At 36.3% G+C, this 144,179-nt stretch overlaps 6 protein-coding genes and 1 long non-coding RNA gene across 17 annotated transcripts; 3 read left to right on the top strand and 4 right to left on the bottom strand.

The window, feature by feature from the left end:
* The first annotated feature begins 32,420 nt into the window (after positions 1-32,420).
* Positions 32,421-37,678, top strand: LOC141908728 (uncharacterized). 2 transcript variants are annotated; one of them, XR_012619630.1, is made up of 3 exons: positions 32,421-33,647; positions 34,457-34,640; positions 36,494-37,678. It is a non-coding gene; the product is annotated as an uncharacterized LOC141908728 (long non-coding RNA). The 2 variants fall into 2 exon arrangements; XR_012619629.1 differs by lacking the exon at positions 36,494-37,678 and adding an exon at positions 35,158-35,267 and having other exon boundaries at positions 34,457-34,636.
* Positions 37,679-40,785: 3,107 nt separating this feature from the next.
* On the bottom strand, positions 40,786-42,585 carry LOC141909106 (uncharacterized). Its single transcript, XM_074799478.1, has 5 exons — positions 42,549-42,585; positions 42,214-42,244; positions 41,825-42,036; positions 41,135-41,262; positions 40,786-40,947 (listed from the first exon to the last, which is right to left on the bottom strand). The coding sequence occupies exons 2-5, from the start codon at positions 42,242-42,244 to the stop codon at positions 40,788-40,790; spliced, it is 531 nt and encodes a 176-aa protein (XP_074655579.1). The 5' UTR covers positions 42,549-42,585; the 3' UTR covers positions 40,786-40,787.
* Positions 42,586-47,333: 4,748 nt separating this feature from the next.
* LOC141908078 (phospholipid scramblase 2-like) lies at positions 47,334-65,045 on the bottom strand. Of its 4 annotated transcripts, XM_074797897.1 has the most exons (11): positions 64,974-65,045; positions 62,649-62,916; positions 61,892-62,011; positions 56,568-56,645; positions 56,295-56,371; positions 55,265-55,395; positions 54,469-54,586; positions 53,367-53,469; positions 52,975-53,033; positions 51,912-51,955; positions 47,334-49,020 (listed from the first exon to the last, which is right to left on the bottom strand). In XM_074797897.1, coding segments are annotated over exons 2-11 (987 nt in total). In that variant the 5' UTR covers positions 62,905-62,916; positions 64,974-65,045; the 3' UTR covers positions 47,334-49,019. The 4 variants fall into 4 exon arrangements, with proteins under 4 accessions (XP_074653998.1, XP_074653995.1, XP_074653997.1 ...); XM_074797894.1 differs by lacking the exon at positions 51,912-51,955; XM_074797896.1 differs by lacking the exon at positions 51,912-51,955 and having other exon boundaries at positions 62,649-62,910; positions 64,974-65,042.
* A 188-nt stretch (positions 65,046-65,233) lies between these two features.
* Positions 65,234-68,340, top strand: LOC141908080 (U3 small nucleolar ribonucleoprotein IMP3-like). The gene is made up of 6 exons (XM_074797898.1): positions 65,234-65,395; positions 66,467-66,574; positions 66,682-66,836; positions 67,840-67,891; positions 68,006-68,078; positions 68,210-68,340. Exons 1-6 carry the CDS (start codon positions 65,259-65,261, stop codon positions 68,234-68,236), a joined length of 552 nt encoding a protein of 183 aa, XP_074653999.1. The 5' UTR covers positions 65,234-65,258; the 3' UTR covers positions 68,237-68,340.
* A 692-nt stretch (positions 68,341-69,032) lies between these two features.
* On the top strand, positions 69,033-91,776 carry LOC141908916 (sulfhydryl oxidase 2-like). Its single transcript, XM_074799203.1, has 10 exons — positions 69,033-69,314; positions 75,459-75,559; positions 78,306-78,475; positions 80,793-80,898; positions 82,080-82,213; positions 84,292-84,426; positions 84,964-85,099; positions 85,698-85,811; positions 86,262-86,409; positions 87,221-91,776. Exons 1-10 carry the CDS (start codon positions 69,089-69,091, stop codon positions 87,976-87,978), a joined length of 2,028 nt encoding a protein of 675 aa, XP_074655304.1. The 5' UTR covers positions 69,033-69,088; the 3' UTR covers positions 87,979-91,776.
* Positions 91,777-92,539: 763 nt separating this feature from the next.
* LOC141908220 (sec1 family domain-containing protein 2-like) lies at positions 92,540-107,753 on the bottom strand. 7 transcript variants are annotated; one of them, XM_074798148.1, is made up of 16 exons: positions 107,659-107,753; positions 107,260-107,456; positions 103,202-103,435; positions 101,852-102,004; positions 101,672-101,749; positions 101,266-101,397; positions 100,434-100,606; positions 99,784-99,883; positions 99,398-99,525; positions 98,485-98,694; positions 98,303-98,402; positions 95,379-95,439; positions 95,082-95,184; positions 94,706-94,861; positions 94,198-94,330; positions 92,540-92,694 (listed from the first exon to the last, which is right to left on the bottom strand). In XM_074798148.1, exons 2-16 carry the CDS (start codon positions 107,440-107,442, stop codon positions 92,602-92,604), a joined length of 2,037 nt encoding a protein of 678 aa, XP_074654249.1. In that variant the 5' UTR covers positions 107,443-107,456; positions 107,659-107,753; the 3' UTR covers positions 92,540-92,601. The 7 variants fall into 7 exon arrangements, with proteins under 7 accessions (XP_074654249.1, XP_074654248.1, XP_074654251.1 ...); XM_074798147.1 differs by having other exon boundaries at positions 107,260-107,488; positions 107,659-107,748; XM_074798150.1 differs by having other exon boundaries at positions 107,260-107,461; positions 107,659-107,730.
* Positions 107,754-133,913: 26,160 nt separating this feature from the next.
* LOC141908603 (uncharacterized) lies at positions 133,914-134,669 on the bottom strand. The gene has a single exon (XM_074798703.1). It carries the CDS (start codon positions 134,667-134,669, stop codon positions 133,914-133,916), a length of 756 nt encoding a protein of 251 aa, XP_074654804.1.
* Positions 134,670-144,179: the final 9,510 nt, after the last annotated feature.

Genomic DNA, 144,179 nt, shown 5'->3' with positions numbered 1-144,179 from the left:
TTTATGTAACGGCATTTCGAGTCGTCGGTGAATGTCAATCGTGATGCTTCAAAATTGAGAAGAATGTATCTCGAATATAACAATAGCTGACTAGTTTTGACATGCACTAAACGTACATCTAATATCCATGTGCGTATGGAGAGCCGCATCCCAAAATGCATGTTCTACGGCCAGCTAAGGGAAGGTCACATACCCTGCTTCCGACAGTGAGACTCCATTAAGTGCCAGATGAAGTCCTGCCAGATTAACATCGATACATAAGCTGGATGCAATTAACAGACGGCCTGGCGATCAATGTCCAACGCTGCTGTGCAGGCTTCGAAACCAACCGTAAAGCAAATGTACTCTGGAAGGGTCTGTAGTACACACTGCACTGTAACAGTATGATAGTTCTACGAAATCTTTCTTTTAATTGAATTTGGATGGACTTTTCAATTCCAACCTCTGTGGTACTTGGTACAAACTGGGAAGTTAAGAAATCAGTTTAAGATAAGGTTCCAATGATGGGGGCATAGCGTGAGAAGTTATGTAAGTAGATTAGGCGGTACATACCTCCCGCCAGCGGTTCACGAGGGCATTAAAAAATTGATAATGCAAAAAAACCAAATAGTAATGATTAATTATATTGCAAAATCTTAACCCAAATTTTTTGCCGCTGACTTTGAAAGGCACTTTCGCTACTCAAGACCCCACTTCAGGCGCGGATGCAGGGGGGGGGGGTTCAGGGGTCGTGACCACTGCTCAGCTACCAAAAACTCATTTTAATCGTTTTCTTGAAGAAGTGTACTCGGGCGGACAGTACCATGACCGGTACCATATCATCTTATGTTTGGCCTAACAATATGCCGTATAGGTCCCCTATCATTAGAGATTTTAGTCGGCAGTTTAACATTAACATTTTTTATGAACCGCTCCTGGAAATAGATCCTGCACTCAGCACGGGCGTGAGCAATGATGCAAAGGCGGATTAGGGGGTATCGGATTCTGACGGATCTTAGAACGAATTCAACTTGTGTTAACAATTTCTAACCTGTTCAGCTAATCTCCTATAACGATGTTTTACCATTTACACTGAATTCTTGTACAACGAATATTCATATCTAATTTAGTAACATTTATATTATACACAATGATAAACTAATACAAATCTAAATTGTGTTATACTTCCGAGAACGATTTTTCATTTTATGCGAACAATGAATTGTTGGCTTCAATAAATAAGACGTGGCTTCAATTTACACCAATCTTTTGATACAATCAGTCCAAACCTTCAACAGTTGATTATTATGAATCATGAATTCAACTCAGATTAAGATTGGTCAACCTTACAGCAGTTACAGCAGTAACATCGTTCTCATGTCTGTCGTTAACAGGTCTGGAAGCTACCGTACTGTGTCACTGGCCATTCTGTCTGTCTTGTTCATGCTGGGAGCGTTTGGAAATTCGGCTACTTTCCTGATAATGATAAGTCGTAGGTTCCGTGGTTTGTCTTACGCTAACTATTTGATCGTTTTGTCAATCAGTGATTTCACATACAGTATAGATTTTACACTGATGCCTGTTTTACAATTTATTTTCATGCACGTTAAGGATGGTCCAATATTACTGATGAATTCAACGATCAGTTGTCAAATTTATGAATCTGTAATGCTACTTGCAGTCAGTAATAGTGCGTGGTTGATACTAGCTATAACACTGGAGCGTGTGGCAGTTGTGCTCTTCCCGTTCAAATCTCGTTTGATATGTTCACCGAGATTTGCTAGATTTGCTATGTTGATAATTACTGCAGTGAATGTACTCGTTCTATATCTCACTCCTGTTTTATCGATACATTATCAGTTTTTCGGATGTTACTATAAATCATTTAATCAAATAACATTTGCGGTATTTGTTGTTCATGTTTTCATTCTGCCTTTATCTTTGATTCTAACATCAAATTCTGCCATAGTCATTCAGTTATTTAGAGGAACAAGTATGGTTTCGTCTGATCAGAAAACTATAAAATCAAAACGTACAACAATAATGCTTGTAACAGTTTCACTCGCATTTGCAATATTTACACTCCCATCCGCTATTACTGCATTGTTACCAATCTCCCCAGAACAGAGAAATCTTCTACATGACATTTTTGTACAGTTTCAAGTTTGGAACTATGTGATAAATTTCTACATATATCTTTTACTGGGACGGGAAATTCGTGAATATTTCTGCATGAAAATCCGCTGTAGAATTTCAGTGAAATAAATAAGTTTGATGCGGTTTATACAACATTAACCAGTTATTACTGTTTACTTTTAATTTTAAGTGTTATTCAGTAAATTAAATTTCATTTTTGATTTGTAGAAAATATAAAACTTCGCACTATTAAAAATCTCTTTCTTCAAAACAATTAATCTTTTTTTATTTTAGCTGCTCATTTTCATATACACTGCACATACAAATAAAAAGTGTTAAAGAATGAATTTTTCGTTTTTTTTATTTCACTTTCATGTGTGAAAACGCTAAGTTTCTGATTAATCGTGATTTTAATCTGCTGACTTTTTGTCTATTTTGTTCATTTTCGGAGCCTTCGCATTTTGTTTGATTGATCTGTACTATGCATCGAAAATAGAATAAAGGAGGAAATCAAACAAAATGCGAAGTAATAATGAGCATAATGAGGATTGTGAGTGCGATCGAGCAAACGATACGCCGATAACCCTAGTCACACAAAAAGGCAAGCCCCTCGTCAGGCTAATTCATACCTTGTTTCGCAGGGCAACCTATATACCCCATACACACACACCCCATATTTCTTAAAATCACGATCAAGCTAACAATAACAGATCCGTCAGTTAGCCCCACCACCAGCGGTGTTTGCTCACAGCAAAATATGTAAGCTCTCTTGGAAACTTTAAAACGTTTACCCAGACTATTTTAGAACGCGCTCATCTTAACGCTGGACGTAAAGTCCAGATACGACTACGTTTTGGTAAGTGAGGGGAGTAAGATATATCTCGGATTATCATTCAGCGGCTGGGTCTTCGTCTACAATTCACTGTCATTTGGTGGGAAAGGATCTATCTATGTCGTAGGTTGATACAGCCGTCGTACCTTCGATCATTATTCAATTCAGCCAATTCACTTGAAATTTATGACAAAATCGGGTTGGGTGAAGAAAGTCGACAGACTAAGCCCCACAGCCATTGGCTACATAGTACTTAAAAAAACGCACCTGGGGTACACGCTTGATTTTGACCCTTCCCCTAATGCCAAACACTTAGGCATTAGGCTCTTCAAAGTTGATACCTTGTTTCTCATCCAAACCCCTTTTCTAGACATGACGAGGACGGGCGATTTTTTTTTGTTATGAGCTTTTTTAAAATAAAAAAGTAGAAATAAACTCGTATTTTCGTATTTTCTATGGAGACGAGGGGAGGTTTTTTCTTTTTAAATCCAAAAATTATTCACTGTTCAATATTTATATGAGACGAGGTCGGGAGTCTCGATCCATAAAAGGTTAAGTGGGCAGAACCAAGATATGTTCATTTGCTTATTTTCTTTATCTAAAACATCTAAACTACACAATTCTAAACTAATGCAGTCTAAAATGGCATATAATCTCCAGGGTCACATGCCCAATGATTTTGTGAAAGGTTAGAATGTCATTCTTATTATCATATCTAAACTCTGAATAGACCAAACAACACTACGCTAATTTTTACTTGATTGGCTTATTAGGCTCCAGTTCATCATAGAAAATTTAAAATGTCCAATAAGTGCATTACTAATACACATTACTAATTATCGATAAAAGCGAAATGCATAAAAAAAGATTACTATACAACGCGTCATAACGCGCGCGTGAGGTGTTTCTAATATAAAAAAGAGCCGACTGTAAACAATCTGATGCGGGTTTCGGACTTAATTTTTTTCTTTTTATTTTGGCTTTCGGGAGTGAGCGGGCGATTTTGTGATTTGATAAGAAACAAGGTATCAACTTTGAGGGGCCTTATCATAGACGCGAAAATTCAGCCGTTTTTGTTAACTTATTACAACGGCAACGAAAAACAGTAGGCCGGTTTCGGTGAGTAATAGGGAAAGTGGGCTTTCAGATCAGAGTACGAGAGTACGAGACACCACTCATCACCACAAGTAATTTTTTTTCCTTATAAATGGGAGATAGAAAAGCATTCTTAGCAACAATAAATAACAGAATAAAACCAGCAAAAAACAATTTGAAATAAAAAAGTTAGTTGATGTTACAAAAGAAATTGAACATAAAATATTGAAATTAGAAAAGATAAAAACTAAATATGGAGAGAAAGTATCAGCTAATTTAAGCTACTGCAATGTTAGTACATCGCGAGAATTTAAAGTATTTTTACCTGATAAATGGGTTTCATTGAGTACAGAGGAATTAAAAGATTTAGAAGGATTTAAAATAATCTATCATGGAAAAAATGAAGATGGCCATCATGATTTAGAAATTGTTGATTAAATTTAAAAAAAATAAATTAATAAAAATAATGAACATCTAGAATCCGAAATGACTTATCTGGACAATTTAATTGCTCCACATAGATAGACAAAAGTAGTGAGATGGTGCCGTATGGCTACCACATGGTGATATTCAATTAATTAAAAAAAATTATTTTTTTTGCTTTTTTTCTAAAATATTAATCCATTTTTTTTATTGTCAATTTTGGAATTTCATAAGTATTTTCATTTTTGATAGCAGTTGTTTCAGAATTATAAATATCATGAATTTTATTTGATTTCTTATACCAATTACACCCAATCAAAATGAATACAATTACAAATCCAACTGTAAAATATAGACATTTATCAAATATTCTATTATTAGAAGGAGTAGAAATAACAATATTTTCACCATTTTTATTACTTATTTTTTCTTTTACAGCTTTTTTATATTCTTGTGATTTAATTCCTAATTGCCGAGACCATTCAATTTGTTTCTGAGTTCTCGGTTTTTTCTTCACAATTAATTCCTTCACTTCTTCCACCTTGTTCATTTATTATAGAAATATTTTTACTTTCAATATTTGAAAATGTTATAACCCCAGTTGATAATAACGTCATAAATCCGCCTAATTGAAATGATAAATATCCAATCCATTTATTTAATTCAGTCATAACTAAATAATCATTTTTTAAATCGGAATATAATCTATTTTCATCTTCAATTGGTAGTATATAATTACATAATTTACTATAACCTTTTACTACATTTTCTGATATCGCGTCATTAATTCTAGCTGTTCTCGCGGTTTCATAAATCTTAAATAATCTAATAATTTCATCTGATTTCATTGTATCTAATTCATTATAAGTTAAATTTTTACCGATACAATTTTTACATTTTCCAGATGCTATTAATATTTCTAATTGATGTTTACAATAAAGATAATATTCATAATTATTATTTGTTGTAACATTATTTAAAGCACCATCATCTGGAGTTAATTTTGTTTCTGTTATTCCTAAATCATTTAAAGTTTTTTCAATTGGAACATCACCATTTTTAGATTTTCTTTTCTTTTCACCCCCCATTTATATAACAAACAAATTAGTTGTGATGTTGCAACTAGAATTTAACTAGAATTCAACTAGAATTAAACTAGATTAACAAGCTAGTTGAATTATTATTGTTTTTATTTATTTCTTGTTAAATCTAGTTGATTTTTGTTCCAACTACCAATAACTAGAATTCAACTAGAATGTAACTAAAAATATACTAGATTAACAAGCTAGTTAAAATATTGTTGAATTTTATTTGATTTTTGTTTCAAATACCAATAACTAGAATTCAACTAGAATGTAACTAAATATGTAATAGATTAACAAGCTAGTTGAATTTAAATAAATTCATATTTAAATGGGTGTTGTAATCTAAATAGTAATTTTGATCTTTTATTATTTTTCAATTTATCCATATATTCATTACGTAAATCATGTGGAATATCATTTTCTTCAAGCGCATTTTTCATCGATTTTCTATCTTTATGATAAAATAAAACTAGAAATCTTATATTCTCCCTAAAGTCTTTAACAATTGAATTTTATTTTCGATTTAAAACCCATGTTGTTATCCCGAAATGTCTCCCAGAGAAAGCTAAATAGCATAACTCACTTTCTCTAACTTTTGAATCATGTAGATTAGCACAATCATCTATAATGAATAATGTATTTGATCCTTTATAAATATCTATTGCTATTTTAATACAATTATCTAAATTTTCTTTTACTGTTTTAGGATCTAATATAATAAATTTATTATTTCTAGTAATATTTCTATCATAAGTTTGATTAAATTCATATGTTGGACAAAATAATACTATATTATCAAAATAGTTTTTATAAATAGTTTCTAATAAATTTAATATAAAATAAGTTTTTCCACAATTTGTTACACCAGAAATTAACATATTATGAGGCTCAAATATAAATAATTCCTTATTCATTTATATATTTTCAATTTTACTTGATAATATCCATTCATTGAATTTATCTGGCCATCCAACCCATTTTACTAAAGAATATTTTTTTCTTTTAACAGTTTTTGTTTTTAATACTTTTTCAATTTCATATTCTTGTTCTAGATTTTCAGTAGTTAAACTCAATTCTTCTTCATAAAAATACCCATCAACTTCTTCACCATTTAAATCTTCTAATTTATAGACATATGGTTTTGTTGTTATTACCTTTTTTATTTTATATATTTCCCTAGTAAAATTTCGATCGTATCCTTTGTCAAATATCTTTTTATACTTAGAAATTCTAACATTTTGACCAACTTTAAATTTAGGTTCACCAAAATCATCTACAAGAAATGCTCCATATAAATTATTCCAAACAATTTCAGCATTTTCAGGTTTTCTAGCATCAATAGGTTTCATTCCAATAGAAGAATGATAAGAATAGTTATATCCTTCTATCAATTTTGGTAAAACCTCAATCCATTTAAAAGTATTATTTGCTGTAAAATATTTCCACATTCTTGTTCTTAATGTTCTATTAAGTCGTTCAACAACTGCTGCTTTTTTATCCGATTTTGTTGAAAAATATTTGATATTATGATTATCTAAGAGTTCATGAACAAGTGAATTATCAAATTCTTTTCCATCATCAAATTGTATTTTTTCTGGTTTTAGTTTATCATCCGAAAGAAATTTTCTTAAAACATTTGATGTTTGTACAGCATCTTTTCTATAAAGTGGGAAACTCCTTACATAACGACTAAAAATATCAATTATATTCAATATCCACCAATAATCATCATTATCTTTCTTAACCCTATGTTAACCAAGGACATTTCTGGTTGTCAAAAAATTATGCAATTCATTTTCAGAACATGTTAAGATACTAATAGTGGATATCTATCGCTATTTTTATCCATGCATCTGTTTGACCTAGTTTTTCAAAATGTTGCAAATCCACAACATTGGTAAAATGTGGAAAATATTTGATAAACTCAACAAGAAAATATATTCAGATAACAACGTTTTATTTCGAAAAACACAGTTACTTTTTGTGGAAACCAACAAAACAGTTTGATTTACTCTTCAAACAGAGGTATACATTGCATTTCGAACACTTAGTTTGCGTATAACCACTTGGACAAAGCCTACACCTTGAACGAGTTTCCGTTATGGTCGGCCAATGATCTAAGCAATCAAATCTAATGTCATTGACTGGTTGGTTAATGACAGTCCTACGTTTTTTCACGGCTGGAGGAGATAACAAGGCTTCAAGACTTGGCCGACCAACACGTGATTTTTTACCAGCCTTGATCATGGCTTCTGCAACTGAAGCCTGAAAATTCCTCATGTTCCATGATTGCTAATATGATTAAAAAAGAACCAGTAAATGCAAGGGTAATTAATATTTAATCATTAGAATTGAATGCAGGGGGACAGATTGAAATAAAAAAATTTATCTCAAAATTTCATTTTACCCTGATCAACCAATGTTGTATTTTTGCACACCCAAAATTCGTGGGCTAAATTATAGATTTATGAATGTAACCAAATTCAATTTAGTGAATATTTCTATTCTTTAGGCTTTATATTTCAAGATCATCATCTGATCTTTTAAAGAAAACAACCAGGAATTGCTTATAATCGAGCAAAACTTACTTAAGAAATTCTGACTTGCTTACTTCAAGGAGACAGTCATTGCGCAATGCCAACCAGTAAAAGTTATTGTGAGGTGCTGCCATCTCGCGACGCTTAAACAAACTACTAATACGTTGTGATTCTGCAACATTGGTTAATAATGGACAAATATCAACAATAAGGGTACGAGCCACTCCCAAAAACCTTGTTGCAAATTCGCAACCCGGGTTAACATAGGGTTAAAATTTTTTCATATCAATTAAATCTCCTTGCCACTGTTGATCTACATAACTTACCATAGTTTTACGAGTTTTATATTTTCTAACAATTTTTTTATGTGTTGTATATGTTGGTTGTTCTAACATAAATTCATTTATATCTTTATATTTAACTAAATTTTGTGGGATTATCTTATCTAATTTATCTTGTTTTACTTGACGCCATATATTTTTGGTAGAAGAATAAGCAACCGAACTCTCAGGGTTGTAATATAAATTTCTTAAATATTGTTCTTTAGTATTAGGAGGTTTTTTTACCGCCCATTTATATATCGTTAATTTTAACTTTATATTTCTAATATTGAATACTATCTAATTGAGAATTTACAATATTTAATTGTGCGTCAGATATAATGTAAATGTGCATTTTGAAATTTAAGCTTCCTTTTTTCTTTTTCATGAATAATTGTATTCCGTCTTTAGTGTTCTGTAGTTTTTTTCCAGAACCATGTAATGAATTATCCTCTGTTGTTCTAAAATCTAACCATAATGCATATTTATTACCTGTATAATAATCAATTTGATTAATATTACAATTTTCAGATGATTTTACTTTTTCATTCATAAAATGTTTTCTAATTTCTGGCCATTGATCTATCATTCTCATTCCTTGACAAATATTTTATTTGCTATTCCTTCGATAGTTATTTCTACTTTTGTTATTTCAGGATTATAATAATTATCAACCTTTATTGCGCCATTAGAATATGTTGCAATGGTAAAAAATATTAATATACCTTTAATAGATCTTCTTGGGAAGTTAATATTCTCATTAATTATTTCATCATTTGCATTAATAGTTACAGTTTTAAATTTATCAATATAATCATATAATAATGAAAATCCTTGATTGTATTGAGTTTGAATTGTGTTAGCAATATTTTCATTAGTTACTGTGTCATATTCTAAACATATATTCGATAATTTATAACCCATATCTTTAACAACGCTAGATAATACAATTTCATTTACAGGAGCAAATGTTATCTCAAATATAATATCTTCTTGAATTACATATTTATTTAAAGGTGCATTATTATTTATCAATTCAAAGTCTAATGGAATTTTATATTTGCTTCCATAAATCTTTTTTATTAAGTTATCTACAGCATTAGTTACTATTGCGTTATCAGAGTCTGATCTTAATTTATTTTGGTTTTCCGATTGGATTCCTTGAAATATCATATTATTTCTATTTTCTTTAGTTAACCATAAATCTTTATAAAATGCATAAATAAATTATAATCATCTAATGAGAAAACTGTTTCTGGTCCAATCTATATTGTTAATTTTTTAATCAAATATCTTCCAACATTATCAACAACATAATTATTATTATTACCAGTTACTTTTATATCGGCTGATAAATAAATACTATTTGGAACATAAAAAGTTTTTTTGTGTTAATCTAGGGATTCTAACATATAAAGTTTCATCGGGATTAATATTAGAAGGGTTATGAGTAATTATATGATGTGATCTTTCTGCTTTAATAGCATTAGATATTCTATGATTCTTAGAAGGGTTGATATAACGCCCAATCATTTATTTAACAAAAAAATTAATTATTTACTTTTTATCATGTTTACTTGATATTTTTTGGTATCATATTCACTAACCCAAAAATAATAGCACTTACAACTGTAATTAAAAATAAAATAATATGTTCATCTTTAACTTTATCTTGTATAGAATTGATATAGAGGTCCTAGCTCAGAAGTAAGAACTACGGTTAATAGTTAGAAAATGTGATTTTATTGTAGTACTCAAAGCGAGAGCTGAGTGTTAGTGACCACGAGTCAGAGAAAGAGAGCGACACTTTAATCATCAAAGTTCATATCGTAACGCTTGAAATATGACCAGTAATTTTCGGGTTTCGAACCTGCTTATAAGATGAACCAGCGTAAATAAGATCAATATTTTTACGGGATTCGAACCTAATGGAAACTACAGCGACTATTAGTAAAGTTCACATTCAGTTCACATGTAGTACCGCATGCGCAATGTGCCGATTTCTCGACATAGAGCAATTACAGCACTGACTAATGCGCATGCGTTAGGTAGAAACGGAGACTTGGGAAACTTAACGGTTTTTGCCAGTAGCATGGTACGCACTAAATTCAAAATTACTTTATTACCAATATTTTCTAAGCATAGTTTCATTAGTTTCCTCATTAATTAAATTTAGAACAAACCAAATCAAATATCATAATATTTTTAATAACCTACAAGTACATTATGAACTTTTGAATGGTCTAACCGCAGTATAGTCCCATGTGATTTGGAAATTCTCGGAGCCCTCCTTTATTTACCTACTAAATGACGTCACAAACTTTTATTTCGCCGGTGCTTGTTGGGTCGACCTGCTTGTTGTCTAACAATTCAATTCAATTCTTTATTTACCTAATAAGTAATTTTAAGTTTCAAATAGGATGGAAAGTACATTCAGACAATCTGTTGGTTCAGAGAGACCGTTATTACAGTATCAATTTATACATTTCGTTTCGAAGCTGTCAGATGCCGAATCTGAATGAAGATGAATTTTATTTGACGAAATCGGCGGAAAATATATAATAATAATAATAATCAACAGAATTTCAAGAGGGTTTTCGACGAAAGTCAGAAAACCCTAATAAGCTAATCGCAACAAAATTTAGATAGTAGCAAGCACGACGAACGATTCCGAAAGTAAATGTTGAAAATCACTTGAGCCTGTGAGGAATCGAACCTCACCGTTGTAAGATTTGAAATCCCAACGGTTGCCAGATCCAGGAACATAGCCAAACAAGAATAACGGACTGCCATGTGGCTTGCAAAACAAAACAAAACTTGTTCCAACGGCCTTATCTGACCCACAGGTAGTATAAACCCATTTATGTAAAGCTCTAAACTAATATAATTGTTAAATAAACATGTTTCCACTTCGTTATCCAAATGTAAATACATAAATTCATATGTTGGTCACCACTGAGAAATAGATATAAACGATAAGATATACATATAAACTGGTCACTTGCTCTCTCTCCAGAAGCAAACAATAACATGATAGGAGTAAACAATAAAAATGTCGTGCAGGATAATGCACTAGTTATAAGTGTTTTTTTTTCATACAATAATTCTAATTGCGCACTACTTGAAAGCATCACTTTATTTCATTCTAGTTACTTAGTTGGTCATTTATTTATTTTTTTTTCTTTAATACAATGATTAGAATTTGGTGTTAAGGAAAAACCAAATATGTCCTGAGAATGATGCAACGGCCCACCCTCTTTTTCTGTGGAGGGGAGAGGCGCGAACCCCTCAATGAATAAATATAACTCACGCAGGCCAATTTTCTGTGTCTGGAGCCGGCCTTCTCCAGTGGGAAAGTAAAGAGGCTAGTGCACAAAATACCGAAACGATAATATCCCAGCGAGAGACGCAACCCCAGAACCTGGAAACGGACACGGATGGAAGGTTAGCCTTATGTCTAGCCGCGGTACTGTACTGGGCGTTGAGTGTCGTCATCACCAGCCTGATATGAGTTTGAAACAGATCATCATCGTTGAAATACGGTTTGAACGGACCATCATTGTTGAAATACGGTTTGAAAGCACCATCGGAACCATCATTGTTGAAATAGGGTAGGACGCCGGCCTCACACCACCTTCATTGTGAGCATCATCATATTGACGGTTGATGCTTACGAACTTATTGCGTGTTCGTACAGTGTTGATTAGTGGTGAGATTCGCGACATCCGGTCATCTCGATGCAGACCCTGTGTGTGGCATCGACTGTGGTTGACATCAGTAAGTCTAGGCGCCTCAGTCCACGCGGTAAATGACATCTTCAACATAAGGCTTACTACGTATCCGAGCCGCAACCAACCCGAAGTATGATGGCCGTCGCTAGGATAATATATATGTATATATGTATATATATACGAAACTTGCAGCAACACAACCTCTTTACGTACCCAAAAGAATCAGTGTCGTGTATGCAGAATTACCAAAATAATTATTAGTGATATTATTATTATCTATAAGTTATATACAAACTAAAACAAAACCTAGAGGTAGCATTGTAGACATGGGTCGTCGCTGAAATCATTCATTCCTTTATGAAACGAAAGATATTGAGACCCTAAAATATAACATTAAAATACAATTTCTAGTATCACCGATTTTTGTTTTCAAACAGCACGTGATTTGGGTAGTGGTATCATCCAGCCATCTGGGCACGCCAGGTATAGGTAGGTGTCAAAATTCGCGTTGATAATTTTCGAGACTCTGAAAAATTGGATCCACGAAATTCTCGTGGACCTATTTAGTTTTATCACACGAAGTGTATTTGATCTGGCGGTCAACAGGTGGTGTTCATGCCATTCGGTAATCAGATAAGGAAACCAATTCGACTTGACCATGATTAAAATTCTCTTGGGGACCTCATTGATAAAGTAGGCGTGAGGGCAATCTGGCAACTCACGTATTACTATATTAATGCAGTCGTCCAGGGATGATAAATTTAAAACTAATGAACACCCCCTGCGTTGATTCCGTAGCAAGGATCTCATACTACTCAACGTGGATATAGCACATCGGATAAGGATGAACCCAATTAACACCAGGAGGATTGAGTGCGTATTTGATTGTACCTGCTCAGAGAATTCGTTGAAAAATAAAAGTGGATTAACCGAATCGGACGAGTTCACTGACGGAAGCTCAGCTCGTGATGGCGGTAAGAAATTAAATGATTCGTTTATGCTTATTCGGAAACCATGGTAGGCAAGGCGCTGGTAGCCACTGGAGTAAAAAGTGCAGCTCCTGCCCTTCTTGTCCAAAGCAAGTAACCGACACCAACGGTAGAAAGACTACTTAAGGAAAGTGACAGATAGCTAAGAAATTGGGATTGAGAGACACCAGGGATAAAGAAATTAGCTCATATGGCTCGAGCTCAGCAGTGGGGCAGCCAGTGCATCCGCCTGGGTGGCGAAGAGTTCCACTTTCTTGTGGCCTCTTTCGGCAATCTTTTTGAAATCTGTCTGAAAGCCCCGGTCTGCGTGCGCTACATTCTCCCATTTATCCCTGATGAGTTTGATTTCGGGGAGGACAACCTGGTGAATTTTCGAGGAGTGCGTAGCAGGGTCCAAAAGTTTCCTCTTCCAGTCGAGGGTCATATGATTAAAGAAAGATAATATTACTGGAAGATTAACGGGGTGCGAGTATATCGGTGTAGTGGTGGAATTATGGCAACTACTTATTTTGGCGGGAATTTTGAATGTGGCCGATGTCATTCCGCAACCGCATGGTAACCGTATCAGACACATGGTGCAAGAAAGGATGACTTGTGCAGGTTTACCAGGGCAGGCCATTGACCAAGAGGCCTCTCGTCCACTTACCAAATATGACCCGGAACCGAGGTCGAGAGCCCCCTCAAGCCTGACTCCTGGTACCTTATGTCACAAAATTTCATTACGTGTTTATGATTATTAAAGAATAGTCCACTGGCACACGACGGCACGGCTCGTGAACGCAGTGATTGTGCAGTGGGGCAGACTTTAATTCCCTTTCCTTCACATTGTATGAATTCTTTGGAATTAAATTCTGTATAAAAATCACCGGAATGGGATACACCGATATAGTCAGGGAGGTTTTTAATCAACGTGCAATTGTGAGAGGACGCGTTGACCGGCACGGGCATTCCAGAGATGGAATATACATTGAAAACGGTACTGGTTTCCGATATCGGAAATTTTACATTAATGTATATTGCCTTGTCCGTCCTCGTATAGAGGACGTTTCGCACTTGATAGTAGTGGCCTGGATTCGAATACGAAATCGTGAATCCAGGATAATGTATCGAAAGAAGATCTCGAATTGTGCCGATCGTTTTTGAAATTACGTGCGATGGTACCAGATTGATCGGTAGATACCCATCAATTAGGTTCTGCACGCCGGCCAGCCATTTGTGTACCTCCATAGAATATTGTGCAGACACCTCTAGCACCGAGGAAAAATACTGTAAGAAATCACTCATGGCTAGTAGTGAAGTTTCCATGTCCGAGATCCGTACCCTGTTTTGTCCGGCGAATTTGGAGAGTTTGATTAGGTTACCCTGGATATTACTTATGAGAGCGTGATTGTTTCGCACACCCTCAACAATGTTATCCAGGCGGGATGATGTCACATTCATAAAGGAAGACATCTCCCGACCTTGACGAATGACTTCGTTTTTTACCAATTCAGATGCTTTTTCTAATCTGCCTATGTGGTTCCGGATCTCGCTCACTTCGCTTTCGGTGGCTGTACCAAACAAACTCTTCGACACGCTTCCAACAAAATTAAAAAGTCCACGTTTGGATCTGCCAGAAGAGGTTTGGTCCTAGCCGGCATGAGTGATTTTATTTCGTTTAAGGTCGTCTCAAAACTAGCCGCCGAGTTGTTTCTTTGCTTTGCTAAAGCTATTATTGCCTGCTGTAGGTGCTGGCATGCCCTGTCCGGATTAGCCGGAGAATCAGGTGTTTTAAAATGCGGCAGCGGATACCGCAGCCAAGGAATAGAATATGTGTGGCTCCATACGGAGCCAGCATTGTCAACCTGTCCCTGTTCCGTAAACAGGACCCCATAGTCCTTTCTCAGGATTATCTTTTCAGCAGCCTTTTCCGTGCCAGCACCCACTAACAGGGTTAGAACAAGTAAAGTAGTGATCGTAGACATCTTCTGGAATGACAGAAAAAATGAAACCTGTAATAGAGAGAAATCGATCCAATTATTGATTTAGTGCTGGTTCTTCTCAAAATCATCGATGAGTCGTCGATCTAGGATATTGCTGGCTGGTTCCCATGAATGCGGGAAGTCGCCAGCCCATTTGACAAGGTATTGTCGAACGCCTTTACGCGTGCGTTTCTTGAGAATGCAATCTACGGGGAAAATATCATCATTTGGATCTGAAAAATTATTATCATTATTGTCCGTATTGTCGCTAACGGTTACAGGCAGCCCAATCGCACGGTCTCGAGTGTGGGTATACACCTTTAAACGATTAGCATGAACTGGAGCCCTTAATACTCTACCGGCAAGGGTCTTTAAAATATAGTTCACGGGTGAAACCTTTTTACTAATTATATAGGGACCGTGATAGGGATGAAGTAGTTTCTTAGTCAGGCCCTTAATGTTTTTAGAATTGTGAAGCCAAACGAAGTCACCCTCCGCGTATACCGGCTCCGTGACCTTAAAACGCTTATCGTGTTGTATTTTGGTTCTTTCTTGCGTTTGTTCCAAATTCTCTTTTGCCCATTTTCTGGCCTGAATAAGATTGGACGCGGTCTCTTTACCCAGTCATGAGCTGTGTGAAACTCGTGCTCTGGTGGTAAAAGTGACGTGTCAGTAGGCATTCGGGCCTCCCGACCATGCATCAGGTAAAATGGCGTATACCCAGTACTCTTTATGACAGACGTCCTGTAAGCGAAAAGTAATGGTTGGATGAAATCATCCCAATCAGTTTGGTGCGAATTACCGAACATACTTATTCCTTGTACTAGGGTCCCATTGTATTTCTCTGAGAGGCCATCAGTACAAGGGTGATAAGATGAAGTACGTGCTTGTTTCGTACCACAAAGCATACATAATTCCTTTACTAATGCAGATAGAAAATTAGTGCCTCTGTCACTTAAAATAGTGCCAGCTGAACCATGCCTGCAAAATATTTCGTTAAACAGAAGTCGTGCTATGACTGGGGCCGTGATTGATTTAGTAGGAAATGCTTCAGCCCATCTAGTCAAGTACTCCGTGATGACAACTATGTATCGATTTCCTCGTTTTGACGTGTGAATTGGACCAATACAATCTATCGCTATCCGATCGAATGGGGCCTCGACCGCTGGAATCGGTATCTGTGGCGCTACAACTTTATGCTTGGGGACTTTCTTGGTGTTACACGGTACACACGATTTGACCCAATGTAAAATATCATCATACATTCCAGGCCAGTAGTACGTCGATCTTATCTTGTCATATGTCTTATCAAAGCCAAAATGGCCACCTGTGACATCGTCATGATAGGCAGTCAGGATGTCTTCTCTGAGCGCAACAGGTAGATAGATTTGATAACGAGGCGCATTCATTAAACCTTTCAACAGCCGCGTCTGTTTACGACATAACAAGCCATTTGGTCTGAGAGAGTAAAATTCTGACAGTAATACGACTTCTCGGGCTATCTTATCATCCACCGGTAGGTCGCGTTTGTCTAAATAATTGATTAGGTCCAATGAATAAGGGTCATCACGTTGGGCTTGGCACATCAACGGTACACTGTCACGTGGCGCGTCAGTCAATTCATTGTTGGGGACAATCGTTTCTGGATTTGGGTCCACTTCTAGGGGGTTTTTGTATTGCCGTCTTGAGAGGGCGTCAGCGTTACTATGAACTCGGCCTGCGCGGTGGACGATTTCCATGTCATATTCTTGGAGTGTCATTGCCCAGCGGCAAAGGCGTCCTTGGGGTTCTTTAAGTGACATGAGCCACCTAAGGGCGTTGTGGTCTGTGACCACACGGAATCGTCGACCATGCAGGTAGGGCTTAAATTTCTTTATTCCCTCCATATTCGCAGCCATTTCACGCTGTGTCGTATCCCAATTTCGCTCTCTAGGGAGGAAGTTGCGACCGCCATACGCTATGACTCGTTCCTCGTTGTTGATGCGTTGGCAGAGAACGATGCCGATAGCTGTGGCGCTGGCGTCAGTGTGAAGTTCGAAGGGTTAGTAAGTGCAGATTTAAGGGACTCAAAAGCTCGTGAACACTCGTCTGTCCATTCGAATTTAGCGTTTTTTCTGGTCAAAGCATATAGAGGCGAGCAAATTTCGCTAAATCTCGGGACGAATTTCCTGTAGTATGTAGCCAGGCCTACAAATGATCTGAGATCTTTTAACGTTCTTGGAGTTGGATATTCTAAAATTGCCTTGCATTTCTCAGGATCGGGTTCGACTCCCTTGGCACTGAGAATATGCCCTAGGTATAGTATACTCTCCATGGCGAATCTGCATTTAGACGGTTTCAAGGTCAGTCCAGCCTCCCTTAGGCGTAGGAAAACTTGCTCCAAATGATTCAAATGTTCGTCAAATGAATTGGAAAACACTACGATATCATCGAGGTAAATTAGACATATTTTCCAGCTAATACCTCGTAGCACGTTTTCCATCAGTCGTTCAAAAGTGCTAGGCGCATTACATAAGCCGAAAGGTAAACGATTGAATTCAAATAGGCCACGACTACAGGTAAATGCGGTAATTGGTTTCGAATGTTCATCAACCTCTAATTGCCAATAACCAGAGCGTAAATCCAATGAAGTAAAATACTTTGGTTGGGCACTGCCTAGACTATCAATTATGTCGTCACAACGAGGCATCGGGAATGAATCCTTCCGAGTCACCTCGTTGACCTTTCGGTAGTCCACGCAAAAACGAGTCTGTCCATTTTTCTTTTTGACTAGCACGACCGGACTACTCCATGGTGAGTTCGATTCTCGGATAATGCCGGCACGTACCATCTTGTCGACCTCTATCTCCTCTACTTGTCTCATCTCTGGGGGTCCTCCGATACGCGCGTTGTCTTATTGGTGGGTGTCCTTGAACATTTATCGTATGTTTAACTAAAGAGGTGTGGCCCAATTCATTATCATTGTTTGCAAAAACATCGCGATACTCCATTAGCAAATCTGACAATCTCAGTTTTTCCTGATTACTTAGTTTTGAGCCCGTCAGATCGACATCTGGCGGATCCGTATGAAAATTGGGAGTAGATGTGATGATATTGCATACCCCGGATTTGGTTGACCTTTCGGTTTTGACGATATCGTTCGTTACATTGAACGGTACAGTGGATAGATGACCTAGCCTGGTGTTTTTGTATAACCTAATGGCTTTGACAGTTGGATTGCATATGCGGAAAGGAATTGTCTGATCTTGTACTAAAGCAATTACTTTTGCCCCGACAAGATTCGTTTTATGCAGCCTGGTATTTGGCTCTATTAGACATTCGGTGCCGTTTTGTACGTTTTTTATCACTTTAGCTGGTATGATAACTTCGGTAAAAGGGGGAATAATTTCGCTTTCTTGAACACAGACGCGAGCGTCATGGACTAAATCGAACTGTTTTTGCAATGCTACAGGTTCGGTCCCTGGAAATTGCACAGTACCAGTTCCCAGATCTGATATTGCACCATGAGGTGTCAGAAAGTCCATACCTAATATAACATCGTAAGCCAAATCGGCTGCGACTTAAGCTTGTATTTCAAATTTTCCTTGACCGATCTCAAGTAGAAAGTTTGTAGTTGCTAGCATTCTGATAGGAGAGCCATTGGCCGAATGTACATTAGTACTAAATCCACTACATAACTCCTTATCTTTGAAATAGACCAAATTTTTAAATATAGAATGACTGATAACCGTAATCTCACTGCCACTATCAACAAGGACAGTGACGGTGTTTCCGCCTATCTTCCCATGAACAGAATTTGCCACTGAAGCCAGAATAGTTCGGGGAGTATCCCGTCCATGGATGACAGCCGATTCAAATAAACTCTTCTCTACCCAGTTTATTAAGTTAAAAAAGTAATCGCGAGAAATGTCCCTAAGGCAATAAATGTAATGTATCAGGCGCCACATAATTGATAAGCAAATAAAAGGTGTAATATCTATGAAAATATTGAACAGTCGTTTTCCCGACAACCAGAAGTGGGCCAAGTTATCAGCACATTTCGATATAATGGAATAAAGTAGGGTAGTGAAAAAGATTATGTATGTTAACACTTCTGAGAACACATCATAAGCCGATCGAGACACAGTCCGGGTTACATTTGTGAAATGAGCGTATTGACCAACTCCCCGTGGCTGGATAATAGGTTCATCTTGTAACCCAGTTGGTTGGTGAAGTTGATGTGATATTGTAGGTTCTGATATGGTATGTTGTTGTGTAGGATGCGTGGGGTTTGTAATGTTGAGCCCGCTTATACCCACCGTATGACGGGCTGAATCTAGTTTCCCTGATTCGGAGGCCTCTGGGCGGAAGTACTATGGTTATAGTTTCCGTAATTACGCGGCGATGCATGGCGGGATTGGTATTGGTTTGTGTGCCTTGTGTATGAGTTTGAGGGCGGCTGATAAGTGTTTTGATAATTGTTGTGATTGTTCCGTCGTCCACGAAAAGATTGTCCGTCCCTGCAGTAGTGAGCTGTGTGGCCTAAACGTTTACACCGACCGCATATGGGTTCACCTGTCGTGCTACGTAAATTGCGTTGGGCACCCCCATCTGTCGGCCTATTGTTCTGGGATTGAATACTACAGACTTCAGCACGAAGAGAAGATATTCCCTCTTTTAGGGACTTCAAAATTTCAGACTCTGGGCTGCTAATTGCATTGACAGTAGGCGGGGTTTCTAGTTGATTAATTATCACCGCCGTGAGGGCGTGATTAACGGCTTCATCAATCGACTTGGGGTGTTGTATTAGCACGAATTTTCGAAGGTCCGATCTTAACCCTGCGAGAAATATCTTTAGCCTAGATACGGGAGGGGTTCCTAATTTAGAAAATTTAGATGTCAGATCTTCCGTAAATGACCGTACGGGCTCATGAGGACCTTGTTTCCTACCTAGCAGGGCCTGCTCCTGAACCCAATACAGGTCATTTGGATCTAACTTCGACTGGAGACCATCCTTAATATGTGCATACGTAGGGGTCCCGGGGCCAGTATATTGCGATATTATATCATCAAAGTGGTCCCGCGCAATATCTGTTAGATATGCGGACAAAGCAGACGCTCTCACCCCATCACTCCACCGATTAAGTGACGCTAACGCCTCAAAATCGCGAATAAATCTTGAAAAATCTCTCGAAGATTTTCCTGAAAATTTCTCCAATTTAGGAGGATGGAAAAGTGGCTTCTCGAGCCTGTGAACTAGAAGATTTAGGTCGTCCTGATATTCTGCAGCCCTATTGGGGATCACATGACAATACGACGCGATAGATGGGGGCGGTGGTGTAGGTGGGGTAGCCACAGAATATATCGGCGATTGCATGCTCGGCGTCGGTGCTACTAGAGGTGACGGCACTGCCGGTGGCTCAAATGCAGGCCGCAAATATGGAACATCAGCAGTCGACCGAGGGGTACTCGAGGCAAAAGTAACAGCAGTGACAGCGGATGGATTAAATGAATGCGACGTTACGTATTCTCTCTGAATACGGGGTGGCCTAACCGTAACTGTGTTAGAATCGTCCTCACTTCCAGTGTCGGACTGTGTTACAACCGTATGAACCTCCATAGAAAACAATTAAAATGCTACACATTAATCGAAAATAGTAATCCTAGTAGGGACTCGCTTGGTACAGCAAGAAAATACGCTGAAAATGAAAGGTCGAATTAGTATACAGAAAAAAAAATTATTAGTAGCGTACTCACCAAGACCGTGGTTCTCCACCAGTTGATATAGAGGTCCTAGCTCAGAAGTAAGAACTACGGTTAATAGTTAGAAAATGTGATTTTATTGTTGTACTCAAAGCGAGAGCTGAGTGTTAGTGACCACGAGTCAGAGAAAGAGAGAGAGCGACGTGTGTCTCTGGGTTTTATACCCATGAGGACCAAGTCATCAGGAGTGTTAAAACAATAGCCAGAAGGCTAGACATATTATCATTATTATCAGTACTGACCACATGACCAGCACACAGGACTTTGATTGATCAGGTCATGTGTCCTGAGCACTCGTCTTACGGAACAGTACTGCCTGTAAATTATTATTAACATACATTCTATATATCAGAATTATTATTATCTGGGGGTTTATCCGGTTTATTGGGTGTAGATTTTAATGAATTTGATATAGCTAAACCTATTGTTGTAAATAACATAGTTACAGCTGTTAGAATTGAAAGAATTGTTATTCCTTCTAATTTAAATAATAATTTTATTCTATCTTTCAATGATATTTCAGAATTTGGTTTTATCAACAAATTTTTAAAAATAACTTTTAATCTATTAATATTATAATCATATGATTTTAATAATGATTTAATTTCTTCTTTCTGTACTTCTAAATTATCTTTTAAATTATTAATTTCTTTTTCTAAACGTAATTCTTTTTGCCTATATTCCATTTCATCAATTACTTGACGATCAAGATCAGACTTTAATTGTTCTATTTCTTTATTTTTATCAGTTAATTCTTTTTCTAAAGTTCTAATTTTAATATCTCTTATACTTTTATTATGTGCAATTTTATCAGCTTCATTTCTATAACTAATAATAATTTAATCATACTAATAATTTCTCTAATTGCTTCATCAGAAAATATATTTAAATCTTCTAATTCTTGATCTGTTGCATCAAGTAACCCATTTTGTAAAAGTTTTTCAGTTTGAACTTCGGTTGATTTGACTTTTACTAGTTTTGGAATTATCAACTTCTTTAGGAATTGTTTTTGGTTCTAAATTTTCATTAATTATCTTCAAAAAATCATCATTTCTTCGATTAAATTCCCATCTATTTAGAGTTATCTCTTCTTTTGTAACATCAGTTATAACATCATTATTGATTTTCTTAATTCTAGATTGTTCTAATTTAATAAAAGTTGATTTTGTTATTATTTTATCGAGACTTTAATTAGAAGAAATCTTAAAATAATAGTCATCTTTCAAATTCCAATAATAATCACCATTTAAATATTTCAAATCTTTTACTAAATAATTCACACCTTCATTTGTTATATTGAATCCAGATTTTTCTAATATTGGTTTGAATTTATCAGTTAAATTGTCATATTTTAATTCTTTTTTTGTTATTTCTGTAACTTCATTTTCAGTATTTATCTTTGAACGTGCTTTATCAATATATTCAAGTGTAGGTAAATTAGAATTAGAAGGTTCATCTAAAGGATCCAATGGAATTTCTACATCCATTTATATAATAAAAAAATTAAAATTTAAAATATAATATTCCTCCGATTACAATTCCTATAAAAGTTAAAGCTAATTTAGCATTTTCATGGGATTTATTATCATCATTTAGTTTAATTATTTCATGTTGAATATTATCAGTTTTAATATTTTCTGTAGTATTGTAATCTTTTATTTTAGAATCATTATCCAATTTAATATTTTTAGTTTTAGCTTCAGTTGATTGAATGTGTTTTTTATTTTTTTCACCTTCCATTAATTTGGGAGCAGTAATTATCTTTTTATTTATATCATTCAATCCAAATGAATTATTTATTGTTGCAGTTTTAATTAGATTATTATAACCAATTATATTTCCCATCTTTAATACTAAATCATTAGAAATAATTAATAGATTAGGGCCTATACAATAATTTAGTCTTACATGAGATTTATCTAAATAATTTTGATATCTTACAATGTTTTCTGGAATCGATCTATTTTTATCATTATGAATTGAATCTTCAAATAATACTATCTAAAGAATTTTGATATCTTACAATGTTTTCTGGAATCGATCTATTTTTATCATTATGAATTAAATCTTCAAATAATACTTTGAATTGTTTCTGCGCATCGAATGAAGTGTTATCATTTCCAACTATTGGTGATCTTGTTTCAACTTGCGCGCCTAAAATACATATCAAATAAGTTCTAATAGATTGATTTATTCTTTGTATTCCAGCTTTAGTAAAACCTTCACTATTTTCTAAAATGAAATTAACCCAACAATTATTGTTTTGTTGTTGTATATTATTATAATATTTTGGTAATTCATTCCAATTTAGTGTTCTTATATCTGAATTTGCCATTATTTTTCCAAATTCTTTAGTATATAATATTCCTAATCCACCCATTGTTCCAATTTTGGCTCTAAAATCTTTATTTGAATTAATATTAAATTCATTACATATTTTATAACCTTAGAAAAATTAATATTATTATTCAATTCTTTAAAAAATTTTGAACCTGGTAAAGGACATTCTAATTCATCTAATATTAATATTGTTTGAAAGTATGTATGAAATCTAAAGAGTGATAACATCAATGGTAAACTTGGTTTGTTTAAATGATCATTCCAACTAATTCCACATCCTGTTGTTGCACAATAAACAGCAACATTTAATTGGTTCTGCCAATACTTCATATTAGATTTTAATAACCATTGTTTTGCCTCATTTAAATTTTTGAAATTAATTGTATACACATGAAATATATTTCCCATCTTAACATTAAAATAATTAGTTTCAGTAACATAAATATATAAAGCAATTAATGAATTTAAAACTTCATTTCTATATGAAATATCTTTATTAAAATCTATTGCTGGAATATTATATTTAATTGATTTATTATATTGGAAAGCTTTTGGAAAACTATCTACCATTTATATAATTAAAAATTAATAATTTATTGATTCTTTTAATAATTTATCTTGTTCTTCAACTGTTATATGGCCATTTAAACGTATTATATAATCTAGTGTATTCATTAATTTATTAATTTCTTTTATATTAGTTTTAATTTTTTCTTTATTACTTTTTATATTTAATTTTGAACTTATAGCAGTTAAAACACTTGAACTTAATCCTCATACGCCAATTGATATAGCTAAAGGTGTTAATGGCGAAAATATTGCTAGAAATGTTATTACAGAACTAATTGTAACCGAACCAATTATAATCAAATAATATATAATTTTAGATTTTAAATATTTTTTCTTTTAAATAATATGAATTTTTAATAACTTTTAAATCTTTTTCAAATTCTAATATTTGTTTTTCTAAATATATTTTTAATTTAGTTTTATTTATATCATGAGGAATAATATCAATATTATCAACTTTATCATCCATTTATTTAGAAAAAAATTACTTATTAGTAAATTTATATGCTACAAATATAACAATAACTGTTCCGCCTAAAATCCAAATTATTTCATATTTCTGTTGTTCTTTACTTGGGGTATAATAATCTGATAATTTAGGTTTGTATAGATGTAATTTTTCTTTATTGCTTACCGCGTTATATAAACTCATTGCATCATTAACTGATTGAAAATCTCTATGTGAAATCTTCTGATCATATAATTCCTTGTTAATATAATCCATATAGTTTTGCCTCTTTTCTCTATATTCTTCTGCTGCTTTATTGTATTTTTCTAATGCTAAGTTATGTCTTCTTTGTTCTCCTAATGAACTATTTTTATCAATATGCTTAAATAAATAACCACCACCAGTAAATGCTAAAGCGATAACAATTGCCGATCCTATAATAGTTATAATTGCAGAAGCCATTTATTTAGTAAAATAATTACGCATTTATATGGGAGGAATATATTTTTGTTTTTCCAAATAATCAATAGTTAAATTAGATAAAGTAACTGCTAATGTTAATTTTAAAATATCATTGATATCAAATCTATCAACATTAACACTTCACATTTTAAATACTTCTTATTTAATACCATTGAATAACCAACAGTTCCAACTGATAGTAAGGCTCCATTATATAAACCAGTTATTATCCACTTATTATCACTCATTTATTAATCAAAAAATTACTATCTTCAAAATAGTTAGTTATCTTATTTATGATTAATTCAACATTTATTTCATTACTAGTTTCATTTGTATATATTTCAATTATTATTTTTTTAATATCATCGATGATAAAATCTTCATCTAATTCATAAAATCTTAAAGATTCTCTAATTAAATTAGTAATCTTTTCTACATTTAAAGTTTCTTTATCTATTGTTGTTTCATACTCAAATGATGTTTCATTAGAAAATGCAATATTTTTAATATGTATAATTACATCATTAATGTTAAATTTCATTTCTTTCTCACGTTTACAATCAAACCCAAAACATATACTCGGTCCAACAGTTATATTCATTTATATAATGAAAAAATTACTCTCTACATCTTATAACTAATTCATATATCACAGGAAAGTTATTTAAATCAATTAGATATCCATTGTGATTTCTTATTTCTAATTTAAAATTATTGAAATGTGGAATACAAGGTTTAAAATCACATTCAGCTAAATTATAATTTATTTGCGTTCCAAATTGTTTAACGTTCTTCAATGGTAAAATACTTAATATACTAGAATTACATGTTGTATCTTTAGTTGCTTCAAATGTTTTTGTAGGATCAATTAAATTACAATAAATACAGAAATGTGTGTAAGGTATTAAATTTGATCTACCTTCTGCGTTTACTGTAACAATATCTGGGTTAATTCCTAACAGTTTACCTAAAGGTTTTCTTACTGTAAATTTAAATTGTTCGTCATGAGCTAACCTAATCTTTATTTTATTAGAACTATCACTTTTTGAAAATCTAATACTAAATCCGGAATCACTTCCTAATTAAGCTCGAGCTTTTCTATTAATTTCTTGTGCTAATGTATCTAAATTATATAATCCTGGTTTTAAATATATAAAAAACCATTTATTCCTTTTTTTGTAAAAGATTGAAAAAATTAAATGTTCTAGACTTTTATCCGATACATTATAAAAAGAATTACATAAACTTATATTAACTAATTTCAAATCAACACAATTCTTAAATTCTCTATCTAATTGTACTAATAAATTATGTGATTTATAATTTGTACGTTTTCTAGAATCAACAAATATTCTGTATTCTTTTAATTCTACCATTATTTATAACATAAAAAAAATTACCGCTCATCACTAAAAATTAATTTTAATAAAATTTTTCCTAAATAAATGGATGAGATGATACCATGCGAAATTTGTGGTGAACTTCTAAGAAAAAGTAATATGGCGCGACATATGAAAAAACATGATGAAAATTATAAACCCCCTAAAATAAACTGCCCAAAATGTAATAAATTATTCTCAAGAAATTATGTTAAAAAACATTCAGAGAATTCTAAAATTAATAACGCAACGGTTAATGTTGATAGTAACGAAAGTAATAGTAATTCTGCTGAACCTGAACCTGAAGTTATTTGGAAAAGACCTTTCTTATTCTTTGACAAGGATAATATAAAAGATCATTTCTGTGAGCCTTGCCGAATGAAATTTAGTCCTGAAAATATAGAAGCTTGGGAGAATCATCAATTTCGTAAAGTACATATAGATAAAATTTCTAATAAATTCGAAACAGAATTCAATGAAAGAAAAAATAGTTTATTAGAAGAAATAAAATATGAGAAAACGTTACCAGATAATAAAGAAATAGTTGAAAAGTTAGATAAACAATATAATGAATTAGTAAGAAAAACATATTATTGTAAATTGATTATTACAACAAGTAATTTAAATCTACGTAATAGAACAATAAAACATAAAGAAAACGTAAGAAAATACCAAGAGCTTAATGAAGATCTATTACTAAGAAATGATAGACAAAAATGCCCAAAATGTATTTATGAGTACTTAAGACAAGAAGGTCCTGTGATATTTTGTAATGAATGTGGATGGCAAAAGAATTTATGGGGTGATGAAAAAACTAGAAATATTCTTATAGAACCAAAATTAAAATATCTAGATGAAATTTTTAAAATATTTTCTACGGAAGATCATACACCAGAATATAAGCAATGGCTTGAAAAAATGAAAAAAATAGAAAATAAAAATGGCGAAATAACTAAAAAAGATATAATAAAAACAATTATTCCGTCAACATTTAACACACAAGAAAAGAAAATGTATTTATATTTATTATTTAACGATTATTATAAAAAACCTAAATTAACAAAAGAAGATATAAGAAATATAAAAGAAACGTTCACAAACATATTAAAATATTATGTGGATAATAAAATAACAGATTCAATTAATTATGAATTCTTTTTAAATAAGATTGTAAATTATTTAAACATCGATATTATAATTCCATTTGATGAATTAACGAACAAAAAGAAACAAAGAGAGCGAGATGAAATGTGGTACAAGATAGAACTTTATTTAAATGAGAAAAATGAAATGGAAGAACCTAAACAAATTATACAAGAACAATTAAATGAAAAAGAAGAAACCAATAGTGATTTCGAGTTTGATGATATTGATCCATTTTAATAACCATAAGGTAATGTTTTTATACCATCATCTAAAATATGCCTTTTATCATCAAATGGATTCAAACTAGTTTTTTTCAACTTCATTAATGTACATCTCGTGATCTTCTGATCTTAAACAATTCATTTTGTGTTTCATTACAATTGAGTTATATAAACACTTTATATAATCTTGAAATTCTATATGTTTATCAACCACATGTTTTGTTATTCCTTTTAACTTTTTAGCTTCATGATCTTTTGTTCTGTAACTATACATTTTACTTCTTATCCCAACAAATTCAATCATTTCATCACCCCCTAATTCATCTTTAAACTTTCCAGGAATCTTTTTATTATCATTGCTAAATAGTTCATGATCTTTGGGATAATTGCTAAAATCAAAATGATGTTTTAATGTTTTTAAGTCTTTTGTTATGTCATTTGTCTTGATTTTTAGTATGTACGCATCCGTATTTTTGGCTATTAATGGAAATCCACAGTTAAATGTGCCATCTTCAGTTGATAAATCATAAACATAATCTGTTGGGTTACATATTTCAAATAAATATTTAACTTCTTCTGTTAACTCATTTTCTACATGGTTTAAATTAAAGCAATTTGGTTTAGATTTAATCAATCCAATATTCATATTAAAACCTAATGAATTGCATAATACATTTAATCCTGATATAGCAACTTTTCCTTTTTGCGCAAAGGTTATCTTTTTATACTTAATAAATAATCTGGATATAATACATAATCTGGAACTATCTTTTCTTTTGTTGAAGTATTACTTTTCACTATTGCATGAATATAGAATTCATCATTATATTTTATAGCAAAATCTTTAGGATTATTTACAAGTATTCTATAAACTGCTGATGATTTCATAACATGCCTTGATTCTAAATGTTTTATGTGAATAAACTTCTTCACAGAATTCCTTAATTCTTTCTAATAATTTTAAGTCTTGATTGCATAAATACCAACAATATTTATTACCCCAAACATAATTATACACACCTGCTGAACCATCTCCCATAAAAAATCCTTTGATAAAATATTCTTTTTCTTCTAATGTTTCAGGTTCCATATTATAAATATTATCAATAATTTCGTCGAATGACATATGATTCATTCTTGGGTAAAATCTTTTATGTAATAATTCATCTCCAATTTTTATATCAGTTGGTTTAATTTCATCACCATTTCGTTTAATTAAACTATGATCTTCTGTAACATCTACAAACCCTAATTTAGTTCTAACTCTATAGATTTTCTGATTTGTTTTATGCCTAATAATATTCTTTAATTTTTTCCATCCATTTCTTGTCCAAACATTCATTAAACCATTTATTTATATTAATTCTTTTTCACCATATGAAATATAACGTTCATTTTCCTTTGGAATTATTTCTGAAATTCTTCTTATCAATATTTTATCATTACATTTTAATAATATTGGGGTGTCAGCTGTAACAGAATCAAAATATAAGATTTCTATATGTTTTTCCCCAAAAAGTGGTTGTAAAACATTATAATAAAGATCATACATTAATAATTTTGATACTTCTAAAACAGTTGAACCAATGAATATAGGTTTTTTTAAATTTCATTGACGATCTTTTTAATTTAACTGCTGTTAAATAATCTTCAAATCTTTTATTTCCTAAATGTCTAGGACTTGATTGTAAATGTCTTAATCTTTCAGAATTATTTACTAAATCAATATCATTTCTATTTCTAATATTTTCACATGTTTTACCATTAAAACTATTATTCATTAATTTGAAGAAATCTTTTCAAAATATGTTTTTGATATGAATCTCTGTTGAGTATTGAAATCTATATATTTTTCTAACCACTTCGATTAATTAAATTCAATATATCTATGTACTTTCTTTAATTTCATTCCTTGTTTTAGATAAAATTTTAACATCCTATAATGAACAATATAATTGTATTTATTATTTTGAGTAAGTATTAATTTTTCTGTAAAAACATGATCTTTCGGTTTTATTTTCTTCTGGTATTCAGTTAAATAACTATCATCTACAGTTAAATGTTCTGGGCAATAAGGTAAGTTTCTTGTTTTAAACTTTATATTTTCAGGATATTCTAAATCAACTACAAAGAAATAACCAATTGGTGCTTCATCTTTTAAACTCACAATTGCGCTTTCCCAATCAGTTTTATCATCATTTTCAACTTCTGTCAATATAAAATTTTTATATGGTTGAGGTTGCATCATTGCCCAACCATATAGATTATTGGCGTCAATATATAATAATTTGTATTCATCATTTGCTTTAAAATACCTATCTCCCATAACACCACTAATTCCACCTCTAATTGATTTTTCAAATAATAAAACCATGTCTGGTTCTTTTAATAAATCTAATTCTACATTTGTGTATTTTAAACCACATTGCCAGCTTAAACCAGGACTAGAGTAGCAATAACAAGGATCAGCATTAAAATGATTCAAATTAACTTCTCTAAATTTTTCAAATATGTCAGCCAATATCATAACATCTGATTTTAAATATAAATCAACTAATTCACCATGATTTTTCATCTTAAAATGGTTCCAAATATTTAATGTTCTATTAAACACTTCATCTTTCACGTACTCCTCTTTTAATTGATCATAAAATTGATCTTTTAATAATTCTGTTACATTAAAATCATTGTGTGTTTTATAAAATGAATAAGGCATTGCACCTTTATATCTCAATAATTTAAAATCTTGTTCATTTGGATAATAATATCGAGTTATAACAAAATCATTATCAACTAAACTTTTTGCTAAATTATCTAATGAACTTGCTCGAAATCTATAAGAATCTAAAAATCTAATGCAACCAAATTGAAATGAAATATAATTTTCAGATATTTTAGCTAATAGTTTAAAATCATATTTTCTTACATTTACACCATTCATAGCATTATATTCTTCTATTTCTTGATTAATTGCGCCCAATTTTCCCGATAATTGTTTTATAAATAGATGGGTATCATAGCCTGATAAATTATGAAATAATATTGGTACAAAATTAACTTTCTTAGCTTGTAAATTACAATCTTCATGTGCAGCTCCACGATATTTTGAATTTAAATGATTATGATCTCTAACTTTTTTATCAAATGAATAAAAACGTTTTTCACAATAACAACAATGAGTAGCATAATTAAAATCAATTTCATCTTCTTTTGTCATAACTATTCTTTTATTTTTGTTTAATAATTTTGCAAAATCACTTTCTAATTCAATCATTTTGTCACAAAAATCATTAACTACATCTTCACCTCTAAAAGAAATATATTGACTTTCATATAATTCGGGATAATTTGATTTGATGTAAATTCCATAAGCAGCAGCTCTTTGATGAACTTTTTTAATTGTATTTATAATTGGCGGGTCTTGTGTTGTGTCTTCGTTTAATTCATTTCCTTTATCCATTGATTTTAATAATTGCTTTTTGTTATATATTTCTTTTCTATCTTGATCAGTTAATTCTTTATTCAACGATTCAAAATCCCCATAAATTACAAATGGAACAATATTTTTGAATTTATGATTAGTAAATTTCAATTTATAATCTTTTCTGTTGGCATTATTAATTTACAAAAATCTTTATTATCACATAATTCTTTATGTTTTAATAATGTATTCACAGTCATAAATTTAGATAAACATTTTCTACATAGATAAATTTTATGATGATGATCACTTTCTGTTCTAAAGAATAAATCAATTTGTTTTAACCACATATAATGTTCATTTTCATCTTTTTTGTAATATAACAAATCTATAGCATTTTCATCATCATAATATTCTGTTAAATATAAAGCTTCCAATGTATAATCTTTAATATTTTCACCTTTTGTCTTTGGTAATTGCATTAATTCGAATACATTTATTTTTAAATTATTAACTTTTTCTATTTTAGGAATCATTTTTATAGTTACTGGATATTGATCAATTTTATATAATGTTTCATATTTCCGGTAATCTGTTATTCTACAAACATTTTCCTGTGTTGGATGTAAGCAACTAATAATTGGCCATAGAAAACATTTATTATCTTCATTTTGAATATTTATTACTGCTTTTGTTGTAAATGGTAATTTAATATAAGATGATGCTTTAATATACTCCTTTTCTGTTGTAAAGTTTGAATCATTTTTAAACATTTTATTACTTTTTGATGTTTTATTTCTTTTTGTATTATAAACATTTAAATCTAAAAATATAATTTCATTCAATGTTAAGCCAGAACCCTCAAAATATCTTTCTTCAATATGACGTTTAAATTCATTAAATATTTTTTCTAACTTCTCTTTTATTTGTGTTTTTGAAATTATTTCTTCAGAGAGTGTTTGAATATCATAATCCATTTTATCTTCTGACTTTAAAAAACTTACTTTCCCAGAGATACTAATTTTTGGATATTCAACATCTGTTATCAAATCTAGTATTTTTTCTATCATTTCATTAAATTTACTATAATCTTCTATTGTTGTACCTTTAAAAAATCTAAATATAATAGCTGCAGGACCAATTTTACTACGTAATGTTTCTAATATTTCAATTGTATCTCTTATTTCTAGTGAATCAATATAATTTCTAACATTTTCCATGTAAGGTTTATTTGAAATGGATTTAGTTTTTGAAGTTGGTTTTTTTACTTGTTGAGTTTTATCATCAAAATTATCTATTCCTAAAACATTATTTCTCAAATTTTGACGGTGTTTTTCTGTTTCGAGATATTATAATTTATTATATTATTCTATTAATCTAATATAATTCCTTTTTGTTATAAATTCATCACAAACTTCACATTTTATTTCATCCACATTCATATTTTCTAATCGTTCTTTTCTTTCATTGGAATTTTCTGGAGTTTCAAAATCTATAACATTTTTTATATGATTTGAAGATTTTTCATGTTAAGATTTATTAGATTTATCGATGTATTTTTTACAATATGGGCAATAATATTGATTTTTATTAGCATTATTGTTTTCTGGCTGATGTTCATTCTCCCCCATTTATAAGGAAAAAAAATTACTTGTGGTGATGAGTGGTGTCTCGTACTCTCGTACTCTGATCTGAAAGCCCACTTTCCATATTACTTCGGTGGATGGTAACTTTAAGCGTGTTGCATTGGAGGTTCTCGAGGATTGGCAAGGTTTTGTAAAATGGAGAGTGGAAAAGCACGTTTCTTTTCAATTGGCTACAGATGCTTCCCTGTCAGGATACGGCATGGTACCACTGACAGAAGGACATGTCACGTACCCTTGAACAGATTACTGGCTACCAGGAGACAACAGCTAAAGGAAACTGAAGGGCTTGCGAATTCTCAACGGGAAATTAGTTGGCCAGTCGAAACACCGGAGAGTCGAAACATTGGTCGATAACAAGGCTCTTATCTCTGTTTGGAACTTAGAAGGCGAGAGAAACACCCGTTTTAACGACATCGTCAAGCAGATATTTGGATTTACACTAACGATATATTGATCTGTCCATCTCATACATACCATTTTGCCTCAAACCCGTTGGATAAATGGAGTCGAGTCGTCTCTCCCCAGGACGCCTACCTGGATCCGGAAATATGGAGTGATATACAAAAATATCTAATTGGATGTTAAAGTTGGATGCTAATGCCATGCGATCATTACAGGCTTTAAGCTGAAACACTTTACAAGGTACCATCTCCCCTTTCCGCAGGAAATCCGAAATCATTTCCCCAGGTTTCTCAGTTATCGAGGCCTGAAAGGGATAGACGGCCACGCTTCTGTGGATACATCTTCAAGGGCTAGTGCCACTCAAACAACCATTCTTTCTGCTAGCCCAGGGGATGTCGAATTCTATCTAACTGCTGACGTCATTACGAGGTTCCATGAGATACGCATGCGTAGATCCGACAGTCAATTGCATGCTTGATCCGGCGAAGTTCAGTGCTTTGTCGTTCTATTATTCGGATTGAAGGGATCGAATTTTCGTTTATCGGTGTCAAAACCTAACTTATAAGGCGCAATCGTCTTGTTAGGCCATCTAAGCAACGCTGGGCGTTTGACATTGTGTTACAAAATTTTTTGTTGGTGGATGCGATTGGATTTTGTTTTCTGGTGTTCACTGTTCGCGTGTCGGAACCGCTCCGCCATTTTGAATTTTACCGGTGCCGATCATGGCCAAAGAAATGGAAGAATGGAAGAAATGGAAGAAAAATGCAGTGAATGACGAAGTAAGTGTTCTTTCACAATTTCCTCAAAATCATGGTGACTCGGCTAATAAGTCGAGCGCGGAGTGTGCCTCAGTCGCTAAAATTAGTAAGACAGATCCCGTACCAGAAAGTTGGATAAAAACAAGCCTTCTAACCGTGGTAATGGGGGCAATCCCTCACCGGCGCTTGAAATTCATGATGAAAATTCACATGAATTTGATGGAATTGAGGCTATGATTCTATCTAAAGTGGGCAGTCTTATTGACTCTAAGTTAGAAAAAATGTGCGCTATTATTCAGGGCGAACCTCCAGCGAAACGGCCCAGGTAAATATCCCTGCAAAGTTTAGTCTGACCGAAAATATCGCTGTGGGGTCTCCCGCAATCAATCCAGAAATCTGGTCTTCGATATCGTCAGAATGTAGAAGCCATGATGTTAAATTGCAAAAAATGGGCACAAAAATGGCGAAAGCCGCCTATGCTGGCGTATATTTAGCTGATGAATTTTATCGAGCTTTCAGTAATAAGGAGCAAGATGATCTGAAACTTGCCGTTAAAATGACGATGGATGTGTTTGCGCTTTCATGCGCAGCCATACACTCGTTGGCAGAGCAAAGGCGCTACAAACTTAGACCTCACATAAACCCAAAATATCGTTCGATTTGTGCCAGTAAGAGTGTTAAAGAGTCCTCTGAAGTTTTATTTGGAGTTGACTTGGCAAATAAGGTCAAAGAGCTCAATGACCCCTCTAAAGTTGGCGCCATATTCAACAAAGAGTATTCTCAACGTGACTCTAAAATACAGAATTATAAAATGAGACCTCATTTTTTAGCGAAGCGAGGGGGCGGCGCGTACCATTACCAATACCAACGCTCCCGCCAACAGTACTCCAGTCATCAATCCTCCAACCAACAATACCATCAGTACCAGAGAGGCCGCGGCAACAGAGTGAGGTCATACCAAAGCAACCAGGGCACCAAAAAGAAGGCCGAAAGAAACAAGTAGCTAACAGGCAGGTAACTAGTTTTGATCTAGAGTGGGATGAATATAAGGTGTCCATCTTGGCTAAAGCTCAGTCAGATGTAAAAAATTTTAAAGCTGGCAGAATTGCTCAGTTTTTGGATTTTTTGAAAACTCTAACGTCTGATCGACACATCCTGTCGTTGGTTAGGGGCATCGAAATTGAATTTGAGAATGTATCCAACCAGTTTAGAGAACCTAAACCATACTGTTTCGATGTCACCATGTCACACAAGATAGATTTGATAGATTTGGAAGTAGAGAAAATGCTCCAGAAATGTGTCATTCAAGAGTCGAAAAAAGAACGAGACCAATTTGTATCCAACATATTTACTCGAGATAAAAAAGATGGTTCTTTGAGAGTTATCTTAGATCTTACAGAACTTAATAAGGTCATTGTATATCATCATTTTAAGATGGACACCCTAGATTCTGCCATTAACTTGATTACTCCTAAATGTTATATGGCCACTATTGATTGGAAAGATGCGTATTAATGTATTCCTGTTGCAGACCAATTTAGAAAATATTTCAAGTTCAGGTGGAGAGATAAATACTATTCCTACAATGCCATGCCGAACGGACTAACGTCAGCTCCGAGGTTGTTCACTAAAATTGTCAAGGTGATTCTCTCTCAATTGAGGAAGCATCAATTGGTTACCTGGATTGATGACTGTTTTATGGTCGCTCAGACCTTACAACTGTGCAGAAAGACTGTCAGGGATACCCATGAGGTTTCTGATTGCGCAGGTTTCATTACTCATCCTGTAAAATCAATGATGGACCCTGCTCAAAGGGTTACATTTGCTGGCGTGGTTTTTGATTCTATAAAAATGACTATATCCCTCACTCAAGAAAGAAGGGAAAAAATTTTGAAACTTGCCAGCAATGCCCTCAAGAAAGAGTCTATTAAGATACAGGACTTAGCAGTTCTAGTGGGTACGATGGTGGCTAGTTTTCAGGCCGTTGAGTATGGCAAACTATACTATAGAAGGTGTGACAATCTTAAGAGAGCTGAAAAATTCTGCTGGAAATTATAACGCAAAAATGAAACTCAATCAAGAGTGCAGAGAGGATCTGCAGTGGTGGACTCAAAATGTAATGAAAGTTAGCCACCCAATCTCCAGGCCCCCAGCAGAAATTTTCCTCACTTCTGACGCTAGTGGCATAGGGTGGGGAGGAACACGAGGAAATCTTAAGACGGGTGGAAATCGGTCTAGCTGGGAAGCAGCTTTGCATATAAACCAACTTGAGATGAAAGCTGCCCTTTTCACCCTACAAGCTTTGTGTAAAACGGAAACAGATACTCATATCTTGATTAGAATTGATAATCAAGTCACGGTCGCCTACTTAAATAATATGGGCGGCAGAAAGGAAAAATGTAATGCTATAGCTAGGGAAACTTGGCTTTGGTGCAAGGCTAGAGGTTTATGGTTGACAGCTGCTTATCTGCCAGGAGCCCTAAACACTGAGGCAGACGCTATGAGTCGTACTTACCATGATAACACTGAATGGGGCCTGAATGACATAGTGTTTAGAAAGTTGTGTCAAATTTGGGGTGAGCCAGCTATTGATCTTTTTGCATCCCGAAATAATCACAAGGTTCCAAGGTTTTTCTCTTGGAAACCGGATCCACAGGCAGAAGCAGTTGATGCATTCTCTGTACCGTGTAATGAAGAGTTCGTCTATGCGTTTCCACCCTTCTGTTTGGTGGGCAAGACGCTACAAAAAAATCCAAGCAGCTAGAAAGTGCTCAGGCAATCATTGTGGCTCCAGTTTGGACTACACAATATTGGTTTTCTAAATGTGTAAACATGCTAATTGATTATCCTATTCTCCTATCCTCCAGAGTCCACAGCACTCTTCTTACGCATCCGTCCAGACAGATGAGCGAGCTACCGAAGATGAATCTTTTCGCGGCGAGGATATCGGGCGTACAACAACAGACGGAGTGTTTTCTCAGGAAGTTAGAGACATTATCACGGCATCGTGGCGAGAGTCTTCACGTGATCAATACTCAACGCAAATTCGCAAATGGCTCGGTTTTTGTGCTCGGAGGAATGCTGATCCCTACGAGGGAAGTGTAAATAATGTATTAGATTTCTTATCTGAGTTGTATTCTAAAGGCCTAAGTTACAGTGCCATTAATACAGCGAGATCAGCGCTTTCTACCTTTTTGTATCTAGATAAAACTCCTATTGGTCAGGTACCCATAGTTAGCCGATTCATGAGAGGTATATTTAATTTAAGGCCAGCTTTACCCAGAAATAGGGTTATTTGGTCGGTGGAACCAGTATTAAATTTCCTGAAAGGCCTGTCTCCGGCAGTTAGTTTGTCGCTAAAAGATCTCACATTAAAGTTTGTTTTATTACTGGCGCTGTTAACTGGTCAACGAGAGGACAGTCTCTATATCTGATCGACTTGAGAAATATAACGCTTACCACAAACAAGTTAAAAATTCGGTTTGGTGATTTGTTAAAACAGTCCAGGCCAGGTTTCCATCAGGCCGAGATAACATTAAAAGCCTATGTACCAGACAGACGTCTTTGTATTGTGAACTATTGTAAAGTTTACCTTAATCGAACAGAAAAATTGCGTGGTGATACAACAAAATTTTTTATTTCATATGTGAAATCACATGGACCTATAAGTAGAGATACATTGTCAAGGTGGATAAGAGTAATGCTTACAAGGGCAGGAGTTGACATGACAATTTTTACGCCTCACAGTACTAGGTCAGCGGCAACTACGGCGGCAGAAAGAAATAATACGCCTATACAATCTATATTGAAGACGGCAGGATGGTCAAATCAATCAGTGTTTAGAAAATATTACAGGAAACCTGTAGCTGATGAATCAAATTTCAATGTAATTTGAATTGGAATATTCGTGTATACAAATCTGTTTTATGCAGTGGTGAAAGATTGTTAAAAATCATTGAGTTTGAGTAGTTATTTGTTAGATAACTTACTGCTTGGTTTTGGCAGATTGGATTTTGTGGTTTTTGCAAATCAGTTAGTGTGAATAAGTTGTTGGTGGTTTTTTAGGCGAACATTTTGCTTTATTCGCCTGAGCTGTAAATATGTTTTGTTATGAAACCCTGAGATTGGGTTGCTGAAATTTGAAGCAAATATATGCTGTTATGTTTTGGTAAATTTTAGATTTGCGTTATAGTTGTTTTTAATTTATGGTTTACTCATTTATCACAACTTTGAACATCTCATGGAACCTCGTAATGACGTCAGCAGTTAGATAGAATTGGAAAAATAACCGAGACTTACCTGGAAGTTGAAGGTTGTTTCTAATTCTGTCTAACTGCTGACCAATGGAGAGGTTACATGCACTCCCTTATTTTAACCTCACCCAGTTAACCTCACCATTGTAACTTTGTGATAAATTTCGCAAGTTGAACATTGACTGTCGGATCTACGCATGCGTATCTCATGTAACCTCTCCATTGGTCAGCAGTTCGACAGAATTAGAAACAACCTTCAACTTCCAGGTAAGTCTCGGTTATTTTTCCAATTTTTAATCAATCTGGATATACGGTTGCGAAAAAACCAAGGTCCATAAGGTTTCTTGTAAGGAATCAGGTAAATGCAGATTAAATGTATGCCATTGCCCGTCTAGTGACTAGCACCGTAGAAAATATTATAGTCAATAACCTTGCCAGCATTTTCAAATTAGTGGAAGGGATAAGCTCTTCCAAAGGGGAAACACGGCAAAATCGAATGAAGTAAAAGCGTACGCGAAATTCAGTAAATATGAGCAGGCCCTAGCCCATGTGTCAACGAAGGGAACCCTCGTTCGGTAATAAAGTACGTCGGATCGCCAATTACCTAAAGGGGGGAAACGTAGAACAGTCTTAAGCCACAGGGACCAAGCCATTGCTTTTCGGGATGGCGCTTGGATTAAATTACAATGCTTTGGGGGATATAGAGCCGGAGACCTCAGGTGGTTGAAGTCTCGGGAGGTTAAACGCCTTCTGGATAACTCCGTCAATGTCATCGACCGGTCGTTCGGAAAAAGCCCTCCGAGGTGGCGCAACCAACACATTAAGCTTAAAGCGATGTGTAGACCTTCCTCAGTGTCTTCTTTAGAGGAATATGTTAATTGGATGGAATGCCATTCGGTAATTATTTCGGTCGGTTAAATGTTTACTACCTTTAAGTAATGCGGTGAAATATCTGACGTGAAGAACGCATTCGTATTTCGTATCATTCTAACTTGACTAAGGCATAAAGTTACGATTTTTAAATAGTATAGTTTTGTTAATAGTAAATCTTATGTAAAGATTTAATATACTCAGGCAACATGTATAGTTACATTTAAAGATTAAATTAAAAGTATGACCCACGTGTAGATTACGGTTAAGTCGTTCCAGGACGAATCACATATTCATTCATATCAACTATCTACAGAGTATATGCGCAGCTGATTGGTTGGCTGGATTACTGGGTGACCGAGTGACTGGATGACTGTACAACTGGTCGTCTATGTGACTAGATGACCGGAGAAGATTACGAGGATGATGGGGATGATTGCGGAGATGGTGGTGGTGTTGATAGAATTGATCATCATGAGGAGAGATGAAGCGAGAAATCGTGGTAATGGGGCAGATTGAGATGGTAGTCATGATAGTGGTGATAGTAATGATGGAGATGGTGGTGAAGATGGTGATGGTGCTGGTGGAGATGGCGGTGACGCTGGTGATGGCGATACTGGAGAAGGTGATGGTGGCAGTAGTGGTGATGGTGAGATGGAGAAGGTGGTGGTGATGCCGGAGCTGATCGTGGTGATGGTGTTACGCACATAGGACAAGCTGTATAACCACTGGCCAAGTGGACTAGTTCTATTGGTCTACTAGTTAGCATGCTTGCTTTCTACCAGGTTTCGATCCCCGTTATTTCACTGTCACATCTTTTAGTCGTTGCAATGGCGAAGATGTTGTCATCGATGCTGGAGAAGTTGATGGACGTGATGGCAAAGTAAGTGATGATGGTGATGGTGGGGGATGATGATGATCTCGGAGAAGGGTGAATGTGTAGATAATGATGATGGTGAAGTTAGTTATGGTGATGCTAGAGAAGGCAATTGTGGTGATAATGGAGATTGGTGATGGTGGAAAATGTGTTGGTGCGTATAGTGGAACAGTGGGGACGATGGTAGTGATGAAGGTGATGCTGGTGATAGAGATGATGGTGATGTTTGTGATGCTGGAGGTGATGGTGCGGATGGTGGAGACGACGGTGATGATGATAATGATGCTGGAGGTGATGGAGATGATTGTGCCGATGCTGAACACGGTGCATGTGGTCATAATGGAGACAGGGATGATGGTTATTTTACCCAGTCGGCCAGTCATCCAGTGATCCGGACATCCAGTCCAATAGTCACCCGAACATCCAGTCGAGCAGTTGTCCAGTCATCCAGTTACCCAGTTCCAGTCTTATACGTACTGTAACTAGCATTATCTACAAGTGGATCGATCACGTCTTTGCAAAAATATTCTAACACTCCAATGATGTATCCCCTCGAAAATCATCTAACCATTGGCCTTAACAAAATTTCCTCCAACAGGGTAAATTTGGGGGAGAGGTGGCGGGAATACCCATGTTTGGAGTTGTCTTGGGATTATTATTCTGGGGAAATTTGAAGGGGGTTATTCTTTGGGAATAATTTGTGAATGGTAATTGTCAGAGTAATTTTGCGAAGTATTGTTTTAGGAAGGCTTTTATTGGGCCTGGGATAACATGTCTAATTTGTAAACGGTTGAGACTAATTGTCTAGAGTGTCTAGGCTAGGATTTGGCTTAGAAAGTCAGGTTAGTAAGCCTAACCCTAACCGACATTTAGTTTAGAAAAACTATATTTTTTCACCATGTCTCCATATTATACATTTTCGTTACCACGAAAAATCATTTCATTCCCCCGAAAAACACTTTTTGTTCCGGCAAAAAACATTTCGTTCAACTAAAGAGGGATGTTATTTTATTTAAAAATTGTGTTTTCTTTATTCCACGCGTCCTCCTCGTACTTTGTGCTACGTACTAGTACCAGCACGTCTGTAATTCCTTTCCGTGCCATTAGAATTGATTAAAGAATTCATGTTTATATTGCGAGTGAAATTATTCTCATCTTATTTCACAGATTACTTTTTACCATTGAATTACATGCGCCCTCTGGGTCTACTGTGCAAACTGCTTGAATCTGGCAACCTTTTGAACGGGAACATGTAGCAGTTGCAGTACACTGTTTATTCCCGCTCTTCGTCGCCGTTGTCATTCTACTGTATTGAGACCATCTGAAAATCGTTGATATTTGCGAATGAATTTAACATTATATAAGAACAGGGATCAGAGATTTCAGGTTTAATCAACGCACTAATGCTATTCTTAAAACCAAAAAGATCTTTGAATCTTTGAATACACGTATTACAGCCTTGACCGAATTGATCTGGAAGTACTCGGTAACTAAATCCAAATACTCACGGGTAATATATGCCACAAGACCGTACAATGAAGCCATCAGGACATGTGGCTATCGGGTTTCTGGAATAGGTTGTTCTAACGACACGATAATCTTGCTGATCACAAATATATTCACACGTGGCGATTGGCTGAAATAGACCACGCAATTGAACTTTTAAATTTCATCATAGTTTTCCAGAGATTCTTCTGTTTTCGACATCAATTTATACAGGACTATGGGTCCAGTAGGGTCAACTGAGTACCTTTTACTTTTGTTATTATCAAGGGAAGAAGGTCAAGCACCGATTAGTAGAATGGGGAAAAATCATTGAAATATTGATAACTTCCTTCCAGTACCGGGTACTTCCGAACAGCTTAGAGCTGATGGGACAAAATTTCCCATATTAATTCCAACTCCTGAATCCGGCTCTCTTCGTGACAAAATACCAGCTGTGTTTATATATCCCGTGGCCCTTCTAAAGACCTAATAGACTCTCAGAACCATTCTATAAGAATCATAGTTGATTTAAAAAAAATAAACCTTCCCCATGATTTCTATTTCTAAGGCTAAATAGTTACATCCCCTGAAATAACGAAGCTCAAGTGATCCACTCCATTGGTTTAAGTGTGCGGAGGTAAATGGGAATAAATAACCATCCAGATGAGCGATCAGTGATCATCGAAAGTATATAATTTGCTTTTTTTACTCACCTTGACTTTTGGTCTCCCGGCGGTATGCGTCACCTTACACCGATCAGTTCCTACCACCATATTCGAGTCACAATCGCTTATCGAGGAACATCGGCATTGGACAACGAAAGAACCACCTGGACATTGAACTTCGCTGGCAGCATCGTCACCAGTCCCAGTTGCAGGCCCTGTGACCTCTGTTTTGCCAACAACTCCACTCACAAACAGGATACCTAAAACCGAATTGATGATTGATTGAAGACATTCATTGGAATGTATATTTCACGAAATAGGTAGGCCTCAAAGATATGTCGTACGATTTGGTTTATACAAAGTTCGGGGTCATGTTTACAAGTTTACAAATTAATTACGAACGAGGTCGATCGAAGCAAATAAAATTATGATCCTACTACCGATTATTATGCCGACGAGAAGTTTCATCTGAAAATTAAAACAATATCAATTATTCAAGAAGAGCATACGTTTTACATGTATATAGGATAATTAATGATTAACAGAAAAATCTTAACGTAAGCAAGGGCGGATCTAGAAAATTTGAAAAAGGGGGCGAACTATGAATAAAAATCGCCGTTGTCGCTAGGGATCCATCCACTTACGTAGCCGAATGGCTGGTCTGATGCTTGTAGAAAGCATTAGAAAATTCATTGTTTTCAAAAAAATTATTTTATATTCCCACTGTTTTTGTTTCAACAACATTCAATTGGAAAAACCGAATATTACGTACCTTGGTATAGATTAAAACTGCGATACAGATTGAATCGTCTGCCGTTTAACTTCATAAAGGATTAGCTTTTAAGGGCTCTTTATGTTGAACACATGACAAAACAGACATTAAATGTCCCTTTTTAAAATGACGTACGGGTATCGAAGTCGTAAAATAGAAATCCATCTTTTTTAAACTTATAATGATATTTCAAAATGACAGTCATTAAGTCAACCAAACGCGACTGCCGCAGGCTTGAATGATTAAAATATAAACTAAATATTCAATGACAATAAAGATTAAAAAGTATCTATGAAATTTATCTATGTTAACTGCATTAACATAACTATAAATTGAGATACTTTATGCATAGGAAACATTCATTTGCCGACTGTTTTCAATTTCGTTTCCACGTGCGCTTTATGACCGTTGAAACATTTGTTTTGCGTTAGCTTCCTCTTGTAATCAAGAATTTTCCACTACTTTGTTATTCATTATCGCGAGGTTCCATTGAGCTTACAATGGCTTTTTGTAATCATTCCAATGGCAAATATCAAGCTTTTGAGTGTGGTTTCGATTGTATCATTACGATCACTTGCTAGTCGTATCATATGTTTCCTGTTTTTGTATTACGTCATCAGTCCATACAGTGGTAACGTTGGGAGATAGTTTATTAGTTTAGATAAATGTACGGAAGCTGGTGTTCGTGGCTAGCGTTGCTGTTATCAGACAACCTGCGTTGATGCGTACGTCTTAAATAAACAATAAATACCAGTTGAAGTAATGTAAATAAACACGTCTGGATGCGACGTATGTGTCCACGTAGGTAAACCTAATATGGTACGGCCATGAGCGCCGATGCGTGCAAAAGATATTTTTAGGTTATTGCGACGTGTGTAGATACGTCAACACTCCATACATGGATTGGAGGAGTGTTGTGACGTGTCATGAATTCCAAGCCATGTGTGGAAGAGTGCCTGCACACGTTACTAAAAATAAAATAATATAAAGGGGAAAGAAAGCTATGATGTTTGAGAAGGAGGCTTGAAAAAGAGAAGGAGGCTTGAGAGAAGTGAGGGAAGTTTTAGGAGGAGGGAACTCGATGGAGAAAGATTGTACACATCTGGTTAAGAGAGAATAAATACGAATAGATAACTTAAGAAGTCGTTCAACGACAAGTTATATACGGGAGCATTATAAGAAGTCAAGAACCAGTACCGAAGATCCGGCCTAGAACACAGTAACCCCTCATAACAATCAGTGGTAGAGATTCGAGATCACAACTACAGTATAGTCATCAATGTTATGCACATTTTTCATTTGTTTTTCTAAACTTTTTATTTATTCTCAGATGATCTCGCACAATTTTCGGGGACGATTTCATACGTGTTGAAATAGAAAATGCATGCGTATTACAATGTTATTGTCATGCGTGTTCAAAACTACGTATTCTGAAGGATGTTGATCACTATGCAGTGAAAGACAATGTTATGAATACATCGCATACCATCCTGTTGCATTACCTGCATAATTATGCAGGAACCTATACATGTAGTACAAGAACCAAACTTTCCAGAGAAGCTGTAGTGTGTGTGTGAGGTCTGTTCTAACGTCGTAGTCTTTGCGCTTGGTCAAGCTGATTAAAAGAAAAGTCAATAAATTGCCCATGGGCAAAGTGTGGTTTACCTTGAAAGCTAGAGGTTGTTTGGGGTAAGGGCATTGCTTGAAAAATCTTTTTAATTCGTGACTTCAAAGTTCTACAAGTTTAAATATCTTTCTTAAAGGATTATTTTGTAGTCAAAAGACCAAAGATATACATTTGTTTACGGTCCCCACCAAAAATTTCATAGGATACAGGTAGGCGCGGCATGGAAACTATTTTATATTTTCAAAGAAATAATTTTCATAATATGAAAAAATATTCAAATGAAATTCATATGATGTCACATATCAGAGGGTGGCTGCATGTATGGCCGCGGAAGCTAAAATACCGGTGCAGTAAGAAATCGGCGTATTAGATCGTTTTAAATCCTGGAATTCACCACTTCAATATTCAGACCTCGACCTATGCCTATAGTTTGCTGCTTAGTATTTTCAGATCACAAGAAATAACAATTTATTACAAATTCTATCAAACAGAAAACACAGCGCTCATCTTCTGCTGATTAAATGTCAAATGCGCCAGCAAGCAGCGTTACAGTATCACTATAGTAGTGTATACTGTACGCGCGTGTGTTTGTGTGCGCAACAGTCTAATCTTCTTATGATTTCCGCGCACACGTGGAGGCCTTGTGTAAGTGAATGTTCGCTACACTTCAATGTCAATCAAATCAATCACCGGGTATTAAAATGAAACAATACCTATGGCGAATAATAATTACATTATCACCAGCAATGAGCATTTGAAATTCGCACATATACGGCACCTAGTCCAATGAAACGTTTGCCATTCCATGGCTTTCCCATAATTATTTTAGTAGCGCCGGAATTCCCCGTAAATCCCAAAAACAGCCAATCACATTTTCTCGTAGAGACAACGCCTCCCAATCGAGGTCATTGCAATTTTATACGTAAGAGCTAAGAATTTTCCCGCCAAAAACAGTTTTTCGTAGAATTTTAACTCAGTTGACCATGTCATCGACGGAGGTTCGCCATGTCTTCAATCGCATCGATTATACGTCGTTTAAGCCGAGAACCAATGAAACAAATGCTCACATAAAAAAACGTACCGCGATTTTACATGAATTGGCTCAATGCCAACATCATATCGCTGACAAAGGTAAACCAAAAACATGGATTCTAAAACGTCTTAAGAGTCCATGGTCAAAACCAAGACATGTCTCAGCCTACGAACAGAGGGTAGTAATCAGCTAGGGTCGAGTCACATTATCCCATTTCATTGTAGCAGGTGTTCTAGGTCAGTTCTAGATTACTGGAGGTACCTCAGCACAAAATGGAAAGTTAATACCAGGTAACCTCGTTATAACTTATAGATTTTCTGGTCGGATGAAGCACGTTGTACACTGTATAACGAGGTTCCATTGTGTATCCATTGCACGCACACTGTTCTTTTACGATTTATAAAGAAACAACGTGATTTCCAATATTTGCATTGATTTATTTTAAAACAACGAATACATGAATATTAAAATCATACAGGCCTAGTAATGGGATACAGAATTTTGTGTCATTTAGTGCTCAAAGAAATGCAAAATGATGCTTGTTGATACCGATTAGAAAACATAGTGTACATTAAGTAGAGGGATTTCTTTAATTTCTTCTGGTGTAATCAATTAATCATATATGCAAAATGAGCATTTTATGCACAGTGATTACATAAACATTTAAAATGTTCTCGAAATTTCAAATCCCTCAGTAACTTCATGTGCATAGGGGGCATTCGAGACCAGCATTACTGTAACAAACTGATTACCTCGAAATTGATTCATACTTGCAGCGAATCAAATTCACCAATAATTTCAGTCATTCTTGTTTTGTATAAAAGCTCTTATAATCTCTAAAAAAATATTTAATTCCGCGTCTAAAATCTTCATCATGGCATAAGCCCTTTACCATAATATGATATATATGTATTGCAGGTACCGGGTATTCATTTAATACTGTATTTTCGTTTCAAAAAACTCAATTCACTTCAAGATATTTTTACCTAAGCCAAATAAATCAAATGTTGCATTTACTTCTATATGATAAATGAATGAACAATATCTAACGAAATAAAAAGAAAGAAAATATATAAATAATATATATATAATATAATATAATATAATATAACAAATGATATCTGTAATTTGTGATACCGTACTGTATAGACTTCCTCTTTTCTTGTTAAACTTGGGACCGAAATATCAATGCATTGGATCAGGGAGCGATAAAATGCTTTGAAAGAGCTACAGTGGAACCTTGTTACTCAGGATCATGAAATATGTACGTTATAACCGATAGTTTGTTATATCCAGTAATGAAATTAATTTAATTTTCTTACTTCGGGAAAAATTCATTATTTGTTATATCTGATGAATCGTTGTATCCAAGTTCGTTATAACGAGGTTTCACTTACTGTATTAAGTACTAAGATTTATTTGATTATAATGGAAATGAGTAGAGGAGTCAGTCAGTACTGTGGACGAATAATCTTTCAAGAAAATAAATTCACGAAATTCAAGTAACTTCTAAAAACAATGAACATTTCAAAAAGTGATCAACCAAATTATTTAAGATAGAGCTTAGCAATAGGATCACAATCACCTCGGAATATAACTACATTTATAAACTGTTCATAAAATGTTGTATTCATTTACATTACAAGACCTAAAGCGCAATCGGCTTAGAGCATCATGGAAAATAAGATTTCCAAAAAATTACTTTTGAAATCAGTATCAACGCTATGTTTCTTTGATGCCACTGATTCAGTTGCTTACTTATACTTCCTATTAGAACAAGTATGAAAAATCTGTCAAATTCGATGAAAATACTTTTCTAATAAAACCATGTTTACTTAGTCACAACACTGGCATTATACTGGCCTTCCACTGTAAAGTAAGGCAGTCAATTTCAGTCGGGCGCCATGGGGTCAACACCAATTGCAAATTAAAGTTAAAAACTATATCATACATATGATTTTAATTACATTAAACTTTAAAAATAAAGGATATATACATATACGTGTTATACATTCGTATGTCTTGAAGCAGATAAACCAGTACCAGGTTGAATGACCCAACAGCCCAATATGCAGGTCAGGACTGTCGAAGAAAACAAATCAAAATCTTTCATCAGTCTTAAGAGTTCTTGCAGCCATGTGCTTTTTCGACGCGATCATGCCATATCTATTGGCAAGTCTCCAGCACTGGTTGGCAAACTAACTATGACCTCACGTGCAAGATCGCCAATCTTTCACTATCGCTATTTGTTTCACACAAAAGCTTGGTTCGCTGTGGAATATGCCGTTATCGTTTCATTTTCATATGAACGAAAAGCATCATAAATTATCAGCATTCATCCCATTCACAAAATAAGAGAAAATGGCAGTCATGTAGAAAATGATTCCTGACGCAACTGTATAACCTGCCATTCATTATCTACTGTTTTGGTCATTACTACCCTGTGAAATTTTCATAAAACATAAGTTTTGACATGTACAATGATGTAAAAATATATCTATTGTAGAGTGAACACTAGAAAAAGAAGTGACGTATTACTTTATATTCCTATGTGTACAAATAAGTGTGGAGCCTTCTTTAGGGGTTAAGTAGACTATTCCACAAAATTTTGAAACAGTCCTAAAAATCAGAAAAGCTTTTGCTGCAGCAAATGTAATCAAACACCAGCGCTCACTTATCTGTAAAAACTTGGACCAAAAAAGTAGGCAAAACAAGGGACAGTCCCGATGGGGTGTATAACAGTTTGTTTTTTTAAATAAAATTTCAATCAACTTCCAACTGAAGGCCAGTGACCTCAATGAAGCCAGTAACCAAAGGCTGATATCACTTCAGCCACTACTCTCAATCACTATCCTTGTTTGCCACAGGGATAGAATCGATAATGATATCAAAGTTACCACTCCACACTTACATTGCACACCAAAGTTATCAGCATCGGTAAAGTATTCTTTAACCAGCGCTCACTTATCCCCCAACATTTCTCTAGACTGAATGTGACTCAAATTCAATGAAAATACTGCACCAAATTTCACACATGAGATTTACCTTATGGGTTGTGGTATAACAGACCTTGACTGTGCCCATTTGAAGTGCGTATCTATGCTCAAATACAATTACTGGAATATGCATGCATCAGGTTGGTGTATTTTATCCATTTTGCAACTTGTCATTGTCCTATAGCCTATTTTACCCTATAAGTAGGACCCTGCGGTCTAGGTCCATCCTTGGAGTGATCACTCTGATAGAATGATTGCTCCCAGGTTCAACCATCACCTAAGAACTAAATCTTAGTAGATTGGTACTTGATTTATGGGTACCTTTGTTGAGTAATGATAATGAAAACCCAAGTTTGTACAAGATAGGATCTCACTGTTTTGACGATCCATTTGACAAATAGTAATCTGGGCAAAAACAGATGATAGTATTTGAATGATGCAAGTACTGGCCTAGACTGCAGTGCATTCCACTTGCCAGGGAGTCCAAAGTGTACTGTAGTCTTGTAGACTACAGTACACTCAGCTTGCCTCCTCCAATTCATGTGAAAATGGCCAATCACTGCTGCAAATGCCACAGAACTTGACTAACTCAGAGAGACTTTACTCATTGCGCACAATCCGAGGCAAGCAGAGTCTACTTCAAGCTAACTTTAAGCAACTAATAATCTGAAAATAGCGTCAGTGTCAGTGAATGATCTTGTGCTGTATAAACAGTGTTGAGACAGGCGTTTTATATGTATTCCTCCTCTTTACCCATCTGCCATCTTTCTAATAATTATTCTGATTTTGTTGATTTTGCTCAAAAAACATAAAATCCTGAAAATAGAAAATACAACATTTATCGCAAGGTTCCGTCATAAGTGTGTTTACTTAGATTTCGTCAAAAACATGGTATTCAAAGAAAAAAAATGTCATTAAGTACGTAAATTATTGCCGCAGCTTTTGTAAGGTCAGATTAAGGTTTGTAAGGTCAGATTAATGAAAAATTCACGTGGTGAAAAGTACCATAATCACTTTAAAAAACATAGTCGGCAAAAGTAGTTACCATGGACCTTACAATCTTCATTGCTACACAGAACAGTTGGTTAACAGTACAGGAGCCAGTGACATAAAAGTTATCGTTACCATTGTATCAAAAAATACCAATGTGAATTCTCACTACCAGGGACCTTATTCACTATTGGCACGCACGCAATCTTCGTCGAAAATCCTCCCATAATTCCAAATTTGTGAAAATCTCCATATTCACTAAAATTCACGCAAATATTTTCCTCGCAAATTCATCAATCTTTCTCGCAAATCTGCATGAACTAAGGGGCACCCCTAAATTCTCATTTTCCACCCAAATAATACTTTTGTGGCTTTTTAAAGCAAAATTATGTAAATAATTGATTTCAAGGTACAGTTTTTAGACCAGTACCCTACTAACATATTCTGGGGCCCAATTTGGATTCATTGTTAGTTAAGACCCAACGCATTGACCATTGTGTTTGCCTTATGGTGGGCGGGCTCCATCATTATATCACTTTTACAGAATTATTTGATCAAGAAAAAAAGACTTTTAAGAAGGAATTAAATATCAAAGTATTGTCGATATCAAAATCATAAAATCAATCATAAGTTAAACTAGGGGTCCAGGGACACCATGCCCACTTGGGAAGTGGTTCCAAATGCTCAACAATCTAACAATTTCAATATTCAACGCCCCCTGGTGACCATATACAAAAACCAATGCGAAACCTTGAAACTCACCACAATCATAGAACATGTCAGCAGCTACGATTTTGTAATTGATTGTGATAACAAAATATGCCTCGTTACCAATTTAATATGGAAAAACTAAGTTATTCTACTATTTAACGCCCCCTGGTGACCATATTCAAAACCCAATGACCTCGAAACTTATCACATTCATAGAACATGTCATGAACTACAACTTTGCAATTGATCATGGTAACAAAATATGCCTAGGTACCAATATAATAAGGAAATATTAAGTTATTCTACTATTCAACGCCCCCTGGTGACCATATAGAATAACCAATGTCCTTAAAACTCGCAACAATAGTAGATGATGTCATGAGCTACAACTTTCCAATTGATTGTGGTTACAAAATATGCATAGGTACGAATATAATATAGAAATGCTAAGATATTGCATTATTCAACACCCCCTGGTGGCCATATACAAAATCCAATGACCTTGAAACTCACTACAATCATAGAACACGTTATGAGCTACAACTTTCTAAATGATTGTGGTAACAAAATACGCTTAGGTATCAATATAATGTGGAAAAACTTTTTCCCACTTACGAATGAGTACTGGTGACACCAAGATGGCCGCCAATTGCGTCATAATTGGCTGATGAAAAATAACTCTCAGGTATAAAATAGTCTCAGGTATAAAACATCCCTTTCCAAAGAATGCCCATCAAAATTGCAATGAGAAATGGTAAACCAGTAGGAAGCTACAGGACTCAGAATTCGGGCCAAAATTATCATTTTTGGGCACTAAAAAGGTCATAGGACGGCCATCTTAAGTCCGATCGACCCAATTTTTGTTATGCTGATGGGCCCTGGGGGGGTTCACATATATCGGAAAGATCAAGGAAATTGATCAAAGCGTCTTCAAAATTTCCCTCAATAAGTTCAAAAATGTGTAAAAAGTGCTGATTTTGGCGAACAACAATGGCTGCCAGTCGGCCATCTTGATTCTGATAGGGCCAGTTTTTGGGCTGAAGATGTGTCTAGGGTAGATACATGTGTAACTCAAATATCAAGACATTACCTTGAAGCGTCTTCAAAACTTCCCAAAATAACTGGATTCCCTCTACGGATGGAAGAACGGACGAACGGACGACGGACAAAAAGTGAACGCAATAGCCCGCTGGGACTAAAGTCCCAAGTGGGCTAAAAAGGTACGTCCATTCCCCATCATGGATAATGAATATTTGAAATGTTATGTTAATGTAAATATGATAATTGTTTCTTTGATGATAAATCAAAACAAATACAAATTATTTTCAATGAGGTCACCACAAGAATCCAGCTATCGTTTCGGTAAAAAGATGAAAATATCACTGCAAATATCAATTTGCAGTGATGTTTCACGATCTACATTGGTTAGACTGGTTCCCACTGCGTGAAAAATTGCGAATCACTTTTACAAGGACTTTAGTGAATACCACGCAACGCAGACTGATTTTCATCGCAAATGGTCTCCCAACACAAATCATCCACGCAAACTTGTGTGACGTTAGTGAATAAGGTCCCAGGGGCCAGTTGCTCAAAAGTTGGTTCAGTAACCATCAGGTAAATACCATGATAACAATGTAGCTTTGATTGTTTGTTTGCTCTCAACTATCCATTGGTTAACTCCAACCGACTTTAGAATAACTGACCCCAGGTGTGTCAACAATGGACTAGTTAACTTAGACGCTTGTAGATTACTTTCAATCGAAGAGTAACGTTCAACGAACATAGCCACCTAAGCTGGCAGGCTGTATACATAGCCTTGTTACAAATGAACTTGATAAGGTTATCAATTACGGTGGTTGTCTTTCGGCGATAACTGTGTGCACCAGGTAAATCTTGTTAGTAACTTCATTATATAGGGTAATTGTATATGTGTGTATACGGTTATTGCTTTGTTAACCATAGTTGTTAAATCTGTTATCGTACAATTTATGAACTGAATTTCTTACTAATAATGATTGTTTTGCTGATTATCTTCAAAAAACATGAAATCCTAAAGAAAAAAGATTAACACATTTATACATAACAAGCGGGCAGCCGATGTTAAGATACACATACATGTATAAACAAAATATCAAGATAATCCATTGAAGTGTCTTCAAACCTTCCCAAGAGGAAAAGTGAACACAGTAGCCCGATTGGACTAAATTCCCAAGTGGGCTAATGAATAAATTTTCAAAGAATTCTAAACACAATAAATCAAAGGTAATCATTCAAGTGTGTCAAAACCGTTCCAATGAAAACTTAAAAGCGAAAAAAAAATAAGGGATCATTCATTTGTAACATAGTATAATAGGGAGGAAATTGCATGTATGCAAGTGTTTACATGAAATCTAAGAAATTTGTTTCGATATGGGGGTCATTCATTTATTACGTACGCATTAGGGGAGGGAGGAGGGGTAAGTGCAATTGCGTATTGTAATGCTTAATGTATACGAAAAAATGGCCGCTTTTGCATACATGAGGGGAAGGGGGTTGAAAAATTCAAATTTTATGCGTACGTAATAAATGAATGATTCCTATCCTCTAGGGAGCAGCAATATTCAGGTTCTTACGACTGGTTTTCACAAGAAAAAGTCAGCGATTAAAAACAGAAATTGGATGTACCTACGGTACATATGTGTGTCGGGAAGTACCAATAGAACTAAACTGCCCACAGGAGGGGAACAAAGAACTCCTAAGATATCAAGGTATGTAATGAATGAATTATCCCTTAGATAACTGAAAACGTTATGAACTGTAAATTCCGGAATATCATCTTGTTACCAATTCTGAATATGAATTATCAAGCATTCCATAGAGAATGGGCAAGTAAGCCTGTAGCCGCATGGGAATGGGAATTTTGTCCTTGTTGTTCAAAAAACATAAAATCCTGCAAAAGTTTCCACACTTAAGAATTATTTGATAGCTATCAATGATGAAGCCTTGTAGGAGGTCTACTACATTTCGCAAGAAAAAATATCATTCTCAAATTTTCCATACCAAATTACAAGGAAGTACAGCGATACTTACAATCAGAAACACAGCGCCCAACATCACCGCTTTCATTTTAACGTCCAGATCCATTGGGACTAAAATGTACAACAAAATATACACTTTAAATTCTAGGGAAGACTTTCACAATAGATAAAACACTCGTGAACAAAATATTTTGAGCGCTCATGGAATATTCTGTAAAAACTTGGACCAAAAAAGTAGGCAAAACAAGGGACAGTCCCGATGGGGTGTATAACAGTTTGTTTTTTTAAATAAAATTTCAATCAACTTCCAACTGAAGGCCAGTGACCTCAATGAAGCCAGTAACCAAAGGCTGATATCACTTCAGCCACTACTCTCAATCACTATCCTTGTTTGCCACAGGGATAGAATCGATAATGATATCAAAGTTACCACTCCACACTTACATTGCACACCAAAGTTATCAGCATCGGTAAAGTATTCTTTAACCAATCCTGTCCATTGCTTAGAGATTTTACCAACTTGAGTTGAGCCATCACTTGAATTAACCTGGAAAAGTGAAAACTCTGTTACAAATTACTACATAGTTTAAAGAAACCACTTTCATGAATTAAGTATCTCACCTCTTAAATTTTAATACAACTTGCTGATATATCAGCACAAAAAAACAATAAATGTTTACAGGATATTAGAAATATATACATGTAGTTTCTTATACCTCTCCTGACCCACAAGTTTTCCATTGGCATGAAACGCTTTTTTCAGCAATTGGTACAGTATCAGGGGTTGATCAACGAAATTTTGAAGGCTGGGATGCAAAAGAAAAGGCATTCCTCATATAGAGCCGCCATCTTAAAAGCCACTAATGGGATTCCACTCTTGGTCTTAAGATACTTTTGAAAGGATGCATCCTAAAAGATGCAAATTCCAAGGGGATGGATATCAAATTTGCAGGTTTTAGTTATATATCTTTATCTTGAGGAAAAGGCCAACCTCAGTGGCAAAGCAGGGGTCCAGACCCCTGAAAGCACAACCTAAATCCGCCCCTGAACATGGCGACACCAGCAATTATTGATGCTGAAAACCGATTAAGTTTGTCAAATTCAAATGCAAAATAATGTTGAAAAAATCTCCCTGAGATTTTGGTTTAGTCAGTGAGTTCAAACTTGTGGATAAGGGGAGGGGGTTGTTTGGATGTGGACATCCTTCATCTTCATGCTTAATTTCTGTAAGCTAGAACAAATCATTTAGTGTCACATGGCCAATTTCTTCTACTTCGAATAAGAGGAGAAATAGAGGGGGCTTAGTACTATTTGGACATTCTGTGGGTCGGAATTTTGAAATTTCGTCAAGACGTCTTTTACGTACCCTTTATCATGGCCCCCTATGACAACTAATGTCAACGTGATATGAAATCGGGATTTCTCATAAACCTGATTGATTTGATTGATGTTGTTAGCTGGACATGTTTTTTTTCGTAAAAATGTAAGGGTCTGGTTGTTCACTTAAGCTGACATACGTCATTATCAGAAGCGGAGAAAAACTTACTGCGAATTCAACGTCACCACAGCATGGTCCCTGGCACACACAGACGGGCCCGACGATCTCGAGCACCCGATCATGACTGGCATTCATGACGCTATAGCGAGGTTCTAGACAACTACATCTAATGAATATACAAAACAGATACATCATATTTCGGCTAATGTTTGCATTCGAAGGCAGATCTAAGAGGATGTACTGAGGGGTTCTAATTAGCTCCTAAGTTTTGAAGATTTCAGCTTAAATTTCAATCAATAGCCAGGGCCCAGTTCCACAGTTCAATGTTAAGATTTTACTCAGAGTTAACTAATTGAAAATGAACAAATTTTAACTCAAGAGTTCACCCTACAGCTGTAGGTCCAGGTGCACAGTCATGGCTTAGATTCAAGACCGTTCTAAGACATCTTAGTTCAATAGCCTATCTACTAACTGAAGACCTACGAATCTTAAGAGCCTGGAAAATGTCTTAACTCATATACATGTACTTATATACTAATATCTAATTGCAGAAATCATTTTTGATACGACTACAGATTGATACCAGCATCACTGATGAGTTGTTATTAAACAGCGAAATGCAGTTGCTTGAGAACTGGATCTAACAATAGAACTCATGATCTGACCCACATGATCTATGATACCCTTTTGTAAGTATTGATGCTGCCATAATAGGCATTCCAGCACATAGATCACAAAGTCACCTGAAGTGTTTTACATTGAGCCGTAATTTGCAGCAAAACTGGGTTTTTATGAGGCTTAACGCTTTTCTTTCATTTCGTTTATAGAATCGCTGAAAACTTACTCCTGTTGAACAAATCCAACAACAGTGCCGGGTGGCGACTCAATAGTGATTTCCATTGCACAACATTCAGCACCTGCACAACAGTTTACACCAGCGCAGCATTTAAATGGCCTTTCTATTCGTATCACTTCCTGAAAATAAATGAAAGAAACTAGTTTGATATTTGATGAATTTGTGCTTCTTCCTACCAGCCAGGCACACATTTGTGCAGTGGCTCAATGGTTGTTTACCCTAATTTAAGTCTAAATGATTTCGTAATTTGACTTAGAAAAGTGCTAAATCATCCACAGAGACAATTTAGTGACTCCATTTGGCGAAAGTGCGTGGATTGTCACACGTGCTGGTCATTGATACAATAGAATTTGGCGACACCATTGAAATATTCAATTGTGGATTTGTTTCTTCTGGCTAAATCGTGCTGTATCAAGTCATTGTTCATTACAGGGTTGCTGATCCGAATTCACAGCCACTTTGAACCCACTTTCATCGCCATTTTCATTGCGAATCGTAGTAATTTCCGAAGCAATCAAAGACCGAATCGATACAAATAGAACAGGCATGTTGGAAGCAATTTTGATTGCCGCGGCCAATTGCCGATTTTTGATCGGTTCTGATATTGCTGCAGCGAATATACTTCAATGCCTTCAAAAACATGGAATTCAAAGAAAAAAAAGTCATTCAGTAAATTATTGCCGCAGCTTTTGCCGCTGCAGTTCCAACTCCGCTGTAGAAACAGACACCAACACATTCTGAAAGAACATAGTTTTTTAAGCAAGGGCGTGTGCACATAGTTCAAAGAACTTCTTCCGTCAATTAATTAAGCAGCCACCCGTCTTAATTTCCCGACTTCCTAATTTTTCAATGTCCCTCATCATCTTCAACGCTTTCATGAAAATTCAGGGCAATAAAATGATTTTCTCAATGCACAGCAGCTATTCCCTGTTTCTCACGTCTATAAATGAACACTAAAAGCGTAAATTGAATGCCCACACAAGAACGCAGCTGCAACTACAGGCTTTATATATCATACCTGATTCATATTGTCAGTTATGTGCATTGTGAAGCCTCTCTGAGGACCGCAACATTGTCTTTGAAAGGCATCGGATTCTGATGAAATAGAAATGCAACATGAAACACTATCACTCTGTGTAAAACCATCAAAGAACTGCATACGTACTAATATAAGAAATTCATTTGTTCCTCCTGATTTATGGATATTGAACGGACTAGGTTTGCTTAAATTATCTTTGTTTTCACTATTGAACGTAAATGAAAATTTATAAAACCACTGGTCTGAAAATACCTTCCGCCGCGAAATAGACCTGCTGTCCCATTGCGTTCTTTATCTGGTACTTATTTTTACATTCCCATCCAACAAATGCTAAAATGAATGAAAAGATTGAAATCATTCATTAAGTTATAGTTCATCAAGTTACATATGCATATATATAAACATGTATATTTTCAATTGTTTGTGGATACAAAATACGTTTAGGTACCAATTTATATGGAAATTAGAAATGAAACCATTCTGCGATCTTTATTATGGTTAAGCTATTAAACCACAATTATTTTATCAAAATTGCTATTTCTGAGATACTTGCGTACCTGTAAAAACGGACATAACTAGCTGACTGGATATACGTCAGAATAAATGAATTTTGAATAATCGGCCACCGATACCCTTATTTCTGTACAATTTCCTTGTAAAGCTTGTTTTTGACATGTAAGGCTTGTTTTTGACAAGATTTGTGCAATAACATATTAGGCCTAATTGAATTGTCAAAATTGCAGCCAGAAAGTGCTGCCCTAAGAATAATATATGTACTTTGTAGTGCAATTGGGGTAATTAATTTGAAGAAACATCTCCCTAATCAGACAACCTAGCAATATTTAAGAGCCAAAAGACTGCAAAGAATTGTTATAATGAACCAGAACTAGTCCTACAGTTACTAAAGGTTAGTGATAATTGCTGCACTTTAGCAGGGGATAAGACATTTAATTTGTGATTTTTCAGAATTTGCGATTTTGAAAGCATAAATGGTTTTTCCAGAGCAATTGAGCATCTGCAATTCATGCATGAATTTAATGGCTACAGACTGGTAGAATGGGTTCATCAGATCTTGCGATGTCAATCACACGAAACAGTTGAAGAGTGAATGCAATCAATTCACACTGTCATTAGATTACTGCAAGTGAAATCTTAACCTACAACTGTAGAAGTATTGTACTTTCATCAAAATATTGAATATTGTTTTTAGATTATATCAACGTACAAAAAGTGAGCTATCCATCAGTCAAGCTATATGCTTTGATAAACTGCTTTCATATAAGGAGTTAGAAATGGTGTTTAGCATTCACACAATGAAAATATTCAAGGCTTATTACAGCATCGAAATACTGTGCCTAATAGAACTGGATTGAAATTCCTCAACCGAGAAATACCAAACCTAATAGATGCGGCATTTAATGCCGGACGAACCCACTTCAGCGCTAAATAAGTCTTAACTGTCATTTCACCTATCAGTCCATTCATCCCTTCATGGGCACAAGTCCACAGCTATTTCTCAATGGGCAAGATCTAAGGGTCCTAGCAAATATTTCTAGAGCAAGAAAGTGGGAGATATCCTTTCCTGAATTTTTGACAAAATTGTGCATTTGTTTTGCAGAAATTTCTCCTTTTAATATTTAAAAAAAATTAAATTGCACCCTTTTTGTGCCTTTAACTATATGGGTATTTCAGATTTTGGGGTCTTATTGAAGTCCAAGACATTAAGCCCCATATGCTTCTGACAGCATCATTCAAAAGTCATGCTGAATCACTGAACCAAAAATAAATCTAATCTTCTTAGCCCCACGTATGCTCAGTACGGAGCCCGTAGGTTATATATGAGTTTTCATGATTTTGACTTTTTTTTCATATTGAAACTTAACTTATCACGTTGATGATGGACTTATAATGTCAAAATTCAAGTTATCATGCCAAGACTTTACTCGTTTTAAACCAGAAATTTGACATAAAAATAACTCGAAAAATCAACTCAAAATCCGACATAAAAATATCTATCGACATAATTAACTCGAAATTCTGATTGAACAAATTTCAACATAAGTCCAATTCTGACTTAATAAGTCAAATTTCAAAATAATAGGCCTAAGTCGTAATTCAACATTATAAGTCAAAATCATGAAAAAACTATCTTGTATATCAACAACACGTATGGCTTCCTTTAAAGAGCAGACAAGGTACTTTCAACAAATCTGCCTACAATTATACAACAGCAAATGCTCCATAATGTCTCAATTGTAAACGTATATCTGAACATAACTCTTGTATTATTGTGGAGCAGTGTGGCGGAATGGTTAAGGCATGGGCATCCCAATCGGGAGATTGCGTGTTCGAACCCCGGCTGTTCTGTAGTGCCCTTAGACAAGGCAATAATTCACATTTGCTACTGGACAGACATAGTACCTTGTATTGCTGAAGTGCAGATCAGGAACTACAATCTCCCCAGGGGGTAGATGAAAGTCTATAGCCGCGATCACACGAGCAACTGTTCACAGGGGTGCCAAATGGGCCCGAGCCTGTTTGGCCCAGGCCAAATTCGGCCTAACCAAAAACGTTGGACCAGGCCTGAGCCAAATTTTAGCTCCAGACAATTGTTGCGTTTGAATTGCAACTGGCACCGGAAATGACCCACTTCACTTTGTTTGGGTATTGTTTAGTATCGAGTGAATGGTTTGCGTGTGAACGCACTCTCTAATTAGGCATGGGCCAAATTTGGCCGGAGCCTGATCCATGCCAATTTGGCCTGGGCCAAATCATCTCCATGTGATCGCGGCTATTGTCAGTTAAGGTCCTAAGTAATAATAATCTTATGGTATGACAGCGCTGGTGAACAATTCAATTCAATTCAATTAATTCTTTATTGTTCCGTGACGTAGTTAAACATTATAAGATTAAGTACAATAAAGACCGGGTGATAAAATAAAACATAAACAATGACAGTTTAATATACATATACACACGATGTAAACAGGTTTTCAGTAAGTGAATCAGTCAAAGTTTCATTAATTATTAATGCCGATAATGGATACTGCGACGTAACATTACAGACTCAGATAGTGTTAATGTATTTCAATGTATTTCCCTAAATATTAGGCCATTTCTATAGAGGACATTATAATTACAAATTTGTCTTTATCATTTACATTCGACATGTTAGGAAATTGGTTATAAAATTTATTCAACAGGTCTGTTCTTAAGTTATCAAATTTTGCACACTCCATCACAAAGTGGAACTCATTTTCTACTACTCCACATCTGCTACATAGGCGCTCTTCCCTAGGGATACCTAGATAGCGCCCTTTCTCAATCATTAGTTTGTGAATGAAACAGGCGCTAAGTCGAGATATTATTGTTATTATTATTGCATTAAAATACCAATGAAACCGAGGATATTTGATTAGAGCCACATAACGCATGCACCACATTTTGTTTATTGCCAGACCAACTGTTTCCTGTCAACAGATTTACATAATTCAATAAACTCTTTATTATACTGATTACATATATCACAACTCATACCCTAGATTGCAAAATGTCAAGAACCAGGCCAATTTTTCGCAAAAATCATCAGGGCTCATTCTTTTATTGTTATGGACAATGTAATTATCATATCGCTCGAAAAAGTCATTCGACTAAATAGCAATTGACTTTGTGTTACCAGCACTAGAGGTCGCGAGCATCTATATATTAATACGAAACTATGTACCAAATAGCGTCGCCGTGGAGAAGAATTCGACCTAGAAATTTTGTATGGTAGTCAATCATTGTATAAACTAATGCAACGGGTATAAACGGGTGTGAAAATATTTAAAGGGGTGCCAAACGGAGGCAGACAACATTTCAACTAATCAGTAAGCAGGAATTCTAATTATAGGCGCTTACTGCAACAAAACAATTCTACACCACTGTATCACTATGCCGTCACAATGGCCCAGTTAGTAGAATACAAGACTGGCACCTGATGGGTCAGAAGTTTGAGTCCTGCGCACTACCCACGCACTACCTACATATTTTGTTTACCTCCTATAGTTCCTGGTATCCACGGGTACAGGTCATCAAAGCTCATAGGGTCTCCACGCGCATGGACACATAGATTTTAAATGGCCCGACTTAATTCCATTGCGAATAAATTGAACAGTTAGAAGTTCTGGACCAAAGGCAATCACCTGTGGTTTCCACGGGTATTACTCTAGTTATCATAATTACAAGTGTGAACAACGACCATCCGATTTTCTTATTACTTCAATCAATCAATCATTGATTGAAATTCATCCTCAAAGGAAACAAGGCTAAGAGAAAGTAAAATGTTCTCAATTTCAGCTTTGAGCGTCATTCAGCTTATATAAAAAATGAAATTCACATGAAAGCTATAAATAAAACGGCAGCTTCTGCCGAGCGAATCCCGCCTATTTTCATGTGAATCCCTTCATTAAAACTGGTTTTATTGAACATGAAATCAATGCCAGCATATAAAAGGATAGCGGGCAAGCAACTATATCATGCTAGATAAACTCCACAATGAACATACATGGTATATCTATTTCTGACAGATTTTTGCAGTTTATTGCCAAAACTATTTTACTTACATGGGTGGATCCAGGCGGTGACTTAGGGGGGGGGGGAGCATGAATGAAGCCGGAGCCTTAGCTCAGGAAACCATGTCATCTAAATTTGCTCCATTTGTATAGTAATAGGCTCAGCCTACGACTGCCCTAAAAATGTTAGCTAGCCTAAATAAATGAATAAACCATTTTCACAAATCACTTGACTTGATTGAGACATATTCAAAGCTAAAGTTCACTTCAGTCAACAAGTAAAATATTTCTCAGCATCATTTTCCTCTAGTTTTCAAAAGAGAAAAAAATTGTATCAAGGCACAATGTGATAAAAGGTTGGTCCACATTTTTCTACTGACACTTTTAGGGGGGAGCACGTGCTTTCAATATAGTTTATACTTTCACTTCTGGGTTTATACTTTCACTTCTGGGTTTGAATCTGAAGCAGCATCGGCGATATAATCACTATCAACGGAAACAGAAAACGCAATGTTTCTAATATCAGTAGGCCTATATCTATACCAAAACCTAACAGCCACTTAATCAATACAACAAGGGGTTTCGAAAGTTACAAAAAACACTACTGTTATGAGAACTACATAAGTCTCGGGTTGAGTGACGTTTATCCAATACTCGCAAAATTGCAAGATCTGCAGCAAGAGGGTTAACACTTGCTCCTAACATGTAAACCAAAACAAGACAATCTACTCCTTTTTTAATGCTGATGGTTTTAATTGAATTCAATTGATTTTCAAGCTTTAATTTTATCCGACAGGGTTGCCAACATTTTACGCGTGTTGAAACTGACTTTCCTGGAACCACCCATTCATAAAGTATGTATGAATTGGGTGATTGGGTCAGAAATTTGTCACTTCTTCACTAGGTTTTATCAGGTTGATTGTTTTAAGTACTAAGTATTTTGACTACTTAGCCAATGATGAGCTCAAACATAACATGTTGGACTGGGCTCGATTTTTCCGACGCCAATGAGTATGTACTTGCCTTCCAATAGTTCAACTTGTTGATGCACAAGAAGCTGATCAATTTGAGTCAAATACTCTAAACCAGGCGGACATCCAGGTACCTGAGGTCTGGTCATCCACTGCGTTGGAGGCCGGCCACCTAAATATATACATCCATAAAGAAAAGTTAAGAAAAAAATCCCAGGCATTCTTTCATCAGAAGGAAACCTGGCTTAACACATAGGGCCTACTACAACATTTCAATGCCATAACTTTAAGAAAATATTTCAAAAGCATAAACCAGTACAATATATTTTGATCTTGCACAGCAATATGAGGGTGCGGTTAGTGTAAAGCTTTGGGCGCTACGTCATTAACGTAGAACAGTATTTTGCTACACGTCCCACAGAAAGACACATTTCTCTCGACCCAAAAGGTATTGGCTATCCTGATAAATGACTCCTGGGCCAAGTTGTACAGTGGTGACTTCAATCTAAAGTAGACCTCGAATCTTAAGACTGGGTTTTAAGTTGTTAGATTGACTATTACGGTCAATCTAGGCAATCTTTATTCTTAGTTCCATAGTCTATAGAACTAAGAATAAAGATAGTCTTAAATCTAAGCCATGATTATGCAACCGGCTCCAGACCACTAGCACAAGGCCTTAGGAGTCGATTTATTTCAATTATCTGGTTTGAAATAAATAATACAAGCGAGGTATAGGCTTTAGGGTACATTTGAATTGATAGACCCATAGGAATATTAAGCGTATAAATGTCAGTAATTGTTATTCTTACCCGGAGGTGGCATAGGTGGTGCCCCATAACCGGGCTGTGGCTGGCCATACCCGGGTGGAGGCTGACCATACCCAGGTGGCGGTTGTCCATATCCGACTGGTTGCTGTCCATAAGCTGCGGGCGGTGGTGGCTGTCCGTACCCGGCGGGTGGTGGCTGACCATATCCAGGCGGTGGTGCCCCATAACCCGGTTGACCAGGCTGGGCGAAACCAACGGGTGGTGGTTGTTGAGTCACTGGAGGTGGTGGCTGACTCATCTTTCACTGAAACTATTAAGTTGAAAAAAAACCAGTTTGATATAGCGACTATATTCATGTTCCGGTAAAAACATGGTGAAGGATTAGTGACACCATACACCGGCAATAATGTAGCCTAACCTGAACCCTATTAAACATATATCGAACTGTTTTCATGCCTACAAACAGCAATCTTTTTTTAAGATAATCAAAATTAAGGTTTGTAGCAGTGCTCTCAATGTGTTGTACTTCTAAAGGGGCTGCATTCTGGTGTATGATATCAGGGCTGCTTAAATAGCAAAGCTTTAAATCCGCCAAAAATGCAGAAACTTAAAGCTTAATTTTGTTGTAGGCCCTATTAGTAATCTTCTGGTAGGCACAGCAGATATTTTATCAAGGTGGCAGGCTATTTCAGAGGGGGTAAATTAAAGGGGTAGCTACCCCTCTAAACCTGTTGTGGAGAACACTGTATAGGAATGAAAACCTAGTTTACAGGTAAACATTTTTTCTCTAGCCTGCTTGATTAAACTTCAGCAAAGAGAAGACTGTTTTAAGTTTCAAATACATATAAAGATTCAAAATTGATGGTTTAGTTTAACCCTTTCAGTGCCGACTAATTAATACCCTTTAGTGGAGATAATCCTAAAATTTTGAAAAATTCCACCATAGTATGTTGAATAGGCCTAACGGGAATACCACTATAGTGCGTCTACACCACGGTGCGGTGTATCGTTAGTTACTATTTCACTATGTTTGACAGGTGCTGCCATCTTTCAATAGAGATAAAAACTAATAACTAATTACATCAATACACCACAGTGCGATGTACTAGCAAAATCCATCACCGATTTATACACCGCATTGCAATGTAGATGCATTGAAAGGGTTTACTGCTCATCCATTCAGTCAATTCTAATAATTGGCCAGTAAAACCTGATATTCTCCCGTACATTAATCAGGATGAATGCTTCTATTTAGGATATGGATATTTAGCCAATATATGGCACTAGTTCTATTTTATCAACCCATAAAGGCCTGTGATCAAAAGCATATTTTTACAATTAACAGATCAATTAAAAAGGTAATTGAACGTGCGGACAAAGGTAGGATTCTTCTTCCTCCTGCCAAATAACTCAGCATCAACCGGTGAAACAAAAGTGTATGGCTGTGCGCAAATAGACATAGGCTACAGACAATTAGTAATAAATTGATATAGTAATAATAATGATGTTTGTGTTTGGGTTAGAATATAGTTACAACTTATTTGGTAAGAAATATTCATACAAACAATATGGCAATGAAATTTACACACTCACTGTCTTACTGTCCTCTATCATCATCATGATTTACTGAATCCACTGAGCATGACTGCTTTTTGTGGTTCAGATAGTCCGAGTCAAAAGGTCCGGACTACTTATGTCTATTTCAACTTGACTTGAGAGTATTTCAGGTGGCTTAGCTGTCAGTTTTGGAGGTACATAGGGCCTACCTGATAGAAGTCTTATTAGGACAAGAAAGCACTGGCAGTGGACCAAAAACATTGATTTTTAATCCAATCTTCACTTTATTGCAGAGATTGCAAAAAGTCTGCATTGAAAGGGTGTTCATGAGAGAAAAGAGTCTTCATGATTTGAAAGTTTAACAATATGTTTCCATGCCTACTAACTGAAATTTGGAATTTAGGCATGGAAACATATTGTAAAACTTTCAAATCATGGAGTCTCTTTTCTCTCATAAACCCCTTTCAATGAAGAATTTTGGGATATCCTTCAATAAAGTGAAGAGTTGATTGAAAATCAATATTCTAGGTCAGCTGCCAATGCTTTCCGGTCCTAATAAGACTTCTATCAGGTTTGTAGGTTAGGGTTAGTAAAAGACATAGTATAACTGACATTCAGTAGAGACACCGACACTGGACAGTCACTGACTCGGTCCTGTAGGGAGTGGAATGGAAATATACTGCCGCACCCATCATCACAGCTTCCTTCCAGTGTCACGCTTTATCGTAAATATTATCTTTCGATTCCAAGACAGACCAAGACATATCATTGCATTAATATCTGGTATCTAAATTCGACGCATGAACATACCTCTCTAATAATGAAATAAACCTGTTTAACTCTACAAATCGTAGGAATCCAAACAACTTGTTGTCGAGGCGTAACGTAAGTTTAAAACTTATTGTTGAAAGAGGGTTTCTACTTAGACCTCGACCAGTCGTAAATTGAATGAATAAATATACTTTAATCATATGAGAAAATAAATTAGACTGAATCAACGATGTGAATGCTGTTATTATGTTGAAATCATAGTAGTGGGCGCCGATTTATTTTCCAGCGTTTCGGTTGGAAGTTTCGAACATCGAAAAAACCAAGATGGTGCGAAAGTTGAAGTTCCACGAGCAAAAACTACTGAAAAAAGTCGATTTTATCTCGTGGGAGATCGACAACAATTTACACGAGGTTCGAGTCCTCAAGAAATACTACATACAAAAGAGGGAAGATTATACGAAGTAAGTAATAGATGGGATTTTGTTCTCATATGGCGATTTTCGTGTTACTTCAACGACCAATATGACTAAAGTCAAATTCAATAAACACACTTTGTTCGACACAGCATGATTTGTTTGTTAGTTTTGCAATATGATATATACGCTTTGATACTGGAAAATATTGAATGATAGGAAGTGGTTATTTCAGGGTTTGATCTAAGGAATGAAAGCCACTTGCCCGCGTGGCAAGCATATCTGAAATTTCGCTTGCCCCTCTAAAAGCTTCTTGACCTACACAGGCAGTCCGATTGGTGGCACTATCATCCGTTGTATCGAGTAGGAAAAAAAGCTTTGTGACATAAAAAATTGCACTAGCCCTGGGGACAAATGATAATGATAACCTACTTGCCCTGATGAGAATATACTTGTCCCGCGTAATTGGACAAGTGCTTAGATCGGACCCTGTTATTTTGCCGGTTCGGTTTGCCATAGGTCTAAAATCCTCTTGACTTAAATTTCACCGTCCCAGCACTAGTAAGTAGTAGTGGCGTTGGAAGTGCAGCGGTGAAAGCCGCGGCAATAATTTACTGAATGATGTTTTTCTCTTTGAGAACCATGTTTTTTACAAAATTGTAGTAAATTCTCCTTGGCAATCTAAAATTGCTCCCAACGCGCCTGCCCAGTCCTGAGAAAGTGGCTGGTTCGCGCTAATCTGCTCTGCCTGCCTATTCACTGGTCACTGCTGCGCGTGTACTGAGGAACCACAACAGGCACAGGTTGCAATAAAGCAATATATATACCACTGAAGCTATGATTCTTCCTAATCAATAAGTGATTGTTATTATTTAAGAATAAATTGATAAAAAGTCGAAGAAGGTACATCGGGAATTTCATTGGAGAATCAATTTTCGTTGAATTTTGCATTCCTTGCCGCAGCCGGGGGGATGTGGTGTTAATTCTCTAAATGCAAACTTACTTTTTGTCATTAAACACAGAATACATTGACGCATGTCTTACGTGCACCAATAAAAGTTTTGATGCCTCTGATATTTTCAGAATACACCTAATGTACCTATTTTTCTTTCATTTCAGATACAATAAATTGTCTCGGCACATCAGAGAAGTTGCTAGAAAGATTAAAGAATGTGACCAAAAAGATCCATTCAGAACAGAGTCTACGGCTCAGCTATTGGAAAAATTGTAAGGAATTTAATTTCTGACCCACCTATTTAGATTAGTGAGTTAAACCATACTATGGACCATCCATTCCAATTTGTATGAACGCGAATAAACTTGACTTGTTTTAGGCATACGATGGGTTTAATACCAACAAAGAAGAATCTCGGACTCGTCGACAAAGTAACAGCGTCATCATTCTGTAGACGTAGACTCCCAGTTGTGATGGTTCGAAATCATATGGCCGAGACTCTGAAAGCTGCTGTCACTTATATCGAATCCGGGCGTATCCTTTTGCTCGATTTTTTGTTTACTAGTAGACATTTCGCCTTGGGATCATTCATTTATTAATTTACGTACGAATGAAATTTGACTTTTTCAACCCCCCTGTACGCAAAATCGGTCATTTTTCATATACATAAAAGGGGAACTGCAGTCAAAAAATTATAATTGGCCATTCATTTCTACTCTTGCTATAATTTAGCATAATGCTAGTTGAAATTTCCAATTCTTCCTAATTAACTTGTATACAACGATTTTGATATTGTTATCAGCAGAATTTACGAAAGATGAGAGCCGCCATATTTAAATTCCAAAGTGAGGCATGTAAACATTGATGACGCATCACACACTCCAGTGTGTACACAAATAGATATGTACACTCATTGAAGATCTCAGTTGAAAGTTGCGATTTAAATACTCCTGCTGGGCTGCCAGTGGGGTCTTTACTTTTATTTATCCACTCACTGTGTGAAACATATCCAAATAATTGCTGATGTGGCATCATGCTGCAGTTTAGAACTGTTATTGGACTTAAAATGATGAAAACACTATGAATAGCAGCAGTAACACGTATCGAAGTGGGCCGAACTACGTCACAGCCGAGAGAAAAGCGTCTGCTACGTGGAGAAAATGGTGGTGGCCAGTCACTCTACAAAACACCTCTTTTTTGGATAAAGTATTAGATGAAATGTTTTTCTGCTGTTTTGAAAATGTGTTTATAAAGGTTTCTAACACATATAGATACAAGATTTTTCACTACAGTTCCCCTTTAAGCATTACAGTACGCAATCGCACTTATCCCTCCCCTAATGCGTACGTAATATCAGACTGTAGGTTGATACCTACTTAACTATCTGTTAAATCCTTGAATTAGGGATGAAAAAACTGCATGAAATTCAATCATCCACATCTGCAGGATTGACAGGGTTATCTTCCTGTGATTTTAGATGGGTATTTTTCTAAAATGATAAAAGTGTGTTTGCTACTTTAATTATTCGTGAATACAGATGTTAGAGTCGGTCCTGAAGCTGTCACAGATCCAGCATTTCTAGTCACCCGGTAAGCACAATTTCTACATATCTATATCTTTCAGTTGTTTATTGTTTCCTTGCATGTGCTGTCCAAATCTAATATATAAATTGTAATGGTTATAATGATATATTTTTATCACAGAAATATGGAAGATTTTGTTACTTGGACAGACACATCTGCTATCAGAAGGAAGGTGCTTGAATACAATGAAATGGTAGGTTTAATCTTTTTATGAACTAACAAAAAAAAACTATGCAGTTTTAACAGATTTTTATAATCCAATAATATTTGCATATCTTCATTTTTTACTGAGAACATGAAAAACGTTTGTGTTTTCTGTTTCAGCGCGATGATTTTGATATGTTTGGATGAAAAGTACGATTTGTTTTTATGGTCATATTGTGGGTGTGAGCGAGTATGTAACTTTCAATTGGTGTGTGATATTTTGTGTATGAAGAAATGTTTTTAATAAATATGTCTATATGACTTCCAACTGTTTCTATTTTTCTTTCAATTTTGAGTTCTGGCCATATGTTCATGATGATCTTCAATTTCGATTTTCACCTATCCAAAGGGTTCTCCAACTTAAAGTGGTATACAGGGTCTATTGCTTAAAAGTTTGATGAATATAACCAGTGGATATGATGACTTAAAACCGGATTGTTACCAAGGTATTTACCCAATGATTTATTTTAACCAACTTGAACAATTACTGGTCCCAGGCGGTTTTTAAGAGTTTTATGCAGTATGATGTGAAGGCTGAGAGCACTGAAAGTTTTTTAGACTGCCTATGTGGAGAGGGATCTTTTGTTAATAACCAGGTGGGCCAGTGGGTTATGCCCAAATAGAAAATGATTACTCCATGGTCTGAGATTTTGAACATTTTTCCGCATACATTTTTCGAGATCAATCCTTTAAATCAAATCGCCAAACTGTACAGTTTAATGAAAATTGTTTGTGAGATGTTAAAATTAATTCCAAATGGAATGCCAATTTCACATGATCAATGAACACTATTATTAAAGGTACCGGTATATTGGCACCGAGTAGATTCGACGCAGTCCGTTCTTTCACCGGTCCGTGGCAGCAATGTGCTGCCATCTATCAGGAAATAATTTCCTGGAAACAAAATCCCAGAAATGAGGAAGTGACAGCGAAAAAAGTACGGGCTACGTGTATTTCACACCGCGATCACGGTATAAAGTAGTGCTGAACCAACTTTCGATGATGCGATATTTTGGATTGGTGTTGTTAATTAGTTGTTTAATAGGACCTGTAATTAGTTCAGGTTTATACTCGCTAAAAGACGGAGTAATCGTGCTTCACGACCAGAACATCGGTAAAGAATTGAACGGTTCGGCAGCGACGCTCGTCGAGTTCTACTCAAGTTGGTGCGGTCATTGTATCCGATTTGCGCCGACTTATAAGAAATTAGCCAAAGATGTTGAAGGTAATTTCCTCTTTTCAATAGAATACGTATGTAGAATGTACAAACAAAGGCAAAGCGAACGGAATTCCACACTTACTCATTATTGGCAGAAAGTCAGTGCACGATTGATTCGAAACTGGAGTCCAAAATCAGGGACTTGTTTCAACCGTATGCTACTATTTGAAGTTTGGAGATGATAGTTCAGATCATTCAATACAGGCATGGATCCAGGATTTTTTCCAGGAGGGGTTCATAAAAGATGTTGTTAGACATCCGACTAAAATCTCTAATGATAGCGGGGGCCTATACCACAGGGGCTCGTCACGATAGCTTGGGGTCCAAAATCAAAGATTTGACCCAGTATCCTATAGGATAGTACCACCTAGGCCTATAAAAAAAGGAAAGGGAGCTAACATTTTGACATACAAGAATTGACCATCTCATTTCAATCGCTCATAACTTCGTAACCCATCGACCGATGGGCACGAAATTAGTTTTGTTTCATTCCTAAGAGGTTACTTTTTCGTTTGAGACTTTCCGCGACGGATAATCGGATAAGAGACACCCGAGAAATCACGACTCAAACCCGAAAAAAACGAGTCAAAATAGCCAAAGCCAGAATTACTAGGACGTCTTGAGTAGTCGATTTCCGACGAAAAACGATGAGGACCCGGACGTAAATCAACACATATCATACATCGCTTGAAAGCTTATGATTATGTGGAACTGTCCGCCTGCTTTGAATACGTTCCTTTCACGAAATTGATAAAAAGATTTTCTGTTAGCTGAATAGGGGAGGGAGGTCACGGCCCCTGAAACCCCCTCTGGCTATGCGCCTGCAATATCCCAGGCACTTTATTAAGTAAAAAGAATATTTTTATCTATGTATGTAGTACATGTGATACTGGATAATCTACTTTAGTTAGGCCTAACCCCAAACTTCAATACAAGTCCCAGTCGGGGTGGATCCAGTGGGGTTCAGAGGTTCTGGAATACCGTCGAGCTTTGTCTCTGCCCCTGGAGATGCCCCGAAATACATGGATTTGACATAAAAGTGCCCTAATTCGGCATGATTTGGCTGAAATCCCTGAAATCCCTGAAATTCCCCTGAAATCCACAAGTTTGATGTTAAGTGCCCTCTTTTGCCGTGATTTGACATAGGTGCCCTCCCCCATAATAGTGAGAGTGCCCTTACACAATTCGGAACTCCCTTGAGATAGGGCCCTGGATCCGCCCCTGCCATTTGTGTGTAGACAAAATTCTTGGCACAGCTATTGCTACACATTCGGCTGTTGCCAATGAATCGTTGTGGAAGGCATTCTTACAATACATGCATTCAATTTGATATGAAAAAAATTGAAGTACTTTTCTGATTGGCGGTACCTTAGAAAATGTGCATACTTTTAGTGGAGGAGCAATATTCAAAATTACGTCTAACTCTGATACAAAATATTAGATTACAGTATCACAACTTTTTGGGGGTCGGTCTTTCAAAATGCATGCAGGTGGGGAGTCAATAAAATAAGTACCAAGATCATACATTGGGTAGGGAGGTCTAGGGTAGGACTATCGAAGTTCCATAGATTCATGTGTCTAATGTCTTTCAAAATCATTGACTAGCTTAAAGTGAATCACTCGGATATATCTGTGAGCTACCAGAGAAATGGAGCCATTAATCGCCATAGTAAACAGTCACCCGATTGTGTTCAACTTTAAGGCTGGCTTATGTTGACAAGCAACGCAACGCCTACCTACTCCCCTCGGCGCAACTGAGAGCAATCGCGAGCGCAGCCCAGCTTATGTCTACGGCGCTCCGATTCCTAGCAACTGAGGCGAACTTAGCGGGATACAAGATCCTCCCAGTTGCGTCCCTGCTTATGTCAGGTACGATTACTGGCAACTGCAATGGCTCAGATGATCACGTGATAAGCATTTTGAGAGTATATTTGAGTTATTTTGAATTATTGGGAAATATATTTCTTTAGAAAAGCTATTTCTTTAAGATCTTTATCTTTCTGATTCAGTTTTGAATACAATGTGCTAGCGAAATCATATAAAGATGGCCGCTCACACCATCATTCTTCTGATAAATTTACTAGATTCTAGATCGTCAGTCCAGTCATCTGCCGTGCTGAAGGTTTGGTTTACATTTTGAACTACTTGAATTTGAAAGTTTATGACTAATTACGAATTACGCAAACTATCGTAGGCCGGAATAGAACATGGGCAACTAGCTGGATACGGCTTGCAACGAGTCCGTAGGCGTTGGGTTGCCGTCGCGAGCCGGTATATGTCGAACCAATAGAGCAGCAACTGGCACAGCAATAAAGAAGTTTCCAGTTTATAGCCGCCATTTTGTGGCGGTCCCTCGAGGTCCCCATTGTTGCGATGATTTGCGCTCATTTTTAAAACATAAGTTTAGATTGAATATCTTATAGTTGAGTATCATGTAGTTTGAGTTTGAGATTACGTGCAAAAGGGGTCTCCCACTGCGCATTGCAATTTCACTGAACATTGAGATTTGCTACAAGAAATTTTTAAATGCAGTTTGATTTCTTCACATTTTCCGTGGGGATATTTTGAGATGATAATCCATATTTTGTTTGTACAGTATTTTGGTGGGACAATTGGTTTACTTTACTGATGTAAAATTCCAATATAATATTTAAAGGGGTTCATATCTGTCCCCCATTTGATATTCTGTTTTAGGGGGTCCAGTTTGGCAACTTTCAGTTGCGCCGCATATTCAAAAATATATAAAAACTTAGATTTTTTTCTAGTGTCCAACCATGAGTGGTACATTCTGTTGAAAGGCAAATTAGGTTCTCAACTAGGCCAACACAGAAAGTCCCCACTCTTACAAGAAATCCTTTAATTTCCCAACGCTACAAAACCCGAATTCATCAAAGCACTGAAAGTCCAACCATAAGAAAATAAAGGTAATATATAACCATCAGAAGCAATCAATTATTACAAACCAGTATAAAATCTTATTTTTGCAATTTCTTTTCACAAATCTCAATGTTCAGTGAAATGGCGGTGCGCAGTGGGAGACCCCTTTTGCGCATAATCTCAAACTCGAGCGGGTACAGATCAGTCGTACATCCAAGGTCAGCCTTTTACTAGGCTAACACAGAGACTACATTCAACAACATCAAATTACCGATGAAAAACCAACGCTGATTACACATTGTATATTAACTGATTGCAAAATGTCCGTAAGTGCAGGTACCTTAATATGCTTATAGTCTTAATACCAAATACATGGCACCTTGATATTCACTTCAATTTCGTAAGAAAAACATGGTATTCAAAGAAAAGAGAAACGTCATTCGGTAAATCATGCCGCTGCTGCAGTTCCAACATCACTGGACTTTTTGGGTAATTTTAACAGGTTTACTTAATGTAATGTATGTGTGTAAGACAGGACCCAGCTCAGCCCTTCTTCAGTTCTTGGTCAAGTTTTACTGAGAGTTAATAAATTTACTAGTAGTTGTATTTCCAATCTATAGTCAGAAATTAAACTCAGAACTGTGCAACTGGGGCTGGGCTATGAAAAACCTTACACAGTGCCAGCATACCTTAATTTCTTTTCATGAACTGAATGCATAATTTTTTTGCTATGTGGGGCTAGGCTTTGTGCGCGGCAATCAATTACTGTTGATAAAGCTTAAAAAATCTGTAATGACTATCCTGTTTAAGCGCATTGGTATTTCTTCAAGCCCATCCAATAAGAATTTTTGCGTTGATTGGTAGTCCACCTAATTGTAAATTCTTTAAACATACATCATTTAATGTTCTCTCTGGTAGTAGGCAAATTATGAATAATGGATAAATTAATCATTTGTTAATTAGCATATTTCAAAACTCAGCTGTTGTATCTTTTCACAAGTGAACGTTATTGTTTGTGCGGATAGATTCACTTAATTGCGGTAGTTTAAAAACCTTCAGACACATCTGTAACATTTTTGATAATTTAACCAGCTGTGGTCTCTTTGAGCGCTTAATTTCTATGATAAATGCCTAATTCTAACGAAATCATCATCGTGACGGTAGCCATTTGATATGATTCGGAATGGGGATGATAAGACAATTTGATTATTCAGATACCAGCATCTGATGTATGAGCGTGCATATGTTTTATGGATTTCACTCTACTATCACTGTTAGTCGCAGAATTTATGAAATCATAAATGAACCTGCTGTTTGCATATTCATAAACCACTGCGAGGAATTGAATATGAATTGTGTTCCATTTAACACACACATATGTGTAAATATGTTAACAAAATTTGATGGTTAACATAAATACAGATGTCAATACAGATGTCAAGTCGGCTTTAGACATTCGGGTATTAACCCAATAGACCGTAGAATGTCCGTCGACGCTCGACTTGTATCTCCGCAGAACGAAGCGCCACCTATAGTTTGAGGGGGTCATAGGCCAAACTTTTGACCAATGATTGACCAAATCTATACAGCAATAGAAAGCCTGTATAATTATCTTCAAAATAACCAATGGTTGTAATGCATCATTTTCAGTAGTTTTCACACTGCATTTCTACTTAATCTTTATATGCAAATTCAATTGGCTTATTAAGCGTCTGTTATTCAGGAACATGTTATTTAAGTCACAGAGTTCAATGGGTTAATCGAGCGATTTGAAATTTTGTCTGAATGTCTCAAATGCCGTATAGTAGATATCAAATCCGTTTAACTCAGTATATTGTATTGCTCAGAGAATGTCAGATAATCATTTCTACTGTTGATTCAAAACCAATATGTCTATACGTCATAAATTGTACATCTCGGCAGAATCAGACACTTCTGTTTTAGATGTTATCTGCCAACTGCCTCGGATTATCGCGTGGATTGGATAAACTTTTTGAAATCTTCGAACTCAAGTGATGACAACCCATTGGATGCTGTGACTGCCCCGAAATTTGCTTGAAATCTTCGGTGAAAATTTATTGGTACTGTAGGACCTGAGTCAAACTTGAGTCTATATAGTATGTCTACATAATATATGGTTGTATTCATCAGATTTTATATTTCTCAGGGAGGTTCAGATGAATAATACGCCTAGGCAGATAATAAATTCACAGTTCCTATATATCTATAATGACAATGTACAACGCATATTCATATTCGATTGTGATCGTATTTCACGTGTTTGCAGCTGTATTGTTTCAGATCACTCCAAATATGAAATACAAACTTTAAACGTCAACAGCTTCACAAAAAAGGGACCCTCAGTGCTGTTGGAGGGTGCATTTAGATTGGCCTCATTGTAAATGTATGATTAGAGGAATTTTGTGTGAACAACCGGCCATTCAAAACAAAAAACAAATAATTCTATTAGAATCGAGTTCATTTTAAAGGGGCTGCATTCATTGTTAAAGTGTATAAATAACGCCGCTGCTGAATTAGAAAGGCTTTCAGTCCCCCCAAAAATACATAAGCCGCGTTCACACTAGATTTGGCGCTTACGTATGAGGTACCATACTTCACTGGTGCCGAATTCACCAAAATACGGCGCTTACACAGCCAGTTACATTCACACGGTGAATCGGCAATTCAGCTCTTCGTAAGCCCGGTATAGTAGTCACCCAGTGTGCCGATAGAGGGGAGTGTAATTAGCGTTGAGTGTAGCGTACTACGAAGAAATACGCGGCTAAGCGCCGAATCTCCGTTCACAATACAGAAAATATGAGGCCAGCTCAGTCCTGTACTGAGATCGGGTGTTCGTATTTCAGTACGGAACTGAAAAAGCCGTGAGTAGGCCTCGAATAATTTCCAAGAGTGAACGCTTAGTACCGTACTGAAACCCTAGTGTGAACGCAGCTATAAATGTAAGCTTAACTTGTAATATGTGTAATATTTCAAAGCAATTGTAAAGTGTAATATTTCAAAGCAATTCAATCAGCATTGCTAGAATATTGACGTCCAGTCTGGTAGGGGCAGAAGATATTTCATAAGGGGTGGCAGATTTCAGAGGAGCTGCCCCTCTGAAACATGTTGTAGAGAACACTGGGTTTGAGCATGAAATAGATTTTGTGATATAATCATATATAACTTGGCCTACACCGTTTTATTAAAAGCTATCGGTTTTTACATGTATTTGGATATTGTTTTCATTGAATTTTCTTGTAATTTATTTTGCAGGTTGGTTGAATTACGTGAAAATTGCCGCAATTGACTGTGCCTCTCCGACTAACACAAAGATATGTCGAAATTACGATATTGAAGGATATCCTACTCTTAAGGTATATAGAATGCTTGAATATTTAAATGAAGAAGAGCAGTTTAATTGAAAAAAAACAGCTTACCTAAGGGGAGGTTTTAACCTTGAACCTGTGATGTAAAATGTAACATGCATACTGTATTCGCTTCGTCGTCCGTCCGTCCGCAGTGGTTTCCGTGCCCTAGCAGCTAAACCCTTTGACAGATTTTCTTCAAATTGTTGTGTTGTACCTCAGAGATTTCAAATGATTACTCCAAGGTTGTACTATATGAGGTTAGTAACTGATTAGATTTTGGGTCCTGTACATCCAAGGTCAAGGTCACAGGGAGCCATTTTGTGAATTTCATTTCGGGGCTCTAACTCATAAACGGTTTAAGATAACTTACTGAAATTCTATGGATGGGTTTTCCTAGGGACCGTGGGTAACTGATTAGATTTTGGGTCTTGTACATCCAAGGTCAAGGTTGCAGGAAGCCATTTTGTGAATTTCATTTCCGAGCTCTAACTCATTAAGGGTGTAAGATAACTTACTGAAATTCTATGGATGGGTTATCCCAGGGACCGTGGGTAACTGATTAGATTTCAGGTCGTGTTGGTCAAAGGTCAAGGTTACTAGAAGCTGTTATGTATTTTTCATTTCCGACTCTATCTCATAGATGGTTTAAGATAATTTGGTGACAATTTTTGGATGGGTTATCCTAAAGACCGTGAGTAACGGATTACATTTTGGGTCCTGTAGGTCAAAGATCAAGGTCACCAGTAGCTGTTTTGTATTTTTCATTTCCGGGCTCTTAATTCATAAACAGTATAAGATAACTCAGTGAAATTTAATGGATGGGTTACCCTAGAGACCGTGAGTGACTGATTACATTTCGAGTCCTGTAGGTCGAAGTGGAACCCGTTTTGTATTTTTAGCCCACTTGGGACTTAAGTCCCAGCGGGCTATTGCGTTCACTTTTCGTCCGTCGTCTGTCCGTCTGTCGCTTCAAGGAAATGTCTTCATATTTAGTTTATACACATGTATATACCCTAGACACATCTTCAGCCCAAAAACTGGCCCTATCAGATCCAAGATGGCCGACTGGCAGCCATTTTTGTTCGCCAAAATCAGCACTTTTTACATATTTTCGAAGTTTTCGAGGGAAAATTTGAAGACGCTTTGATCAATTACCTTGATCTTTCGTTTATATTTGAATCTACCAAGGGCCCATCAGCATAAGAAAAATTGGGTCAATCTGACTCAAGATGGCCGTCATATGACCTTTTTATTGCCCAAAAATGTCAATTTTGGCCAGAATTCATGGTCCTGTAGCTTCCTACTGGTTTGCCATTTCTCATTGCAATTTGTGATGGGTATTCTTTGGGAAAGGATTTTTTATACCTGAGACAGGTATTCTTGATCAGCCAATTATGACGCAATTGGCGGCCATCTTGGTGTCATCAGTACTCATTCGTAGGTGGGAAAAAGTTTTTCCACATTTAATTGATACCTTAGCATATTGTGTTACTATATTCAATTGGAAAGTTGTAGCCCATAACGTGGTTTATGATTTTGGTGAGTTTCAAGGTCATTGGTTTTTGTATGTGGCCACCAGGGGGCGTTGAATAATACAATAACTTAGTATTTCTATATTATATTTGTACCTATACATATTTTGTTACCACAATCAATTGCAAAGTTGTAGCTGATGACATCTTCCATGATTTTGGTGAGTTTTAAGGACATAAGTTATTGTATATGGTCACCAGGGGGCGTTGAATAGTAGAATAACTTAGTATTTCCTTATTAGATTGGTACCTAGGCATATTTTGTTACCATGATCAATTACAAAGTTGTATTTCATGACATTTACTACGATTGTAGTGAGTTTTAAGGTCATTGGGTTTTGCATATGGTCACCAGGGGGCGTTGAATAGTAGAATAACTTAGTATTTCCATATTAAATTTGTAACGAGGCATATTTTGTTATCACAATCAATTACAAAATTATAGCGGCTGACATGTCACTAGGGGGCGTTATGTATTGAAATTGTTAGATTGTTGAGCATTTGAAACCACTTCCCAAGTGGGCATGGTGTCCCTGGACCCCTAGTTCCTTTCCTGCCTTCAGAAATAGGTCGACATACACTTGGGGTGTATTTTACACTCAGGCATTTCACCTTATGTGGGGGGCATCAGTCGTCAGCGACATTCTAGTTTGCTCATTTTTTCACTGAATTTGCTACACAGATAGGATTAAAGATAAACAATTTTTTTTTATTTGACTTTTCTTCAAATTTCGGAAGGCGGTTCCCGTAAACCAAGCTATTAAATCAAAAAGCCTTACAGCTGGACATATTTATGAGCTGAGTTTTTGAACAGCGATCTGTGACAAGTTTGGGGCCTGAGGCCGGTAGAGAGGGTGGCCAGAAGAGTGACCCAGGTCCAGAATGAATAGGCAATGTGCGCTCGTGTTCGAGAGCCTTAACTCTGTTAAGACACACCTTCATGTCTGTTTCACTATCTTAGGTCGTTGCCAAAATATACTTAAATTTTCAGGCTCGTAGATTTATATTTTATTCACGAATTGAATTAGAAAATTATATTAGGGTATTCCCGTAATGAATTTGGGGTTTTGGAAAAACAATTTGGGTTTTAGGAAGTGAAAAATTGCTTGTTTTTTTTCGCTTCGTATATCTAAATTTGTGCGCGAGTGGAACCTAAGTGGCTGGTTGAAATCTGTTTCAGCTGTGTCCTTATTATTGTTTTTGGTGTTTTTGTTATTCAGATATTTCCACCCAATGCTGGTAACGATAAGGGTACGATGATCGAAAACTACGACCCCGACGAGAACAAGCAGATTAAACAAATTCGAGAGCGTCTAATCGATTTTATTGAACAGTACGCGCGAGAGAAGAAATTCAACTGGGAAGATTTACCCCCATTTACACCGGTAAAGTACGTATCATGTGACATTATATTTCACTCTGTCCCCGCCAGGGCAGCCATCTTGAATTTCTACAGCGATACAGCGGTTGAAAAAATAAATCCTACAGTCATTTTTACCAGTGGCATTTTTTTTTCTGGTCGTATTACTTCCAGTTACAGTTTTTATGGTGGGATTTTTGCTACATTTGTCACGGAGATCACACTTGCTTTGCATCACTGTCATTGCAGTTATAGATTACGTATAGTAGCATTTGCTATATGATGGGATGTTATCATATATGTCCCTTTATTAGTAAACATGCATCAATCAGCAGACCATATCTATGGAGTAACAATATCACGGAAACCATTCAATTAGACTACAGGATATTTATTTCTTTCACAAGACGATTAAACATATGCTAGACGGAAATAATGCCACCGGATGAAATGCCATTTTGCAACATAGGAAAAAATGCCACCGGTAAAAATGTCACCATGTTTGTTCTCTGAGTGTCATTTTGATGGGAAATCAGCTAAATTGCCAAGCTAGTAATGATAGCCTGGGACATTCTTTCCTACCGTACAAATGGGACATTTTTTCCCTGGTATATTTTTGGGGACATTTTTGCCAGGGACATTATTTCCCAGGACATTTAATCTACATTCTTAAAAGGCGCATGCATGTCTCTGACTTTTTCCAAAATTTTCCCTCGAGTAAGTTACCACCTTTGGCACTTGCTTCTGACGTGAAATGTGCCCTCTTTAATGAGAGAAATCCCACATTAAATTCAGCCAAAACGAGAAACTTGAATAGAACAGTATATATATATATATATATATATATATATATATATATATATATATATATATATATATATATATATATATATATATATATATATATATATATATATATATATATATATATATATATATATTTGCGCATCGTTTCAGTTAAAGACTATAGCCGCATTCACACTTGATTCGGCGCTTACGAAGTACCGTACTTTGCTGGTGCCGAATTTACCAAAATACGGTGCTTACACAGCCAGTTACGTTCACACTACGAGACGTCAATTCGGCAATTAGTAAGCCCAGTATAGTAGTCACCCGGTGTGCCAATAGAGGGGAGTGTAATTAGTGTTTAGTGTTTTTAGGTGGATGTGAATACGCAGCTAGCTAAGCGCTGAATCTGCGTTCACACTACAGAAAATACGCGGCCAGCTCAGTGCCGTACTGAGATCGGGTTTTCTTAATAAGCCGTGTATTTCAGTACGGAACTGAATAAGCCGCGAATAGGCCTCGAATAATTTCCTAGCGTGAATGTTAGTATCGTTCTGAAATCCGAGTTTGAACGCAGCTTATTAGCCATCATCAGGCGTTCTTAAAACAGAAGAATATTACAAGATATTTATACAAGACCAAAACAATAGAAACAGAGTGAGTGATTAAAATGTTGAAATGGGAATAGATTAAAGTAATGACATAACGGCTGGAAAACAAAAGTTAAGTAAGCAAAGGCAAACTAGGGGCAATAATAGATTAAAGTAATTTAAAACAAAAAAACACAAACTAAAGTGATTAAAACCTGAGGACAAGCTAAGGGGTAATCAGATGAAAACAAAGAGAAGGAGCAAGAAAGGCGATAACCAGTGAGTGAATGGAAACAAGCAAGCGATTATCAAGGCAAACAATGGAGGGAATGAATATAACAGGGGTACAAGAGAAGCGAGAAATTTGGAGATCAAAATGTTGTGGGGGGAGAAACTGTAATTAAAATTTCACTCAAATTAACAAATTTTTGGATAATCAGAGCCGATTACATAATGTGTCGTTTAATTTTTTCCGGACAGGTGAAAATTATGGAGGCATTTTCAAAATCAAAATCGTGGCTGGTTTCGTATACGTGATTGGTAACACCACTTTCAGGCTTAAAATTCCTAACATCATTCCTATGTTCACGTATGTGCTTGTGTAAATCGCGTCCGGTTTCACCAATATATATTTTATTACAAACTTTACAGGGAATTTTATATACACCAATGTCTTACACGGATATTGCGTATCTTCTCGTCTCATCGTGCCCTCTTTTTCATCCTGTCCGATCAATGAAAAGGGGATATGTAACTGTTTCAGCGTAGATGCAACTTCGAAACTACATTAGTTATAACAATAACCAAACACCCGCACACCACTGAAAATTTCCTGATGTCTCTGCTAATAAATCAGTCATTCAGTTTCTGTATAGCATGAATTAGAGAATTCTGAGATTTTGATCCCACGGAAAAATCTGGGAATTCGGGTCACAATCATTTTTTGGTAAAACCTGTTATTCTCATTACAGAAATATAGCTGATATAAGAGCAGCGATGGCTTCGAAGTTGAAGCATACTTTAGAAACGGTAGCAGTGGTTGTTGAAAACAATCCAGAATCTTTTCTAGCCAGAGAGGTAAGTGCATGTAGTTATATATAAGACGATAAAAGAGTTTCCAAATGAGATAAACAGTGTCATTTTGTAAACAGTGAAATTTCACTTTTCGGCAGCAAAGTTTTAGAATCAAAACCCCGTTTAGTGATACTCTGAAAATAATTTTTGTTGTTCGCTCATCGTTAAGTCATCCGCAATATCATCCTTAGACTTGGATTTCATTTCTTTTGTTCAACTATGGCTTCATATATCAACTGGCAAATTTTCAATTTCCATGAATTTTACACTCCACTTTTTTTGCTTTTTTCGATATATTTCTAATTGAATCGTGAAATGAATCAATTACAATAACTCTTCTACCATTTTTACAACTGCCGACCATGATGATTTTATCACATTTGTAATTTATTGCAGTCGTTTAATTCAGGGAAATGAAGGTGATTGGTGTACGCGTGGTTGGTCATATTTTTTCCATTTGTTTTCGTTATCGAAACATATGGATAACGCTGACGTAGATATAAAGACATCTGTTTCAATTCTCATGCGCTTTAACCTGTTATCAGCGTTTCCCTTGCAGAAATGGTGACATATGCGCGCTTGTTTTAGAATCCATACTTGGACTATGATGTACTGTTTTATTAACCCGGGTACTCATCCTTCTATTATGGCTTACCATGATGACACTTTTGATATCACGTATGCAGCGAATGAAGATTTTATTGATTTTCTATGGAAGTACCTGCTAGCACTTAACAGCAAATGTTGTTTATTTTATTGAATAAAGAAAAACTAATGGAGAGTTCAATGCTTTACTTAGGAATGTCATTGAAAACTCTGGGGGGAATCCAAGCATACTTCTGGCAGTACAACAAAGCACACATTCATGTTTTCTATATTATTTCGTGTCCCTGACAAATCAATATATGTTTTGGATATATTTTCACTTTGACATCCTATGGAACTATGGAACATTGGGTTTTTAAGGTGACACATGTGCTATTCAATACAGTTAAGAACCCTTGCACTCCACCATCAGATCGGCTAATTAGGAGGGGTCGATGGAGTACGGAATATTCATCCAGATAACTGTTAGAGTAATTATCTGTCAAAACTCAACCCACCAATTGTTTGATTTTATTGAGCATTTGTATACTTATTACAATGACCCAAGACATCTACATATGGTATATATGTTTTTTCAGTTGCTGCTGGATATGTCATCATTTGGTCAAATATTAGTCTATCGTATGATGGGGTTCTACGCCAGTGAATACAACCTACGATCACCCGGACTTTATTTGCTCAAGAAAGACAACACATTTCATCCACTTGTCGAGTAAGAAGTTTTCTCGTAAGCTTAGTGCACGTAGCTAGAACTCGAAACATGAAACAAATTTTGTGTTTATATGTGTTTTGGTGTGTTAAGTTTGCCCGCTACTGCACACAGCAAAACGATCAATACATCAAAACAAACCTATTATCCCCTGATATCAAGATGTCAGGGATTTTGGTGAGTCATGTGATTTGCATGTCACTGATGGTCAATGGCGGTTTCTTGCTACTTGGTTATGCACCGAGCAATTGAATCTTTGAATGTTTAGTTTCGGCTTTATGGTTTTGACAATGTTTCTTGTTTCGGAACACCAGACACATTGATGAAACGAGTGAAAAAACCTTTCTGTTTCGTATTCATTTCTTGCTGTGTGCGTTAGCTCAACATGTTTTAACTACTCACCCTACAAGTTAACGTAGGCTTATGTCACACTTTAGGATTAAGTGATCTCAACTGCATTTTCCCCAACCAAAGGATATATTATACCCGTATTTTCTTTCCAACTCTGTTTTGATATGAACACTTACACTTGTTTAGTAACCCAAAACTCAGGGGCTCTATGTTTTGGATTTGTAATAGGCTGTTTGAGAACAATCATACATGTGTGACACCAGAGAGTCTATTGCCTAAATGCTCCTGGTTGATAAAAGGCTTAAAAATGATGAAAAAACAATGTGTCATAATTCATAGAAATAGCATTTTACCCATTGGCAAACTTAAACACATGTACTGGCTTGCAGTGTAAAAACATCATAGAAGGTCTATTAACATCCGATTCTGGAACAACGCCCTATTCAGTGTGAATAGGTTTTATCATTTCAGTCCACTGAATTTTTTGTCCCAATGATGATTTTTGTTATTGAAAAATAGAAATTTTCATTCATACACATCACGATTATTTCGAATGACTGTTTCACTCCAAACACTTAATGTTGCACCTGTCATAACTATGGTTACATGATCGATTACACTTGTCAAACTGATTGCATAGAAAAACTTCAGTCAACATAAATTAGATCAATAAGCCAAGTACCATACACATTGGAGTACGATATGTGGATTTTAAGTTAGGACATCTAAATCAAACTTCATCGGCTAGACATTTACAAAATAAATCAAACCAGATCAATCATGTTACCATTAATGGTATCATAAGCAATACAAATAATTGTAAGCATACAAATAATTGTACAATAAGCCATTTTACAGTTTGCAGGCGCCATTTTTTGGGTACCCGCCGGGTCTGCATTGTTGAATTTTTTGTCCCTATTTTTCTCCGGTTTAATTTTTTTATTTCATTCATATCTCTGGATTGGATTAAGATAGAAACAAAGTAAAAATATCGATGAACTCAGTTTAAAATTAAATTTTTTATGATATCACTCATTTATAAAGTTAATGCAGCAATGGGCGCTGGTGAAGTTATAAACATTGATATCCTCTTCCCGATAATTCAACTTGAATTATTGCTCATCCCATTCAAAAGTTTTTTTAAAAAGTTCATCGCACAGTTCAAATATATTACACTAGCTTGAATTTAAAAGATACCAAATAAAAAGTTCATTACATCTAATTATTTCACACAGTGGAATATGCCACAGTTAATAAGTTATTCAGTTTGAATTTGATACAATACAAATAGAAATTCCGTTCGAATTTAAAAATGTTGAAAATAAAAAGTACGAATTTACCACAACAAAAGAGTTCATTGCACAGTTCAAATATATCACAGTTTTATTGCAAATGAATAGAATTCGGGAAATATCTTGCTCTGAAATGTTCTTGAAAAATCACCAAGTGGGGGTTCTTATTTAGTTAATAGACTTGGGGATTATTACCTATAACTGTCAAAAAGGTTCCCACTGAATTGATGATTATGATGACATGACCGTCATCATGGCCGCTCTTGCTTGTGGTGGTGAATGGAAAAAAGCAACATGTCAAAAGATCAATGCATTTGGTTTTCGTGGTAGTTAATGAAATGATAGTTTATTAGCTATTTAATCTTCCTTGGCCATTTTTTCCTGCAATCGCTTGTGGCAGCCAATTAATCTTTGTTCGTTGTTCACGAACAATTTCAGGAATTCCACAAATCATCGTGAGGATTTCAAACTAGCATTGTATCAGGTGAATCCAGAAACAGCGATGAGTGCCAAACAGTTATCCGAAAATCAAGTCAAAGCCGCTAAGGCAGATCAAATAGAAAAGCCAGTCAGGTATTGTAGAATCTCAATAAATCTCACTAGTGGTACCAGTTATGGTTGTCTCCTCATTTTGCAGCCCCAATTTCAACTCTGCACCCCCTCCCATTCACAGACATTGACGCTTAGTCCATGCTGAATTTGTGTCATGGACTGGCCGATGAGTTTTTAGAACTGAGTCGCATTAGTTGTAGTATGTCAATGATTTGAATATTCAGAAATGCATTGAAATCACTAGCTTTAATTCGAAAGCTTCAACACCTGTGTGGTGTGATAAACGTATTCATTATAACTGACATAGAACGCTGAAAAAGTATCTATGATTATAGGCATAGGTCGTGATAAGCCTTGAGCTCTTCATTCACCTTAAATATTCATATGACAGACCCACTAAGATTAGGCAGATTCTATTACATTTAAGTTATAGTTTTCATCGCCAAGCTGTCAAATCCTTCTTCCAGTCCCAAAATGCATGTAATAAAGTGCCTTGATATATATTTATTCTGAAGCAATATCCTAAGAAATCACATTACTTTTTTCTGCATTTTCCAGTCCCCAGAAGGCAGTAAAGATGCAGGATTTGGAATCGGCATTGTACTATTCACTAACTCATGAAGTTTCTATACAGAAGAATATCACGGGAGATTCATTACAAGCGCTGAAAATGTTTATTGCGCTGAACATTAAGGTATCAACAATCATGGGCAATTTCTGCATAATTAATTCCTTTCTCCAGCTGAATTCCTTGGAACAAAAAGCTTGAATTCCTTGAATATTTTGTTCAAAATGCAATTGTTATGCCTTTATTATCTTGGGGTTTTTTAGAAATATTAATTTTATATTTTAACATTGAATTTGAACACACCAAAATATGTAAGAAGTATATTTTTTGTGCCACTTATTCCCGAAAATCCAAAAATAATGTATACAGTTTGTAAGTGCTTGCATTGATTAGCTCTTCATTATCTCCAGGACTTGTTGTCTGTTTTATTGTAACATAACAATAGATGGCTGTCTCATGTTTCATACAATCTAAAGACTAAAGTGTCCTTCTTGAACTCTTCGGATGATATCCTCAGGAACAATCCCAATTTCAATGATTTCAAACAAGCACATAAAACCTTCCTGTTAGAATTAGCTTACAACCTGTAACAACTTGGCCCATGCGCTGGTGGAAATTGGTCACAATGTAATAGGCACTTTACAAATGTCACTGTTTATTATTTATTCATATATACTTTGGTTGACTTATGAGTTGTTAACTAGTCTCAATTGATATTTCACAGTTTTTTCCCGGCCGCCCAGAGATTACAAAGTTTCTGCAGTTTATCTATGAATGGTTGCTTACAAAGCAGTGGGTATCAGGAGAGGGATGGCAAGATCATTTGTATCACTCACAGGTGAGTTTTCTCCAAAGATTTTGATTCATCCTATGCCATCCTATGCCACTAGAATTTTTATCACTTTGCCCTCTGTAACTCTTGCTGATTTTTCAAAATCAATGAAACCCTCCAGCGAGCCCAGAACACAGCAGCCCATCTAATTACCAAGTATAATATACAAACCGAAAATACTCCAAAATTTCTTTGTGACCTCATGCTAATTTAAGAATTTGCGAAATTGCGCCTCTATGCATCCAATGTAATTTTCAAAATATTCTGGATGATCCCTGATTTAAGTCGGCGCTTTGGTGCATGCGCCTTATGAATGTTCCACTTTCATGGAAATTGGTGATTTATTTGAGGTGTATTTCATGTTTGTGTTTCTTGGTTGTGTTGAGCTGTAGAGACCTCTGAATTAATACCGTTACCATCAATTTGATGAATGTCATCGATTTTGTTTCTTAACAGAATAAAACCCGGTTTATTCCGGATCCACCATATGACGCAATGTGGACTGGCTGCCAGGGAAGTAAATCGATATTTCGTGGTTATCCGTGTGGCTTATGGACACTGTTTCACACGTTATCGGTGACCCATTACATGACAAGAAAAGCAGGTATGACATTTAATTTGAAAGCACAATCAAAGAATGCTATAATGAAGACCGGTATTACAATGAGTTACGGCACAGCCTAGAAGTAACATAATTCATAACGCGTTCGTCGGAGATCGATGCATTTTTCGTTTTGCGTTTTTGGTAAAACGAAATAGAAACGAAATCAAACTAGTTACTACCGCGGTTCAAATTCAACGCGTCTGGTGCGCGCACATCAAATGCACATACGTATTAATAATAGCTCCCTTCTTTTCGAGTGTAACTTCTTTTATTTGGATGACTACATTGTAAAATACATGCAGTTACATTATGAATGCCTGCAGCGAAACGCACAATTCTTAAACGGATATTTGTCCCTAATGAAACTCGTTCGGAACTAAACGAAAACGAATTACAGAATACTGTTTCAACGATATAAAACTAAACACAAACGAAAACGAAGTTAAGTTTCTTCTAGGCTGTACCGTTGATTGACATACATGTATTGTCCTCAGTGTTGGTATTAAGTTTGTACTGGCACTTAAAATGATGAAAAACTCTAGACTCCTTCATGTCAATTTGTAATGTTGAACTCAGTGAAGGCTTTCCTATTTTTGATTCTTAATGTGTACACGTATTTCTGATTCAATTCATCGAGTGTAAGTCGTCATTTGGATACGTTGTCAACACAACGATGGTCCCAGCTATGACGACTAATTTGAGTTCAATTGTATTTAACAATCGATAACTTATTTTGGTCAGCTATCAAATATAATGCTAAGAATATGAATGTTGAATTCTGTAAAAACTGATAATGCTTGTATCATTTCAGACGCAAATTTTAACCATAAGGAAGTTGTTATCGGTATGCGGACGTACATCAAAAACTTTTTCGGCTGTCAAGAATGTGCAAAAAATTTTGACAGAGGTACCGCGTCATTTGAAAGTAAAATGCTGTCCGCTAACTGCAGCGTATTGTATTTGTGGTGGACGCATAACATCGTTAATGATCGCCTGAAAGGAGATTTAACCGAAGACCCGCTCTACCCTAAGGTACAATTTCCAACACGAGTTCAATGCCCTAAATGTCGTTTGGATCCCGACACGAAGGACCTGAAAGTCATCACGAAACCAAAATGGAACGAAACAAAAGTGTTGGAATTCATGATCGACTTCTATCGCAAAGCGAACATCGTTCAGGACAGCAAGGGGGAGTACGTCGCTGATCCAGCCGACCGCGAATGGATCAAGCAGATGAGCGAACACGTGCTGGCGCAGATTCAACGAAAAGTCGACATACCGAGCATCGGTCGAATTCACTCACTTAAACGCAACAAAGTGAAGAAGACGGTCGATTCGTATTTCCGTCCGAATTTGACGAAAATCAACGATCGCATCCTCAAACTGAAAGAACGCGAACGAAACACGCGCTACACACGAGGCAAACCTGTCCTAGCGACGTGGGGCTTCAATAGTATTGACATCAGTATGTGTGTGTTATTTTATGTTATATGCTCCGGTATTATGCTTCTGCTGTATTTCCATTTCACTTTGCGAAAACGCGGCGCGTTGTCCAAATGTCCGATTTGACGCCAGTGTAGTGCGGCGATTCGAAGGTGCATGCACGAATTAGTAAGATATTTCTGAAATTAATAGTATTTTTACGGTACATTATTTTTCTATGAACTTGTATTGCCGCCGCACTGTTTAAAAGCTAGAGAATGTTATTGTATTTATTAAATTGGTTCCAGTGGTGCTTTTTGATGTGGGTTGTTTTTGAGAGCCACTAGTGGCTAACATGAAATACATGAATGTTGTATCAATTTGCTATGATAGAAGTATGCTGTTGAACATTCCATTATGTGAAAACAGATGAATAATCTTAGTTGTTTATGAAAGAGATGTTATATTGCAATCCTAGACTTTATTTGTCAAGGAGGCTGGATGTTGGATTGTTTTATGTTAACCAGTGAATAGAAAGTTAGATATCTTCACTTGTTCAAAAACTGCTATTTCAATACTAGTTAAAATAAACAGCTACAGTATTGATTTCTCTACCAGATCATCATTTGAACCCTAGGGCTTAACCTGAGTGCCTAGAGTGTTAACAGTGTTGTTTCAGCTTTCATAACAACATGTGGCTGAAATTTTGCGGAATGTGTCGTGGCTAGACTGAAAATGATTCTACAATTCATTGGCATCCATATGGATGTCTGATTATTATGAATTTGAGTTGGAATATTGGTCCATGATAAATTCTGTGCGTGCTAGGTTTAAGAGATTTTTTGTACGTTTTATTCTTTTGTTTTGCTTAATTTGATTACTGGGTGGGTATACTTGTTTTAGTCTTTCATCAATTTTTCTGATAACTACCTTTTCTGTTCTGTCAATATTCTTGGTGTTTGGGATAACTATGTATCTATACATGTAGAGTGCATGAATTTTATCTGCTGACTTTCCACTGGATTGACCAGTATTTCTTACTTTTACGAAAAAAGTACCGGCAGGTGGTTCGTTAAATCATTCCGTAATTGATAATATACATGTATACAATTTGTAGTTTATTCTATAAACAAGATTCACTAAATCTCGTCATCAGTGAAAGGGTAATGAAATTACAGGTTTTCTGCACCTTTCGCATTTGAATTGAAAGGAAATTATAATCATATAAATGATAAAGAAAAAAGAATTTATTGCTGGGGATTCAAACGTGATATTAGAATTGGAGGAAACGGATGCTTGATTCGGATATTCTTGGAGCCACTTGATAGGACATACATTTTATGAATGCTCTGGGGAAGGAAAAGAAAAAAAATAATAGTTATTGCAAGAATAACAATAGGGTTTTCTGCAAAGTGTTAAAAACCCTAATAATGATTAACAGTTTGTTTCCAAAAATATAAGATGTTACTAAGGAAGGATTTAGAACAGGAACTAAGAGACAATAGCTAAGATACAGATAAGGACAAAGAAGCTACACAAAACTAGGAAATTATGGATAGATATATATATACAAAAACATGGGCAAGAGAAAGATAAAATTCCCAACCATTCCTGAGTAACATCCTATATTTTTGGAAATACTCTTTATCATTATTATTTTTATTACACTTTTTCTGTTGATGTAATACAGTTCTATCTCTAAAACGTAAGAATGAATTTGATATATCATAAATTTGTGGGATCGTTTATCAACTTCTGAAACTGAAAACACATCAGTCTACCAGTCACTGGTAAATTTGTTGACCATTAGTATGGCTTGTGTTTATTCACCCATGGAAAAAAGCTGCTATTCAATTCTAATCTGGTATCAGTTTGTTTTGTTTTGTTAGTGTTTGCTGTAGTTTTTAAAGTGATCGATGTTTTATCAATAACTGTGGAGGAGCATAATGATGATTTAACTATAGCTGCAATCACACATAGACGATTTGGCCCTGGCCAAATTGGCCTGGATCAGGCCCGAGCCACATTTGACTCGTGCCTCATTAGAGAGCGCGTTCACACGCAACACTCCCCCGATACAAAACCATGCTCAAAGAAAGCAAAGTGAGTCACTTCTGGAACCAGTTGCAATTCTAAAGCAATCACTGCTAGAATTTGGCTCGGGCCTAGTCCGACATTTTTGGTCAGGCCAAACAGGCATGGGTCCGTTTGGCACCCGTGTGATCACGGCTTTTATGTAGCCTTGTTACGATGAACTTAAGTGGAACAACAGTTGGTTAGAGTTAATTAACAAATACCATGGTTACAATACAATTTCTTGTCACTATGTCAACTGTCCACTGTTTAACTTAAACCAATTTTTGAGCAACTGATCTTATATTATACACTTGCATCGCTGAAGGTACACTCATAGATAAACTGTTTAAACATGTCATAGAGAGATTGGGCTCTTGTGCATAAGCAGTTGTGGTAATATTTTCCAATATTTACTATGTTGTGGAGTTAAATTCTTATTCTCACTACCCCACACATAGTTTGAAGTAAGCCTCCTGATGATGTTTATTGTTTTATGGACTTTACAGTCCATGCTCGTTCTTAGTACCAGTAACAAAATTATTCGAGCAACTTTGCGTTGATGATGTTTTGACTTGTATTCTATAGATGAAAATTCAACTATAGACGCTTCTCATAATTTGTGGTCGTTTGTGGAACTATAACATTCCCCCCCCTGTTTGACGTCATCGACTATACAGAAAAACTGGTCAGTTTTGACCAGCGGCTTTCATTGACCTAAACTGACATCGTAAGCTGCGATCACACGGAGACAATTTGGCCCGGGTCAAATTGGCACGGATCAGGCTCGGGCCAAAAATGCTTGTGTGATCGCAGCTATAGTTCCCCATGCAGCGACACTATCATGAGAAGGGTCTATGGAATAAGCTAGGAATAAGCAAATGCAGTATTGTAATACAAAAGTTGGTTCATCAAGAGAGTTCAAAAAGAGTCTGAATTGTTTATGTTACATTTAAGCCAAAATTTGAATTGAACCAACTTTTGAATAACTGCCTTGAGGCTCACTTGAAACAAATTCCATAGCGAGTGAAATTTTGACTCAACTAAAAAGCTAAACAATATGAAATACATGTATTGACTTGTTGAAAATGAACTGAATGTAATTTCAACTCTCATAACTGGTAAACTTCATCTACCTAGTCACAAACTTTATATGCGCTGCGTGGCTTTGCCTTCAACTTTAAGTGGGCAAATAGTACCTGGCCAAATACATCAATGATATCTATTTCATTCCAAATGCACGGATGTTTAGTGGCATAGTTGAGTTAATTTTAAGAGTACATGTAAATATCTGAAATAGATCTTAAAATGACCAGGATGGATGGGAAGTTGAACTAAACCATCAACTTTTATCCATTTAATACTGTATTAAAGAATTGGCAAAAAGTCGTCTTGACTGGTTCAATTGGAGAACATTTCAGCCATGGAATATCACAGACACTCTTGTTATTGGAAGTTTACAATGTAATTACTGTTATCACTTTATAATTGAGCGAAAGATCATTTCATGAATAGTAAATGATTACATGTACAAGTTTATTTTATTGATGATCAAACTGAATTTAACCCATTCCCAACAATTCCAAATGAATACTCAAATGAGAATGTGCTTCACATTGTTAAGTTCAAATGAGATGGTCATTCTCTTCATATGGTCGGTCTTTCACTGCCATATGGAAATGGTCTTTCACTGCCATATGGAAATTCGTCATTTACCGGTAGACTGCGATCCAAACTGAAGAATTGTTTTTTATGCATTTCAAATCATCATTTATTGATGACTTCATATGATATGAAATTTGTTGTATATCGTAGCGTAACAAGGTGGATGTAATAAAGTAAATTTAGTTGTAAATCAATGGTGATGTACAATGAAATGAAATAAAGTTATTTTTCTAAGTGAAAACCTGGATTGATCTTTTTCTAGGGTTTAACTACTGAAGAATCAATTTCTGGTTTAGATGAAATGGTTAAGAAGGCAGCCCATTTAGATTTCAGAAAACATAACATTAACCTATCTGGATGCAGATGCAATTAATTCATGTACACACCATCGAACAGCACCTTTGCTTAAGTCTCCTACCTGGCAAATACCTTCATGTATGGTACTTTGTCACCATTCATTAAATTTTTATCACCCAGACTTCACATACTGATATAACGAGAAAGATGAAGTCCGAAAAGTTTCCTTTAAGCTTATAATTTATTCATTCGATGTTTCGACTAAAACCTATTTTGTACATGTAATCTTCAGGGAATCTCTCTCGTTATATCAGTGTCAGATTCTCTATAATCGTCACAACACGCGCTTTGTGTTTCACCAATGGTTTTCACACTCGTATTGAAGAATTCGCCGGACTTATTTGATTGAAAATGAACTACATGTATGGACAAGGAATGACATCAACTTTACAACAGACATTTCAAGAAGTGTCCAGAGACTTCACATGACAGGGGCACATGTCAATCGGAATGAGGCGATTGGTTCAATACTGCAGATTGATACCTGTATTTACATCAGTCTGGCACCAATCTTGACAACCAAAATAGATGCTGAGGTCATGTGAACAGCGACCTTAAACCATGAGAAACTTAATCATAGTTCCATGACAATAAAAGCAAGGGAAGTAAAATATGTTTACCGAACCATTTATTTTCAACAAAACCTATACATGTATGTATAATAAAAATCAGGAATCATAGTGAAATTTCTGGATTCATGTGATCTTTGAGCAGCAAAGTTTCAATCATATCTGTAGATTTCAATAAAGATGTGCTTCCAACTAACACCTGAAAATGAAGAAAGAATCGTTTGACTCAAAGGTGCTAAAACTATGATGATGTCAGAAGTTGATTAATGCTAAGAATATTCATAAAATAGGTGAATGGTGTTGTATATTGAGAAACTGTGTCAACAGGGATTTGAACCTGATGGCATCACAAGAATGAACCCTGCCTGATTCGCCCAACTGCTCACGTACTTGTGAATGTTTTTTTTGTGTATTATGTCTTTACCGACAAGGCGTTTTCCATTGTCCCTTAGGAAATTGAAGATTTTTGGTTCAAAGATTTTGATATATTTATCTGGGATTGGAAAAATTTCGGAAGTGTACCATAACATAGGTAATATGAAAGAGTTTATGACGACCTTTTTGCCGGGTAAAGATAATTTAGTTTGGCGCCAAAGATTTATGACATTTTGAATTTTATTTATTTTCGGATACCAGTTTAAATCATCACTATTCTCATTTCCGAAATGAATTCCATAAATCTTCATGGATTTCTTCAAATTTAAGTCTAAAGGTTTATCGTTTCTAGTTTTCCAAGATACTAACCACATACACTCAGTTTTGTCTTTATTAATTTTTGCACCCGATGCTCGTTCAAATAAAGTTAAAGTTGTAAAGACTTGATTCAATGATTCTAAGTCGGTTAGACATAGTGTAGTGTCATCTGCGTATTGTTTGATTTTAATTTCTGTGTTGTCTGGTAATTTCACACCTTTAATGTTGTTATTTTCGCATATTTTAATTGCTAATGGTTCCGCTGCTATTATGTAGAGTATTGCACTCATGGGACACCCCTGTCTCACGCCTCTTTCTAAAGTGAAGGGTTTAGTTAAGAAGCCGTTACTTTTGATTCTAGATTTTGGATTTGTATAGCAAGTTTTGATGTATCGAATTAGATTTTCTCCAAAGCCGAAAGATTCTTAAGTTTTGAACATATATTGCCAGTCAACGCGATCGAAAGCTTTCATTTGATCGATTGTTACTAAAAATGCTTCTAAATTATCATTATTAACGTAATCAATTAAGTGTCCAATTTTATGGCCATTGTCTTGGATTCGACGTCCCTTTACACTACATGTCTGATCTGTGAATGTTTAGATACATGAAGACACATATCACCAATCAGATTGCCTATTGTATAATTGTTGATGCAAATGCGCGGATAGTTATAGAAAGAATTAACCAGGCAAAAATTAAAATGGATTCCTGAATGGCTAATAATGACATCATGGTAAGTGCGCACCTACATGCCCACTGGAGCTAATCAGGTAGGGCTTTGTGTCGTGGCAATGCCTCAAGATTCCATCAGGTTTGAATCCCTGCCGAGGAAGGATATATATATAGTCAAGGTTGTTGAGTAACACTATCCACGGTGACCCAACACCAATTTTGATTTTGCCCAATATTTCGAAATGAATAGCACGAGTAAGTCAGACTTAGGTCTACTTTTGTTATTTGTACCGGAATTAAGAAATTTGCTTTATCGCTACAAATGGTCACGAACCTGAGTGTTAGTCTTATATGACGAGACAGTATCTTTGATAAGTTTGACTTCAGCTGGCGTTGTGCCTCCCAGCACAAACACGATTAATAATGGGTTATCATTGGGTCGTGGCTTACTAACGCTCATGAACAAACTGAAAATTACATAAGAAGAAATTCCATAACTCTTAGACAATTTTTTTCTACATATTAATATACGTATACTTATTTAATACATGTGCATTGATATATGAGCATGAGGTTTCCAATTAAAGTCACAGCTATTCCTAAATGATTTATTACAGCAAATTTTTTGAATAGTTAGGCTGGGTCCGCGCAATCAACTTTTTGCAGGAAAATTGCATATGACTTGAGACTCGATTGTAATACAAGTAGAGTTATATAGGCTTAAGGCAATAATACACGTAATACCAAAGCAAACAGTTCTTTGTAAAGCAAGAACTAGATTTAATATCCTAGTTTGGAGGAAAAACCAAACACTACCAGTAATCCTGTACAGGCCTACATACCTGAATCCAGTTTTCAGTAAATCCTTAAGGCCTGTTGATCTGTAATCAATGTCGGGCATTTCTGGTTTCGCTGGACTGAAAATCTCATCAAGGGCTTGTTTGATGAGCGGTTTATAGCTAGCGGGCATTGTTACACTACCTGCATCATAGATATCTCTGTAATGAATGAAAAAGCCAATATCATATGAAAAGCTACACGGAGACTGCGCATGACTGATAACTGGAGCAACTGATGATTGGTTTTATTCTCTAATATCTTCCTTTCACCCCGATGTTAAAGTTAAAGACCAATGACTTTAACTAATTGGCTACTATGTCTCTGCAGATCTAATACAAACATTTATATAGATTAATATTATCTAAACTCTGCACCCACCTTAATGTTTTCAATTCATTGCGCGAGTTCCCTATGTCTTTTAATTTGGTGAACAAGTTCTCCACGAGACCAGAAACATTTTCTTCCGATTTTTCAAAGCCCACTGTAAACAAAATATAAAGCATATGAAAATTCGACAACTAACAGTACGGGAAACCCCACCGTGACATCTTTTCCCCAAAAATCAGTCCAAAGATTAAAACTACCACTACTGGATAAGGTGAACCGAGATACTGCAGATACGTACAGTAGAAAAGCATTCACTTTTAATGATATTGACTCAATTTCTATACTTACTGAATTCATCAATGTACTGTGGCAAGGATTCTGCTTCCGTTATCATATTCACTAAAGAATCCTGAAATAAATTACAATTTCATCAAATCAAAGAAGCTTAGTCAAAACAACTAGGGGTCCAGGGACACCATGCCCACTTGGGGAAGTGGTTTCTAATGCTCAATAATCTAACAATTTCAATATTCAATGCCCCCTGGTGACCATATACAAAAACCAATGACCTTGAAACTCACCACAATCATAGAATATGTCGGCAGCTACCATTTTGTAATTGATTGTGATAACAAAAGATGCCTTGTTACCAATTTAATATGGAAATACAAAGTTATTCTACTATTCAACGCCCCAAGGTGACCATATTCAAAACCCAATGACCTTGAAACTCACCACAATCATAGAACATGTCATGAACTACAACTTTGCAATTGATCATGGTAACAAGATATGCCTAAGTACCAATATAATAAGTATGCAAAGTAATAAGAATAGGTAGAAACCCACCGGATTTTAGGTAACACATCAACGATGCTGATGGAAACCGCTTACTATTGGAGGAAATCAAGTGTGAGAGAGACTTAGGAGTAGACGTCAACAATAAATTGATATTTGAATCACAAATTCGAAATGTACTGAACAAAGCATACAGAACATTATCAGCTATCAAAAACACATACGTCTATCTAGAAGAGGATACACTGATACCTCTGTATATGGCCCTAATTCGACCGATATTAGAGTATGCTAATATAGTATGGGCCTTGCAGTATCAAAAGGATATTGACACTATTGAGGCAGTCCAAAGGAGAGTGACTAGGATGGTTCCCAGATTACAGAATTTATCTTATGAACAGCGCCTATAACAACTTAAACTTCCAACCCTGGTTTATAGAAGAATGAGGGGTGATGCAATCGATCAACACGTATAAATATGTACATGGTATATGTCCCTCCCCACCAAACTTTCTACCCAGGGTACTGTCCACTAGAACTCGTGGTCATCCATTTAAATTGTTTCTGTCAAGAGCAAAATTAAACTGTAGAAAATACTTTTTTAGTATATGAACGATCCAGATCTGGAATTCGCTACCTTTAGAATTTGTTAGAGCACCGTCGGTGGATTGCTTTAAGGTCAGGCTTCACAGACATTGGAGTACGCACCCGAAGCTGTATTCCTATAAGGATTAAACTCTGAATATATGTTACGTGTGTATATATGAAACTTTTAGAATTGTGTTATAAAAAAACGCTAGTGGAAACGGAATAGTAAGCAGAGAGAGCATCGATTTACAAATATACAAAACTGCGCACCAACCAAAGCTGTAGTATTAATTTTTACGCTAGAAGAGGTCAAAGCCTAAGAGACCATAGTACCAAACGGACACTACTACTACCGTATTTTCCGGCCAATAAGCCGATTTTCTAGCCTCAGATTTTTACCCAAAATATCGTGATCGGCTTATTGGGCGGATACGATCTGACATAAAAAATCACTTCCCGATCTATGCCACTTTAATGCTCTCAATGATCGTCAAAATCAAGAAAAGTGGTCGATATTTATTTGAGGTCATTATTTACTACCAATTATAATCTATTTTGAACTATTTTATTTTTACTTTGATTGTTCCATCACCGCACAGCGGCAATGGTATACATTTATATTACGCGCGAGTTCATCATACTACCACGTGTCAGTTCATACATTAGTATATATGCAAATCAGCAGTGAGCCGCGTACTGCGTGTATGGCTGTGTGTATAGTAATCAGCTGAGTGAGTCTATATATAGCACAGTCACTCGGCGATGATAGTATACACAGCACTCTCACACATCGGCGGGCGCTACTGTCAGCCTCTTAAATCGTCAATTAAGACGAACTAATTGACAAATCAGTGAATTAAAATCTCTGATGAAGGGCCTCGGCTTATTGGGCAAAGCTTTATGAAATCCATGTATTTTAGGCTAAAAAACTGCCCTCGGCTTATTGGCCGGAAAATACGGTAATAAGGAAATACTAAGTTATTATACTATTCAGCGCCCCCTGGTGACCATTTAGAATAACTAATGTCTTTAAAACTCACCACAATCATAGACGATGTCATGAGCTACAACTTTGTAATTGATTGTGGTAACAAAATATGCATTGGTACAAATATAATATAGAAATACTGAGATATTGTAATATTCAACGCCCCCTGGTGGCCATAGACAAAAACCAATGACCTTGAAACTCACCACAATCATATAACACGTTATAAGCTACTCTTTTCTATTCCATAGTGGTAACAAAATATGCTTAGGTATCAATATAATGTTGAAAAACTTTTTCCCAAGATGGCTGCCTATTGCGTCATAATTGGCTGATCAAAAATATCTGTCTCAGGTATAAAACATCCCTTTCCAAAGAATACCCATCACAAATTGCAATGAGAAATGGCAAACCAGTAGGAAGCTACAGGACTCAGAATTCTGGCCAAAATTGACATTTTTGGGCACTAATAAGGTCATAAGATGGCCATCTTGAGTCTGATCGACCCAATTTTTCTTATGCTGATGGGCCTTGGGGGGATTAAAAAAAATCCAAAAGATCAAGGTAATTGATCAAAGTGTCTTCAATATTTCCCTCCAAAAGTTCAAAAATGTGAAAAAAAGGCAAACAACAATGGCTGCCAGTCGGCCATCTTGATTCTGACAGGGCCAGTTTTTGGGCTGAAGATGTGTCTAGGGAAGATATATGTGTAACCAAAATATCAAGACATTACATTGAAGCGTCTTCAAAACTTCCCTAAATAACTGGACTCCGTCTACGGACGGATGGATGGACGGACGGACGAACGATGGACGAAAAGTTAACGCAATAGCCCGCTGGGACTGAAGTCCCAAGTGGGCTAAAAAGTCTTTGATCAGATGATGCTAGGGTAACTAACCTTCAGCTTACGCTCTTCTAATGACCCATGTATACAATCATCTCCAATCAGAGAAAAAACAAACAACAAAAGTAATATATAATCTTCAACAATGTATTCACTGAAAATATAAAAAGAATCAATGAATTTGACCGCACTCAAGAGACTTATCACATAGTGGTTCATGAAAAATTTTGATTGACCTTTCTTTTTTCCGAAGTTGACCATCAATTAACTGTACGATTTGACTAGCAGCAGAGGGACAATCTTCGTCACCCATATTCTGCAGTAGAAGTCGCTCGACACCGAGTAATGAATCCCATTTTGTACAATCCGGATTTTTCAGCGCCTTTACAACTGCAAGAGCCACCTGCAGTACACCGCTGTTATTTGTTAAAGCGTCTATGTCATTCCTAGAAAAAATATATCTCAGAGCTTATACTGACTGTTGAGGATCCTTCGTGTAAGATTGCCTGATCCAATCTCTGATGAGGATCCGTGAGCCTGCACCAAACAGATTCCTGTCTTCAAAACCATCCATGAATGGAAGTGAATGAAGTGGATTAGTCACAATTTACACCGCGAACAATCATACATCGTACATCACGCACTAGACTGACAACCACGAGGTTGTAGGAAACAAGGAAGACCACAAAACACCTGGCCAAGGACACTAATCAATGAACTTAAGTTCATCAAGATGTCCTGGGAAGAAGCCAAAACCTTCTGTTGTAATGGTCATATGTTCTACTGCACGATAAGATATACCTGGCACTTTTCCCAGAGACTCACTGTGTGCACAACAGTCCAGTGCCTAGCTGTTGTTCCCAAAGCAAGCAATAACCCGTCCCATAACGTAGTCTGGTATTCTGACTAGGTTTGCTATTAAAAGGCAGATGACGTATGCAACAGAAACCAATACAAGATTTATACATCGCATTAACTTGGATGGCAGAATGTCAAGCATATCACTTTATATACATTGCGTATACACTAAATTGGATTGATGAGGCATTGGGGGTTTTCACTAATGCTCCTCAACTCTCTGTTTGAGCAATTAAATGCAAGTTATTGGTAAGAACAAGTATAAAGGCAGGGTTTATAGGTCATACTTACTTGAATAGATCTATGTGTGAAAGGATTTGATCTAATGAAACTCGGCCCGGTTTTCCGGATAATTTTATTGGTACTTCCTCAGTTTGGGCTGTCTCCACTAAAAGCCGGTTTACACCCATCAGTCCTTCCTAAGAATAGTCAAATTTCAAAGGTTTGAAATGGTTAAAGAATAATGAATTTCAATCAAAATTGTCGGTTAATTAGTTAACATGCAAATTTATTCATTAGAATCCTATATATCAGCGCATTGAATACTTAAAATCTTGAAGTACAGTAATTCTCATTTCACTTGTGCTTTTTCATGAACAATTAAATTTCAAATTCATTATTACTGTGTTTCAAATACTGTCAAAATTATTGTATTTGTCAACCAAATATTGATTTACCTTTTGTTTCGCGCACATCAGATTTTGCAAGAGATTCGTAGCTTTCGGTTCTCGTGGATGGGACAAACAACCCGGCACCATCACATCATCCACACATTCACTGAATCATGTATATAACAGTAACAGAACACAAGACTTCCCGTTTGGGGGATAATTTCGGAAAATAAATTTAGGGTTTTCTGAGAAACTGATGTCATAGAAAAAAACTTAATTAACAATTTGATGTAAAAAACCTTAACTCAAAAGGCCAGGGGCCAGTTTTAGAGTTTTAACCCAGAGGTAACTCAATTCAGAGTCGATTTAAAGTTAACCCCTGATATGAAGTTAAATTTATAGACTGGTGTTAACATCAACAACCTCAAGTGGGAATTTAGACTCAATTCATATTCAACCGAGTTAACCAGTGAACAACTCCCAGTGGCCAACTTACAATTAGTCTATAAAATGGGCCCCTGTTCTAGAGAACTCATTACTACCCCAGATTACTAGTTTTCTTCATCAGCTTAGATTTCTCCTCAAAATACGGAGCCTTATCTATACCGGTACTTAGCACGAGTGAGGTTATTCCCATGCATAGTTTTTGTGATATTACTATTACGAAGTGACATAATGGATTTTCAAAGGACAGAACCAAGTTACTGACTACTTACCTCGGTAAATGGCACAAAGGAGCCATGTTAACGCTGATATCAATATTATGTGGTGGGAGACGAGGTAGAATGTTGATAATTTTATCCAGGATGTTATCACTGTGATGACTAGCACAACCTGCTATATCTAAACTTCGATCCATCAGAATTATAGACGCCCTATTGGTTGATGCCTGAAAAATATCACTGGCAATTTGATATGTTAATCAAATGTTTGTCAAAAAATGAAGACAATAGTGATAACTTTTCTTCTTCTTCTTGATTAATGGCATTATAATTTACAGCAGTGGAACTTGAGATGACCAGTGAATCTTTTTTTTCATCCAATATGAAATTAACCATCATTTTGGGTCACAGTTTCTATCTCTCAATCTGATAAATCATTATATCCAAGATTGATGCAACAATGTTCTACTATCGAGATAATAATGACTCCTTTCGGCAACTCCTAAAACTTTTGTCATCGAGGATTCTACTTGTGGCAAGCGAGGAGATTTGTCATTGTGCATTCCTACAATGAATGGCTGTTGGATTTCTTCTCATATTCAATAAAAACCTATCCATAACTTCCCGAATTCTATTAACGATGAATAGAAATCAATCTATTTATGAACCCTAAACATCAATCTGAGTCAAGAGATACATTTCGCCTAATCTTTATGTTGGGAGGCTAAAAATTCAGGTGAAAAAAAATGAACTAAATTTTTCAAAATTTCGATTGAGTTGTCCTATTGATACGCACACCATCTAGCGGGATAGCTGGTGGCATGGGGAGGTGGTTGAAGTGACATCCTCTTCGTCTAAGTCTGAGGATATGAGAGTAATATCATACCTTTCTTCTATTGCGTCCAGCTGCATGGTTCGCTAGTTCCATTGCTATGATACGACTCGTATGACCGATACTGTAGCACTCATCTCTAACATTGTACACGTCCATCAGACTGTTCAATAAACTCGCTAACAACTGTAATAAAATTTCTACAAATATGAGAAATCAACACAAATTCTGAATACACCGGAATAGAATAAAAATGACGATTTATGATGAAACCTAATTATGGCGAATAGTAACAGCTAATCGATTCGTTATAAACTGTACGTTCATTATGATGAGGCACGAGGGTGACTAAAACAATATTGTGCAAACTATACTTTTTGTCAGAATGAAAATGAACACACAAACTCAATCTTGTAATCCAAACAATGAACACCTAAAATATGAACAAAGGATAGGGTACCTTATACTGGAGTTTCAACTGTTTAGGCAAGTGGAAAAATTCTACATCTTTCAAAGAAGCCATTTCTTTCCTTTCAGCCTGGAACAAACAATTATATGAATCTATACGCACGCACATATGAAACATTCATGACTTTTCTTTCTTAATCTAGGAATTTTGATACAGGATGTAATATTTTACCTTGGCTGTTTTTCCAAGGTTGAATTGCAATTCGATAGATTTACAGTCAGAAGGCATCAGTGGAAACATATCAGTATAGTCTGGTAATATGAACAGATCTGGTGTGATCGGGGCTACATTGAATGGAATATGTACGACTTCTGATGTGTAGTTCTGCAAAAGAAGAAAAAGGAACAAAATAGGCCTGAATCAATTTCATTATCAAATGCCCCTGGTGAAAAACTCAGGCGCGGATCCAGACTGTCGCACATGCAGCACGTGCGGTAGTCGCAGTTTTCAAATGCCCTTGAAAAATTTTTGTTCCGGGAAAAAAGTAAATAAAAGGGCACACAATTTGTGCGTCATAAAAAAATAATTGCCTTTCTGTGCTGGGACTAAAGCAAAATGTGAATGAAAATAAATTGCCCTAAATCAAAAAAGGCAATCTAAGGCATTTTCCTTTACTCAAAAGGGCACTATTCTAAAAGAGACATTATTGTTGCTCTATAAATCTAATCTTAAAAGGGCAAATTTTGCCAAAAATCTCAAAAAGGCTTAAGCAAATTGAGTGTGAAGGCAAATTTAGTGGCATGATACCAATAAATGGCACTCAAACTCGCTCCCTGGGCATTAATACTGGCCCTTTTCAAAGTTGGTGCCCTTTTCATTGTGCTGTAGTCACCGAATGGCAATGGATCCGCGCCTGAAACTCGCCACCTTTCTTTTTAATGATTTAGGACAAAAACATTTGCTGGGTTTATGAAGCATGAATTGACAATCCCTTTGCATATGTTCAGAAAATCAAGTGATTTATTGGGTGAACCCTACGCTTAAGTACCTGGAACATGTAAAATCGTTACTAGTCTCTTTTCTTAAATCACCTCTTTTTTTGAGTCCCAAATTGTATTTCCACAATGGGATACCGGCAACATCAGATGGCGCGACAAAACACTGGGTTATTCGTAATGAAAATCAATTCATTTTCAATGAAATTTGAACTTTACTTTTAGGCTCACAAATGAGAAAATTATTAAACAACTCATTGGATTGATATAAAATTCCCTTTCTCACTCAGTGGATGGTATTGATTTCACTAAAAATTGATTTACTAATCGGAAAAGTTGACTCGAATTTAATTGAAATGTTGAAGAAATTGAAGCGCGGTAACCACAGTGCCACTAGCGATCCTGGTGGATTTTAACACCGAATCCTCGCTTCCCACAGTAAACTTGCCGGTATCCCATTCATTTAATTTTGCTACCCGGTAAGTATGATTCCCTAGCATAATGATGGTCCCAACTAAAATGACTTCGGCAAGGGCAACCAGGAAAGCGAGATATTATATGTAATACAATTATGAAGGAAACTTACCATATTTCCCATCCATTCTAATAACCTTTCTTCGAGTTGGTAGAAAATTTCTTTTTCATCGCCGTCGAATGAGCCTTGCTTCGAATAAATGTGCATTGCCGGGCTGACTGCTGTGATGACTATTACATACTGCAGGCTACTGGCTTTGATAATATCTTGAATGATTGCCAAAGTCGTTCCAAAAAGAAGTTTCGTTGTAATAAATATTGCTTTTTTGATGCCAGCATCTGCCACCTATGATTAAGTAGAAAAAACTCAATTGATTGCAACTCAACTTAGGCTTGTCTAGTATTCAGCCGTTGTTCAAAGTGTCTGGTATTCAGGCTAAACATAAGCCCTTTTGATTGGTTAACAGGGGAATATAATTTTGTAGAAAAAATTTTTTAAGAACCAGTTCTGTCAAAAAAGTTAGATTTTTGTTGGAAATTTTGGAAAGGATTCAAAAGGGCACTGTCTGGTATTATTGATGTTCACATGACCAGCGTGGACTGTTGTATGAAGCAGACACTTCCAGAACAAGTAACCAAGGAAGGCCCACTCTCGACTAGCCTAATTAATATATCAATTGGATGATGATGCAGCATTTTGTTATCGTTAGTTCTATGCTTTTCAAAACGTGCGGAAAAAATATGGCCGACTTTTCTACGCCTGGCTTAACCTCGAATATAGTCAGTAACCTTTCTGTGGTTTTGTTCACGACCCAATATTTAGCATATAAACCACAAAGGCAGGGTCCGATCTAAGCACTTTTCCGATTGCCCGGGACAAGTATATTCTCATCAGGGCAAGTAGGTTATCATTATCACGTGTCCCCTGGGCTAGTGTAATTTTATGTCACAAAGCTTTTTTCCCACTCGATACAACGGATGATAGTGCTACCAATCGGATGGCCTATGTATGGCAAGTAGTGAAATTTCAGATATGCTTACCCCCTGGGGAAGTGGCTTTCATTCCTTAGATCGGACCCTGCAAAGGTATGAGCTTGGTTAGTATACAAGCTAACCTGATTATAAAAGTGGATATTTTGCCAACATCTATATTTAAGATATACGAATAACAAGAGGCCCACGGGCCTTATTATACCTTCATGATGCATTTGAAGAAGAATTCAGTATTCAAAGTTTTACAGAAAGATTTACATTGTAACGATGTAACAAGTCTTAAAATAGTTAAGAGGTATAGGCTATGTGGCGATAATGTTCATTTTCTGTTAATATATCCTTTATGAAAAGACAAGCCCATTTTAGCTGCCCCAAAGATCACACTACATGAAAAAATGCATCAAGAATTGGTGTAGGCATCGTGCTGAAAAGAAATCAAAGATGGATGGCAACCCTGGTGGCCATACTTGAACTCAATTTTCAATAAGAGCTCAAATTAACTGAATTCCATCTATGGACTAAAGTCCCAAGTGGGCTAACGACAATCATTACGCTTAGGGTTACATTAGGGTTAGGTTAAGTGTTAATATGTTTTAGGGTGAGTTTTAATACGTAGTTTATCAATATTAACAAGGCAATTTGATACTACATATCTATGTCCCCCGCGATAGCCAGCAGGGAATGAATGACCCCTGAAGACACTGATCTTTGGTATAGAACTAGGGGTCCAGGGACACCATGCCCACTTGGGAAGTGGTTCCAAATGCTCAACAATCTAACAATATCAATATTCAACGCCCCCTGGTGACCATATACAGAATCCAATGACCTTGAAACTCACCACAATCATAGAACATGTCAGCAGCTCCGATTTTGTAATTGATTGTGATAACAAAATATGCATCGTTACCACTATAATATGGAAATACTAAGTTATTCTACTATTCAACGCCCCCTGGTGACCATATTCAAAACCCAATGACCTCGAAACTCACCACAATCATAGAACATGTCACGAACTATAACTTTGTAATTGATCATGGTAACAAAATATGCCTAGGTACCAATATAATAAGGAAATAATAAGTTATTCTACTATTCAACGCCCCCTGGTGACCATATAGAATAACTAATGGCCTTAAAACTTGTCACAATCATAGCTGATGTCATGAGCTACAACTTTGCAATTGATTGCGGTTACAAAATATGCATTGATACGAATATAATATAGAAATACTAAGATATTGCATTATTCAATGGCCCCTGGTGGCCATATACAAAAACCAATGACCTTGAAACTCACCACAATCATAGAACACTTATGAGCTACAACTTTCTAAATGATTGTGGTAACAAAATACGCTTAGGTATCAATATAATGTGGAAAAACTTTTTCCCACTTACGAACGAGTACTGCTGACACCAAGATGGCCGCCAATTGCGTCATAATTGGCTGATGAAAAATACCTGTCTCAGGTATAAAACATCCCTTTCCAAAGAATACCCATCACAAATTGCAATGAGAAATGATAAACCAGTAGGAAGCTACAGGACTCAGAATTTGGGCCAAAATTAACATTTTTGGGCACTAAAAGGTCATAGGACGGCCATCTTGAGTCCGATTGACCCAATTTTTGTCATGCTGATGGGCCGTGGGGGAATTCACATATATCCGAAAGATCAAGGTAATTGATCGAAGCGTCTTCAAAATTTCCCTCAAAAAGTAAAAAAAATGTGTAAAGTGCTGATTTTGGCGAACAACAATGGCTGCCAGTCGGCCATCTTGAATCTGACAGGGCCAGTTTTTGGGCTGATGATGTGTCTAGGGTAGATACATGTGTAACCCAAATATCAAGACATTACCTTGAAGCGTCTTCAAAACTTCCCAAAATAACTGGATTCCGTCTATGGACGGACGGACGACGGACGAAAAGTGAACGCAATAGCCCGCTGGGACTTAAGTCCCAAGTGGGCTAAAAATGATGAGTGTACCCATAAATAACCATACTATGAAATATCATTTTCCTGCTATGAATAGTTATTTAAGAATTGAGTTTACAGGGTTTTAGGCAAAAGACGTCTACCAACCTTGATCTTTGACCCTAGAACTCCAAAATCACTAATGCACATCCTCTCCCCAGGGGTAATCACTATGAAATAGCATTGTTCTGTTATCAATGGTTCTTCTTGAATCATGTTTACAAGGTTTCATATAAATGATATCTAGTGACCTTGACCTTTTCCCCCAAAATCAATAGGGCACATCCTCTCCCTAGGGGTAATCATACTACGTAATATCATGGTCCTGCTATCAACGGTTCTTCTTGAATCACGTTCACAAGGTTTCACATGAATGACGTGTAGTGACCTTGACCTTTGGTACTTGGACCCTAAAATCAATAGGGCACATCCTCTCCCTAGGGGTAATCATACTGTGTAATATAATAGTCCTGCGATCAACGGTTCTTCTTGAATCGCGTTCACAAGCTCATGCGGACGGACGGATGGACGGAGGCGGATACCAAGTCCCCCGCTCGCGGCCTTCGAAGTGGATACTTAACCGTATACGGCAAAGTGTTTACTTCCACTATTTTACTGTACAATATTACTATATATTATAGTATTAATTAATGAAAGTAACAATAAAATCATTATATTGGGTTTAGGGTTAGTGCTAGTGTCAAGAGGGTGAGAAGTGGGTCCAGAGGGTTAGGATTAGGGTCCGTTTTACCCCTAGGGATATAGGATTAGGGTAAGGTGAGGTACTATATATAGTTAAAACATTCGGTTGATTTTCAGTGAGCTCGGTGGTCTAGTGGTATCACGCTGCGCTAGTAATTTACTGGCCCGGGTTCGAGTCAGGAATGAAATTTGCAATTTAGGAAACTAGTCTACCTTATCGTTGGTGGTAAAGCTTTTTATAATAGGATGGGCTTATACCAATATGTGGTTTGTGAAAATATCCGATCGTGAAACTAAACCACAGACCGGTTACTGACTAGATGTAGGCCTAGGCCTACCAGGTAGTAACTAATTAGCTGATTAGCAGTCTAAGGCCTAGTTAGTTACCTAATCGTTGGTGGTAAGCTTTTCATAATCGGATGGGTTTGTAGTTAGTGAAAATATCCGATCGTGAAACTAAACCACAGACCAGGTTACTGACTATCTAAGGCCTACCTCGAATGATGACAATTCTTTCACATTAACAGCACCAGCTTCCAAGAATCTCAGGACATGGTCACTCCAGTGAAAGCATTCTGCAGCCGTGTTATCCATGAACACAATGGCTCTGTTGACTTTTCGGTACACATCATCCAAAACACTTTTTTGGAGCGATAGCAAGGATGCATGAGATGACATTTCGGTTAAATTATCTGTACTAAGATAAAAACCCACTATCGAGTATCTACAGATTATAAAAGAATTTAAAAACAAGAATTTATTTATTCAATCTAAAAAATATAAAGAATACACGACGTTTCGATCTCGCCCCCCATTTAAATAAGGGCTTTTCTCCGCACAATTCCCTTCTTTCTAAGTACTTCATGCCTTGCCAAACACTAATTATTTACTCACTCGCCAATTAACTCAATTAACAATTAACCTGTTCTCCTCTAAGACTAAATTATCTGTGTTGGCGATGTCTGTCTACGTCTGCAGAGTTTCCAGATCTGTAGGTCTGACCTGTCATGTCAGGTCCCGAAAACCCAAACTCACGACAATATTTGACGAAACGGCGAAATATCTAGGCATGTGCTAGACCTGGAAGATAAGAACGTTTTGAGTTGAATGAATATTCCGACCCGTCGTAAATATCGCAAAATGATTCAACAATGACGATAAGGAAACGTTTCTGCACTAATAATCCATTTGAAAGGTTGATTTATAAGAAGAAAATATTCATTATTCTGTATTTCTTTATTAAAGGGAAAAAATAAGTTTCAGGCATAGATGAATTAATTTATGTAGAAGTAAGAGAACATTATAAGAGAATATTTTCGATAGATGAATCGAGGTCTTGATATTTCGTTTCCGGACACTGAAGCTCACTATCACAGTTCGGCATCGCTCCTCACTGTCCTGAAGTCTCACTAATTATATTCATTGTTTTTATGATGTACAAGTAAAAGAGCCGAATGCAATAAAGAAACTGATTTAATTGAGACTGACTCTAAATCAATTCATCAATTTAAAGCATGAAGTTTTTTTTTCCATTTATATCAGTTTTAATGCAGACTTTGTCACCACAGGTCCCGCCAAGCTCTGCAAAATTGCGCGAGCTGCCGTGTGAGGTCTCACTGCATAATCATTGTTTTATAGTAACTTAACAATAACTCTATTTATGGTTAGCAATTGATATTGTATTCATTGCTATATATAGAGGTCTTAAAAAGTAAAGTTTTTTTTCATCAGTTTTAATGCAGACCTGTCACCACAAGTCCCGAGGGCTCTGCAGAATAGCACGCGTGGCGCTGCCGTGTGAGGTCTCGCTTCATAATTATTGTTTTATAGTAACTTAAGATTAACTATATCTATGGTTAGCAATTGATATTATATTCATTACAAAATATAGGTCATGAAAAGTTTTTTTTCCATTTCATCACTTTAATGCAGGTCCACGTCTCGAGAAGCTCTGCAAAATGGCGCGAGCTGCCGTGTGAGGTCTCGCTTCATAATACGTAAGAGAAAGGTCATTATCTTCTCGAAAAAAAGATTAAGAATCCTACTAGAATTTTACATTAATGGTCACAAATTAGAAATAGTTGATAAGTTCAAGTACCTGGGTGTTCTCTTTTCATACACTGGATCGTTCACACAATGTCGTAAAAATCTTTCGGAACAAGCTATGAATGCGGTATTTTTTGTATCAAAAAAGTAAGTGAACATTCATTAGACCTAGATCTGACCTTGAAACTTTATGTTAGTATGGTATTACCAATATTGCTGTTTGGCTGTGAAATTTGGGGATATGAGAACACACTGGTCCTCGAGCGTGTTCAGCTACAATTTTTAAAATATCTACTCAGATTGAAAAGGTCTACGTCTAGTGAGTTTATTTACGGTGAGCTTGGGCGCTATCCTTTAGAGATTTATGTTAAACTGAGAATCGTTAAATTTTGGACAAAATTGATTTCACAGACTGAACATTTTTCTTCTTTTATGTACAAATATATCCATCAAACGCACCACGGTGGTCGGAGTAACGCTTGGATTGCTAATGTTAAAAATAGCTGTAGCTAGGTATCAAATTTACCGCCAGGAATAAGCCATAACTTATTGCTCGGGAAGTGAAACATCCACGTCTATGAAAGAGAAATTTCCCTACGAATAAATTTGATCCCTGGGATAAGTGATTTGATACCAGGGAATAACCTTATTCCATGTCTATGAAACCGCCCGCAATGTTGCTCAGAGCACTATAAAAAAGCTAGAAAAAGCGGCTCAAATCCATTATAGCATTAAATAGTTCCAGCAGAGACTTATCACATTGGACTGGTATTTGGAATTAATCCGCCAATATTGGACTGATTGAATCTTACGACATTACGCCATAGGGACGTGCAAACATACCGACATACCCGACAAACCGACGAACCGACAAACAAACAAACCGACAAATCGACAAACCGACAAACCGACGAACCGACAAACCGACGAACCGACGAACCGACAAACCGACGAACCGACGAACCGACAAACCGACATACCGACGAACCGACAAACCGACATAACGACAAACCGACAAATCCGTGCGTGGATTACCCTTATATAAAGTGGCTAGGATCGAGGGGCTGCGTGTATGTGTGGATTACCCTTATATAAAGTGGCTGGGATCGAGGGGCTGTGTGTGTCCGTGATTACCCTTATATAAAGTGGCTGGGATCGAGGGGCTGTGTGGTGCGTGGATTACTCTTATATAAAGTGGCTAGGATCGAGGGGCTGGGTATGTACCTGGATTACCCTTGTATAAATTGGCTGGGATCGAGGGGCTGTGTGGTGCATGAATTACCCTTATATAAAGTGGCTGGGATCGAGGGGCTGGGTATATGCGTGGATTACCCGCCGATTACCCTTATATAAAGTGGCTAGGATCGAGGGGCTGGGTATATGCGTGGATTACCCGCCAATTTCCCTCATATAAAGTGGCTAGGATCGAGGGGCTGCGTGGTTGCGTGGATTACCCTTATATAATGTGGCTGGGATCGAGGGGCTGTGTGTCGCGTGGATTACCCTTATATAATGTGGCTGGGATCGAGGGGCTGGGTGGTGCGTGGATTACCCTTATATAAAGTGGCTGGGATCGAGGGGCTGTGTGGTTGCGTGGATTACCCTTATATAATGTGGCTAGGATCGAGGGGCTGGGTGGTGCGTGGATTACCCTTATATAATGTGGCTAGGATCGGGGGGCTGGGTGGTGCGTGGATTACCCAGCTGGAAAAAGCCGCAGGAAAAAGCTAGCTGAAAACCGCTCGTGGAAACCAGCCTTAAGGATAGATAACGGATGAATGTCTTTATTTCATACACAAAATGATGAATAAATTATAGATATTATGTAGATATTGTCCTTATATAGCCCACATTTAAAGCACTAAAAAGAGTTCCAAGAAGAGAACTTCGGTAGACTCCCGCATCAGGCGCCTGCAAAAGGATCTGGATTCAACTGTATCAGTATCAACAAAGAGAATAAGTCGTAAAAGTCGTTAGAGAAAATAAATTGCATTCAGTTTTATCTCGATGATATCATAGAATTTCTACAGGCGGTGGTATAAGGTCTAACTATCTAAACCGATTAAGCGCTGTGACCCATGGCAAATGTCAACCATCTATTAAGTGACCATATCCGCGAAATCCGAGTGTTTCAGTTACGTGATGGGATATAGGCCTATTATTTACTTTCCTGCAAGCGACTTTGGGTGGTGAGGAAATAATAAAAATGATCGACGAAACCTTCCACTTGGAAGGTGAGAAGCAACAGAACTCACCATTTACCGAGGATCAGTGAGAGCTCTAGGCCTACCCGTTATTCTTCATTCTTAAATTGTAATGAAGTTAATTTTTGTAAAATAGAAGCAAAAATAGAAAAGAAAGAATGAGGTTTAAACTATAAAATCTGCGATGGTGAAGCTTTCAAATGAACACCAAGCTTTGCTAAGTTTTGCTAAGCTAAATTTGATCTTATTTGTTTCATGACATTCTGATCGTTTATCAACTTTGTAATCGCTGTATTTATGACATTTGTTTAACGTTAAATTACTACCGTCTTACTTCGTATGGAAGAGATTTACAGCTCAGATACGAATACCTACATGTATTACCATCCATCAATTCTTATGCATGTATGAGAAAAACTACGCCTGGAATCTGGTTTATAACCGGTGAGATCGAGATGACCAACTTTGCAAAGAGCAATGACAAGAAGAGTTTATACAACGCACACAAAATATCATCTTAGTTATCATATATCACGACAGATATTCATTCGCTTTGATATTTCAATAATCATTTGAGATTTCAATCATTGTTTAAAGATTTGATTTACCAGATTAACAAATGTCTGTTTCTTACAACGAAACAGTGTTGGAATTTCTTTACGGATCCCAGTGCCTGAAGCAATATACAGGAAGAAATTGATCGAATAATTACTGATAAACATAGCAGTGAAAATATCATCCAAAATCATCAAGGTGTGGTTTTCTGAACTGACTCCTAGATTCTGTACTAACCAATGCGGGAACAAAAGTGCTAGGAAAGATGTGGTCAAAATAAACATCATTACAGTAACTCTGTTACGGTGCAACCGCCTTTTCTCGGCGGATGTCTTGTCAAATTCAAGGAGTCGGAAAATCTTAACCCATATAGCGCTGTTGCAAACGACGATTGCCATAAAAGGAACGCACACAGAAATGCAACTGTAAAGTAGTCTTAGAACATTGGTATTGGTCGCTGAAATTGAACAACCCTTCGCTTGCAGGTAGAAAACTGGTGCGAATGACTCCAATAGAGTTATCAAAACCACCATGAATATGGATATCCCTGTTACGAAAATACGAGCATATTTAACGGTACAAACACGTCGAACCATGAAAGGAAAATAGACACAAATGAATCGTTCTGTCGCTATAACTGTCATAAACCAAGCAGATAAAGTCTGACCGGTTGTTGGTAAAATAGTCACTATCAAACAGGGGGATGTTGATTCTATTTTCACTATGAGAAAACCACCAGTTTTTAGGGAAACGAAATTTATCCAAAACAGAAAATACGGTAACAGCACTACCGAGTCACTAACAGCTATCGCAGTCAGATAAACAGAGAACGTATTTCGTTGAAGGTTTTTCGACTGCATGAGAATTATTGTGAATGAATTTAACACGAATCCACCGATAACTAGAACCGGTAAAACAACTAACTGCAACCAGTACTGTGACAATCTCATCTCGGCCACGTCGATGTAGCGATTCTCGATTACGGCTGCCCAGTACAAATACCGCAACTGCTGTGATGTGCTGACGTTAGATAAAATCATCTCAATTAGATGACAAACTCTGTCTAGACACTTGCCTTAAAAATCTAAAGAAATCAGAATAGATGTATATATACTTACGTATACAAACAAGCAATCAATAAGCTTTTAGGAAATCATTTCTGTAAGACCTAATGCATTTTAGGTGGAAATGTTAATGTACATTTTCATCACTTGATTTATTTACCTAAAATACTGTACTCAAGAAACTTTTGAAAATTACCCCGTCGTCATGTTTAGTCTATCGAAAAAGCCGAGAAATCTTGCAACGTTTGCAAGTTTTATTTAAATGTATTTTCTTCGATTATCGATAAAACATGCTGAAATCAGACGAAAGCAACGACAGATCTTGAATGAAACTTGGTGTTGGATTTGGCTCTCCGAAAATATTTATTCTAAGAAGAAATCTCCAAACATACGTAGACTGTATATTAAAGTTCAGTGACAAAATGGAATCGTTTGATGGATTCGCAATGGATTAACAATACGACCTAATCAAGTAAATCTAACATAATACATGTTTTTTAATTTAGGTATTTCAGCATTTGGCATTTTCGGGATTACTTAAACTGAATCAACAACTGATTAGTCCACCTTCTAGTTTATGCTGTCTTTGATTTTTTGAAGAGATGAATCAATGCAATTCATGGTCATATCTATTAACAGGCCTGTCTCGTGAACGAAAAGGGAACACCGAGACCAGTGATGAAAGTTTTTCCCTTGCGGCAAAATAATTTGTATCGAAGCTGATTTAATATTTTCATTGGCTGATTTGTCATAGCACTGGATGATCAATGTTGGATCCTCGGATTCGAATTGGGTGTGGGGGGGGGGGGGCGATGGCAATCCACGAACATAAGTTAACGCGTCTTGTAGTATAATGACGTAATGTTTATTTTCTCGATAATATTCAATACGACGACGACGACGAACCACTAAGACGGTTTCTGGAAAACACAAGCCATAAACATTCTAAAGGTTGTGCCAGAAAAACGACAAACATGAATATAATATAATGGATGTATCGGGAAGACTGTGTTGCGATCACGGAAATATAGATGCTTTATATGCAGGCTATTATAGAAATGCACCAATAAAACAAAAACGCCAGTATCAACTGTTTCTACCGTAATGGTGGCGTACTACCGAAACCCGCAAGTACTACTTTCTTTCCATCAGGTAGGTTTCGCGAAAACAAAGATGACAATTTTCTGTGTAGGTATTCAAGTAAACGCGTTTTATTTTCGGCATTGCTTAAGAAATCTTCCCAACGTTTTGGAATACGTATTCGATTTGTCACTATACTCAAACTAAGTGAGGCTGTACATCTACGTAATCTCTCATAGGATTTTATGCTATTGCTATTATAGCTGTCCATCACGATGTCAATGCACTCGGCGATTTTCAGTTTTTCAATGGTCACTCTGGAAAGCTTGGAGGTGAGATCATCAAAGGTATCTATACCTTTCACCGATAAGATAAGATAATTTTATTACTCTCCAACCATTTCCATGGTACGTGGAGGAAAAAAAGAGATCATATCGAGAGAAAAAACATTTTTAAAACATAACAAGGGTATTTACAAAATTTACAAATACAGTGTACTATTTACAATTGACAGACTACAGGAGGGATCTATATACATCTAAACCATCTTTTATAAATTGTGCTAATTGAAAATTGGGAGTTTTTAATATATTTTTATTCATTTATTTATTTATTCATTTCAGAAATAAATTGCAACAATGTGTACAATGTTATTGTTAATACATAATGTTGTAATATAAAACTGGGGTTTCAGAAAAAGCAAGGCTTGTATAAACTGAAACCCTGAAAAGGAATGTTAAATATATAAAATGTAGTAGTTGGCTAATAAACTGCTGTTTTAAATTAACTGCGATAAATACAGAGATTTACGAGAAAATACACTAGTATGCTAAATAAATATAAAGCAGCTTAAGAAGGATCAGCAAAAAGGGGCAATCAATGAATAAGTGGATATATAATGGCGTTTCATATTTGATTTGAAAATATTCAAACTTTTACTGGTTTTTATTGACTGACTAATTTGATTCCAAAGTTTTGGACCCTTTACTCTCAACGCAAACTTTTTAACATTAGTATGGTAATGACGCAAACGAAGGTTAGTCCTCGATCTGGTATGATGATTATGAATTGATGCATTTAACTCAAAAACATCAGCGAACGTGCGAGGTAGAAGGTTGTGGGAATGACAATACACAAACTGCCCAACAAGAAGATTGTTTATATTATGGAGTTTTAAGATCTGAGTGGCTTTAAATAACGGGCCTGTATGTTCTAGGTAGTAACTTTTGGTAATGATTCTTATGACTTTTTTTTTAGTTTGAATAACTTACCTAGAGCAGAATCGGAGTTGTTGCCCCAAACAATATTGCAACAAAATAGGTGAGGGTAGATAAGGCTGTAATACAGTTGTCTTAGTACATTACATGGTAAAAGTTTTGATAATTTGTAGATGATACCAATATATTTGGCTACCGTCGTTGAGATAATACTTATGTGTTTTTTCCAGTTTAGTTTTTCATCAATTTGAACGCCTAAGAATTTTGTGTCTTGAACCCTGGATAGGGGTTTACCATCTATAGACAAGTTCATTTGAATATTACAAGGCCTTCTATTAAAAACAATGTAATACGCTTTTTTAAAATTTAACGATAATTTGTTTGCTTTAAACCAATCTACAAGTTTAGCTAATTCTGTGTTTATAATGAGTTCAAGATGGCTCGGATTTGAGTGGCTTTTGAAAATATTGGAATCATCAGCAAACAACACATACTGGAAAATTGGAGAAGCATTAGCGCAATCATTTATGTATGGTAGAAATAGAATTGGGCCTAAGACAGAACCTTGTGGCACTCCAAGACTAATTGGACTAAGAGAAGAAGTATGTTTATCAATAACAACTGCCTGTTTTCTGTCCGACAAGTAACCACAAAAGAGGTAAGCCTCTGATACCATAGTGATCCAATTTGTTAAATAATATTTTGTGATCTATAGTATCAAAGGCTTTTGACAAGTCTAGAAATATTCCAACTGTAGTCTCACCTTTATCCATACTTTCAGTAATTTTATCAGAAATAGTTGCAACTGCTAGGGACGTAGAATAGTGTTTTCTGAAACCAAACTGATACTCACTGAGAATTCCATATTTGTCTAGAAAACTAGATAAACGAGTAAATATTATTTTTTCTAGAATTTTGCTAAAGCACGTGAGTAGTGAAATAGGCCTATAATTACTGAAAATATCGTCTTCTCCCGATTTGTACAAAGGTTTTACCCTGGCAATTTTTAAAGCATTAGGAACAACACCCGTAACCATACTGCGATTAGATACATGAGCTAACGGAACAGAAATCAGATCAATGACTTGTTTGATGGCACGTTGGCTTATGTCATCATGACCACAACTATATTTGAGTTTGAAAGCTTTGGCAATATTTTGTATTTCGAGACTGTTAGTCGGTAAAAGAATAAATTTTCGGCAAGAGGATGTCCAAGATGAAGCTGGGATCATGTTGGAAGGGTGGTGTGTCTTGAGCAAGTGACTTGCATCAAAGTTTCTAAATGTTTCTAAATTCGGAATGGTATTGCGAAGTTCGGTAAGAATCTTACAATCATAGAGAAAATGTAATTCATCCCCAAAAACATTGCAGATTGGGCACATTCTTTCGTTTCTAGGTAGATGGAGATTTGAAAATCTATGTACAGGTAATAGGTGGGATCCTATTCTAAACTGAAAAAAACTAAACACAAAATTATCATCCAGTTGGTTAATATAATTCTCAAATTTAATATCGTTTTTGTATTCCCTGAAATTAATATATAACGGATTATTATTGATTTTGAAAATGGTCTCTTGTGTATACAGGTCACGTAGTATTTGTCTTACATATTTTGAGAACGTCCTAGAACTTTGCATATATTGTTGCATCCATACATAGGACAGGCCGCAGTCACCAAAAGTTTGTTTAATACTGAAAAGCCAAGGACTAGTATATTTGTCATTTACAGATTACAGGAAATTCGATAGAGTATTGCATTAAGCTTAGATTGTTTGCCAGATACGGTTTTAAACCAAAAATTAATCATTCTACGCTTTACTTCAATGAACAAAGGATAACGCCCTAACTCTGCTAACACCGGTAAATTATGAGAATACTTTGTTACCTTCATTAAAATCTTGCAAAAAAGACAATGAATATTTTCTAATAAGTCCAAATTTTCGTATCCCCATACCTCGCAACCATACAAGGCAACAGGGGCAACGCACATATCGAATAATTTAAACATTACGTCGATTGGAAGTTTCAGGCGCCTACCCTTTTGAATAATCGAAAACATAGATCTCATAGCTTTATCGTAAAGATATTTTCTTGCCTTAACAAAACTACCGTTCCAGTTAAATTTAACTCCGAGGTACAAATAATCTTCAACTAGTTCCAATTCTTGGTTGCCAAATAATATTGCATGGAGCAACGCCATACCATCGACAATGATTACGGAAGGCTCTTCGCTTTATCGATCGTCTTGACAGTCTTCAGTTAATGCTTGTCTGAATCTACTCCTGGGTGTTTTATATAGCATTCCATCCGGATAAGCAATCGAAAGCGGTACTGGTGACAGCTCATAACTTAAAATGGTACCCAAGTCCACCTACAATATAAATTTAACATGCAAAATTTTATTTGCTGGCTTGACTTTCAAAAAAGCAATGTTGCTTAAGTTGAAAAACATCATTATGAGAATAGTTTCAATTTCAAATCTTTAACTGAAAAAATGCTGTCAAAAATGCTTTTATCAATTCAATGGAATTATCTTTTTTGTGGATTTCAGTAGCTGTTAATGTTATTACCTGTCGTTGTTGTGCTATAACGAGCAACCATAAATATCGATCACCTTGTTCCCCTTGTCTGTTTTGGGTAATCCTGATCTCTTAACTGGCTCTTTCAGTTTTACAGTATTCTCTGCGAATACTGCAAGTCATTTCTCCACATCTTCACATTCTCGCTTCAGACGAGTTGGTTTGTTATCTTTGTGTGACTTCTTCGTTGCCACGATGCAACACATTTCTCTTAAACTTCTGACCTGAGTAGCTCTCAGATGGGCTGTCCTTATCCACCTAAAATTAATTCATATAAATGTATGTGCAATAAATAAAGCCCAACTCCATGTAATCTAACAAAATCTTTGATAAAACGTCGTCGGTGGGTTTGCATCAAATGAAACTAAGTGTAAAGCTTCAATTCAGTTTTGCCGATGTGCTCTTAGCTAGCCACTAACCTTTCAGATGAAACTGTATTTGTGGATATACCGACGATTCCTCCTTTTGTTTTCGCATCCCTGTTAATTGTTTGCTCCAATAACAAGTCACTAGAAATGGCACTAAAGGGTTGCCCAGATCGGCTGGCCGTATGATACCCATTCAGGAAAGATTGGTGCACTTCTGGAGCCTGTGTTGGAAGATTGTTCATATCACAAAGATACACTGGTATCCATCTGAAAGAAAATCACTAAATCGTTATGATGACCACGTGATAATTGGGAACTATGAGATCCATCTTATGCTATACGTGAAGTAACTCAACTTATGAAATATTACCCTCCTTCGTCAAACGATAGAATGCATCTCTTACGTTTATATGAATACAAAAACTTACTTGAGAAATTGTGCCCGTTGGTTACAAAGAAATAGGGAAATAGGAAATGAAAAGTTTTTTTTTTCGTCCTCCACGAAAACGCGCAAAAACAAATCTGACCGCGCAAAAACAAACTTTTAACGCGCAAAAACAAAATAATCCGTTTTTAGGCGGTATAATTATTACAAATATTACTGGCCAGAAACAAACTTTTAACGCTTAAAGTTTGTTTTTGCGCGGTAATATTTGTTCTTGCGCGCAAAAGATTTTTTTTTGCGCGGTCGTCAAGTAGCGCAAAAAACATATATTCAAATAATTTACGCGCGCTACTTCTATGATGTCACGCTGTCGCCATCTATTAGATTAAACAGTAACTAAAGAAATAATTAATCTACGTATGCAGTTGTATTGATTGATTTAAAAGTAAAACTAACTTTACTTAAATTTACGACCCCTTGATGAATACAAATATGCATATATCGCTTGTTATTGTCTTCGATTGTTCACAATACAATGAAGTTACATTGAGCTTGGAAATACCGATAGTTGAATTTGATTGACCGGCAACCAGTTTAGCCCCATTATATACTGATGACGTAGGCACATCAGCCCACACACAACCATATTAATGACGCGTGGTAGTTATTAATGTATATTAACATATCATAACGGTTTTTACGATGTCACAACCTTTTAAAATATGAAGAAAAATATCGGCGTAATTTTCTGCTAGTTTTCTACCTTACATATAGAGATTTATCTTCATTTCTGAGAGATTCATTTCCTGAGAGACATCTAGCAGAAAATTGAATTTGAATCTGGAGCACTTGGTACGAACGTGTTAGATAGAAATACCGTGCATGTTATATTTTCACATTAAAAAAAAAACAATTCCCATATAAGACCATGCATCCAGATTTGTAGATACAGATTTATTAAAAATAAATGAAATTTGATGTTGTTTCAATCAATCACATAAATTACATATTTTGTTTGTTTGTTTGCTTTACGTCGCTCAGATCTCTATTTGTCCCATGACTAACCGTATTGAATATTTTGTAATGTTTCAGCAGTTGGGTATAATAGTCGGGTTAGATTGAACAAGCTATTTTCTATGGTGGCTGATTAGGGCCAAGTTAAAAAAAAAAATCCGTGCAATATACCATGCAAAAAATATATTGCTTCGTTTCTGCGTCCGTTTCTGCGTGGCGCAAAAACGAAATTTACCGCGCAGAAACGCGCTAAAACGAGTGCAGAAACGAACTTCGTTTTAGCCCCCGTTTTGTCGCGTTTCTGCGCGGCGATTTCTCGTTTTTGCGCCACGCAAAAACGAACTTCGTTTCTTCGTCCGTTTCGTCCTAAAACGTAGCCTATTTTAGAGCCCATCAAAACGTCAATTTATTACAAATATTTCATTTGAATTTGTTTACTTAAGTGAAGGCAGTGCTACTGGCTTTCGTAAAAAATCAGAAAATCACCGATAAAGGAAGTTTTATTGCGAATAAACGTAACTCTGAAAATTAAATTATTTAGAAAATATTTGGTATAATAATACAACGTTTTAAGGCCGAAATTAGTATCACGAGATGAACCCTGGCGCCACCATCCGACCAAAATTACCGCGCATGAACGAAGAAACGAAGTTCGTTTTTGCGCCGCGCAAAAACGGACGCAGAAACGAAGTTTTGAAACGAAATTTTGCGCCACGCAAAAACGAGAAATCACCGCGCTAAAACGCGCCAAAACGAGCGCAGAAACGAAGTTCGTTTCTGCGCGGTAAATTTCGTTTTTGCGCCGCGCAAAAACGGACGCAGAAACGAAGTTCGTTTTTGCGTGGCGCAAAAACGTGAAATCACCGCGCTAAAACGCGCCAAAACGGGCGCAGAAACGAAGTTCGTTTCTGCGCTCGTTTTAGCGCGTTTCTGCGCGGTAAATTTCGTTTTTGCGCAACGCAGAAACGGACGCAGAAACGAAGCAATATATTTTTTGCATGGTATATTGCACGGAATTTTTTTTTTTTAACTTGGCCCTAATCAGCCACCATACTAATCAGCCACCATAATTTTCAGTATGCTCTACCAGTTCCATTTTATATTCAAATCTTATGTTAATGGGGGCTGGGACTAGGCAGATCTATCAAGTTATCACATAGTTACTGTGTGATCTAATAGATGGCGACAGCGTATCATCATAGCAGCAGGCGTAATATTTTTTAATTTCACGACCACGCAAGAACAAACTTTCGTTTTTGCGCGCGCGCAAAAACAAATATTCGCGAACTTTTAGCGCGCAAAAACGGATTATTTTGTTTTTGCGCGTTAAAAGCTTGTTTTTGCGCGGTGATATTTGTTTTTGCGCGGTCGGATTTGTTTTTGTGCGTTTTCGTGGAGGACGAAACCACTTCTGCTTCTGCCCCAAACCACTCATCATTTTTTCAATGGTTTCAAGAACGGTTTTGATGGTGTTTATTTCTGATGCAACAGCTGGAATAATGGGACAGTAATCAAGGTGGCACGTCGTTGGTTTTGGGGAAATGAGGCTATGAAACCCGCTCCATCCCGGAACTTAAGAAATTCCGTTGACATTTATTCCAACGTACGTGATGGGCACAACCTCGAGAACATGCATGCGTAATCGACTATTCTGTCCGTACCATGTTGAACTAAAAGCCAGTCTAATCTTACTGTCCTGCAGGTTGACAGAGCGTGGCTTGGTTCACGTGAGGTAACTGGTATTTCAGATTCACTGGACGGTTGAAATGCAACTAGAGAAGTCACATGGGTCGTATTACCCCTAAGAGTTTCTTCACCAAAGTCCAAATTATCGGCAGATATTTGGATGAGCGGACCATTAGCTTTGATTGTAGGAGGAACAAAATTATGACTGTTTTGTACCTTCATGATTTCTGAGTCCATATTTTGCAATTGCGTTATGAGTTCTTTAGAACTACATGCGTATATGATATCCTGTCCAATTGAAAGTGCAACAATTTTCTTTCTTTCCTGACACACGAGTTGATTTACAAATGTTCAATTTTTTCAGGAACTAAATCGTCTGGTTTATGATTATCATTATAACTCGTGTATAGGTCCATGTTCTTAACAGATTTGCGTAAGATTGTTGCCGCTTTCATCAAAATTTGTTCATCTGTTTCCATCGGTTCAGTAATGACATACTCGTATGAATTCTCTTCGTCAACCTGGCTTTGTAAGGAATTTAACAAAGTCGACTTCAATCAAACTAGAACTTGCCACTAATTGTGATTTTGTATTATCGTATTGGTCATAGAATACAATTTGAGAACCATAGTGACTGATCAGTCTGTTCTTAAGTTTCTGAACCACATATCTAGATGCCACTTCAACTGGACTTCCAGATTCACACATGAACTCCCTGAATTTTTCACATAAATGACCCATATCAAAAATCATTTTGTTGTTTCGAAGGTTATCACCAATAAAGAAGTTTCCAGTTTATAGGCACCATTTTGTGGCGGTCCCTCGAGGTCCCCATTGTTGCGATAATTTGTGCTCATTTTTAAAACATAAGTTTAGATTGAATATCATATAGTTCTGCAGTCCCTTGCTCGACGAGATTAATCTATACACCATTTTAAAGGAAATGAAATGCAGATATTTGCTGGCAATTCTTGGAATTTTTGAACGCAACAATTGAGAACAGTGACGATGTGAAACCAAGGAGCGCATATCTTAACCGCGAGTAAAATAAATCGCAATATTGATTAATTTCAAAATATCTAAGTATCTCTTAAAGCTATACGGTATTTCCAATTTTCACAGAGGTTAAAGAGGGTTATTTGCAGTTTAAGCCTGCGTTGAATTTTTTTGAATATCTTTCCCAGCAATGAAAAGAGTAGATGATACCCTTTCATCTGATATCTGAGTCCGTCTGAAGATTCCACGCAAGCGATATATGAAATAATTTCTATCTTGGGAATAGCAGATTTTGAGTCAATTTCGAGATTATCACAGCAAAATCTCAGTCGCTGATTATTGTGGCATTATAATTCATATACCATCAGAAAGCCCAAGCCCAGAAATATGGGGGTAGGCATTTTTCGAGAAAACTGGATATAACGAGGACAATGTTGATGTTTGAAATGAATGACGTTGTTGCCTTGGAGACGGTTTTACTGAAAACTGCACCAGTTGTCAAGGTGACAACACCCTATAACCTATAGAGGAGTAACTAAGCTATCGAAACATACCAAATTTATCCATAAGGTATTCGGGTTAAACGAAACCTAAAAATATCAATATATGTGCCCGCCTATATCCAAAATGATGTTAATGAGTACGAGTGGAACTCGAACCATCCGTATCGTAGTTATAGTGACGTTATGATTACTCCATGATTCAATAGGTGGCGCCGAACAGTAAGCTCCCTTTAGATATTTTTATTCTTCATTTATTAGATGACGGTGTCTAAGTCCTAAATATATAAATTGTCTACTCTCAATATTATTGAAATGACTTGAAATGTTTTGATCTTCAAATTTCTTGTTGTTTTCAATAGAAAAAGTTGATACGCAGAAATACCGATCTCATTAACTTGAGTTGTCATCTCACCACTTCACTGTTGAAACCATTTTTCAAGCAAATGTCATTTAAACAATGGACTCTGGAACAATGGAAAAATAATCTTAAACTGGATTTTTACTGAGATATGACTTCGTTACAGCGTGGACTCAGTAAAAAAAATTAGTTTCGTTTTAGAGTCCATATGTTTTACAATTATGTCCCCTTTACGGAGATGCGAGTTTCCCCGTTACGCGGAAAGGTTTACAATTCTTGTAATACGGGAGTTTTTCCACATTCGTAGTAGAAGCATTCCCAGTTGCTTCGTAAAGACTGGTTTTCCTTTTTCCATGCGAATGGGAATTCCAACTTACAGCGAATATGCTGTGAAGGGGGCCGTCGCAAAATAATTTTCAGAACCAGAAGAACTGCAATCTTATTAAGAACGAGTCATTTCTTTCACATTGGAGAAATGGCCAGAAAGGCCCACTGGCTGTCTTTGATAAACATGAAGATTAATCATTTTTCTACATGATTTTTTAACGCATGAAATGAATTTCTGTTAAAATGATTACGTTTCTTGGGGTACGTAGATAAGTGAAATTGTCGTCAGGATGCTGCCGTAATTGTCAGAATCAATTTGGCATTTGGTGCAACTGGGTAGAAAAAACTGTCGTTATAAGACGACCCCCTCATTATCATAAATGTTTTTCCGAATTCGCCGTAAAGACTAAACGTCATAACAGTTACATCCAATCATCTTTGAGTAAAATCATCGATGCCTATAAAAGGGCTTGGAAACGTTCATACGTATACGTATATGTATATATATCAAATTGGTCGTTTCAGGATCGAAAATAATACGTCTACGTGAATAATACGTCAATTGACATCCTACAGTTGGGTACAAAAATGTCGGAACAAGGAGGAAAACAAGGTTAGTCGACTATAGGAGTAGGCCTACACGCAATTGAATTTCTAGTCAATTCATCTATAAATAATGTATGAACGGATCGGGGCCTAGTCGGAATTTGATTATGATACCAAAACAAAATCTAGAGAACACCTATTATTAAAAAAACGTAACTAAACTCAAAACGATGATTAATTTTTTCTTGTGGGTGGCATAATTTAAGTGTTTAAAATCGTTTTTATATCTACTTTCGTTTCTCTCCACTCTACGGAAGCCCGAAATTGTGAAAAGATCATCTTGTATGTCACCTAGGGGCTTCCGTAAAATCTTGAATAGGCCCATAATATATTTTTACGGAATTCCTGGAGTGAGGGAGGGTACTTTTATAGGATAATTAGTTTAAGATGTATAGTCGCTTCTGAATCACTCATTTAGCTAGGCCTACTTAGCGAAACCTCATTCATATCATAAATGAACTAATTAATCTAGAACTATCTGTCTCAACGTTTTATAAATTCGGTATTATTTAAGTGAATTTTGAAATGGTATCTTTCTAACTGATCTAGTATTTGTTGTACGCGAAATTGGGAATCCCCAATACATGGTATTTGATATACGCGAAATTGGGAATCCCCAATACGTGGTGTTTGTTATACGTGAAATTTGGAATCCCCAATACGTGGCATTTGATATACGCGAAATTGGGAATCCCCGATACGTGGCGTTTGTTATACGCAAAATTGGGAATCCCCATTACGTGGTATTATTATCTCAACTCAATGGAGAGTAGGTAAAAGTCAGGGATTTTTTCTTTTAAAAAAGTCAAGGAATTTTGTAAAAATCCTAAAAATTGTTGAGATTTGGGAAATTTGTTGAGATTGCTAGATTGCGCGTAAAACTAAATGTTTTTTGTCGATGTTGTACGAATTTGATGACCGTGTGAATTGATTGGATTCTTCACGGATCAAGTCAGGGAAAAACAACACGCGTCAGGGAATAGGCAGGGGAAAAAGCAAGTCAAATAAAACTGGTCAATCCTGTGTAATGTGAATGTGTGGCGAGTCTTCATAATGTATATAAATTGTAATTCCACGCTATCATATATTACCCTTCAGGATCGTTGTCAAGTGATCAGGAAAAGTCAAACGCCGATAACAGGTCCAACGTGATGAATCCGAATAGTTCAGTCTATGGCGGCCATGAGAAAGGATACCCAGGAACCGGGACAAAGACAGATCTTGACAATCACGGTCAACAGTTGAACCCAAACAACAGTCGTTTCCAGCCGAAAAAATAGCTGAATTGAAACAACCGAACCATATACTGAAATAATGAAAATAAACAAATAAATGAAAACTAATTATATAAAGTCTCTGATCTGTGCAGATGTATTTCGAGCAATAAATGAAACAATGATAGTAAAATCTAATTTTTTGAATGTTATTTATTCATTTTGTATAAGAACGCAAACTGAAGTCTCATACGTCGGATTAAGGGACCATTCTGGACAAAAATCCAGTTAAGAAAAAGTTAGAAAATCCGAAATGGCACAGGATTGTTAAGAAACATCTATGCCCGCCCAAAATAGCTTTCATATTAAATTGAGTCTTATTTATACGAGGGATGGTGGTGCAATAAAACACAAAATGACAAACGTTGGACTCGATGATTCCCTTTATTTCATCATTTTGCGGATTAGATATTTTCCGATTGAGCCTGGTTTTCCACAAGGCGTCCACGCGACAGCGAAAGATTTTATTAGCAATATTGTTAATTTTGCGAAATCGACGGCGTAGAAGTATCAATCGACGTGTGTGGCAGCGTTCCTGGATTGGAAGGGGCATAAGGCAATTCAACTACAAAAAAGTTTTTCGCAAATCAAGCAGTGCTTGTTTCGCGAAAAACGTTTTTTGCTCGTGAAAAACGTTTTCCAGTTCGGTGTTTTAATTGTGATTTGCCTCCAACGCACACGGCACGGAAAAAACATTTTTTCACACGATGTAACAACACACAGAGCGATTCTATGGCGATGATTCGTAGAAATTACCTCGCGATATACGGTAGGGTCTGAAACACGGCCCCGGCCCCGGCCGCGGCCACACGTCTTAAACACGGTCTCGGCCGCACACGTCTTAAACACGGCCGCGGCCGCTCTTTGTTTTCATTTAAATGGTCAAATGAAAGAAAAAAGAGATTTTCTACTATCTATCAAAAGTCCAAATATAGACTTTTTCAACTTTGAACGGTTTAAGCTTCAATCGACTCTGTCATTTTGCCCCAAACCAGATGCCTATCTGCTATGATTTTCAGAAAATGGACAAACAAACAATAGTGTGCATTTTATCCCACAATGATCAACTAGTGATCAATACATAATATTGAACAACAACAAAAAACAGGCAACAAAACATACTCTCACCCAAATAATAGAATCACCAGTCGAAGGAGGTAAATAACTCAGTTTCCCCAAAGTAAATTATCCATACGAGCTTTTCGGGTATTGTGTGGGTGATACATTTAAGGTAGAAAAGTTGATTTGTTGGCACAAAGTAATGCACTCTCAATGCAGGTCTTTACTTAACCTAAGAACCAAAAAAAAAGCCTAAGGCCCCTGAAATATTGAGTCGCTTCTTCGTGCGGTCTGTCAACTACCATGGTCAGATTAACATAAATACTGCATGTATGCATACAAAATTTGAAAAATTAATGAAAGGAGCCTGTAAATTACGTGTGGAACTTGTAATGCTATAACGCGGAGCGTTATCTCAGGGGTTTCTTAGTTGAATAAAATCGATTAAAAGAGACTGTTGTCTTGGCGAATCAAGAGTGGTCACCTGGAAATAGATAAAACTAACTTTAGAGAAAATCAACAATCTTGATTTTAAGGCGACTTGCTAATTTGTAAACTATGAAAACATTTCAGAGAAATGCATTCAAACCTTTTAGGGTGATTTTGCTAAAATCTTACTTTCACGCAAACAAACCCAAAAGACTGCAAAACATCTCCGCCAGTCTGGCAAACGTAATATTAAGGATTCATTCAAGTATGATAAAATAACTATAGGCCCTTGGGGATCTTAAGTTTATGGATCTTAGGTTTAGCATGTTATGTCAATATATAGCCTCTTGTCTATAGTGTCCTCTGATTCTCCATGAAACCTTTTTTCCAGTGGCAGATTTAGGGGGTGGTCTTGGGGCCCAGATTCCTGCCTTCCCACTGATATTATAGCCACTACATAAAAAAATTCGTACTAACTAAATGTATTATTTTATCAAAATTTGATTATAGCTCCTCGCAAAGCAAAAGGGTAGATAGATAGGCATCTGGTTTGGGCCAAAATGACAGAGTCGATTGAAGCTTAACCGTTCAAAAGTAAAATAGTCTATATAGAGAGAGATAGATAGATAGTAGAAAATCTCTTTTTTCTTTAATTTGACCATTTAAACGAAAAAAAAGAGCGGCCGCGGCCGTGTTTAAGACGTGTGCGGCCGCGGCCGGGACTGGGGCCGGGACCGTGTTTCAGACGTGTGGCCGCGGCCGCGGCCGGGGCCGGGGCCATGTTTCAGACCCTACAGCGATATACACATTTCAGTACAGAACGTGGAATTGAAAAAAAAAAACATTTGTACACGAAGAAGGAATTACAATAGGGTTTTCTATCAAAGGTCAGAAAACCCTGATAGCTTTATTTTCCGGAATATGAAGCATCAGCACTGATATATAAATATAAGCTTTCGTAATTATAATTATCTATTGACAATAAATTCAAATATGCCACGTTTTGCATAGGACGAAAACATAAACGTAATTAGAAATTAAGGATGAAGTGGCGGTTTTGCCATCAAGACAAATAAAAATCTAGTTCTGTTTTAAAACATTACGTGTATTAAAATCAAATAAAAGAAAATATACGGTGGAACCTGGTAATACAACGATTGAACTGCCGGACCAGATCTTCATTATAACCGATAGTTTGCTATATCTATTATAAGATTGTGGAAATTCGGATGAAATTCTACGTTTGTAATAACCGATTATCGTTATATCTGAGGTCATTATTACAAGGTTCTATTGTAATTAATTAAGTTGCATTTTTACAACCACCTCCCTACAAAATGTACTTTTAAATCAATAAAATCTACATTATCTAGAACAGGGAAAAGAAAATAATATCGACGCATTCAAGAATATCACCAAAAACTTTTCATCAATGTCATGAAAGCGCTTAGCTGCCTGCCCATCCCCATCCTCCCTCAGCAGGGATTCGAACCCGATGGCATGGCTACACTCAGCTTCGGCACGAACCCCTGCCACAATAGACCGGGTGCGCAGGTACATGTGCAGCTTTGCCGCACGAAATCTTGTGGCACCAATCAGATTGCTCGTATAATCGCTGAGGTAAATTTCACGGAAGAACTATAAACGGGAAAACCGAGGCTAAAATAAAACAGGATATCTGATTGGCTGATAATGACATCACCTAATCTGCGCGTGCAGCTGCGCACTCGGTCTAGTGTGGCAAGGCTTCGTACCGCGGCAATCTCGATGCCATCGTGTTCGAATCCCTGCCGAGGGAGGATGGCCCATCCCGGATTATCTATAGAATTTTATACACCAAACATAAACCCCGTTCTATATGAGCCTAGTTTGTCTAATATAGAAAATATCATGTGAAAAGTTCGCTGGGTATGCAAAAAGCATTTTAAATGTTATGTTTGTATGGGAAATGACCTCTCCCCCTTTTGTACACAATATTTCAAACAAAACAAAATATCGAGGCAATATTTCAGTTCTTAAAACTGTATACATGTATATGGACACATAACACAATAAATCAAAATATACCAGCAGATTTTACATCTTAAGTCCAAAGCGATCATGTTAAAGCGATCATTAGCAATTTCTATGCCACAACTAAAAAGGAAGTGAAATGTGAAAGCGTAGAAGCTAGATATATAAATGCATCAATGCAACTTAAATGACTACTGGAACCCATGATGGACCATCTTAAATGAATAGGAATAAACTAGGGGCCTAGTCATCCCCACTTGGCAAGTGGTCTGAAATGCTCGACGATCTGATAATTTCAGTATTCAAAGCCTTTTCTCGTTTGTACGAAACCAATGACATTACTACGATGTACAGTAACTACATATCCTATGCTAAAACTTTGAAATTCATTTTGGTTACAAAATATGGATACCAGGTGCCAATAAACGTAAATGTCAATAACGTTCACTATGATTTCACTATCCAATGACCCCTGGTAAAATTATACCCAAAAAAAATTATTTCAGTCACCATGATTTTGACTGGGCCAAATTTTGTGCTGCATATGTGTCTCAATCCAGAAAGACAATACAACAAAGTGTGTTGAAAACAGCCCAAAATAACTTGATTCCGTCTACAGAACAACAAATGGACGGATGAAAAGTGAAAGCAATATCCACTGAACCTACGCCCTTAGTGCGTTAAAAATGATTTAAAAATCCAATGAAAATCTAATGCCCAAATCTGACGAATACCCTTTGCAAAATTCAACCAACAACTAGAAACAACTCAACAGAACAAAATCACATTCCGCAAAACAAATGACGATAAAAGATAAAATAATATTTTCCCTGTAGTTTTACAAATCTTTGTACACATATAATGTATATCACTGATTGGAACTCAAGTGAAAGTAATACATGATCCACTTCTAGTGGGCAGTAGTAGTCTACCGCTGATGACGCTTGAGCAGCACTCCATTTCATCCATGTAATATCCAATATTTTTCGTTTTACATGTTGGATGCCTTGCTTTAACGCATTGTTTTTTCAATTACAAAATAAATGTCACTAAGTGAGAGAATGCTTCTCCCCATGTCCTTATTAATATTTACTTAATTTTCTTCCCAGTGCCACAGCTGCTGTAACAGTCAGTGAGTTTCGAGGATTATGATCAAAATTTAAAACTCATACTCAATTACAAAAGTCATACTCAGCAAGGCAGGCTGGTTTCGCCCCTGAGTAAAACAATCTTCAGATGTGAAGTTTCAACAACCAGAATAGAAAACAAATCGTGGATCGTGGTCAATTTCCTACTCTAATTCATTTCATGGCAACCCATGACTAAACCCAAGAATACGCTTGCCTCGGAGAAAATCTACTAATCCAGTTAGATCCATGCCGAGTCTACTGTATTGAATTGATTTCTTAGATAGGCATAACATAAGAAATGCATCAAAAAGTATAAAATAATCATCAGTATCACAACACTGAATTGTCGCAATCACCAGGGAAAATTAAGATATAGCAGAACTCGCTTAATTCAGATCACCTGGGACTAATTAAACGATATCTGAATTATCTGCTCTCATTTGAATAAAATTAACCTAGAGGCAACTGGAATTCAAGTTTGAAAAAAGTGCAAATCTGAATTAAAAAGAGTTATACTGTAGGTTGTTCAAATCATCTTATCAATTACTTCCATTTTGTAAAAAGTGAACATGGTCATCATCCATTACAGCTATTACAGTAGGTTCAGCTCTATAGTTGGATCAAACAACCTGGACAGATTTTCATGGTTCAAATATTGACTTGGGTAGGTCTGGAGTACATGTCAACAAGTTATGAAGGTCATGGAAAATGTAAGTCACTACAAAAAGACTGTCATAAAATATACAGACTTGAAGTTAATGGTTAATTAGTCTGTATAATATAGTTAGTTTGTGCTTTTTTCCACTATTCTATTTAATACCCCATCCCCTCATGCACATATACGTAAAAGAATACAGTTAATTACCATAAATATATTACATAATACTGCCATTTCAGATTAAAATATTCATAAAAATATGCCTACATAAAAATTCAAAAGAAAAAAAAAACAACTTTGGCACTAACGGTAGTTCAAAAATACATTACAAATTTACAAAATAGAAAGTAAAATTGAAAATAGAAAGCGTTGAAGATAAAACTGTTAGCAGAAAGGAACCGCAGTAAGTCTGTTGACAGTGGCGGATCCAGAGGCATAATATGACTACCGCATTTCGGCACCCGAGTGCAGAAGGCACTATGGGGGGGTCCTCCCCCAGAAAATTTTGAAAAATTTAAAGGGCTGAGATGACATTTCCTGGGTTTTGGAAGAGAAAAATCCTATTTTAATATGGGTACTTTTTTCCAAGGAATCAGCTAAGTCAAATCCATCCATGAAATAAATAAAATGTTGTTAGAGGATAAATGTTGACTACCGCATTAGCGGCAAGTGCGGTAGGGTAAGTCCGCCACTGGTTGAGGACAATATACCATTGCCAGGAATTTTTGTTGTTTATGAACCCAATCATAAGCATCACCAATATCGACAAGCTTAATAGAAAAAAAACCCACAATCAAATACAATCAAAACTCGCGTGATCAGGATCAGTTTCATCCAGATTTTGCTATTGTATGCAAAATACGTTTAATTCAGATTTCTGATAAACGTGATCGATATCGTAAGTCCCCATAACTGATCCAAACTATGTGAGGTCTACTGTAAATATCAATACGATCCAATGAGTTTCTTCGAGTCTACATCAAGTCATCTTCAAATGCTGGATCTAATAAATGATGGGTCTTGTTCATATCACAACTGCGTTCCCGATAATTGGATTTGAAAATCTATCGACATACTTGATTGAACGAAAATACTGCCATTTCAGATTAAAATATTCATAAAAATATGCCAACCTTAAAATTCAAAAGAAAAAAAAAACTTTGGCACTAACATTAGTTCAAAAATACATTACAAATTAACAATGAAAATAGAAAGCGTTGAAGATAAAACTATCAGCAGAAAGAAACCACAGTTAGTCTGTTGAGGCCAATAAACCGATACACAGACTACATCAAGCCCATTGCCAGGAAGTTGAAAAAGGCTCGTTCATTAGTTAGACAAAAAATAAAACTATTTTGTTGTTTATGAACATTTTATGAACCCAATTATATGCCTCACCAATATCGGCAAGGTATCAAATACATGTACAATCAAACTCACTTGATCAGGATCAGGATCGAGTTTCAAGTCTACACTAAGACTCATCTTCAAATGCTGGATGAAATAAATGATGGGTTTTGTTGTTATCGCAACTTTGTTCCCGATTATTGGATTTGAAAATCTTATCGACATGCTCGATTGAACGACAGACGACAGGCAACAGAATACAGATTTGATGGTCTACAACAGATTTTTATAAGTAAGTCTTATATCGTTTTACAGAAGTTGAGCACAACTCATTTCAATTCAGACAATTAAGAGCTTGTGCATTGATTGAAATGAATGTCTATAATGAACGCTCAGGCTATTTTTACGATGCCGTAAACGGACGACACTAGCTATATTTACGACGTTTCATTCTGATTGGCTAATTCACGTGGTGCATGCGCAGTAGGGTGTGCGACTTAGAAAATTCAAGGCAAGTGTGGAGAACAGAGTTAGAGAAAATAGAGCGGATAGAGCGAGACTCAAACCCGGGCCAGTTAATTACTAGCGCAGCATAATACCACTAGACCACCGAATGCCTAAAGTTATGAGCACTGGGCAAATAGTGGTACTGCATAATTTGCACATGCAAATATTCTTAAGTTTTAATGCTAGCCCTCTAAAGCTGCCCGTATTATCAAAAATATATTGAGCATTGGAGCTCACCGCTGAAATGACGTGACATTTTCCAACTTCAATGGATGTATGATTTATTATGATACCTAGGAAGTGTTAGAACTTAGTACCATGAAAAAAAGATGACTGCCTCCATGAAATTGTGCAATGGTCATTTCATAGATATAATCAAATCTAACACTGCCACCTACAACCAATTCAATGCAATTTTTCTAAGCCAAAGACTCTTGCAAAAACATGTAAGTGAAATAAAGATGATTTTTGATGCTTAGATAAATTTTCTTTTGGTCAAGTTTTTTCAATTAATGCCCTAATGTATCATATTTGATACGCAGCCTAATTTGCAGGTCAGCGTACTTTTTTGTTATTGGGGCACCATGATACGATATTTAATAGGTACTGCTGAAACATTTTTAAAGACTTTTCATTATGTTCAAGCTTTTAGAGGGCTAGTGATGCCACCAGATACCCAGCTGATGACTCGTATGGACTTTTGTATCCTGATGAATCGGAGTACTTAGATAAGATTAGCCAATGTATCATTGAGTTAAAAGATGGAGATAATACCTTGTAAAGAAACGTATAGATAATTTTCCACCAATATTACAGTATATTACACCAATACCTACAGTAGACTCCTCCTAACTCAAATCAGTCGGGAAAAGAGATTTATTTTAGGCAATAATTCAAATTAGACAATATGAATATCTAATTGATATCATATCATAAGAGTATGTGACAACTCTTGAGAAATAATTGAGCTTTGAGCAGATTTAAGTTGGGAGGAATCTACCAAAAACCCCATCCCTAACCCCCTTGAGACATAAAAGGTGTCTACAGATGTAAATCTGAATAAATCTATGACTATGAGCTACACTGAACCACTGACTAGAGTTGAAAATGCCACTTAATTACATTGATATTTTATCACTTTAATTGATGTTATCTCCCTAGAAACCTTGCCTTACTGTGATGCCTTTAAGTCTAAATTTTAAGGCTTCATCTTTTTAACAATGTTTAATACTCTATGGCAGATTTTTCTTTGAAGAGTGTGACCATAGTTTTGCGGCGGAAAATCTTCATGGAAGTCCCATAGATCATCAGTTTAACAGAATATTCATAATATCTTAAAATATCAGGAACCACTTCCACAGCAGTTAGTTTGAGTTAGTTCTCGAGTTAAAATCAGTTTTAACTCAGATCCCAGTCCTCCAATGTCATGCACAAATTTTCAATAAAATAAAGCATCATCAACTCAAAAGGGAATCCTTGATTATATCAGCAGTTCAATGTCCTATGCCATGCCTAGGGCATCAGTGGAAACTCACTTGCAACAAGTGGAATCCTTGATTATGACATCAGTTCATGTCCTACTGCACACTAGTGCACCTGGTGGATGCCCACTTCCAAGTCACAAGTGGAGTCATCGGTTACAACAGCACTTCATGTCCTACTGCTTACTAGTGAACCTGGTGGATACTTACTTGCGACACGGAAATTGTACATTTCAGGCCATTACCGATATTTAGTGAAACCGTCATTCCAAAAATATTTCAGGTCTTATTAAGTAACTTTTCATGCGGTCTGGTATCGGAAGAAATGCTGTAGCGCGGTACACAGTTGTACCCGTCAAACTGCGCCGTATCGCCGAATTACATAACTGCATTAACAACTGAGGCGTACTACGAAACTTCGCAAACCACGCCTGAAACTCGGCCGGAAGATCAGAAATGTGCGTTTTGAAAAAATCGCGACTTCGATGTCCGCAGACTATCGCCAGTTTTAAAATGTCCATCGCGTCTGCGTTGTCGAAAAGTAATAAATGATTTTTTAGGTCTTGCCACTGACTACGCGACATCACCGGCGTGCCTTTGATGATACAGCCCAGAATCGGTAACGACGTCTTCACACACGGTGGCGATCGACGATTCTGAATCAGATCAGCCATCTCCCAGAGACTGTCCGGTCGCATGTGATGTTGTCCGAGCAACAATTCTAGGCATTCCGCGCGACAATACGTGAACGCCAGCTCCAACGGCGTTTTTCCGCAGTCGTCCTCGGCAACCGGATCGCTGTTGAAATCAAGCAGCGTTTTAACACATTTCGTGCGGCCCTTTATGATCGCGATGTGCAAAGCGGTATGGCCGCCGTATTTATTTAGCGGCTGGTTCACGCTAAGATACTTGTTTTCGAGAACTATTCGCAGCTTATCCGGCGAATTTGTTAATATGTAATTGTACACAGCTTCTTCGATGAGTAAGGCATTCATCAAGCAGGCGATCAGTTCGTCCATCTAAAATACTATAGGAGTGAATTTTTTTTTAAGTTCTAAAACTGAAATTAAGCTTAGATGTTGAACGTTGAAAATTGCCTAACTACTCAGACAAACTGGGTCAGGTGTGGCAAAATTGGTTCGAGGCCAGTGAAGTACGAGTTAAGGATAGGAAAATACGTTAGGAAGTTCGAGTTGGCTATGTCTGAGTAAGGTGAGGTTTACCGTACACAGTTTTCGAGAAAATCACTATGGTTCTTGATCCAAAATCAATGGATCTCAATCAATGTAGGCCATACTACACATGCGAGCGTTCACAACATAAGTCCAAAATTTGCTTCGTACGGGCATGCATCAATAGTAGGGCCTATAGGCCTATTGATGAAGATCCATAGATTAGGGTTGAAAGATTTCTCAAAAAATCAATTTTTTCCATTTACTGTACTAAACGTTAAAATTCTAACTTTATTTGGATAAGGGGCCTACATACTTGTACATAGATGAACATATTTCAACAGCTGAAATTATTCAGCCTCTTGGGTACCAAGGTTAAATTTAAGATTTAAAGCTTGAAATGTTTTTTTTTCAGGTGTCTGAACCCTCGTTCTGTTTGGTTAGGCCTACTAACTCCAGAAGATTGCATTATAGGGGCTATTGAATCAATGGATTTAGCCCATGCAAAAACAGCATAAGGGGTCATTCATCTATTACGTACGCATTAGGGTAGGGGGGAGGGGTCAGTGCAATTGCGTACTGTAATGCTTAATGTATTGAAACTAGGGGTCCAGGGACACCATGCCCACTTGGGAAGTGGTTTCAAATGCTCAACAATCTAACAATTTCAATATTCAATGCCCTCTGGTAACCATATACAAAAACTAATGACCTTCAAATTCACCACTATCATAGAAAATGTCAGCAGCTACAATTTTGTAATTAATTGTGATAACAAAATATGCCTTGTTACAAATTTAATATGGAAATACTAAGTTATTCTACTATTCAACGCCCCCTGGTGACCATATAGAATAACTAATGTCCTCAAAACTCACCACAATCATAGACGATGTCATGAGCTACAACTTTGCAATCGATTGTGGTAATAAAATATGCATTGGTACAAATATAATTTAGAGATACTAAGATATTGTATTATTCAACGCCCCCTGGTGGCCATATACAAAAACCAATGACCTTGAAACTGACCACACTCATAGAACAAGTTATAAGCTACATCTTTCTAATTCATTTAACAAAATATGCTTAGGTATCAATATAATGTCGAAAAACTTTTTCCCACCTACGAATGTGTACTGATGACACCAAGATGGCTGCCAATTGCGTCATAATTGGCTGATCAAAAATACCTGTCTTGGGTATAAAACAACCTTTTCCAAAGAATACCCATCAGCAATTGCAATGAGAAATGGCAAACCAGTAGGAAGTTACAGGACTTCGGGCCAAAATTTACATTTTTGGGCACTTAAAAGGTGATAGGCTGGCCATCCTGAGTCCTATCGACCAAATTTTTGTTACGCTGATGGGCCCTGGGGGGATTCAAATATATACGAAAGATGAAGGTAATTGATCAAAGCGTCTTCAAAATTTCCCTCAAAAAGTTCAAAAACGTGTAAGAAGTGCTGATTTTGGCAAACAACAATGGCTGCCAGTCGGCCATCTTGATTCTGACAAGGCCAGTTTTTGGGCTGAAGATGTATCTAGGGTAGATACATGTGTAACCCAAATATCAAGACATTACATTGAAGTGTCTTAAAACTTCCCAAAATAACTGGATTCCGTCTACGGACGAACGTACGAATGGACGGATGACAGATGAACGCAAAAGCCCGCTGGGACTAAAATCCCAAGTGGGCTAAAAATGACTGATTTTGCCTACGGGGAAAAGATTGAAAAATTCAAATTTGATGCGTACGTAATAAATGAATGATCCTTAATTAAATATTTCAACAAAAATTATGGAATTCCTATTGTGGTAGGCCTCAATCAGGTCACTTAAGATAACTAATGTGGACAATCCACTCATTTCTATCAAATTGATTCATTAAATGGTATCCACATTTTATTTTAATAATTAACCAAATCCTAAATGTGATGAACCACCAAAAGACAAATTATCTTTTGATGGTTCATCACGTTTAGGCAAGACCTATTGCCGATTTAATATTAGGGACAAGGTTAACTAATTTCTATGTACATCGATTCGCAGGCACTCGCTGATGGGCATGGGATACAGTTCCTGTCAGAGACAGACGACCTTAAGTCGACCCCATTGAAGCGACCCAAGTCGACCTTTAGCACTGTAACATTTCATGAGAACAATTAAGAGTCAGTTGTAGTATAGAATTCACAGCTTTCAGTTCTGTATTCGTCAAGCAGTCTATTACAGCTCCGGGTTTGGGCCCGTAAAATCCCACATGGTGCCATGACCAGGATAACACAAGGCGATGGAAGACTTAGTTTCACTCAAAACAAAACGGACAACCCTTCAAGGGTTATTCGATGAGGAGTATTCGGCAATCGACAAGATTACGAAGAAAACTAGGGGTTCAGGGACACCATGCCCACTTGGGAAGTCGTTTCAAATGCTCAACAATCTACCAATTTCAATATTGAACGCCCCCTGGTGACCATATACAAAAACCAATGACCTTGAAACTCACCACAATCATAGAACATGTCAGCAGCTATGATTTTGTAATTGATTGTGATAAAAAATATGCCTTGTTACGAATTTAATATGGAAATACTAACTTATTCTACTATTCAACGCACCCCAGTGACCATATGCGAAACCCAATGACCTTGAAACTCATCACAATCATAGACCATGTCATGAACTACGACTTTGCAATTGATCATGGTAACAAAAATATGCCTAGGTACCAATCTAATAAGGAAATACTAAGTTATTGTACGATTCAACGCCCCCTTGTGATGACATAGAATAACTAATGTCCTTAAAACTCACCACAATCATAGACGATGTCATGAGCTACAACTTTGCAATTGATTGTGGTAACAAAATATGCATAGGAAGGAACATAATATAGAAATACTAAGTTATTGTATTATTCATCACCCCCTGGTGGCCATATACAAAAACCAAAATCATAGAACACGTTATAGGCTACAACTTTCTAATTAATTGTGGTAACAAATTAGTTATCAACACAATGTGGAAAAACTTTTTCCCACCTACAAATGAGTACTGATGACACCAAGATGGCCGCCAATTGTGCCATAATTGGCTGATAAAAAATACCTGTCTCAGGTATAAAACTTTCGTTTCCAAAGAATACCCATCACTAATTGCAATGAGAAATGGCAAACCAGTAGGAAGCTACAGGACTCAGAATTCGGGCCAAAATTTACATTTTTGGGCACTAAAAAGGTCATAGGACGGCCATCTTGAGTCCGATCGACCCAATTTTTCTTATGGTGATGGGCCCCTGGGGGATTCAAATATTTACAAAAGATCAAGGTAATTGATCAAGGCGTCTTCAAAATTTCCCTCAAAAAGTTCAAAAACGTGTAAAAAGTGCTGATTTTGGCTAACAACAATGGCTGCCAGTTGGCCATCTTGATTCTGACAGGGCCAGTTTTTGGGCTGAAATGTGTGTGAAAAAGTAGATACATGCATAAACCAAATATCAAGACATTACCTTGAAGCGTCTTCAAAACTTCCCAAAATAACTGGATTCCGTCTACGGACAGACGAACGGACGGACGACGGACGAAAAGTGAACGCAATAGCCCGCTGGGACTAAAGTCCCAAGTAGGCTAAAAACGCATTCAACGGAAGATTTCTCCGAGCTCGAGGCGAGAATGGAGGAAATGAGAGATACATACGAGACATGTCTTGATTTAAGTGACAAAATCGAAGCTCTATCTATAAAGGAACGAAATATGCTAACGAAATATCAACATCTAAAAAATTGCGGACCGAACAGAGGGTGACGCTGATGCGAATAAAAGCATTCCTAGATTCGAACACAACAAAAACCGAATCAAACAATGAGGATAGTAGACCAACAATCGTATCAATTTTAAAGGACAAATTTAGACAACTGAGAAAAGTAATTCGCGCCACGTCAACGAAATTTTGGACCTCACCCCACCAGCTAACAATTATACAGCCTTGAACCAATTTCTATTCACCGTGAACGGATACGTTTGATCTCTTGAGAATTTGGAAGATAGTACAGAGTGCTCGGCGTTACTTGTACCAATTTTGGAATGGAAAATTCCTAAGCCAATCCTAGATCGTATGGGGACCTGTGACCAAACGACAAAATTTAACATCGAAAAATTCATGAATGCGTTCACGGAGGAACTAGATAATATTGGTGAGAGAGGCAATCAGGAACAGAACCATAATCACAGAATACATCAACAATCAAATATCAGACCGAGAACCGGGACTGTGGAGGGGCTGGTAGCCTACACACAGGATACCAGTTGTAGAATCTGTTCAGGGAACCACAAGACATGGGAATGTCCTCTATCCCCAGCGGAAAGAGGTATGAGGGTTAGTGAAGAACAAAAATGCTTCAATTGCTTAGGAACTAACCAACGTAAAACAGAATGTCGAGAATGCAAACGAAGGCATTATACCAGTCTGCACGAATACTTTCGTTCATTGGACAATAACAGAGGAGAAAATCATAATCAGAATCGCTATCAAACAAAACAGCAAATGTTAACCATATCTGAAAGGAACGTGCCAGTTGTGCTATTAGGCAACAGGGGACAGTCTGAAGTGTCGTCCGTCACACCGGAAATGACCAGCACAGTTTCGACAGGCACGGATGTTACTTTGGGTAATATCGACAACAGTAAACAGTTACATAATCAGGGACTGTTGCTGGATCGAGGTAGTCATGATACGTACGTGACCCTTAAAGTAGTCGACAGTTTGGGATTGTTGATCATCGGCAAAAAGTCGAGAGAAGTACATGGATTCGGAGTTCATTTGACACAAGCTCAATGGTACGACGTAGTAGAACCTTAAAGTCAGAACCAAAATAGGTTGGATTGTCGTGGACGTTTTAGTCAAAGATCGGATTGTTACCGATATCAATCAAAGCGGATGGATCGAAGCTACGAAGCTACCACATATCGCGAATCTGGAATTGGCAGACAATTTCAGTGGAGAGGGATTATCAGTCGTCCACCTGCTAGGTCAGGAATTTGCTTATTTGTTCTAAGAGGGAGAACTTACTTGTGATACAACACCGATTGTTCAGCACAGTATTGGGATGCGTTATCTCAGGACCTCTTGAACTGAAGGTCAGAAATGTTCTCAACTCAGTAACGGTCAAGTCGGATCTTATCGAGTCATCTAATATGCGTGAAACGGATAGTATTCAACAGGAACAGAGTTTGTCAGGAAAAATGTCTTTACTATACCGTGCGGAAACGATCAAGAGGAACGTGAGTACAATGAAATTTTTCTCAAAGATTATGCAGATAAAATCGATGGCTGAGAACAATAAAGAGTCAGTTGTAGTATAGAATTCACAGCGTTCGGTTCTGTATTCGTCAAGCAATCTATTACAGCTCCGGGTTTGGGACCGTAAAATCCCACAGTTCCTGGGGTTATTGATAATAGGTGTTTCGAGTTGTTTGTTTGTTTTTGGCTTTATGTCGCTTGGATCTTGGTTTCCCAAGACTATCCTCTAGGGCCTATTGGATTATTCATTTAACCTCACGACGGTACGGCCTTTGAAGTGTTGCCCGTACACTGTTTGCAGCCAGCAGGTATCGAACTCACTTGTCACTCAGTACTGAAAGTGGATCCAACAGCATCACGCCTTATCATTCTGCAGTAAATCAGAGAAAAATTGTTTCGCTACTGATACGTTTAAAAAGATAATGGCCGCTGGCTCCACAAAAGGCAACATCATAAAAACCTAACAAACTTTGTTTTTATAACCCCAGGATCTGTATCCCAAGCCCATTGGCCTATGATCCATTTACTCCTGCACGCTCCAAAAAGTGGTCACTTAGTAGTCAAAAAGCATCTTTATGAATGAATGATGAATGAATAAATGAGTGTATAAGTTTCCTAGGCTTCTTTGTGGTTTAGGCCTAGTTTCACGATCGGATATTTTCACACCACGTTGAAACCCACTAATCCAATTTAGCCTATACAAGCTTCCCACCAATAATTAGGTAACTTGAACTTGAACTTGAAGATTAGATGTTTGAGGCCCTGGATGGGGGTCATCCTTATTACCGAGATGAACCGAGACGAACCGAGATGAAATAAAATGTAGCATATTTATATATTCCTTATCGATTTTAACACTTGAAATCATGTTATATCAGTAATAAATACCTTCTAGAATCATATTTTACATATTTTTTTTCTAAAAAAAAATTTTGACTTCAAATACGTAAACTCGGTTAGCAATAAAATTTCATTGAATTTGATTGATCGACGATCTCATCTCGGTAAAGTTAAGTTATTTTTCTACAAAAATATCCGACAAAATATGTAAAATATGACTCCAGCAGGCATTTATTACTGATCTAATATGATTTCAAGTGTTAAAATCGATAAGGAATAAATAAATATGTTATATTTTATTTCATCTCGGTTGATCTCGGTTCATCTCGGTAAAATACGTCATCTCGGTAATAAGGATGACCGCTGGATGGGTCTGTTCACCATTCAGAATTTGTAGTTTCGTTAATTTTATGCGGCGTGCGTGGCTCTAAATGTTTGTGGTAAAAAACTTATGGCCATAAGTTTAAGATAAGTTTACTTTAGGACTGACATAGACACTCCAGATCCCTCCCTTAAATAATGTGTAGGCCTAGCCTAGCTAGATTTGAAACTGTTTACGGATGGGGCTCTCACTACAGACTAATATTATTAATATTACTAATAATTACTAATATACTAATATTAGTCAGATTTAGGCAACTAGATTCACCCAAGAAATATTTACTTAGGGCCATGACTAATTCAATACCGGTACGTTTTATATATTGGCCTAGAACGGTTTAGAGTGAATGTGCTGGCAATCCAAATTTTGGGAAGGTTTCTTTCGGTAGTTATTCCAACAATTATGATAAGCAGTTTATTTATCTCCAGATTTTAAACTTTTCTCATACTTTCTAACAAAATTACGTACCATTTCTTGGTAAATAAGTGAATAAAATATATGAAAAGCTCATTGGTATGAGTTGTTATGTCGTGTATACCCGAAATTACTCCATTTCTTGGTAATTTTCGTTTCGACGTTTCGCGGTGTCGTCATCACCGAAAATTGAATATTTCAAGGTTGTTGAGCGGACCAACATTTTCAAGGTCGTTGAGCGGACCAACATTTTCGGTGAGATTTTCAATTTCAGGTCGATTATTTCATTAATTTCGCAAGCACCGATATATTTTTCCGTCTGATTTTGCTTGCTTTACATTTTGCTTACTGCATTTTCTGTACCGGTATGTTCACTATGTTGCATGGAAGCCCTGAAACGACATTACGTTTTACGAATTACGTTGTTTTACGAATTACGAGTTACGTTTTTTGCAAATTAATTACGAGTTAGGTTAACTAATTACCATATGTGCCTCCTGCATTTCGTATGTCGCGCGAGGTTAAGGTCTTACACAATTACGTTTTACGAATTACGACTTACGTTTTACGAACGTTTTCCATTGACTTATTGGCTATTGCTTCAAAAGTTTTTCGGAAAAACACGGGCTTTGCAATGAGGTCGAATCATGGCGAAGAATGAATCTGACTGAATTTATTTTGCATTTCGAAATATATACACGTTATATCCGTGAAATTAAGGGAGTTTCGTATGCATTTTTTATTACAAGTAATAGACCAAGGAAGGCAAAAAGTGACTTATGATAATTTCAAATGATTAAAAGTATAGAGATTCAGCCTGCATACGCTATATAAGGCTCATTATAGGGGGGAAAAAGCTTAAAACTTTTTTCATATTACTGTAATATAAGTAATTCAAGTGATATTGAATGCGAATGAAATTTTTTCAGTAGAAAAGTATTGTATTTTAATCTGATATAGTGTGGTGTGACAGTAACGTAGTATTGTCCAGCAATATGAAGTAATAACATGTAATGCATAGTAATCTATAGTAATATGAAGTAATAAGACGTAACGCATAGTAATCTATAGTAATATGAAGTAATAAGACGTAATGGATAGTAATCTATAGTAATATGAAGTAATAACATGTAATGGATAGTAATCTATAGTAATATAAAGTGATAACATGTAATGCATAGTAATCTATAGTAATATGAAGTAATAACATGTAATGGATAGTAATCTATAGTAATATGAAGTAATAACATGTAATAGATAGTAATCTATAGTAATATGAAGTAATAAGACGTAATGGATAGTAATCTAAAGTAATATGAAGTAATAAGACGTAATGGATAGTAATCTATAGTAATATGAAGTAATAACATGTAATGGATAGTAATCTATAGTAATATGAAGTAATAACATGTAATGGATAGTAATCTATAGTAATATGAAGTAATAAGACGTAACGCATAGTAATCTATAGTAATATGAAGTAATGAGACATAACGCATAGTAATCTATAGTAATGGGGTTCCACTGTATGAAGCAATCCGTATGAATTTACCAAAAAAGAACGCAACTTTTGAAAAATAAATGAAGATTGAAGTACGTAGGTAGGTATGCAATGTGTATTTAATTAGTGAGTAATATGATTATACATGTAGGACAGTAAAATTTGCACAGTAATTGATGATAATTATGATTATTAGAAATGACACGTGATAAAATGAAAATTCAAAGAATGAAGGAATATGTACAAGTAATGCACAAATGAAATGTTTAGTAATTTAAATCTAGGACAGTAAATTATGCAGTATATAAGGTAATTGTAAGAATGTATGTCTAAATGATAAATATTAGAAGTAGCATATGGTACAAAACCCTGATAAAAACATGATTTCTGAGCAAACTAAAATTAAAACAAATTCACAAAAAAACATGTCGCATAGTAGTATAATGTAATGCAATTTACACCTCTGAATGATTGTAGTGCATTTGACAATTTAATTATAACAGTGAAAATTCAAATACTAACAAATGAAGGAATATGTACAGGTAATGCACAGATATGTTTAGTAATTAAAATCTAGGACAGTAAATTATGCACAGTTATATGGTGATTGTAGGAATGTGTAAATGATAAATAACAGAAGGGTATTAGAAGTAGTATAGGGTACAAAACCCTGATAAAAAACAATGATTTCTGAGTATTTTAAAATTAATACAAATTCACAAAAAAACATGTAAAAAAATGTAATATAATGTCGCATAGTAATATAATTTACACCTGTGAATGATTGTAATGCATTTGACATCTAGCATCTCACACATACGAAACAGTGTCCCGGTACGCAAGCAGCCTTGTAATCTGTACGGGTCATTTTAATACATTTCCAATGGTTCCATTGATTACATCTATCGCATTGTATCATCT

Source organism: Tubulanus polymorphus, chromosome 7 (assembly GCF_964204645.1).
Source record: "Tubulanus polymorphus chromosome 7, tnTubPoly1.2, whole genome shotgun sequence".
NCBI classification, from domain to species: Eukaryota; Metazoa; Nemertea; class Palaeonemertea; order Tubulaniformes; family Tubulanidae; genus Tubulanus; species Tubulanus polymorphus.
The sequence above is the reverse complement of the archived record's forward strand: the minus strand, read 5'-3'. Positions and strand labels throughout refer to the sequence as shown.

Coding starts and splice junctions, on each gene's coding strand:
- LOC141908078 (XM_074797894.1), bottom strand. CDS start 62,904: ATGAGTCAGCCACCACCTCCAGTGACTCAACAACCACCACCCGTTGGT. Junction 53,034..53,366: donor TGATAACTTTGGTGTGCAAT/GTAAGTGTGGAG, acceptor TGTACATTTTAG/TCCCAATGGATCTGGACGTT. Junction 49,021..52,974: donor TGGGCGCTGTGTTTCTGATT/GTAAGTATCGCT, acceptor TTCTATTTTCAG/GATTTTATGTTTTTTGAGCA.
- LOC141908603 (XM_074798703.1), bottom strand. CDS start 134,669: ATGGACGAACTGATCGCCTGCTTGATGAATGCCTTACTCATCGAAGAA.
- LOC141908220 (XM_074798148.1), bottom strand. CDS start 107,442: ATGTCATCTCATGCATCCTTGCTATCGCTCCAAAAAAGTGTTTTGGAT. Junction 101,398..101,671: donor AGTTGAAACTCCAGTATAAG/GTACCCTATCCT, acceptor ATTTTATTACAG/TTGTTAGCGAGTTTATTGAA. Junction 94,331..94,705: donor TTACTGAAAACTGGATTCAG/GTATGTAGGCCT, acceptor TGTAATTTTCAG/TTTGTTCATGAGCGTTAGTA.
- LOC141909106 (XM_074799478.1), bottom strand. CDS start 42,244: ATGAAACTTCTCGTCGGCATAATAATCGGTA. Junction 42,037..42,213: donor CGTCGGCATAATAATCGGTA/GTAGGATCATAA, acceptor ATTCGGTTTTAG/GTATCCTGTTTGTGAGTGGA. Junction 40,948..41,134: donor TCTTGTGGCATATATTACCC/GTGAGTATTTGG, acceptor AACGATTTTCAG/ATGGTCTCAATACAGTAGAA.
- LOC141908080 (XM_074797898.1), top strand. CDS start 65,259: ATGGTGCGAAAGTTGAAGTTCCACGAGCAAAAACTACTGAAAAAAGTC. Junction 65,396..66,466: donor AAGAGGGAAGATTATACGAA/GTAAGTAATAGA, acceptor CTTTCATTTCAG/ATACAATAAATTGTCTCGGC. Junction 66,837..67,839: donor CACTTATATCGAATCCGGGC/GTATCCTTTTGC, acceptor TCGTGAATACAG/ATGTTAGAGTCGGTCCTGAA.
- LOC141908916 (XM_074799203.1), top strand. CDS start 69,089: ATGATGCGATATTTTGGATTGGTGTTGTTAATTAGTTGTTTAATAGGA. Junction 75,560..78,305: donor AAGGATATCCTACTCTTAAG/GTATATAGAATG, acceptor TTTGTTATTCAG/ATATTTCCACCCAATGCTGG. Junction 84,427..84,963: donor CAAATAGAAAAGCCAGTCAG/GTATTGTAGAAT, acceptor TGCATTTTCCAG/TCCCCAGAAGGCAGTAAAGA.